The sequence below is a fragment of the Vidua macroura genome, chromosome Z, assembly GCF_024509145.1.
Source record: "Vidua macroura isolate BioBank_ID:100142 chromosome Z, ASM2450914v1, whole genome shotgun sequence".
Lineage (NCBI taxonomy): Eukaryota > Metazoa > Chordata > Aves > Passeriformes > Viduidae > Vidua > Vidua macroura.
The window spans coordinates 51,162,093-51,306,271 of record NC_071611.1 but is presented as its reverse complement, the minus strand read 5'-3'; the positions used below and the strand labels follow the sequence as shown (position 1 = coordinate 51,306,271).

General features: G+C 39.2%; 1 protein-coding gene across 12 annotated transcripts; it reads right to left on the bottom strand.

Moving 5' to 3' along the window:
* Window positions 1-36,611: 36,611 nt before the first annotated feature.
* Window positions 36,612-139,595, bottom strand: ELAVL2 (ELAV like RNA binding protein 2). Of its 12 annotated transcripts, none has more exons than XM_054003334.1 (7): window positions 139,524-139,595; window positions 94,597-94,837; window positions 77,316-77,419; window positions 65,633-65,786; window positions 62,908-63,133; window positions 58,347-58,385; window positions 55,160-57,869 (listed from the first exon to the last, which is right to left on the bottom strand). In XM_054003334.1, the coding sequence occupies exons 2-7, from the start codon at window positions 94,820-94,822 to the stop codon at window positions 57,539-57,541; spliced, it is 1,080 nt and encodes a 359-aa protein (XP_053859309.1). In that variant the 5' UTR covers window positions 94,823-94,837; window positions 139,524-139,595; the 3' UTR covers window positions 55,160-57,538. The 12 variants fall into 12 exon arrangements, with proteins under 12 accessions (XP_053859314.1, XP_053859309.1, XP_053859310.1 ...); XM_054003335.1 differs by lacking the exon at window positions 139,524-139,595 and adding an exon at window positions 136,968-136,984; XM_054003340.1 differs by lacking the exon at window positions 139,524-139,595 and adding an exon at window positions 98,530-98,613.
* Window positions 139,596-144,179: the final 4,584 nt, after the last annotated feature.

Genomic DNA, 144,179 nt, shown 5'->3' with positions numbered 1-144,179 from the left:
TTTTTAGCTTATATTGTGAAAAGAGCTGAAATTGACACAGCTGGTTTTTCCAGAAAGGAACAGCAATTTAACATAGCTGTGTGGTGCAGGAAATTGCCAGGTACAAGTGATGGAGCCCCAAGATCAGGTGTGAGCTGGGGGCCAGGTGTGCCTGGTGCTGCAGCAGTGTCTGGTATCAGCTGCTCCTCTAGCACAAAGCAATCCCTGGAGCACAATCCCTTTAATTTAAAAGAGATGCACTTACACGGAGAGCTGTATTTGTGATTTATTCTGTCACTTCACTGTTACCTACCTCTTCTACTGCAGTCCTGTTTTCTTTTCTCAAGATTCAGTGATGCAGATAAACTGCTCTCTTCTAAATTATTATATGAACATATCAATTTCATTGTTTTTCTTGGTGCACTGCAGAAAATTGTTGCAAATCTTGACTCAGTTTGTGTCATGGTTGGCCATATTATAGGGGTAAGCATGAATGGCTGGGCTGCACTGCTGAGCTTAGGAAACTGCAAGCTGTCCAGGGCTAGGCAGAAGAGGCTGCAGAGGCACTAGTAACTGACAGAAGACAAAAGTTCTAGTAGTAAAGCATATTTTCTCCTAAGCTCTTACCAACACACAACACAGACAATGCAACTGAACCTCCCTGAAAAACTGTTATGGACTAAGAGAAATAACCAGTATGTGTGAAACTCTGGTCATGTAATATGAAAAATCACAGACTAATTTGCTTGGAAAACATAGGGTAGAGGCCAAGAGGAACGAGAGACCTCAGGAAAGGTATTGCAGGTGGATATCCCAGTGTATGCATACAACTGCATGCAGAGGGGAACACTCAGGAAGGATTAAAGTTCAACTTGCAGCCACAAAACTCTGGCTTTGCTGCAATGCAATCCAGTGGGTTGGATTGAAGACCTTCCGAAGTTCCCATTAGCCTGACTTGTCCTCAGATCCTACAGTCCTAAATGTTATGATGTCTTAACAAAATAGATATTTCTCTCCATTTTCCTGCTGGAGCCACAAAAGCCAGGGAGATTTAACTTTCCTTGGGTATCACAGGAGAACGAAGATTAAAAAAATCTGAAATGCAAAACTGAAATCTTGGATTGTACTAAAAAAATTACTCAAACTATCATACATCTTAATTATGGGTTCAGATTTGTCCAAGGTCAGATACCGTGATTAAACTCAGCCCAAATGCATCTGAAATCACAAAACACAGTCCAGAAAAACTCACTGTACTTCCAGCTACAAAACAACTTCACAAATACGAACCTTGAATGTTGGCTGTGTTTGTTAGTAGGAAAGTGTTCCTATTAATTCAGTTTATCCTGAACTATACCAAGTTATGACCAAAATAATTTTTCTTAGCTATGAAAGAAAAAAAAAACAACAATCACAAATTTTGAAATTTTATTTCTCTTAAATTTGCAGCATTACTACTTTAAAAAGTCAAGAGTATCAAACTCCACCTTAGAATCATAAAATAGAATCATAGAATAGTTTAGGTTACAAGGGACCTTAAAGACCCTCTGGTTTTGACCCCTTTGCTGTGGGTAGGGACACCTTTCAGCAAACCAAGTTTCTCAACACCCCATCCTGCCTGGCTTGAAGACTTACAGGCATGAGGCACCGACAACTCTTCTGTGCCACCTGTTCTAGTGCTTCACCACCCTCACAGTAAAGAATTTCTTCTTAGTATCTAACTTAAGGTTCACCTCTTTTGGTTTGTACCCATTAATCCTTGTCCTATCACTAAAATTCCTGATGAAAAGCCCCTCTCCAGCTTTACTTGCAGGCTCCCTGCAGATACTTGGAGGCTGCTATGAGGTCCCCACACAACTTTCTCTTCTCCAGGCAGTCCCAACTCCCTCAGCCTGTCCTGATCAAGAACATGCTCCAGTCATCTTATCAACTTCACGGCCTCCTCTGGACTTGCTCCAACAGTTCCATGTCCTTCTTATACTGGGGGCATCTGAACTGTGCACAAATCTGAACTGTCCAGAAGGGGTCTCAAAAAGCAGAGTGCAGGGGTAGAATCCCCCTCCTGACCCTGCTGGCCACACTGCTTTGGATGCAGCATGGATTTCATTGGCTTTCTGGGCTGTAAGCACACACTACCAACTCGTGTTTTTCATCAAGCATAACCCAAGTTTTTTCTCCACAGGTCTGCTTCAATCATTTCTCCACACAACCTCTAGGTGTACTTGGGATTGCCCAGACTCAGGTGTAGGACCCTGCACTTCCTCTTGGTTGTACTTCATGAGGTTTGCATTGACCCAGGTCCCTCTGGATGACACCCCTTCCCCGCCTGAGGTCAACACAGAGCAAATTATCTTCATAATAAAACTTTATATCCCTGACTGTTCTTCAATTTCAAATATCAGGATACTACTTTTGTGGACAGGTAATTTTCTTCACAGTGAAGAAATCTCATGCTTGCATGACCTACCTGTATATTAGAAAAAGTGAGGGTTTCTCTTGCCTTCCAAGACCTTCCCGGAAGATTTCCAATCCATCCCCTCAGCCCCAGGGTCATGATTAAAAACTTCCGTAAAGAGGGGTTTTGCTTACAAGTTCTTCAGGAATTTTAGGAAACAGCTCTGTGTTCTTCCTCCTCTACAGGCAGCTAGTCAAGATTTTGTTTTCCTTTCCAAGCGATAGGGAAGGGACAGAGGCAAACAAATTATACCTCATAAAAAAAAAAAAAAAAAAAAAAAAAAAAAAAAAGACCAGAACTATTCACTGTCAGGATTAAGGGTGGCTCTTCAATTACCAGAACAATAACTGTAGTCAACTGATAAACACCTAATGCCTTGCAGGAAAGAGCTGAAACAAATTTTTTACAATGTTATTTGTGTCACCTATCATAACAAAGGAAATTATAATCAGCAAAATAGCAGGATAAGGAGACAAGTACTGACCAGGCCTAGGCAAGGAGATAAATTATAGTTTATATGCAGTAGACACAGCAATGGCAGGAAGATGGCTTGTGAGTGTCAAGAACAAACAAGATTTGATCCCTATAGGCTGAAGCTAGTAAAATCATCTCCCAAAAGGATATCTCTAGTGTTCACTGAACCAGTAGCTCAATGTCACCTCTTACATTAATAACTTTAATGAACAGTTTTGAGAGAGTGACTTGAGTTGGCAAGGGCAAGGAAGATGTTTGAAGCACAGGATATGGCAGACAGCAATGAGAGCAGTGAGAGCTCTAGCCAAACAAATCTTCCCATCACAGACAGAGGCTATTAATCCCAAACCTTCCTAATCCAAGTTGTTGCAAACCCTCCACAATTTTTAAAGGGGGATAAGGAAGGAATACTGGGTTGACCAAGGAAGCAATTGTGTTCTCTGGGCTATTTTTGTTAGATATAGTAAAAATTAATAGACACATGAGATGGTAAAAATAAATGAGAGAGTAAAAAAAAAAAAAAAAAAAAAAAAACTTCAGCCCCAGAGATGATCACTGGGTAAAGAGCACAGGCTGAAATTTCATATGGCAATCTCACATTTCAGCCATCCTCACAGATGCTGGAAGAAGGCACCATTTTTCACAAACCTTGCACTTGTGGGAGGTTTGTGTGGGAGAACTCAGTCTGTGGCCAGGAAGACTGATACCAATAACTTTGAAGCCTTCATAATTTTATCACACCACAAAATTCATCCCAGCAATTATGCAAAATTACCCAAGCATTCATAAATAAATGTTATGGAGGGCAGTTTATAGGGACAGGGGTATAACTGAAATAGAGGTGCTCTCAAACACCATGGTCTGCCCTAAGTTGAATTTTTGGGTTAGGCTACCATAAAGAATAGTACTAAAAAACACTCCTCTGGTAAAAATATATTACCTAGGGGATAAGCCTTCACTTTACTGTATTGTTGCTATGTGTGCACGTGGAAAAATACACCACAGTCATGTAATCATACAAAAATGAGTGATAATTATTAACAGCAAGCAGCATGTGGCACTGATGGTTGTGGGAGCAGTTAATAAGGCATAAAAGACAAAGCTTGCACACTACATCAGTGGTTTCATACCAAACCAGGTCAATCAGGCCTAAAAATCACTGCTGATCTTGAGTCATTGTGACCCAAGTCAGTAACTGCCAAATCAACAGCAGGCAGATGTTTTCAGCTTAAATGAAAAGAAAAATATCACCCCAATGGATGTGTTTCTCCTTGAGCTGAGGTTAAGCTGGCAAGGAAGCTGAAGCAGATCAAGAAACCTCTACATAACAGGAATGATGAGGGAGGGTTAATCTGTGCAGTGCTGCTTTTTGGTTGTAGAGTAGTGTGAACAACTTGGAGATGTCAGCTGAGAAGAGTCTAATCCTATCTCTGTAGATGGCATACCGAGATTTTAAAGCCTATCATCTAAATTTCTGTAGCAAGGCCTTAACTTAAAGCATGTCTTCTAGAGGAGTCTACAGTCTTTATGTAAAACATAGCATGATGGCGCGTCTGATGCAGAAATTTACAAATAATTCCTGTGATTGATTTCATAATTGCCCAAATAGTGTGTACTGTTTTAATGAGAGTTTATTTGGCTTCACCTTCCCTCAATTACTGCTATAGTTGTGATTACTACAGTGAGAAGCCCTGAGTTTCTATTCCTCATCTAAATACTAAATTAAAAGACTGACCAAAACATTCACTAATCTTCCCTTCCATAATCTAAATTATTGACAATATTTTTTCCCTATAAAGGACATTAAATCTAATTCTATAACCAATAATACCTCACTGCTGAGGCTTCAGCAAATCTCATTTAAAGCAAATCTGCTTTAAACTTTGGGCACCAGACCTCAATGTTATGATGCACTGGCTGTAACATCACAGCCAAATGCTGAGGAGCTGAAGCCTTTTTTACTGGACAACCTCCCGCTCATTCACAAGTGCACAATGCCAGAATCCCAGCATCCAAACCACAGTGAGATTGAAGATAATCAACAACTCCTCAGTACTCACATCCTTAGAATTACATAAAGAGGTAGGGGTGGTTATTTATTTGGAGACATTTTTATTTCAATGCAATTCAACTTAATTTCTGTAGAAGCTCGTTAAAAATTTGTACACACACACACACATATAGGTGGATACCTACCAAAAATACCATTGACATTTCCAAGAGGCAAGCTTGGAACTTACTGAACTCCCACAGTTCAGGGCAGACAAACATTTCAGTGTGAGCTCATCCAACTTCTAGCAGAGGGCAGCACTCACATAACATCTTGGGTATGTTTTTTTTTTTCTTTATCAGTTAGAGAGGAAGGAATCCATAAATAAGCAAGACATCTACATCTTTATCTATATGTTTCTTCAGCTGACACTGGAGCTTCCAAGAGTGTTGTAAGTTGGTTCTTCACTATATTTAAGGGCTCTCGAGTCCTAACACAGTTCTTGTGGGAAATAGGCATTTTCTCAAGATGCCTTGTAATTCAGAAAAGCAAAACAAAAAGTCAGAGAGAAGTTTCTCCTTTTATGAAGTATTGTTCCCTGACCTATATCCATCTTTGTCTTTGAGTCATTTTATGTCACTCCCTATTTAGTGGATTGGTCGCTACTATGGCAACCACCCATCCTGCTCTACAGACATAGGTATTATTCCTTGATACACTTATGTTCTCTCACCAAATATACTTTGTACATGTTCAAAATCAGAAAATACCTGGGAAACTAATTTGCTTTGACAATGCTTTTATCTGGGTTAAAGTATATTGCAAAGATAAAGTAAGATTGAAAGTGTAAAGTAAAGTTTCCATTAATCCCACTAATGGCATGCTCAAGGAGCAGTACAGGGAACCAGGTTCCCCACATTAATTTTTCTTATCTAAGTGTAGTAAAATATCAACTCCATGTCAAACCTGACATGTCTCAGAGACCTAAGGAAAGATATTCCTGTGGTTATAAGCAGATAATAGGCAGTCCATCTCAGATGGAAGAGGAGAAAATGGGATGAAAATAATCAGATTTAGTGGCGGCTGCTGCTGGCTCATACAGCTATCTATGTAGAAAATTGGAGACATAGCCCAGAAGGGGCTATATCAGTCTTGAAAACATTTAATGCTGTTAATAAAGGTCAAATGACAGGGGTTTGTGGTTTTCTGGCAACGAGCTATCAGTGTTCATATCATTACAGCTAAATGGAAGGCGTCTGGTAGGAACAGGCCATCCATGACATCTTTCAGATGTCATGTATCTTTCAGATACTCCCTCGACAGGACGTTTGCTTTCTTCCCACAAAATTCAATAGCAGTCTGCATGACTGATACAAATGGATATCACAGGAGACATAGAGCTCTCCCACATTGCTTTTATAAGAAATCCCTTTCTTTCCTCAGTTTTTCATGGTTTGGACTGGTACTCAGAATTTTATTAACAGAGAGGACAAAAAAAAAACAACCCTCTGTAGAATATCAATGATAATGAAACTAAAAGGAGTGTCTGGATATTTTATATTAGGCAATACAGATTTTAAATGGAGAAGAACCTAGTTTGCATTTTTAAGCCTCCATCCTCTATAGCTTTTAAGGAGGAAAGAGATACTTTTCTTTCTATTAAGCTATCAAAGCTCATATACAAATCCCCTGAAACTACCATTTTGTATTTATATTTACAGGGATTTTCTACAAAGGTAGAAATATACTATTTTCTTCCTATTCTCAACCAGTCCAAAGAGTCACAGCTTTCTTGGGCATAAAATTGACAAAAGCATACTTTTCTGAGCAAACTTTAAATATACGTGTCTTTTCCTGCTTGCAAAAAGCCACACACACAACAAAAATATCCCAGAACCTCTAAACAGAATAGACTGAAAGCCCACTAATACAATATAAATAACATCCCTAGGTGAGACATCTCAACCAAACTTGTAACAAAATATTTTGTAAAGCCTTCCTCAGTGAAAATATGAGGATGTACTCATACTTGTACAATGGTTTTGTCATGGAAGAAAACAAGAGGAGCTAAGAAAGTCAAAGCTGACAGACTCAAGGGCTGAGGGTCTCTAGTGAAAATCTAGTGCACCTTGATTGATAGATGTCCAAAAAAAAGGCTAAAATTCATGTTCTTCCTTTCTCCCTGCCACCCCAATAACACACAGCTTTAAAAAGAAAAAAAAAACCATATAGACAGGGAGCGGGGAGAAAAGGAAATAAGTCAATGTGTTCCTGATCTTCCCCTTTTTCAATAAAGAATCAGCATCCTCTAGACCAACTGCCAATGGATGTCCAATGTATCAGTGGAAGAACAGGAAACTGAGTGAATTTATTGTGGACACTTACCGTTTTCCTAAGTGGGAGGACAAGTAGTACATACAGCTCTGCAAAATCATTGCATGGGTTTCCTCAAATACAGAAAAGAATTGCTAACAGACCAAGTGCTGGCAAATATATGAACCTGGTGGCCTGGACTGACTTATTTAGTAATCAACAATTCAATCATCTTAGTAAGGTTAGACTTATTCGATCATCTGTTGCACTCACATGAAAGCAGCTGCCCCTTCTATCTGAAGTAGCAGCAGCTAAAAAGTGGTCCAGGTAGAACATCTGCCAGTGTTCCCTTTGCCAGTGTTCCCTGTTGACTTTGCACCACATGTGACCATATGATTTTCCTTTCACACCAAAATAGCTGCAAAAAAGGATTTTTTCTTCATTGAAGAAATCAATATACAATGCAGAACAAAGATGTCTGAGCAAGACATGGCTTTTCAGGCCAATAACATAAGGGTCATGCTGAATTGTCAAATGCAGAGAAACACGGTAAAACAAAGAAAGAGAAAGTATATGTATGAGAGGAGCAAGAGCTGTGAACAATCACCTGAACAGGATGAAGTGAGAGCAAAGAAGAAGTAATGAATCTCACATAGAAGGACCCAACACAAGTAGGCAATGGGTAAAGATCACAGCAGACACTTCAGTTTAAAGGGGTTTAAAGAGGTCTGAAGGGTGTTTGGGGTGAAGAAGGCAGGACAGGAAGGTATGTCAGTAACTGAAATAAGAAACACATAGAATGAAAATATTTACACTGTGATTAGAAAACACAAAGAAAATTGTGATGAGAAAAAAATTCTGTACGTAGGCTTTCCAATTATGGATCTCCATCACAGTATAGAGCAAAATGTAAACCATAATGCGCAAAGGAGTATGCAATGGCAGATCTGCAGCAATGGGCTCTGCTGTGGTGTCACCCAAAAGTTATCAAAATTGCTAACCTGACTATGGGGCTCCCTTAAAGATTTCACCACAGCTTCTTGCCATGCTAGGTGACACAATTCTAAGGCATTTATCTGCTTTTTGATGTAACTCAGAAAAAGACCTGACTGTGAGTTAAAATGTGCACTTTTGCATGTGTGTTATCAGGTTCAGGCAGATGTACTTCTTAGCCAATTAAGAATATAAAAGCAATGATAGGGAAGTATATTTTGAAAAGACACTTGGTAGATTTGCACAATCACAGTATTAGAATTTATGCCAAGGCAGGGATTGCCTTATGGACAATATAGCCATTTTTATTTGCCATTACTGTAATGCTCTGCATTCATATAATTTTTTTTACTTGTTTGTTTGTTTGTTTGTTTGTTTTTTGTTTGTTTTTGTTTTTGTTTGGTTTTTTGTTTTTGGTTTTTGGTTTTTTTTTACGAGGTTTTTTATTAGCCTGTCCTGAAATCTCATACAAACAAAGGTCACAGGCACTTTTCCTGAGACATTCATATATACATCACACATATTTATATGTCACATATATTATATATGAAGTTACACTCATCCAGGACAGGTTATGGACAAGCATTAAATATTTGGGTTATAATTATAAAGTCATTCAAACTGTCAAACTACAAACTACTTGCTGTCAAACAGCTTACCAACAACAAAAATAAACCAACAAAAGAACCCAATCAACCAACAAAAAAGTGTTATCAGGTTCATCCAGATGACGCACAGAACAGAAGGGAAAGAATTCATCACCAAACTACTTCCAGAAAACTCTTAGGTACCTTATTTAGGATGCCTGCACATAAAACATCTTCATGCTTGATGAAAAATAGATCTAGGCACTTCAGTATTTTGTCAAATCTAGTGATTCTGCCATTCTAACCAAGATTGCAATTAATTTTCAAGATTAATTTTCTCAGTCTTTATCTTGCATTTCTATCCAGTTTAGCCACTTGACCTTGAAGAAGCTTTGTCAGCACCTGTCATGTATATCAACCCATAGATAGGTCAACAATTCATCCTCGAAGAGCTGTGTGTCTGTGTATGTGCACATCTGTTTCTCATTCTTATAATCACTTGAGAAGTGTTGACTCTCAGTGTTTCTGTACTGCAGCATTTTTTGACATAACTACAAAAACCTTTTTTTGCATGATCTCTGTTGTGCCTACACAGCCATCTATCACAAAGGAATTCAAATGCACTAACTCTTTCTAGAACTGTCTTATTGCTGAACTAATGTGCCTGTAACTGCAATTGTACCTATAATGAATCATATATATATATATAATTTCTTTGCACACTCAAGCCCAGAATAAGTGTGGCAAGAGTGAATTAGTGAGTGGCAAAGAATACCTTGGCTACCACAGTGCAGGGGACTTGAATACCTGAGGCAGACAGACAGCACACTGCCCTGTGCTAGTTCATTAGTTTTACTCCTTCACTAGTTGTGCACAATTTTTTTGTCTGTATAAAAGGAAAAAATAGGCTAAAAGTACTTCACATATGCTTCAGACATAAAAGTCTAGATCAATCAGCCTTTCATATATATTGCAGCCTTCATTACAATGGAGACATTAACTTCAGCTTTTGAACACTTCAGAGATTATACAAATTCATAGAAAAATAGCCATGCAAAACTCACACTCATGTTGGGCAGTTTTTCTGTCATATTATATTCCATATCTGATACAGATAGGAATTCTGTACTTTGAAGATGCAACATTTATTTTTTTGTTGATTAAAAGATTTATTAGTCAATCTCCACTGCCAGCTCTGCACACACTGCAGGGAATTCTTCTGAGCTTAATTCTTCAATTTCAGATTTTATGAAAATCCTTCAGAGGCAGGTGGCAGCAGAAGGTCACTGAAGAAAAATGTTATAAAAGAAACATCACCCAGGGCAGTGTAGAGAAGGCATGCATAGCTTTTTGGTTTTGTGGATGGATGCTTACCTCTATCAATACTGCTTCAGAAGGAAGTTTGGATGGGCATTGCATGAACATTTAAAAGGACACAAGACATTGTAATTAATTTTTTCTAGGTCTAGAGTCATAAAACCAAGAAAAACAGCTTGCAGATTCAGTAAGAAAACTCAATAGCCAAGCTACATTACAAGAAAATTTACCACAATTCCACCCTGTGACTTTTTATTCCATTGCAAAAGCAAAGGGGAAGTAGGGGAAGTCCTACATTACTTTCAGAGTTGTCATAATAAACTCTGGAAAAGACGATATCATTATTATCGGCTGATACCTTGTCTATCTTTTTCCATCTCAGCAATATTCCTGAAGATGTCATCTATCTCTCTCCTAAAATGGGTGTCCACTCTCCAGAAAATGGATAGAGAATACATATGTCCAACCCACTTAGCATGAAGTATAATCACATACAAAGGACTGAACAATTTATTTGTAAATTTCTGTGCATTATTTTCTCTGTAATGTACTATTTGGAAATTATGTATACAAATATAACCCAAATTCAAAATAAAAAACCTTAAGCTTCACTTAGCATTTGCCTCCTTCTGAATTTCTGCTGAGATTCTTCTTCAACCAGAGATTGCTTCTAGAAGATCATCTTACTGGCTTTGTTTTATGACATACCATATTCTTGGTGGCCAGAGACCAAACTGTCTTTCAGTTATGATGCCATAGATCTAATGCAGCTTCAGTGAGCACTATGAGGTTAATCTGATATCTACAAAGTACTGAAATAGAATTCAGTCCCCAGATCATGACTAAAAAAGTGAAAAGTTTTTAAAGTTTCCATTAACAAGTGAACTTGAAGACTTTGTCCTATTGTCAAAGACATGTATGGAAAGAAACAGTTCTACAACACATGGATTTAGCAAGCTGAAAGGAAAAACATTGGCATTTTCAGAAGGCAGCTGGATATTATCTTAGTTATGGGTTTGTGATGGCTTCCTTCATGCATCAATTATGTTCTAGAAATGGACAAATACTAGTTTATGAGACGTGTTCTGCATTGTTGGAGTCACTCTTGAGTCCCCTGAAACACTGTTTTACAGTACCTGGGAGCCACTCTTTCCATATGGTGTGACACAATGTCCAGAAGGAGGAGGGCAGAATGTTTTAGTTGTGGGACAAGATAGGTAAGGTGGCTTTGCAAACAAACAGTAGCAAATTGGTTGAGAAGATGAAACTGGAACCTGTAAATTCCATACTTAATTCTTTAAGTTTAGCTAGGTAAGTTTAGCTCATAAACATAAGATAGCTCAGTGGAACCAATTTCACAGGCCAAGTCATCTGAAAGCAATTCAAAATCTATATTGTCAATTCCAGCAGAAAACTGATCAACTAATTATTAGGAACGTAAACTTCAAAATAACTTTTCAGATTAAACCACAGAGGATTTTCTGAATGCTTGTTTGGTTTTTTGGTGTTTTTTTTTTTTTTTTTTTTCCTGGAGAACAACCTCTTTGACTTACCTGTAGAACTTATACGACAAGAACACCATGAGACAACACAAAACTACTACTTTTATTGGCCCATTCCCATTCTCACATCTATTATTGCTGTAACTACTCAGAAGAACCCATTCTTTTCTTAATAATATAGCTTATCAAGCTTGAAAGAAGTATTAAAATATATACAGAATCCATTAGGTTTCCATATATTGCATACTACTTTGTTTTTAAGGGCTTCACCTGTGTCTTTTTTTGTGATAACATAATTATTTTGCAAAGGATTACTTCAGGAATACTACTTGCATCTCAGAGCACTTTTCATCCTCCCATATCCTATTATGATAATTGATGATAATTATTCCAAAGATACTGAGTATGCAAGTAGAAGCTTTTATTTGCTGAAATATATTATATAAAATATAGATAAGTAAGCTTGTAAACTCAGTCTAAAGAAAAACATTTTCAAATTATTTAATATTCCTTACATATGGGAAAACCTACCAGAAGTCATAACACTCTGCTTCCCCATTAAGTAAAGAAATATTTATTCAAAGTTTCAGATATAGTTATTCAGCTGTTTTTCATAAACTTAACACCTTTCTGTTGTGTGTTGATTTACCTCCAATATTTTACAGCAAGTATCTGACATCTTTCTGCTACAAGGTTAGGGCTTTTTAGTGCTGATGGAAAAAGAATTGTAAGACAAGCTATTATTTCACATTTCTTTTGGTTAAAAATAGGATTGTTTTGCACCTATGTAATTGGTTGAAGGCAGTAGGAGTCATCAAGTCAATCAAAGAAAAATCACAACAGAGTTTTCTAGCTAATCAGTCGGCCTTTGTTACACAGTTTTTATGCACAACGTCACATCTAACAAAATCAGCAGACTGCAAGCAGTGCAGGAAGAAGGTACAGGACTTTAAACCTGTACTTCAGCCACCAATGCAGTCCTTGCCTTGTAAGTGCCAAGTGCCAAGTGCCAAAGTGCCTAATCATAAACATCACACTGGTTCCAGACTCAAATATTACTTATTGCAACACAGCTAGTCCTTTTATGCATAAGGTATCACCAATTAAAAGAACACTAAAGAGTTAAATAAGGCAAACAATGTATGACATTACGTCCATGCAAAGACATAAGAGGACAAGAGCTATCCCAATTTGTATCTAATGTTTCACAAAACTACCATCTAACAGAAAAGTGGTGCATGATTAGCACAGCCAAACTACTATTTGTCTTGGATTTGTTAGCACCTCCTAAGAGAGATCAGAAGGGGTATGCAGTGGGATAAATCTTGGTGTGCTACAGCATCCAAGATATAATGTCCACAAGAATCAAACTTTTCTACCGTCTAAATCTCCATTCAGACAGGTATTACAGAGCACATATTTGCAAATGTGACAGTACTAATAATCAGAACTTACAGGTTGCTTACTGGAGCCCAACACAATCTTACTGTGTTCACCTTCAAACCCAAACAGCTCGGCAGTGAAGTTGCCCAAGATGACAGGTGGGCTCTACATGGTCTGAGTGAAGTGAAGACACCAATGTCCAGCACCACCTCGTCTCACACCATGGCCATTGTATTATGCAACCAGAGGAAAAAAATATTGGTATGTAGAACTTTCTCTGCTCAGAAGAAGAGGAGACGTCTTCTTTCCCACACAGTGTGTAATACATTCTTATTGAAAACACTCAATTCATTTGTGCATAGCAGTAAGAGAGAAGCCTCACAAACAGACACCACTGCAAGGGTATGGAATCTGCATCTGCAAACACAGGCCTGCCTTAGTCAAGCCTGGATAGCAAAGACATGTTTAAGTTTGCATATCTTTAGAATACCTACCTACCTACATGCATACAAAAATATTTATATTCTCTACTGTTAAACAAGCCAATATCAATTTGGTACAAAATTAAAAGCCAGGGAAGTTTCAATTAGTTTTAAACATTAAGAATATTCTTTACATCCCTACAATCTAGAAGAAGAAAAGTTTTTAATAGTCTTTTAGCTTGCAGGACACAGACTCCATTTGTCCATTTATTACCTATTATTTGCAAAACAGTGGCAAAAAGTTGGGAACAGAAGGAAAAAGCAAGGACTACAGAGAGAGTGGTAGCAAGTGAATATATAACCTTTTCATTGCAGTAAAATAAAATCAAAATAATTGGGAGGACAACAAGATTTAGAGACTTTAATACATAATGTTTATTTAGTTCCTGGAAATCAATGTAAGTGAATCTTAACTACTTTAAATGGTGCTGCAATGGAAAACAGTCGTTTTTTATCCATAAGGAATTCTAGGCAAGAAATTATATTTTAAGTGAGACTTTTCATTGTCTTTTCTTTTTGAAGTGAGAGGAAGCGATGAGTACTGTTTGGGTGAAATGAGGATGCAAGTTAAAATTACAGAATGTGATTGACTTATTATGTTTATCAAACACAGTTCAAAAATGTTTCAAACCAAATAATTCTGTAAATAAATATAATCTCCAGATAATTTCCCATGCTATGTGATTTATTTTTAAATCAAGCATAAAATATGCTTGCTCTTGCCAAGTTGCAGTAAAATAAATAAGTTATGAAGGTATTTGTTTTGTGCCAATGGATGGATGAATGTACTTCTTGAATCTCATTTTACTTGGAAAAATGAGGCAAAAAATACAACCATGATGTGCATTATGCTCAAATAAAGTCCTGAAATTCCAGAACATCTTAGCTAAGATACTTTAACAGTATAGAAATCTCAAGTTCTCTATGTAGCAGCATTAAGGCAATGCATGAGTAGGAGGAACAAAAGCAAGTACATACATAACAAAAGGACTGATGACACCGACCAGTCCAATAATTGGCACTCTAGTGTCTTTCCTGGAAAATTTGTTTGTACAGCATTCCTGTCTCTTTTTATTTGGTTACTGCAAATGTTCTCAGAGTTGCCTTTAATGGCATCTGTGTTTGTTCGAACAATTCATGCCTCATCAGCACCTTTCTGCAGCTTTAACAGCTCTAAATTACGGCATTTCTCCATTCTGTGGCACCAGGGCTTACAGGAAATGGCAACCATGCAGCTGAAAGTGCTATCCAAGACAGGGTCCTAGAACCTGTGCTCATTAAACTCTGGCATTTGGTCACTCACTCACCTTTTTGACCATAATATTTTGTTTAGTAAGGTCATCAGAGGGAAATGACAGTAATAGTCTATAATAGTTTCTAATTGTCTAACATGTATACAGCTTTCGCCTACTAGGAAAGAAGCGTCTGCCAATATCTGCATAGAGACTTTACGTTAATTTGGTTTGACTTTTTGGATACACAACAAGCACTTGTAGCATCCTCAGTGTCACTGTTCATTTCAGAACAACATAAAACCTGAGTGCCTTGAAGTCTTCTCGCATCTGATGACATGTTTTGTTCAACACTTTTTGCAATATTGTCCATGAATCAGGCTGGTGCCTTCCAAAGAAAACTTGGGACCAAGACAGGGACTCTCAATGATACATATCAAAATATATAAAGTAGAGACTGGAAATGGACAGAACAACTTATCAAGACAGTATTCACTGTTTTCTGCTCCATGTTCCTACGACAGCTGTTTCCCACAAGTGTAATTGCTCTCAAATGCACATTTTCTATGACACCTACCAGAATTTCAGGTGACAATCCAGGGTACCTCTCCATGTACAGAGGTCTATGCCCTATTAATGAATTCAACAACATGTATAAAAAAAGGTTTCATCATTCTTCTCTGTGCAGCCAAAGCCTTGTTGACATCTCTTTGCACTTCAGCTATGAGATTGAAAGCAATTAGGCTAACATACACCTCTTCCAGACTTTTTCTACATGTAGGATTGCTGTGGAAGTTTGGAAGAATTAAGAGCTCTGTACTATATTCGGTCCCCATAGTCTTGAAAGTAGGTTTTCCCTGTTGGTGCCATGTGCTGTATTTTCAGACATTCTGATCATCTACACTTTTTGCAAGAATAAGCTCACATCAGTGAACCAATGAATTACTGTACCTACTACAACTAAATCTAATTTTTTTTTTTTTGCTAAAATGCTTTTAGTACCAGCATTTTCAACAGCAAATTTATTTACTAGTTCAATTTAAACATAAATTTAGGTTCCAGATTGAAGCAAAGTCCTCATCTATTCTAAAGATGTCTATTGCTCTCATCTTGCATTAGTAAATAAGAGCTCAAGTTCAGTATTTCCTTGCCCTCTAAGATATGTGTTGCCTGGGATGTTTTTGGGACACTTTTTTGGCATATACTGATGTTTCCTGGAGCAGAGGAAACTGCTGTGGTAGGAGACAGATCATAAGTAATTTAAAACTTGAAGGTTTAAAGCTTACCCATTTCTCATGGCTAAAGCTCATGAAAGATGAAGAGTTGCTCCTTCTGTGTGGAAGGCAAGATTAATTCTTAAGACAATTTAGACTGACAGAGTAATAGGATCATTTAGATGGGAAAAGACCGTTTAGATCCTCAAGCCCAACCTCAGCCTAGAGCTGCAAGTAGTTTTATCTGTTTTACGTGAATAATTCTATCTATTCTAGAGACAAGATTCTGCTACATTTTTGTTATGACTAGGGCTAAGTTGATGAACTTTAGGTCTTAAGGCCTTTTCTTAAGGCACTTAAAATACATTTCTACTTCCTTAAAACCTAAAGCTTAAACTTAAACTTACTTAAAACTATAACTTACACTTCTGCTTACTTAAAACTTAAACCTACACTTCTACTTCATACCTATGTGGCTTAATATATCTTAATTTCTCTAAAGGCTTTAATTCAACCCCTGCATTCATCTCCCTCTCTGAGGAACTCAGAGAGGCTTGCATCCCAACATAAATCTAACCTTGAAATCTCAAAATTGTCCTTGAATAGTCTTGACAGAAGTATGTGACAACTTAGAATTGTATCACAGTGTTGATGAGCATTAAATTTTGAGGTTTTTTCCCATTCTTGTCTGCAGGTTTCAGTTGTTTGAAAGAATCACTACTAGTTGTAGTCTATGAGATCACACTCATTACTTCCTTCCCCTCCAGCAGATTTTTTTCTCCCAGTTAGGAACACTTAAAAATTGCCTTAGATCATGACAGTAGTTTTGTTGAAAAGCTAGGACACTGAGTACTTCCGTAGAGAATCTACAGATTTATTGATGGTATGTGTTGTCTGAATTCCTTACCACTAGTAGTAATACTGTCAATGTATCAAGCAGATGACTTGATAATCAGAGATATATTCAGCATATGATTTGATATCAAGCATATGACTTGATAATCAGAGAACAAAATAATCAGAGAGAATATTTTGCACAGAAAGCCCCATTTACCTTGCACTGCATTCTGACAGCAATAATTTTTAAATAATCTAAATACTACAAATTATAGCAATATCAAGACTGGAACATTCCATATTCTACTCCAAACTAGCTTTAAAGTCCTGAAAAGAAACTCACCCTTCTTTTTTCTTTTTTTTTTCTTTTTTTTTTTTTTTATTGTAATCATCTTTATATTTAAAGACTGAAACCTATGAAACAGTCTTGAAAGCACTGGAGTATAAAACCTGAACTTCTGATATGGTCTTCAAAGCCATCCTGTACAAATCAGACCACTGGAGGCAAAGAAACTCTAGTCCAGCCAGCCAAAGGCAATCAAATTCCTTACCTTCATACAAGCTCACTTTACAAAATGAACCACTTTAGGTAACTGACAGTTGCAAAGGAACTTTCATTAAATTACCTGAATTTTCAAGGAATGGCATACATAGGAATTCAATTTATTTTAGACTGCTAACGCCATTTGAAAGATACTATTTACTTGGAAGTCTTCTAAATAAAAGATTCCTATCAAATTGCCATCAGCAGCAAACACAGCATAGCAGATCAGGTGAAAAACTGCATATTTAAAAACCTTTAGCAGTAATCCCAAAAACTGTGTTTCCTGTCAGATGACACATGGAGCATTTTCTAACTCTAAATCACGGTGTGTGGATGGAGACATGCAACTAAGATCAATTGCTTGACAGAGTCTTGACAATTCACACATTTACTGCAACATCACTGTTAAGAGAGCATTTTTCCATGCATCTTTTCTCATGTTCAGTAGGTGGTCACAGCAGTATCTGTTTCCCTAATCTGAACAGCTCAATGGTATCTAAAAATTTCTGTTCTTACAGCTGTCAATTTACAGTAAGCCTTGGCCTGCAATAAAACAACAATTACTAAAGTGAAGGTGGTTACAGATGTCTGGAAGCACTAGGGAGGAGAGGAAATGAAACAGCAGATGCTGTAAGTTCTGCACTTCCAGAGTGCATCCCTGAGCCACTTTGTCTGGTCTCATCCCTGCACAGAAACACCACATTCAGCTCTGCCACCTGGTTTGATTGTGTGCATGAAGGATTTAACACCACAAAATTCACAAGCCCTTCTCACACAACACAGAATCCTTTTCTTTTTATTCATGTGTGGGTTTTTTTGCTTGCTGTTTTCTTTTTTCTTTTTTTCTTTTATTTTTAGGCTGTTCTTATTGGTGTAAGGAATAGAAAATCCCATACTACTCATGCACCAGTTTGAAGGCAAAAATAGCACCTTGAACATCCCTTTGATAAAACTCAGTTGGCTGCCTTCTACTGTACTACTAAAGAAGTTTTGTTGTTCAAAACAGACTTTTTTTAAGGTGACATGTAAAGCAGTACAAGCCAGGCACATAACACTCCCAGACAAGAAAAATCTACCTGAATAAGCATAACAGCTTAATTTTACTGTGGTGGATGTTTAATCTGGGTTTGGTTTTTGGCGTTTGTTTTTGGTTTTGCTTGTTTGGGTTTTTGTTATTATTATTTTTCATTAATACACTGAATGCAAGACTATAGCTCAGAACTATTGGCTTGAAACAGGAGGATAAACCCCATGTAATTACATAAATCTAAGTTTTTCTATTTTTAATTTGCCTGAGGAGTATTATGTGCTAAAGTGAGGGCTTCTTTTTAGTATGTTTGTGTTTTGGATAATAGCTGATAAAGATTGCATATTTGGACAATAAATCCTCATATTAAAATTTCAAAACCTTGCAGAAGAGTTTACTTAAAATCAGGAAACTATATTTATTCTACACTGTTTATGATCCTATGCATCTCCAAGTACTGTGGGACTGAGTATTCATTAGGGTAAAGTGTGACAAGACAGTGGAGCTAATGAGCAAGTGAAGGTTCTAGTAAGATTCCAAGGTTATGTTTCACTGCCATTATGACCTGGATTTTGCTACCTTTCTAAATTTGCTAAATTTCTTTTTCAAAGACATGCTGTACAGTTTAATTGAAAGGCAAAATATTTGATTGTAGCAAGCACTACATAATAAACCTGGCAATAAAACTGTTGCAGCTCCAGACAGGGACTGAATTACTTGGGTCCAGAAGCTACATGGACCTGGTAAAATCTGGAAACCCTGAGTCCTTGGGGGCTCATGATTGCAGCCATAGGATCCCAGCTGTTTCCAGCACAAGACCTCTGATCTCGCATCAGTGGCGGCATCAGCTCAGTCTCAGTATTCAAATGCTCTGATGCTTTGAGATGTTGCCAAAAATTGAAGGAAGAATGAAAGCACAAGTTGAGATTTCTTACCACTGAATTGTCCAAAACCGGTGAAACTGAACTCTGGGATAGAAACACCATAAAGAAACACTTCTCTGTTTCACAGCTCTTCTTTCTGAAAACCAGGGGATTTCATAGAAGCCATCATGAGGCATACATGTATATTATACATACATATATTTCTATTAAGATTGCTTTTGCTTTTATAATGCAGTGGGCTAGGAACTACAGAGATCACTACCAATTGTCCCCGTGGTAATTTCTTCCCCCTACAAACACCTCTCCCCTGTTTATTCACCACTAAAAGGCAGCAACCCATGTAACATTACTCAAGAAAAGTAAATTTCACTCTGAGAAAGTGTGAAGATTGGAAATTGAAATACCCAAACAACAACCTCCTATTTATTCTGTAATTATGCACAGTTGCCTCCAATACCCTATTTTGATGTTGTTGTTGTTAACAATATAGCTTAATCTGCCTTTCCCTTGCCAGACATTTAGGGGAACTGGCCTGATAGTAACCTCAGAAATCTTATTCTAGTTTCCAAATGGAAATTGGCTAAACTGATAAGACTTTTTTCAGTTTAAGGAGTTGTGAAAACCTTGTGAACCTATATTCAAGTTAAAAATACTAACTTGACTCATGAAATTGCATATCCTCCTGCCTTATCATTATCTTTTTTTCTGCTCTCTGCCTCATATGACTCTCAAGGGTGTAACAAGCAGATGTCTTAATCCATGACTACACTTTAATTTGAGAGCCAACCTAGTCATAGAAAGCATCTCCTGGTTGTGGATGGAAAATAAAATCTTCTTCTTAGTGCCAGCTACCGTGCTGTGCTTTTGATTTAGTGTGAGAATAATACTGATTACTCACTGCTGTCTTGGTTGTGAGTCAAGGATAGTTCCATGTCTCATTCTCTGCCCACAAGCACATGCACAAGAAGCTGTGAGGGAACACAGCCAGGACAGCTGACCTGAACTGGCCAAGGGGATATTCCACACCACAAAACATCATGTCCAGTATATAAACTGAAGGCATTTGCCCAGGCGCTACCAATTGCTACCTGGGGATGGGTTGGACATCAGGCAGCATGTGGTGAACAATTGCTTTGTGTAGCACTTGTCTTTCTTGGGTTTTATTCTTCTCACACTCTCCTTCTCATTGCTGTACTATTATTATTATTATTATTATTATTATTATTATTATTATTATTATTATTATTATTACCATCACTATAGTAATAATAATTAGTTAATTATTTGGTTAATTTTTGTTTCAATTATTAAATGCTTCTCATCTCAACCCATAAGGCTTTTCTTTCCAATTCTCTTTTCCCTGGGAGATTGGTGGGGAGGGCAGTGAGCAGCTGCATGGTACCTAGTTGCCAGCTGGAGTTAAACCACAACAGAAAGAAATAACTGGAAGCTGGGCAAAGGGTGTCCTGTCTCTGTTTCTTCAGAGAAAGAAGGGATGGAATTATTCCCTCACAGCTCCAGACAGGAAGGACTGGAGAACTGAGAAGCTCTTCCCAGCTCTCAGGGAAGAGATAAAGGAATTAACAGTCCTAGCAAAAATAACCTTCATTAAGCTACAGGATTGGTCAAGATAAAAAAATTCCACCTGATTGAAACACACAAATGTATTATGATTGAATAACAGTTGTCATGGGTGGATGCTGGTACAATGCCAGTGCACCCATGAAAATATATTTTCTTCAAATGAGTGCTGTGAGATGCAACCAGAAACAGAGCAGAGCAGGCTCAAGCTTAGAAATAAAGAAAAAAAACATTATTAACCTACAACTATAATAAAAGTCACACACAGAATTCAGAATGAAAACCTTCCAAAACATTCCTCCTCCTCCCACCTAATTTCCACCAAAGCACAGTGAGACAAAACCTTGGACCCTTGATCAAGTCACCACCACTCAGATAATCAATTCTCAGTCCATCAAATGAGAGAGGAGTCTCTCTTGTACCATAGTCTTCCACAGGAAACACAGTTGAAACCTCTTATATTTCCATGTCACACATGGCACCGCCCAGAGAAAATCTGCCAGTGTGACATCCTCCTTCCATGTACAGTGCTCTCACCACTGTGTATGGACTGAGACTGCTCATAGGGCTCCTTTAAGGATGCTTTGCCAAGGACCAAAGAACAACAGTTTCTCATTTTGGGACAACAGTCCCGTCCCCCCCTCCCCCCCATTTTCTTCCTCCCCTGGGGCCAAGGGTCTCGAGAACAGAGATCTTCTTCTTCCCTGAAAACAGAGGGCACCACCACACCCTCCTCAACTTTTCTCTGTTCACTCCATTCCTGCACATGGTGTCACTCACTGAAGAGCAGGCCACTCTCACTCCTGAACTCTCTTGGCTCAAGTCATTGTATCCCCCTAATGCAGTCTCTGTATTGGGGAGAATCGGTTCAGTCTATGGCTATACAAGAAAAAGTCCAGCCAAGGCCACTCCATCATCTCCTCCCACCTAGGATTTTTTTTCCATCTTCTTCTGACATCTCAGGTCCAAGACTGTCTCTCTTCTCTTTCAAATTGTGGAGGAGTAGTGTTTCGCAAAGCTTTCTTTGCCTAAGACAGGGTTAAAAGTCTCAGGATCCCAGGATGACTAAAATCTCGGCTGCCCAGGACTCTCATGGCTAGGCACCTTCCCCCCCCAGCTTTCTCCTTCTCCTCTGCCAGCTACTGACGGCACATGATATCAAATTTCCAGGTGGCTTTAGGCTGTCTCTCTCCCTCTGGGGAAGGGGGAACAGAGACATCTCAGATTTCTCCACCCTTCTGTCTGGCTCCGGCCTGGTTCCAGTCCCTTCACACCCTGGGCCTACCTCTCCTAGGCCACATGGCTTCCCCTCCCCCACCCAGCCAGTGGCTGGGCGGGGGAGCTCTGCACTGCACTCTGACCAGAACCAAAGAGAAAGTTCCCCTAGGCGTTCTCTGCTTTTAACCCCCTGTGTTCTCAGAGGCGTGTCCAGGTCTTCAGTGGTTTCACCAAGCATCAATATTCAAATCTGACCACTGATTGGTTTGACCACTTCCTGAGAAAACTCACCTCCCTGTCAACCCAGGACACAGTCCACAGAAGGACACAATTCTTCTAGAATTGTAGCAGCATGTGGCTACAGTGACGATTGTGATCTAGGGAGGCCACGACGGCAACATGAAAAATAGACAGACAAGCCTCTGTTGTTTAGCAGGGGAGTCCATTTTATTCCCCCCTGCCGTGCCCATGCCTCTGCAGGGGGGCAGAGGCTGGGGAGCCTGTGCAAAGCCCAGAGAGCCCAGAGCCGAGAGCAGAGAGAGCAGACCCAAGATTGTGGGGTTTTATCAGATGTCCCATGGGAGGAGTCTTAAAATCAGATTACAGCCTCCTCAGAAGGCTCCACATAAAATCTCTGATCATACCCCAAAAATCCTGCAGATGGATAAGGAAATCAGCCAGGGAAAGTCAGTTTTCTATAGCTTTCACTTCTACCTCTTTTGCTGAACTGAAATTAGAGGACATTTGTATGAAGTCCTTATTAATCTTATATGTTGCCTATTTCAACTTGCATATGTCCCTGAACACCAAAATATCCTCAGGGCTGATGTAGTTACAACTGTTGTGTTTAAGCTGGTGCAGTGTTTTCACAGTTCAGCATTGACTCAGAGTGCTTAATAGAGATAACCAAGAAATGGGAGGAGAGAGATATCTGTCAAAGAAGCTAAAATCTAATCACAGCTTACGTCTATCCTCAGCCCAAGGATGTTCAGCCTCTATACATGTAATCCAGATGTCAGCTGGAGAGTATGTCATAGGGTTGCTACCAGACTTACTCAGAATTAAAATGCTAGGCTTTTTTGCAGCCATGGCTTGTGCTTCGCATGTAAGGGTACAGCATAATTTTTCCAAAAAGTTTTAAGAAGAAATCTAATAAAATAATCTATGATAACTTACTGAGGACAGAATGATATTATGTGGATTTGGCATGGATGTGGGAATCAAAATCTTGCTCTTAAACACATATCTTTGCAATCATGAATGTAACAGGAAAACCTTAAAGAAACCCTGCAGAAATTCACTAGATACTCCTGACAGTGCATTCCCATGCAGTGCTCCTCTTCTTCATTGCTCACAAGTCTCCCCCCAAGGAAATCCTTACCAGCAGTTAGTTTCTGAATTCACTGCCTGAGACTACACAGCTGCTGAGCTTCCCTGATCTTCACATTCTTCCACTTTTTTATTCTTTTAGATCCTTCATGTTACACATCACAACAGGAAGACAGAAAGGTAATTTTTGCATTTAGAAGTTGCAATGGCTAATGCAACTTCCCTGAAAGCAGGGAAGTTTCACTCTAATCCCTATATTGCTGTTGAATACATTCTTTGATTAAATATAATGAATGGAAGATGTACACATTCTAATGTTAATAAAATACTGCTTCTCTCACAGTCATTGCCATCTTATAATGGTTGTTTGATCTGTTTACAAAACAAATTATATTATTTTACACCCTTGGGTAGCATTTTAGTCATAGGAGGCAATTTCATTCTAATTTAATAGAGAGGAGGTATGCCTAACTTAAATACCCATGAAAGCCACTCTTGAGCTTCAAGTAAATTGCATGTTGTGAAGGGATGTAAACATGTCTGTGCTTGTTAAACTGTTAAAATTAATGTACTTAAACTTTATTTACTGTATACAATTTTATCTGTTCTCCAAGGATCCTTTAACAGGTGCTCAATTTTAATGACTATTTTTAATATGTGTTTCAGAGGAAGTGGAATGTGCAGCATTCCTGATAAAATCCACAAATCCAGCCACCCCTATGAAAGTAATTACAACTCCCTTTTATCATTAAAGAATCCTGCACCAACTCATGGTGTTTCTACCTTTAAATCCAGCTACTGTGCTCCATTATTATATAATTATCTATTGAATTCTACATTTATTCATGAATTTCCTTAACTCTGTAACTGGTGTTTCCTTCTTAATTGCTTGTTTGAAAGCAGTAGTTAGAGAGGCACTTTGAGATAATGGCCTGCTTATACTAACTGCTACATGTACTACAAGAGATGTCTGAACCTAAAGAATTTATAGACCAGATCACAGATCTTTCTAAGGATATTCAAGGCATGTATAGAAGCTGCTATGATGGACAGTGTGATCAAAAAACAGCATAACCTTGTTTTTGTGAATAGACTTTGCTGTCTGTATGTTCCTATTAATGTCAGGTAAGTAGCTTCTTTCATAACTGTACCATTATATAGCCAGAGAACATCTAAAAGCACTCTGCAAACTTCCTAATTCCCCTGGAAAGTAGTCTGAGGCATAAAGGTACCAAGGGTTACCCAACACACTGAAAGCCAGTCAAACTGCAGCACTAAAGTTCTCTATTTCTTTAGCCAAAACCCACTATCTCAAGGTAAGAAAAACTCTCCTGAGGAATATACTGCCTTTGTCTACAAGGCAGGTGTTTCAAGCACAACAAAACAACAGTGGAGTAAGTTAGTCAGGCAAGTATTCAGGCTCCTTCATATTTGCCTTGAATATTCTAGCTCTATACAGAGAAGCTGGTATTTCCAATCAGATCTTAAAATTTACTTATCTGGTAAAGGTTTATCCTACTGGCAGGTAGGAATCAAAACATTTACCATCATCTACCTTTTTTATCTTCTTTTGGATACTAAAAAGAGCAGAGGTTAATACTAAGTAGATAAAATATTTTTAGAGAAGAAATTCTCTGCTTTGACTTCTTTTGTGTCACTATGTAGTCAAGAAAGGCTCTTAACAGAGGGCTTGGAGTCAGCCACTGTAGACCAGCTTACATGTGAAAAATATTATTTTCTTTGTCTTTTGTAGGTTCTTTTGTCTTTTGTCTTTTTGTAGGTTCTCTTTCATGCTTATAATGAAAGAATGAGAAACGCATCCTGGCCAGATGCAGGCAGCTTGATATCCAGTTACCAGAGATACACATTCAACTTTTCACCAGCACACAGTGCTGTCATTAGCAACACAGTGACTTCAATTTTCTTCCATGCTAACTGTGAAAATTCATACTTATAAAAATATCTTAAGCCAGGAACAAAACAGATGTAATTACAAGTAAGTGACTGCTTCTCTCTGCATGTGTGCACAGTGATTTAAATGAAAATATTTTTTACTGCTTCTACCAGGCCAAAGATTATGACTTTGGTCATGATGAATTTGAAATTTTTATCTTCCTTGAAAAAACACATTATAGGCCAAAGATAACAAACCTGAACATGATGACATTATTAAGGGCATGCCTATGCAGCACAAAATATTGTGTAGATGTAAGCAAGACATTAAGTGCAAGTACCATATTTTAACACAGGCTTCTATTGCAAGTTCATCATCAATGCTAGGAAGCTGTCAGTTAGTATGGGTGTATTGTAGAGCTAATGCAGACAATTGTTCCAATTAATAGCACTCAGGGTATGAGATGGAATGCATGCTATGTGAAATCGGTTTTAGAGATCTGATTTATCCATTAGCTTTTTTCCTCTCCTCTGTAGTCAAACATATTATACAAATTTATATATAAAGTCAATGCATTGTGGAACAACCTTACATTTTACTGAGCAGTTTTTGCAATTCTCTTCTCTCTACCCTTAAATGTATCTTGTATCAAGGTATAGGGTACCTTGAATATTTTTTATTCACAAAAAATATCATATACAGACTGATATCACAAAGAAGATTCACATTATGCTTTTTAACATGTTTGACCTTTCAAGGTCTCTCCCTAGTAACAAAACAACATCTCAACATTACTAAATAAAAATCACAAAGCTATTAAATAAATGTACTTTTTAAACATACAAAATTAACTCCTTGAAAGTGAGAGAACTCTCACTAATTATTCAAATGGGGGAAAAAAATCAAAAATATGCTGCTTCCCTTTCACTGAGGCTAATGGAATGAATTCTCATTTACAAGGAAAATTTTTATCTTCCTAGTTGAGGCATATACCTGTCTGCTGTCAGAGTTTTTCCCCCTTCCAACTCAGTGATTTAGATCACTAAGTGTTAGATACTCCACACACTATTCATGGAGCATCCCTTGAAAGTGACATTGATTCTGTACTAGTGAGTCCTCCAAAAACAAAGCCAGCAAGAGACAGATGCTCCCTCACTACTCAGGGAAAATAAAAGCTGTTTTCAGTTTTCCTGGTGCTGTAATGGCACATGGAGTCCAAAAAAAGCAGTGTTTGAACTGCTACTCTTGTCTGTTTTCAAAGCACTTCATCTGGGAGGAAAGGTGGTCTCAAGAGAGCAAGGGTCACAATCCTTCTTTAGGACTGCAGCCAGCTGAGGTTTGCTCGTGTTGATAAGCACATGGGAGTGTGCAATCCCACTGACTTTTATGCATGTTCATAAAAGAATAGAAAAATGTCATTATTCTCTCTCTTTAAACTATAATTTGTGCTAATTCATTTTTTCTGTGATGTAGTTTTTGGAAAACAAAAAAAATTGGAACAAGGTTAAGCATTATGTTCTATTTGAGGTTCTGTGCTGATGAAAAATACCTTTCTGAAGAAAATGTAGACTTCATCAGACTTATGACTTTTGCTATTCACAGCACACCTGAAATTTTCTGTGATTTTATGTATTCCATAAAATCTAAGAATGTTTTCTCAGGTTGCTTTTCTGAGACCCCATAAAGGGATATAATGACTAATGTATTAGCAAGTTGTTATCCTTTTATATTTAGGAAAAAGTAATGTGAGTAGGAGAACTACTTGGTCTTCTACTTTTATCTTGTGTACAGCAAGGGAATTCTACTAGGACAGAGAAAGATCAAGAGGGAACTTCTAGTTTTTAATTTTAAATTTAAATCGCACTATACAGATGAAATAGAATAACAATAATTAGCATTAAAAATAAGTTCATATGGACATTATAGTATAGGCTGCACAATACAGAACTACCAGAAAGTGTCCTACTTATGATGTATAGCTTGCATCTGTAGTCCTCTGAATAAAATGGGAATAATCAGGAAGCATTTAAAAAGTATTTGTTCATCATGGATTGGTTCATCATTTAAAGGAAAGTAGCATCAGACTTTCTTTGCTTGGTGCTGAAGGTCTAAAAATATAGAGATGGCTAAAGCTAACACATTTTATTATTAAACACAAAATAATTATTAAAAGTATAATTTTCTGCTAATTTTCTTCATTTAAATCACACAATAGAGTATTTCTGGTTTCATCATTTCATGCTCATTCTCTGAGAATGACAGATATTATTGTTTATTTAAAATTTTTCCTTCTCTTCTAACTGTAGAAAAATGTATCTCCATTACTATATTCTTCCTAAACAGATTTTCTTCTGTTAAAGAAAATATAGATTGAGTTAAATACAGAGGTTTTTTTTGCTCCTGCATGTTTTCTCTGTTCTCTTTCACTTGAGAACTGCTCATATTCTCACTTTGTGCAAGGCCACTAGTGCCACAACGTGCAGCAGAGAAAGAAGATAATCATCTCCAAAGGACAATGCCCTGACAACTGCAACATTTGACAAAACTCAGTGCTTTTCATAATTTAGTCAGGTGGCTATGCTGAATACCTGTTGACAAACAACTAAGATATCTATGTCCTCTACAATCAGTTAGTAATAACTGAAACTTTGGAAAAGGAAGAAAAATTATTAATGCGAACAATTGACTAACAATTGTGTAGTTTTAGTTTGTGATTTTCAGAATCCTGTAGTTTTCATAATACAATTTAAAGGCTGTCAAATGGTCATAATTTACAAAAATTAGTTTGTATATGCCATGTAGCAGCCCACAGGGATGTACTTTCTAAAGGGTTTGTGAGTTCCTTTGAAATTATAAAAAATGTAAAAAGCACTGTCTAGATAAACCCATTGCTTTCAGTAATTCATATTACAATATATTTACATAGTTATATTTCTGTCACAGAGCAATCATGGAAAACGTCCAACGAATTCCAATTGTTTAATAACAATTAAAATGTATCACTGACAGCAAGGATGAAGAATTAGCAGGTCATGGAGCCAGCAGGTTGTTACATTTTATTGTGGTTAATCAGATTATTGAAGACCATAAATATTCATTATAAAAGTGAGCCTGTTTTGATGTGCAGTCCCACGTACAAAGTTAATAAATATGTGGATTTGTATGATCATTGACACTTTTGGCTGGTCTCTCTGAAGCAGGATTTGACAAACTTGTCTTTACAAACTCAGTTGCAATAGTTACATAAGTTCCCTTTATTAAAAAAATTCCTGTTTTACCCATAACTTCAGTCCATGTGTGGCTGCACCAAAAAAAAAACAGGAAACATACAATCTGTGAAATTTATTTATCCCTTAGATGTGGGGGAAAGAGCATGAAATATCTTGATGTAGAAATAATTATAATTATGGCTAACAATAGAACTGCCTCTGCTATCATAAAGCATAGTAATGGAACCTGTTGGCTTCATGATTTATGACTAAAAACCACTAAGCATTTCAAATGCATTTGGAAACAGAACAGGAATGGAGCTTTCAGACTCCTTGCATCTAATCCTACACCATTGTTAATGAAAAGCATTACTCACTTCTTGATCTGTATTTCCAGTATAGTTTCTAATCAGTCCATGAATACACAAATAAACTTGTCCATCATCTATATGGAAATGTTTTCTGCAACAGCATCTTATAAAAAAGCCCAAAAATGACAGCCAACCAACCATACATATTTAAAGCTGCAGCTAAAACTTCATAAGCGTTTAAGAAAAGAAATTGCACAAAAAGCACAAACATTACCACTTTCCTGGAAATTAAAAGCAAAAATAGCATGTGCTATCAGTTTATCTCATATCTCACTGTTAGTTTACCTCATATACTTACAGGGAACATTTAGAGATTATATTGTAAGGATCAAAAATCTTAAACCAACACGGTAATTGAAATTTCTCTGTAAAAATTTTTTCATCTACAAACTTCTTCCCAATTTACAGTCTTGTAGTGGAGAAATAATGAATTGGTCTGTAAAACAGAGCAACAGAAGATGGAAATGGTTTTAAATTGCCACATTTAGTGTGATGTCTCTTCTTGCAGGGTGCTCAAGCCATTCCAATGACTGAAGTACCAGAAGAAGAATATTTACACATGTATTGTTTCCCCACAACACCTTAAAAAATGGTTTTCACATCAGAATGAAATCAACAAAAATTGATCAAGTATCTTGTTTTGATGTTGTGCTTAGGCTGATCAGATACTTTTTATTTCTAAATATCATTAAGGGTCCAGAAATTGTTTAAATTTATCTTTATGTATACACCACATATATATAATTTCAGTGAATTTTTACATAAATTTTAGTTTAAAAAGTTTTAAATTCTATAAACAATTTTACCTCATCTTTAATTACTTTCTATATTACTTTAATTACTAATATATAAAGGGACAAGAAATTTTTAACACCATAGTTTGCATATATATTACTTAAGGAACCTCACAACATTTCTTTATACACTTAGTCTCTGTTGATAACCGGAAAAAACCAACAATAACTATGACAATCTCTCTGTTTAATTTAATGAAAAGCCTTCATGCTTGCAACACAGGAGGACATATGCAATAAAATCAGTGAGTTCCACTTCAGATAAAAATAACACCTTTCTGTATTTCTGTGTCCTCATTCTACTTTAAAAACATGTGATCCAGAGGACCAAAAGTAATTTCACAAAACCTTGAATAAAGAGCTGATGCTATCTCCTGTTTTCTTCTCTTTTCCTATCTAAACATAAATATAATGTATCTTTGGTGTCACACATCCTTGTTGCTATACACAGGAAATTAGCCTCCCTTGGAATTCATATTTGAGTGTTATCAGAAACCCAAGAATTCAGACACATCAGTAGATTAAATCTCGAACCATACTGAGACTGACATGGGATGTAGAAATACAAAATGGATCAAGTTTCTTGATTAGGTTGCAAACTACTTATAACATTTCAAAAGGCATATTTTGCTAAGATGTGAAATAATGTAATGGTTTAATTTAGAGAAGTCAGCAAGTGTTGCTGGCCAAAAGCAATTTTTTTCTCATCTGTGGTAATTAAACTAAATGCTAAGAAGCCCCTGAACTGCCAGCAGTTCTCCATGGATGGAAGTGGTCCTCACAGAGCCCTCATGGTCCTAAATCACCCATCCTATCCCCTCAAAAAATGTCTTCAGATACCAATTATGGTACACAATAATTTTTTTTTCCCCTAGCTGACATCTGAGAAAAACACTGTGCTGTAATACTGACATGTTTTCTTGGTTCATATAAAACCTGTCCAGGGAAGAAGCAGAAAACATGCTAACTCACCATTTCTGAAGCAGAGTAATTCCTGAAAGAGAAGCCAAATATTCCCATCTTAGTTTTACGAGTTTTATTTGCAAAGGACTACCAGGGAAAGAGCAGAAAGCATATATTTAAAATCCACAGCCCATAAGCAGGGTTACAAGCTTCTAAATGGGTCATAGATTGTGCCTCAGGCGTTCCAGCACTTAAGGTGGAAAATACAATACCTAAACCAGTCAGACTCAGGGATTTTTAGTGTGGGTCTCTTTTTCTCTCGTTATCTGCTAAAGTCACTGTTTTTCAGAGCTATTGCAACATTATCACAAAATTTCAGCAGAAAAAGACAGTAAGAATACAATCTTGGCTAGGATATTTTCTTCCCTTTGCCACTCATTTTCTGTAGATGAACCTTTAACAAATGATAGAAAAAAATTGTGTTTGGCTGCACAAGGTGAATTGCAATGAAAAATCAAAACCTTACAATTGTAAGGCACGGTATGTTTATTACTACAGTGCCGGGCGCATGCTGGGATTTTCCTTCAATGGGCATGCATGCCTCTGAAAACTCCTGATCCTTTTTTATTATTCTAGCTAATTTACATATTCATAGAATTTCACAACAGGTTCATGCATATTCATTCTTCTGATTTTGTGTTACATTTACAGGTAGTTACACTTGTACTCAGTTTTTGTCAGAAGGTACAGAAAGAACTCCTGGGTCACTCTGCGCTGTCTGTTTCAAGGTCCGAGGAATCTTTCTTATCTCTTATCTCTTTAGCTTGGAAATTTGCATTCTTTCTCCTTAGCTGGGGCTGTTTTGCTAGTGCTGCAGTTACCAGACTAAACAGATATTTTACTTATATTGGCAAGCTCAAAGTGGCACATTTCACTTAAATCCAAATGGATTTCTTACCCTGTTAAATTTTTACTCTGTCTCAAAGGGAACACAAAGCCCATGGCAACAGAACTGGAAACACTCTAAACGCTGTGGTAAGAAAACTGGAACACAGCAGATATCTCACAAATTTTAAGAGCCTTGTATCTGGAGGGCACTGGTCTTCAAAACATAGTTCATTTAAATATATTCATGTATTTCCTACAGAAAAACCTTAATGTATATTCAATTTTAAGCCACTTAATGGCTGAAACAAACCACAACTTCAAAAAAGGTGGTATGTACCACCATATGATATTCACCTGCAATGTCTCTAGCTGAGCTGGAGTTCATTTCTTCCACAGCAGCCCTCACCTTTCTGCATTTTGCATTGATAATTGGAAAGGTTCTGATAACCCACCAGTGCTTTGGCTATTGCTGAGCAGCACTGGCACAGCATCAGCGCTGTCTCTCCAACATTCTACCCCCACCAGTAGGATAGGGTGGGCAAAACCTTTGGAAGCAAAATAATCAGGACAGATGACCCAAACTGAACAAATGGATATTCCATGTAAAAGCTGAGGATATGGAAGGCATTTCCTGTTTACAAGGCATATCTTCCAGAGCAACCACTACTCATGCTGAAGCCTTGTTTCCAAGGGGAAAGGGCCTAGTGGGAGTGGCCAGATGTCGCTTGCTGATGGTAAGTAGGGGATAAAATTTTGGGAGTTTTGTTTTTTTTTGTTTTTTTTTTTTCCTTTGCTTGCATGCAAGCAAATGTCACCATTGCTTCAATAAATTGCCTTTATCTTCACCCACAAGAATCTCACCCTTATTTTGTCACCTCTTTTCCTGCTGAGGAAGGCTGTGATAGAGAGGCTTTTGTGGGCAGCTGGTGTCCAACCAAAGTCAAACCACCATGGTTCCTTTGGCTGCCCAGCTTTGGGAATGAGGAACCTGAGATAATGATAATAACTGGGAGGTGTAACTGGCAAAACAAGGACTGAAAAATATTAGAGAGTGGTATGATCGTGGGAATTTCTGTTGTTTTAAGAGGCATGAAGTTGCCAATAGGTATTGTGTTGATATGTTGATTTTGGTGTGGAGATTTTTTTGTTGTTGTTGATTGGAGTGAAGATTGTGTAACGAATGTGAATTTTTAATGATAATTTTAAAATATGTGATTCACAGAGGCAAGGGATTGAATATTTTTGGTTTGTGTGGCAAGGGTTTGGTCGAAGAGGGTGGCTTCTGTGAGAAGCTGCTAGAAGGCTCCCCCATGCCTGATGAAGACAATGCCAGATAACTCCAGTACACACCTACCGCTGACCAAGTCTGAACATATCAGTGATGGTGCTGGCACCTCTGAGGTAACATAGTTAAGATGAAAACTGTTTATTGAATAGAAACAGCTACAGATGGAGAAGTGAGGTATGAGAATATGTGAGAGGAGCAACTCTGCAGACACCAAGGCCAGTGAAAATGGAGAAGATGCTCCAGGTGCTGGAGCAGAAATTTCATGCCAGCCCCTGGTGCAGACCATGGTGAGGCAGCTCTGCCTCTGCAGCCCATGGAGGTCCATGGTGGAAAAGAAATGCCTCTGCAACCTGTGGAGGATCGCTGGAGCAGGTGGATGTCCAAAGGAGTCTGTGGCTTTGCAAAATGCCTGTTCTAGACCAGGCTCCTGACAGGACCTGTGGCCCCATGGAGATAGGAGCCCATGCTGGAGCAGGTCTGCTGGCAGGACTTCTGACCTGTCACGTGCAAGAGCAGTACATCCCTTAAGGACTGCACCACATAAGAAGGATTCCCACTGGAACAGTTCATGAAGAACTGCAGCCCTTTGGAAGGACTCACAACCTTCTGCAGATGTAGAGTTCTGTCTCCTGTGGAAGGCACTCCACAATTGAGCAGGGAAAGAAGAGTCCTCCCCTTATGGAGGAAGGAACAGCAGAGAAAATGTGTGATGAACTGATTGCAGTCCCCATTCCCCATCCTCCTGTGCTGTTGGGGGCAGAATTTAAAGAGTAGGGAACAAAGTTAAGCCTGGAAAGAAGGTAGGAAGGGGTGGGGGCAAGCTGTTTCTAAGATTTATTTGTCATTATCTCACTCTGGTGTGACTGTAATAAATTCATTTTCCAAGGTGAGTCTGTTTTGCCTGTAATGGTAATGGGTCTCTTCCTGTGCTTATCTCCTACCATGAGCCTTTTGTTATATTTTCTCTCCCCTGCTCAGCTGAGGAGGGGAAGGATAGAGCAGCATTGGTAAGCACCCAGCATCCAGCCAAGGTCAACCCACTATATCACCACAAAGTCTTTTTTCTTTAAACACTAAGTGAAAAACTGATTTGCTTCTAGACAAATGTTGTGTTTTTAAGCTGAATTGCTTAAAATGTATCTAAATTGCTCTGTTACAGAATAATTATTTAAGATAAAGGTGCCAGACTTAGTCTTTTTCTAAAATGCCTAAAATAATTCCTTAAATCAAAATAAGCTTTTGCTTCTGCATTATTTTAACTGTATCAGCTTCAAATGTTGAAATAAAGCAACATTTAAGGTTTGAAAACATATTTCAGTAAATCTAATGTTTTGAACATTGGCCTAGATAATCTAATCTGCATAGAGAACAGTGGAAAATGCAGGCAGTTCATACACAGGTTGTAAGTTATTCCTATAGATAGTAATAAACATATTTGGAGAATCTACAACAGAATACATAGGTACATAGTATCTCCTTCGGCCTCACTTTTGTATGGAAAAACCTCCTAGTGAATTAATGGACTTCAGTTTAAGGGAGTGCTTCAGACATTATTTATTTGTCTTGCTTACATGTAACTTTTTTAAGGTGTAAATATTTCTTCTCTCACTTCTCCACCCTCAACCATACAGGTTAACTAATTATGTGAGAAGTAACCTGATGCTCTGAGTATAAGTGTGTTCTTAAGCATCAGCATGTAAAGGAAGCACCCCCATTTCAAGACAGCAGAAGAAAGCTATATTGGTATACAATACCCTATTCCTGCATTGCAGTGATCAGGTATGATCCCACAGCAAGAACATTTCTCACTATTTACTGCTAAAGTTTTGCACAATAAATTATTCGGTTGTTTCAAATTGTCAAGAAAATCCTTTCGTGTTACAGACTTAAAGATGGTTTCAATACAGTTACAAAAAATATCTTCAAATAATGATGCAAAGATAAACTTCCACAGGACGCACCAACAGCCTAGACACATTGATAGAGATACAGTTTGCCCTTAAAAGTAGTGTACGCTTGTGATCTGTGAAGTGCAAGAGCTCCTCCAAATTTTCAGGTATCAGTTGGTTAGTTATCTTTTATACAGCAAGACCCAAACATTCCATGGCATTAAACTTCACATGCACACCTGTGCAGACACCAGCGAAGATACTTTGGTTGGCATAGTTTCTCTCCAACAGCATGTGTGTGACATACTGGCTGTATTATGAAACAGGCTTTTTATTTCTCCCTGCTTTAGGAATGAGACTGAATCACTTTGCACAGCTGGACAAGTGTGTGGAAAACAGTACTGTGCACAGCTTACATGCATGCCAATCAGCCCACAAGTTGCTAGAGGAGTAAGTAGCTACAGCCTCTAGGGTACTTTTTAAAGAGATCATTACTTTATCAGTTATGTCCTTGCATGAGGACTTCTGCCACTATACAGTGCCAGCTGGAAAAAATGTAACAATTCTTACAAGAGTAACTCTGAATTATGTAAAAGACTGGAGATTCCTTTTGAGAAGCAAACCAGAAACCTCCTTCCTCAAACTAAGCCACTGATGAAGTGGGGCTGCTCTGCTCCAATTCACAGCCTGACCAGTGACACCCATATGGGTGATGTCATATGGGAGCTGCTTCCTCCCAGTTTCCCTGCCTGATTGATCACCTGTGTGGCAGCTATAAAAAACAGAGGAATTACCCCAATTTATGTCTAGTTGGCAAGTCTGTGACAATATCCATACAGGCATGGATGTTTTAAGTATCTAAGTGCCAAAATACCCATGTTGTTAGGCATCCTAACAATGCCTCTCACTAAAGGCTGCCCTGAGTAGCCCTTCTCTGCATCTGCTCCATCATAGCCAAATAAAGCAAACCCAGACCACAGATCTGTTCCTCAACATGGCCATGGCTTGTTTTCCTTGTTTTCATTGTGATTGCCTTCATGAGAGTAAAAGTTGTGGTGATTAATAATGCTGCACTTGCCTAAATCTCTATTAAACATAGGCCCTCATAGAGGCAGAGGCTATAATGTCAGTCTAACAAAAGCTGACTGATATATTAATGAGAGAGACTTAATAGCAAAACTAGATCTGCTGCTCAGCAAGGGTTGATGCCATCTCCCTATTTGTATTAGATGTGCACTGGTTGGAAACCAGGATGTCTGGCAGAAAACTGTCAAAGTTAAATGTAACTCTTCCCTCCACAACACAGCATCTTTGATTTAAAAGCACTACAAGAAATGAAATGACTCATCCTCTGGCTGACAATCAGCAAATATTTTCAGCTGGTTGTGGGCCCCCTGCAATGCATGCATTTAAGAAGAAAGCTTTATGCATGAATGATAGACTATGTGTCTGACTCAAAGTGCCACTGCTACATCTGTTAACAGTGCATTTGGCTGGTGTCCTCATGACATTTTTCTAAAACACCCATAAAGAAAATACAGACTCTTTGGGCGAATGAAGTAGAGGTGCAAATTGCAGTCACACCTTTCTGTCTCACTGCAGTATCAGTCACAGTTCACACTTGAAGTAGGGATCAGTCACAACACATCAAGTGTCAAGCTATACTGTAAGAGACATGCTTCTATATAGCAGAAAATTATTAAGAACCTTAACTTTCTTATGGATCTGAATAGGTGCAATTCTTTTGAAATGTTCCCTGCTGTCACCTCAGGGCCAGTGTGTGGGTAGGGAGAAGAGACTGCAATATTACACATGGTGGTTGAACATCTTGACATATGATTGTAAGTTTTCCTCTAATCCGAGGACAAAGATTACATAAGATGTAAATTCTGATAAATTCACCCTCCCAAGAGGAGAAAATTTTAAAAAGTCACAGAAAACCCCCAAGCACTTGGACATAAGTTATTAAGTCAAGGTGACTTTTAATTACTCCTTGAAGGGTTCACAAAGCACCCACAATCCCCCTCTATACAGCATTTTGCTTGAGCAAAATAAGGGAACAGGCATCCTAGGAGTCCAGAGCAGTTCCCAGAAAAGCCTAATGGAATATGAGATCAACACCTCTAAGTGATAGTTCACTTGCCAGCAGAAAAATAACTACGAAAACAAATCTTTAGTTCGGACCAGTGTCTTGTCCAAGTATGTTCATTGAATAAAAAGATGAAAAAATTTCTTGGATTTTGGTGCTCAAAAGAAGATTTTTCTGCAATATTAAAAAAGTCAGTTGTTAACCTGCTAGTTACTAGTGAGTTAGCACAGTTACCTGCTAGTAACTGCATGAAATAGGAAATGGAAGCCATACCCATGACTCGTCACGAAAAAATTTTTGGGTATTTAGTCTCCTGTGCTCACTAATTCCTTGCACGTTTTGGTTAAGTGATTTGGAATGCAAACTGCTGTGATCAGAAGAAGAATACAAGCTCTAGAACTAGGATCCTTTTCAGTGTTACTGATCATCAGTTTGTCGGATCAGTATGTATCTGGAAGGAAAAAGCAGAAAAATTTGAAATGCAATTAATTTTGTAGTACTAGCTGTAGTACCTTTTTCTTGTGCACTGTGAAATTCTTGTAGACTTCAAACAAGTGACAATGCTTTCCTCATCTTGGCGAGAAAAAGTAACTCCTTCCAAAAACTGGAACCTGTATAAAATGCTCTATTTTACAGTACAATAAAGTTTGCTTTGTGTTTTACAGATAACACAATGTACTCACAAATTATAATACACAAATTGTAAAGTTTCAAGAATAATCCATACTTTCATTTACATTGTACTCTCTGTAGATGTATTTGTTATGTATGGCAAGCAGATACACATAAGCAGTTGTAGACTGAGTGACCAGATAGCTTCTGCTTTTTATGCATCATATTCCAAATGTTTCTTTAATGAAGACAAACCACTTCTTGCTGAGACTGCGGCCTTTTTTAAAGTATGAAAATTTTCTGAGCTTATTAAAACTACATCTTCTAAATTTTTAAACATTTAACTATTACAATCATGAGAATTTCAAGGCAAAAAGGAAGGATGCATTAAAACACATTACTGTGTAACTATTGAACAAAGACACGGTTTTGTAAGCAAGATACCTTTAAAAGCCAAAAGAAAATCACACACTAACAACCCATTTTCACATAAATTATTATAAATTTGAATCTAGGTTATCAGAAATTATTAATTTTGTGAATTCCTTTGTATTTTTCTGTTTCAAACGACATATTTTCTATGGGATTAATCCACATACATTGTTTGTCTTTTATTTTGAAATAATTTCTAATTATTATGTCAATGGAAATGCAAAAGGAGAGCTTAATTGGGAAAAAATCTCATAATATTTAAAATATTATGCTTTAAAGAACTTACATACTGAGAAGATTTAACAGAAATTCTCCATCAAGAAAAATATTTTAGAATTTCAAGCACTTTGACCAGATTTCAGGATAGGAAAGCTGAATTATGTTACAGGATTTATAGAAGAACAAAAACCTGCAACACAGAGATCAGTGTCCGCCCCTCCACTTTCCCTCATGAGAAAATTGTAGTCTAGCCTCAGTCTCCTCTTCTCCAGGTTGAACAGACCAAGTCACCTCAGCCGCTTCTCACACAGCTTCACCTCCAGAATCTTCACTATCTTTGGTGCCCCCCCTTCAGATGCTCTCTAACAGCTCAATGTCTTTCTTATTTTGTAGCACCCAGAACTGCCCCCAGCACTCGAGGTGAGGCTGCCCTAGTGCAGAGCAGAGCAGGACAATCCCCTCCCTTGCCTGGCTGGTGATGCTGTGCCTGATGCACCCCAGGACAGGGTTGGCCCTCCTGGCTGCCAGGGCACTGCTGGCTTATGTTCAATTCGTCATTGACCAAGACCCCCAGGTCCCTTTCTGTAGTGCTTCTTTCCAGACTCTCATTCCCTGTTCTATCTGTACATCTAGGGTTGCCCTATCACAGAATCTGACACTTGCCCTTTTTAAACTTCATAGGCTTGGTGACTGCCCAGACTTCTGCTTTGTAGAAGTTTCCCTGCAGAACCTCAGGGCCTCCCTGTCTTCAAGGGAGTTGACAGCTCCTCCTAATTTAGTGTAAGTGGTAAACTACTTATTATCCCTTCAAGTCCTGTGTTCAAGTAATTTATTAAGAAGTTGAAGAGAACTGGGCTTAAAATGGAGCTCTGCAGAACCCCATTAGTGCCAGTGTGAAGTCTGAGATTCCTTTCCCAGACAGGTGTAAAAACAATAGTAATAAAAGAATCACAGATGCAACGCCACCAGTTCTTTTCAAATACTTGAAGAGCAGGAAAACTTACTGACTTTGGTATTCTGTCACTTTTGAAAGAAACTGCAGCTAAACTAAACCTGAATAGATAAAGAAGTCATCATAGATGCCCACAAAAGATATTTCCTCAGGGATAACTCAATATGAAGCAACCCATTGAACTTCAAGCTAGAACTTTTGTGTCATTTGAATGAATAACCTGCCAGGGAAACTCAGTTTCCTACATGGTATCTTGTTGCAGTTAGCTGCTGCAAAGCATAGATCCATGAACAGTAAGAAAATTAGGCTGTTTTCTGAATACAGACTAAAATCAGAGATGAGGACGCTAGAACTCAGCTATGGCTTTCTATTAGCTCTCTTTTCCAACTCTGCAGACAGAAAAACCTACCAACTGATGCTTATGTTTGACTCATTTCAGGTGAGAAATAAGCAATATCTATCAACCCAGAGAACAGTTTCATACGCAAATACCTTTGTGCACAAAAGGGGAAAAAGGAGATGTTGTGGAAAAGCTGTTCACCTGGCAGGGTGGGCATTTAGTTGTTTTTTGAGGTTTTTTTTTTTTGTGTTTTTTTTTTGTCAAAACTATGCATTCTCCAAATGTTCAGATGATAAAACCTAGGAAATTCATAAAGGACAATCTGGTTGTTGGGGTTTTTTTCACAGACACAAATTGGGTTGTGCATTAAGACCACAACCCAATTGCTCAACTAAAAATTACAAGCAGAAGTTTATCTCATTTCTTTTAGTAGAACCACCAATTGCCAAAAGTACTCTCCGAAGCAAACTACTCTAGAGACTCAGTGGTTTCCAAACAGAACCTTAACACACACAAAGCCTTGATGATCTCTGCTGGAACTCAGTGTGCTGAACAGCTGCAAGTGACTGTGCTCTAACCAATTATTACCACCAAAAAAAGGATAAACAATCACTACAGGAAGAAGGCTCTTTGCCAGAGAAATATTAACACATGTTTAGGCAGCTGGTCTATGCTCTGAATCTTGGTTCAAGTTTTCTCAAAGATAAAATTTCTTCTCCAAGTTGTTGTTCCTCTGCCCGTTTTTACAGATCAGCAAAAAGGTCTAGAAAAGATTTCAGAAAAGATCTTCTGCACTTACTTTTTCAGTCAAAGTTCATTATAGAAAAGAGCTTTATATTTTTCCTGTTTCAGAGACTTTGGCTTATCTAAGAGTATATACTCTTATATACTCTTCATGGAAATATTTTATGGCATACCACAAGTATGGTTAAAGTTTTTATTAACTTGTTCTCTACTGAAGTGCAATCATAAATATAACTTCTTACAATTCTTAGGAATTGCTGTTCAGTGTGCTTTTAAGCACATTTTCCATAACATTATGGTGTGCCTTATCCCAGATGAATGCAGCTGCTTTAGTGACTCTTCAGCACTCATCTGCTCTTTAGCAGTCATTGATTAGGCACTTCAAATCAGTGGCACCTTACAGATCACAAACTGATACAGCAATCTGAAGGCACTGTCAGAGATGCTCCCTGTTTCAGCAGCACAAGCCATGAAGAACAGCAATTATCAATAATTTAGTTATGCATCAGGACTCTGACATTGACAGCTATACTCTGGATGCAACCCAACAACTTCCTTATCCATCCAGCAGTCCACTTATCAAATCCATCTCTCCCCAGTTTAGAGGGAAGACTGTTGTGCTAGAGTACTGTTTGAGCTCAGATTGAACCAAATACTCATCACTTAATCACAGAATCATTGAATGGTTTGGGTTGGAAGATCATCCAGTTCCAACCCCCATGCTATGGGCAGGGAGCCTTCCCCTAGACCAGGATACTCAGAACCCCATTAACCCTGGCCTTGAACATCTCCAGTGATGGGAGCCCACAACCTCTCTGGGCAACCTGTTCCACCGTAGTGCTTTGAGATGAATGAATGATATATGATGGACCCAGCCCCTGTCATGGTATGGGAAGCATACTATAAAGAATGGTTATAATTATAACCTCACATGATTAATACACATGAAGGACAGGGGAAATTAGCTCTTCTGCTGGAGAGGAGTGATTACAAGTGTCAACATTTCAGGAGCTCATTCCTCTTCTGTACTATATGAGGGCTTCATGAACTGGAGCCTTTATTTGTGTTTGTGACCACATCCATGGGATGCCACTGGGTTCAGTGATGTGGCATTAGCTGACCTATCATGACCAATGAGTGACACACTTTGAAGCCAGGAGGTCTCCTTGGTCTTGATCAGGAAAAGGAGACACATTACTTTCTGAGAACAAAGATTCCCCAAAAAATTTGTTTCCATAAATAATTTCTAGTAACGTGTAGGCCTCTAGCTGCTTTTACAAATTTGCCTGATTTGTGCAATAGACTCATTTTCTTAGCGAGTCTTGAACAAATCTTTTGGGAATTGCATATACCTGGATAAAGATTTCATTTTCATAATCTCTTTGTCTATTTTCTTCTCTTTTCTGTTGGTTGTACACAGAATATTTGCTTCAGTGTTCCTAGACTACAGAATTAGTAGTCTAATTAAGCAACAAAGAATTAAGCAACAAACTAACTGATTGTGTCATAATTACCCAGTTCATCATGTAACACCTCTTGGTATGCAGAAAAATACTGCTTCCACATCATAGAAGAGGAAGACTTATTTTGCCTATGATCTTGTAATTCCAACAAAATTGCATATAGATTCACCTTCTAATGCTACAGTGTAAGTTAGTGTGAAGTCTGGTTTTTGTCTCCACAGTGACAATGTGTAATAAAGAAATTATTAGTAGTAGAATTTACATAACAGAGATTTTTAAAAAAGGTGCTTTGTTTTTGAACATTTTATTTATCTGCAGTAGACAGGGTCAAAATATGTTTTTCCTTTGACTATGACAGGAAATAGGAAATCTTCTTACCACTAGTAAACAGAACAATTGATAACCATTCTTACTAAAGGGAAATGAATTATTAGTATTACCAAATACCTAATGCTAAACTAATGCATATCTCCCTGATCCAGAGTCTTGGGGGAGAAAGCTTTTTCATAGATACAGGCCTTCAAAGATTAGTTCAATCTTAATGATCTTTCTATACATTTTTTTTTTTTTCACAAGAATCATCTTCTTGGTTTCACAATGTTTTCTGTGTTTCATTAACCTTTGAGAAAAATGTTAAACATGAAGAGATGAGATAACCACAGAGGTTAGTATCTTCATTAATCATAAATTTAACCTTAACATTTCAGATACAATTTCTAGCACCTTTTAAACATCTAAGTGTCCTACTTTCAGGAAAAGTAATAACCAAGTAGCTTTCAAAAATTTCAATATTTACAAACTGAGTTAGAAGTGAAGAATATATAAATAGCTACAGAAAGAAATATTAAGAAACAGTAAAAAATGACCATTTTTAGAATATTTTCCAGTTCCAGAAAAACAATGCAATTCTACCTCAGTGCCATTTTTCTCTTTTGTAATCAACAATATCACACAATTTTCTATTTTTTACAGTGAATTTCTGAAATTTCACAGGGCAAAGACTCCTAAAAGCCAACCAAACAAAAAAAATAGTATCCCAGTAAGTCATATCAACATTTACCATCTATTTAAACATCAGTTTCCCAAAAAAACTTAACAGATTTCTGACAGAGTAGTTGTCCATAAATGTTTAAGGTTATGCCTGCCTTATTGCCAAGGCCTGACCCAGACAGTGAGTTATCACAAGGGCAGCAGCCCTGTGGGTAGAGAGAAGCTATCCAATATCCTCCAGCAGTAGTTTGGACTACTCTGGACTTGCATTTTCTATTGCCTTCACTTTGTCTTTGATGAATGGTGGAGACAAAGGGTAAATGGTTCCTCTTCAGTTCTGGCACAGGAGATACCCAGCACAAATCCTAACTCATCTGCAAAGACCAAGAGCCCTGTTTCACCTTTCTCATGTTGCTACTCCTGTATCTTTAGCATTGTACAACAGTTTATGATTTCCTAATGTGTGCTTTTAGGGATCTGCTATAGCTGTGAAGAATTTTAAAGTTTGGAACCTATTCCTGTTAAAAATTCACTCTGTTATTTAAAAGAGCACACATGCCAGAAATACACTATGGGTGAAGAGTGGCATGAAAAATGCCATGCTTACATGACATAAGTGCTGTTCACACGTAACATGATGGATTTTCTTACCTTATGAGGGATCTTTGCCTCTCTAAGACTAACCTGCTTAAGTATCCATATCAAAGACTGAAGACGAAGTGGAGAGGCTGAGGACTATCAGGGATCGTGTGAAATAGACTGGTGGAGTCACACCCTTTAATCCCTGAGGGAAATGCAGCAGATGGAGACTATGCAAGAATGAAAGCAGCCCCAGCTCTCTTGCCATCAGGCAAAGGGAGGGGACCTTAAAGATGGCGGAAATTGAAACAGATCCCTGCTTGGGGTGGCAGAAGAATCCCCTCCCTGCCTCCCAGGTGCCCTCATGGAATAGATATGACGCTCTGCAACTCCAGAGTCAGGCAAATGATAGTGGAGATGAAGGTCTGTCTGGGGGTTACCCAGAGCAAGTCAGTCACTGGGCACATCCCAACTACAGGTATTAAGAAAGTGTAACTGCTGTCGGTGCCTCCCCTCCAAAGGGAACTGACGGCACTGAATGCTGGCTGGACCCATCCCACAGGGGAGGCTGCTGCCTTCCCAGGGGCTTGGTAAGAGATCTTATGAAAAGGAGGGTTGGTGGGACGGCTCTGAAACCCTCCCTCATTAGGGAGGGTTTTGACTGTACAGAACTCAAGGACAGTGATGATGAGGTTGGGTGCCTGTGAGTAGGGATCAGGGGAAAGAACTACAAAGCAGACATCCCAGGGGGAATCTGTTACAGACTACCCAGACAGGACAAAGGGGCAGATGAAGTATGCTATAAAAAGGTGGCTGGTGTTTCATGATCACCAGCCCTTGCTCTTGTGGGAGACTTTAACTTGTGGGATGTCTGCTGGAAACTCAACACAGTGGAGAGGAGGCAGTCTAGGAGGCTCCTGGAGTGTGTGAAACATAATCTCCTGACACAGCTGGAGGTGAGTCTACAAGGGACAATGACCCACTAGACCTGCTGTTTACAAACAGAGAAGGGCTGGTGGGAGATGTGGCAGTCAGGGGACATCTTGGGCAGACTGACCCTGAAATGATCCAGCTTTCTTTATGAAGTAAGGAAGGGGGGGTCAACAAAACCTCTGTCTTGGACTTCCAGAGGTGGACTTTGACCTGTTCAGGACACTGGTTCAGACAGTTTCTTGGGAAACAGTCCTTAAAAACAAAGGGGTCCAGGAAGAATGGACATACTCTAAGGAGGAAGCGCAGATGTGGCCCATCCCTATGTGCCAAAAGACAAGCCAGAGTTGAACAAGACCAGTCTGGCTGAACAAGGAGCCTTCACTGGAACTTCGGGGAAAAAAGAGAGTTTATGAACTCTGGAAGAAGGGACAGGCAGATAAGAAAGAGTACAAAGATATTATTAGGTCATGTAGAGAGAAAATTAGAAAGGCAAAAACTCAGCTAAAACTCAATCTGGCCACTGCTGTGAAAGATAATAAAATGTGTTTTTATAAATGCATTAGCAACTAAAGAAGGACCAAAAATCTCCATCCTTTTTTTGGACACATGGCAGAATATTTTCATCAAGGACGAGGATAATGATGTATTTAATGCCTTGTCTCAGTCTTTAACAGTACAAACGCTTATTCTCGGGGCAAACAGACCTAGAGTCGGCAGACAGAGATGGGGAGCAGAATAGATCCCCTTAAATCCAGGGGGAAGTAGTTAGTGACCTGACTTAGACACACACAGGTCTGTGGGACTGGATGGCATTCACCTGAGGGTACTGAGGGAGTTGGTGGAAGAACTCCCAAAGCCACTCCGCTTCATTTATCCTCAGTTTTGGCTGTTACCAGGACTGGAGGTTGACCACCCAGAAGAAGGGCTGAAAGGAGAATACAGGCCTGTCAGCCTAACCTCTCTGAATGGAAAGATTGTGGAAAAAAATCATCTTGACAGTCATCATTTGTCACATGCAGAAGAACCAAGGGAGCAGGCCCAGACAACATGGGTTCAGGAAACGCAGATCCAGCTTCACCAAGCTGACCCCCTATGGTGAGGTGAGGTGACTTGCTTAGTGGATAAGGGAAAGGCTGATAGTATCTACCTGGACTTCAGTAAAACTTCTGATATGGATTCTCCATGGCTTGGACATGGGTTAAGAACTGGCTGGACGCTGGGCCCAGAGAGTGGTGGTGAATGGTGCTGCATCCAGGAGGTGGCCAGTCACTAGAGATGTTCCCCAAGGATCAGTGCTAGAGCTCAGGTTTATGTGAAGTGGCTGAGGGAACTGTATTTTTTTAGCCTGGAGAAAAGGAGGGTCAGGGCTGGTAGCCAGATGGGGGTCAGTCTCTTCCCCCAGGCAGTCACTGACAGGGGAAGGAGAAACAGCTTCAAGATGCATCAGGTGGGATTCAGGTTGGATATCAGCAAGAACTTCCACACTGAAAGGGTTGTCAATCACTGGAATGGTTTGCACAGTGACATGCTGGAGTCACCATCTCTGGACTTGTTCAAGAAACAGCTAGACATGGCACTCTGTGCCACAAGTCTAGTTTAACATGGTGTTTGGTCAAAGGTTAGAGTTGATGATCCTGAAGGTCTTTTCCAGTCTTAATGATCCTATGACTTTATGTTTCATATTTAAAACCACTTGTGGCTTTGGAAGGTAATTTTACATTCCTTCCAAATCCTTCTTTTAACTCTGTGTCTTAGGTTGCAAAAGCAAGATGTGGTTGGGGGTGTGTATAATATTGCCATCTGCCAGAGGTGGGGCAGTTATCTTCTGTTAATTGGGCAGTTTTCTTTATCTCTTCCACAACCAATCCTCCCTCTGGGGAGATATCTTCTGTGAGTCTCACTGCATGACTGATAAAATTGCATCATCCCACTGTGAGATGCTCCACCCAGGGGGAGGAGCCAAACATGTCTACCTGGATATAATCTGAGATTGGAACACAAGAGGCAGTCTTTGGAAGACCAGGCCCATCTACACCACCACTGGATCTTCAGAGGAAGACTACACCCTTCTATAGGATCACTGCTTCAACAGAACCACACCTGCCACTCCAGGAGGACTGCAGCCACAATTTCAATTAGACTGCTACCAACACCCTGACCCACAGGGTCTCAGGTCATATTCTGACTCTGTCAGTGTTGTTTTATATTACTGATTTTTATTATTTTCTATTTTTTTTCCTAATAAAGAACTGTTACTCCTACTCCCATATCTTTGCCTGAGAGCCCCTTAATTTCAAAATTATAATAATTCAGAGGGAGAAGGTTTACATTTTCCATTTCAAGAGGGCCTCCTACCTTTCTTAGCAGACATCTGTCTTTTCAAACCAAGACACTCTGCAGTAATTAAAAGATTGTGCTTAATGCACAGAATTAAAGAGATTACATTGAAGTTTTGAACAGTGCAATCTCTTCTTAACTGTAAAGGCCTCTCTGGCAGGGAATCCAGATGAGCTTCCAATTGTTTAAGAGTCTTTCCACCCTCCTCAGTCAATGAGGTTGTTGGATCATCTTTCTTTGGGTCTTGTCCCTACTGGCACCTTGAACAGATGTATCTTGTCAACTACATCCACAGCAGCAATAGAAAAAGCATGTGCAGTCTAAAGTAAAGGGAAAAAAAACCCCATTATTTCCACATCAAGGTAAATCTCATTCCAGCCTAAATTTTACCCCCATTAATTTTTCCCTATTATTTGGGAAATTCTGTTTTTATTCTGCTTATCTATAGAAGCTGCAGTAATACCAGAGCATATGATTTCTTTTCTAAGTTGAACTTATGGTTTTCTGATTGCATCAGTAATAGATGCAAGAGGACACTACTGTAATTTTAGGCAGAAAGAAATTAACATGGACATGTTTGAGCTGAATGCTGCATTTCAAGCCACGCAGTAAAAAAGAGCACAGCCCTGGGGAAAGACACTTAGCTTGCAAGTTCATGCTAGTAGCCAAAAGGAGAGAAAAACATACCAGTGTTCAAAGTGAAATGACACTCTTACATCCTTCTGCTCCCCTCTTCTTCAGAGTCTAAAAACATTACACTGGCCAAACTGATATACAAATATTAATATACTTCAACATGAGGCATGCGCTTTTCATAAAGCATTATGCACAAAATATCAGGCCAGAGCTGAAAGTGACAATACATAGGGAGCTGAGAGATTAAACAACAACAACAAAAAAATCCTCCCCCAAATTCACTTTGCTTGATTTCCTAGGAAACACTGATTCTTAAGAGGGCTGATAGAGCCCTCAGCCCAGCTGGTGATCAACTGTGTAGATTTAGAAAGAACAGTTCAGCATCTGAAAGGTTTGTGAATATCCAGTGACCAGTACCAATACGAATAAAAGTGAACCTACGTTCCCAAAGCTCTGGTGTGCAAGTAGGTCCATTTAGGTCAAGAAGAGCATATCAACATGTCTGATGGAAGATTCACATTAAATACCTCCAACAGTCTCTGTCTCCCCTCCTCCACAGCCAGGCTGAGTTGTTTAGGAAGCTGAAGTGCATCTCTTCTGGTAAAATAGGCTCCAATATTCAAGTACACAGCTGCTCACTTAATCCCATTTTTTACTGTCACTTTGCTGACTTCCATTGCATTGTGTACAAATTCTTAAAGAAACACTAGAGAAGTTCAAAGCCATGTTCTGAACCCAAAGTATCAGCTCTTTCCCACATGTCTTAGTGACTAAGTGAAGTAAGAAAATGTCAGGAACATGTCTCTCCCAGAGCCTGACACTTCTTTCTCCAGTGTGTTAATACGTGGAGAAGACTGCCTTGCCCAAACCCACACAAATAAGTTTTCAATCCAAAAACCTGCTGGTACTTGTTACTGTGACTACTTCTGGATTCTGATAAATAACTGATTTTGCAAGTTTACCCTTTAACTCTTCAAAGTCCCTTCTGCTGAAGGAATACTTGACAGAGGGTAGACTCATCAGATAATAGGGTTGTTTTCTAAACAGAGTATTTGAAAAAAGCTAAAAATCAAAATTTGAGAAGGAATATTTGTGACATCTGTCACAATGCTGCCATACTACTGAAGAAACTTTCATGTTTAGGAACCATCTACAGAGAAAATTATGTCAAGTAGCAGCAAATATGGTCTCAAAATACCTTGACAAGACTACCTGAAATCATACACCACATATGCCCTGAGTTAGTCATTGTAAGGATTTTTTATAGTTCAAAGTTTGTAAAAGCAAAATATTAAGAATGAGACCATGCCATAAGATGATCGCAACATTAGCACACTGACGTTAAAGCACAAATATTCCCAGCTGGCATATTTAATGAAACTGATCTCCATAAATGTAAGAAAGTTTCTGCTAGTTTTAAGAGAAGAGGTGAAAGAAAGACTTTGCAGCAAAATGTTCAGAAATTTTCAAAGGCTTTTTTTCACTTTCCATGAAAACTGAGTTGCCCTTTGAGAGCTTGGCATGGACAACTTCCTTCACGATACTGTAGAAATCCTCATCTAGAGCCACTGCTAAGGCAAAATATCTGTGTGGAACTGAGTATAAAGTAAGGCATTTTGATACATTTAATAATTACTTCAAATTCCATCATAAGGGAAGACATTTGAGCATGAAGTTCTTGTAAATTTTCATTTTCCTTTCTAAATAATAGCTACAGAATTTTATTTTGAATAAAGCTTAGAGCAGAGGCTCTCAAAATATTCTTAAAAATTTACCAAAAAGCTCTCCAGAACTTTATACACATCACCGCATTTACTGTAGCAATTCAGCGAGACTTCACTTTTAATTTATTTTATTAAAATTTTATTTGAAGTTCATTTCTAAATTTTTACCTTTTCTTTTATTCCTTTCCATGTTTGTGCAAGTTTCAAACAAGCACATTATCAGCTAACAGATCTGCTGAAATTTGGTATCACAATTTGAAAGATCTTTTTCATGCTTCTGCTGCCTTTGTTTACAGTGGTTTCATATATTTTTTAGATTTGTTTCTGCTTTTCTGGATAAGCTATCTTGGTAGCAGGACATTAAATACCTGTTTTCCTTAAGTAAGTCATAATAAGCCTGAGGACCAAAGAGGGTAGTCTTTGAAACGAGAAGTCTTCATAAACTTCAGACAAAACCTGAATTTTCCAGAACTTTGACAGCTCTTTTGGTCCAGACTTGACACTTTTGGGATTTCCTCCTCTCTTTGCCCTGGTTGCTCTGAGGGATGGCCACATAAGATCCTAAGGTATCAACTTCATGTTTGTGGCAAGTCTTATTAAGCTATTTTGAATGTAGAAGAATGTTTTCAATATGGAAAGTAACCAGTGTTATTCTGGAATGAACACACTTGAAAGTAACTTGCTAATCAGCTGTGGATCAGTTTTGTTAACCCATGGGTGAGCAATCTAACAGAACTAATTGAAAACTAATTTTACTTTTCTGGTCTCCCCTGAAGTCTTTAAAACACAGAGATGCCTACGCTGCATGCACAAATCTATTTTCATGGCTTAGATGAGCGATGCACCAGGGTTGGTTAATAACAGACCAGAGGAGTGGGATGGGGGACAGTCAAGTGTGACTGTTGAGTGTAAGCACAACAAATAGGAATCTGAGGAAGCCTAAATTCACATTACTAAATAGCTTTCCTATTAAAAAAAAAAAAAAAAAGCACCCATCATCAACAGCCATCATTTACTGCGAGCATTGCATTTACATTCAAATTTCAGAATTATAACTTACCTGAGTTAGTGGTAATAAAACTGGATAATATATCTATGCACAATGAATATGCAACACAACACTTCAAGAAAAGAGTAATTCAACCAGAAAGTCTCTGGAGTCTTAACTCCTCAGAAAACATGAACTGTTGAACAGGTAAGGCAAACAGCTTGAAGTGAACATTACAACTGAACCATTTTGGATCCATCAGATATAGTGACAATACTAATGAAGGACATAAAAAATAAATTTGCCACTCTTTTGCTTGTAATTTGAATGATGGCAGAAAGTACTGACAAGCAGTAGAAAAGAAGTGTTCCACTTTGACCTAGCTTCACCTTCCTCTTGATATTACAGGTTGTTACAGAGTACCTTGTATTTCTAAAAGAAATACAAAATTTTGAGACGGGTAGATATCAAGAAGTGGTGGATCATCTTTCAAGGATATTTAATTTTTATTAGAGAATATTGTCTTCATAAGTGCTGGAAAATAGTGCTCTTTTATTGGGGCTTTTAATAGAAGAAGTTTTTAACAGTTGTAGAAGCTGTTAACATTCAAGTAAACACTTGAAACTAAGAACATCCTTGCACTCAAAGCAACAGAAATACCAGTGCTGTACTAATGAAGTGCCCTACTGCATATAAGAGAATAATTTACTAAGAATTGCTTCAAAAGGAAGTTCAGCTGTTAAGTTTTTGTACAGTATGCATTGTTTATAATCAATACTCTTACAGCACTTGTAATGACTTCACTTACAGTATTACGAAATTCCTAAAAATGTCATATTGATCTAAACTCACTTATGTACAAGAATCACATGCTACAACACATAAAATAAGAAATCAAGTTTTACTAACTCTGTTTGGTTTTTAGAGTGACCTTATAAATAATACAAAGGATATTGTTTACCTTGTTCCCAGTTATGTCTCAGAGCAGAAAGTTGGTTGAAAAAAGAGAGTTATTACAAGATGAGACAGTAATCCATCTAACTTCATTACATGAAGTTAGAAAAAAGCTCTTAATCCAATGAAGTTGCCCATATTGCTTTGAAAATACCTGAAAGTTTGCATTGCTTCCGCAATTTCTACCATAGTTACTAAAACCGTGGGCAACAATTCCAGCTTTTCAGATTAGAACTGCTCTTCACCCCAACAGCAGCCTTTCCAAGACTATGACAGTGTGCTACCTCATTCCACCAAAAGACTCAATCTCTCCCCCAGCTTTTAAGCCATTTGGCCCAAATGACCAGTGATGTGCTAGTACATCTGCTAAACCACCAGGCCCAAATCACCTGCCATCACAGCAGTAGTTTAGCAGAAGGTGCCTCTACACTGAAGTTTCATTAGGAAAGTGTCAGTGTGAAAAAAGCTGCACTTCATTATGAAATGTACACACTGAAATGCTGAGGTCCAAATGCCAAAACTGGGCAAACAAAGCCCAGTGTTAAAACACATGTGCAGGCACAGCTGGATCAACAGTGTTGATGTGTTTGAAATTCTGCAGTCCCAGGCTATTATTTTATCCATGATGGAGCATCTCTCAAATTGTATTCATTTCTCAAACTGTTATAGATAAAAAAACAGAGATATTATTTCTAGTCATAAAATACATCTATAATTCAATAGTAAGCCCTAATTAGTTGCTGCTTTTTAATGCATAACTAAGTCACCACTTCTATACATTTAGTCACTTTCATGAAGTAAAAATACAAAGGGTATGACTCAGGGTATTTCTCAGCAGTACTGCTAAGAGTACCCCAGACTTCTTAGCACTCAATGACCTCTGGGTGTTGGAGAAAACAAAGAATGCACACTATATACAAGCCTAAAGTACAGCCAGCCACTCTAAAAATGCATCATTTTCTTTCATGCTGGGAAAACACTCTCTTGCCAAAGGAAGGCTTTCCTGGACGTAGGTGGGAAGGTCACCTGTCATGACTGATCTTGTTGCATGTATCTTTTACAGAACAGGCCACACAAACCTTGAGCATGTTCTGCAGTAACAAAGCCCTTCCACAAGTGCCCCAGCTAACACTCCAGTTCCCTCACAGCTATTTACAGATGTTCCTGGAACTCTTACTATTTACATACAAAAGGAACTAGTCCTCCACAAATGGCATGAGGCAGCTTCACCATTTTTCCTTTAGCTTTATAAAACTTTACTATAGTAAGAAAAGCATATATCTATGTATAAGATGGTCAGCTACATATAATAGAATTTGTATTTTTCAGTACTGACAGCTCCTCTGTGCAACTGTGCTTGTAACTGCTAATTTTTAGTGCTCAACTGCTGCCTTCTCTGCAGCTAGAGAAGTTTTGATTTTAAACTGAAGATATTTACATAAACATATTTTGTCCTCATTTTCATATAGCAAAATACTTCAACTATGGATAGTTAACACTGTACTAAAACTGGTCTAAAAGCTAAACACTGTACTAAAACTGGAACTAAAAGCTATCCTTCTGTGAAAGCTGAACATATGTATATCCCTGCTGGAGTACGAACTCCATGTATAGCTTCTCATCTGCTGCCAAGTAGAGTGTCTTGCATTCTCTTAATACTCCAGCCATCCAAGCACATAACTATTTAAAAAGCTACCAGCACTACCAACTATTTCTCTAATTAGTCAGTTTATCAACTCTGACTGACATCTTGAGGTGCTATTATCTATGTGTGTTGTTCACAGACCCTACCACTTGTGTAATCTCAATTCCACAACACTGTACTGTGATGCTCAACAACACAAGCTACAGTTTTGTATCAAAAATCTCACAGTAGAGATGAAAAACAAAATGTGAAAGAAGACACTTAAAAATAAAAGCTATACTCCACAAACCACTTTTGGAATTGTGTTCTCACTGATGGCAGTTCACTCTCATTCAACTGAGTGAAGCTAATGAATTAAGATGTGTATGTATGTGAAAAGGGTAGAAGTAAATTGAGTTGACTAGCTTTTAAAGATTTACTTGAAGTACTGGGAAGAGAAAAAAACTCCAGCAAACTACATCCAATTAATGGAACTTAGAAATTAATGCAGTAATTAAACAAATGGACATAATGATAAAGAGTAAATCCTGCTCTCTCCCCGTCCTTCAAAAAATTATAGATTAAGGTTGGAACCTGAGGATAGTGAACTGTCACTTGCCAGGAAAAACAGCCCTAGTGCAGGGACATCCTGAGGCAGAGCAGGGGATCAAGCTGAGCAAGGCCAATTTCTAGAGCCGAGGAAACTGCATTTGGCTGAGCCAACAGTGATGGAAAAGCAGTAGCAGCTGATATAAACAGAATTCTGTATTCCTCCCTTTAAGGAAAAGCTACCTTTCCTTGCTTTCACCCTCTATAAGCTGTGTTTTAAATCTGGCCAGGAGTGCCTTGTTCATATGTGCAGGCCACCTGCATCCTTGTCTGATTTCCCTTGCAAGGAGACAAGCCTTGAATATCATCCAGCTCTCCTGGGGCTCCCTTCCCTCCAGAGGAAGGGAGCCCCAGGTACTCTACCAAGTATCCCCTGGTACTCTATCAAGAAGAGGCTGAAGTCTGCTCTCTTGAACTCCAGAGTAGTGAGCTTGCTGTACAACCTCTTTGCTGCCCTAAGGATCTCAAACTCCACTATTTTACAGACACTGTAGGTCAGAATGTCCCTGAGCTTCACATTCCCCACTAGCCCCTCCTTGTCAGAACAAAATCCACCATAGCACCCCTCCTCCTTGGCGCATCTATCCAACCCGTAGAGGAATTTATCACCAAAAAAGTCCAAGAAGCTCCTAACGCAAGAGGTTTATGCCTCTCTGTGTTGTCCTTTCAACAGACACCTGTGTGTTTGAAGCCCCACATGAGAATCAGAGTTTGTGAAGGCAAGGCCACTCCTGTCTTTCTGTAAAGGGCCTCATCTGCTTGGTCTTCCTGCTCAGACAATCTGTAGCAGATCCCCACTATAGAGACACCTGTCCTTTGCTTGCCTTTAATCCTGACCCATTAACTCTCAGTCAGCTCCTCATCCATCCCCAGGTTAGGCTCCATTATCTCCAGCTGGTCATTGACATAGAGAGCAACACCACCTTCTCATCTCCCTTGCCTGACCTTCCTAAAGAGCCCATACCTTTCCATTTGAGTCAAAGGAGTCAACCTACATCTCCATGATGCCAGTGACTGTAGTTCTGCAGGCCTGCACCTATCTCCAATTCCTCCTCTTTATTTCCCCTGCTGTGTGTGTGTTAGCATAGAGGCATTTGAGTTTGGCCCCATGAAGCTTTCTGGCTAGAGTATCTGGAATTCCTTAATGTTGTAATTCAGGTGTTCTCCTGCTTACCCTCTCCAGGCTCTAGGCACCTCTTGCTGACTGGAAGAGCATGTCACCCCACACCTTCTCACCATTAATCTGATTATAACCCCTTTCCCCAGGTTTAATGCCCTATCAATTAGCTCCATGAGCCCTTGACAAAGGTCCTCTTTCCCCTTTTAGAGAGGTGAATCCCATCTGAATTCATCATGTCCAGGACTATGGAGGCCAACCCATTATATAAAAGAAACCATAATTGTGGCAGTGTGCCACCACCAGCCCCAGAGTCAGGTATTAAGACTGGGTCCATATGTTTTTTTTCAATATCACTACCTGCACCTACAAAAGTAGAGGAAAAAATAACCTGTGCCCCTGATTACCTCTCTAACCATCCCAGGGCCTTGAAGTCTCTTTTGACAGCCTTTGGACTATGCATTTTGGCTTTGTCACCATGCACATGGAGGACCAACAAGTAGTATAAGTCTGATGGCTGAACCAGGCTAGGAAGTTTTCCTGGTGACATAACTCACGCCCCAGAGAGGCAGACTTTTCTGCTGGAGGAGGACTCCAGGAGGATCCTAATCATCCACTGATTTTCCTACCCACATCCAGAACCTCACATCTACTGCACAGAGGCACCTGGGAGGGTGAGGTGAACAAGAAGGGCTTTTGCCTGTTGTGCCAAGCAGGACTTGCCTCCATTCACTCCTTCCTTCTGATTTACTACCTTCAGCCTGACAGGGGGAGGTTACACAAGGCTCTGGATATAGATTTCTTTCTAGTCTCTGCTCCTGTCTTGGGAAGGCCAGAGCACAGGTCAATTGGTGCATCTCCACCTTTGAGTCCCTGATACTTCTTAATCTATGTTATCTCTTGGAAAACACACTGGGCATTCACTCAGTTACACCGCATAGCAGCCTGCTAGACAGACAGCAAATTAATTTTTACTGAATGCATTTAATGGCACTCATTTATTATTTCAGCCTAAGTACTGAGTGGTTAATATAAAACTAAAGTGGAAAGATTCTACACTTAATTCTAAGGTAACAGAACTGGTACACAGCTCCACAGTCTTATCTCCTTGTTGGTAACTAGGATCCTCACCTAAATTGCAAGTAGCTCGAGAGCTTTACAGAAACCTTTCACTGGGATTGCTTACTCATTAAAGCAATGGAAAATATGGTAAAACATCAGTTTATGAGATTGTTTTCCCTTCAACTTTGTTTATTGATGTACTGAACATGAAAAAGTACAAAGAATCCAAACACAAAAGAAAACATGTACAACCTCTTAAATACCCAACAGAATATATTCTCTATTCCAACAAATGTGAATTAAGTCATACTATACAACTTCAAATAAATACCAGCCTTATATTTTACTAAGTGCTCTGATAAACACTGTAAAGTGAAGCCCAATTTACATGCCTTCTCATCAATGCTGTTAGTTGCTACAGTAGCATGAAGCATGTAGTTACTATTTCTCCCACATTGGCAAGTTTGTGATTTCTATACTATATACAACTTTTAATGCAGAGGATTAGCTTTAACAATCTAAATGCATCTAAGAATGAAGAAGTACTCAGGAAGCCAATTGATTTTTGAATAGCATTGAGTGGGTCAGCATGAAAACTTGCTTTTTCACTTTAGCACGCGCTTCACAGTATATGTACTGTACTATACTGAAAATTTTATAACTATAATTTAAAAGAATAAGAACCAAAACCAACTGCAAAGATAGTGTACAACTATGTTATGCATAGAACATTGCTTTTTCTAAGGGGAAGCATATGAGCATCTCAGTTTATACAAAAAGCAGGACGTAACTACATAGTTGTCAGTGCATCCTGGTGAAGGCATCAAACCCTCAGCTTTTTTTTTTTTTAATTATAAGCTAGATGCTAATCAGAAAATATTCTGTATTTGTTTTCCTTAAATTTCTTCAATACATGGCAAAGACTTTTTCTATTTCCCCAAAGAGTAATTTAAGCATCATACAAAGTTAAACTTTAATAGCATACAGGTATTTATGGTTTTCATATGAAAAATGTAAGGAAATTTGCTCAAAACATGTGTTTATACTTGTTTTTTTTTTACAACATATTTATAAACAAAAATGCTGCATCACCATAAACAGCTGAAGCTAGACTATCTACAGACAAAAATAGCAACAGATCTGATGCACTGTAAATTCAAGTCCTCAGGACAAAAAAAAAAAAAAGAAGCAGACCTCAAGTAACAATGTTAATGCCATACAAAGAAAAAACTTATACAAAAACATTCAAAATTGAACATCACTTGGCATGTAACTTAAAAATAACTATAATCAAAATTAGCTGAAAGTTTCATAACTTAAGGTCTTATTTACATTACACAAAGCTCAGGTGTTAGCCTTGAACATAACTTTCAAAATACCTCCTAATGCATCCAACTCAGGTCACTTCTGCTGATTTGCTACTGTGCAAATCATGCTTGATGTCTTTTCTTAAGACAAAACAATTCTTCAAACAATAGCAAGTACATCACTAAACACCATGAGCTCTATCTGAAGGGAATTCTTTAGGAAGAACAGATTTATTTCCCCCGTATCTCAGTGTTTTAGTTTTTCTGATTGCTCTTATATTATTTTCTTAAATTTTCATTTGCTTCAAAATCACAAATTAAAGTGAGCCACCTACCACTTAATAACCAGGATGATCAATGACTCCACTGATGATTACAAAAAATGAAACCAACAGTGCATCCCATTGACTTTACTTCTTAATACAAAGGTCTCAAAAGTAGTTCTACATCAAAAATCTTTCGAAATATTTTTCCCAACAATTGCAAATTTCCTGGTAAGTTTTAAAAGCTCACTAGGTGTCATACGAAGTGATTTCTCAAAGTATTCAAGTCAAAATATTTGTTCCAGGACCAATAAAAAGTTTCTCCAAATTTTTTTTTTTTTTTTTATAAAAATAGATGCTTTTTTAAACCCACATCAAAGAGGCTCTTATCTCTTTGGCAAGGTACTGCTTTATGAAAAGTTCTCCAGTATTCTTACAATAAGTTTTTATAATGTGTTCCCAGTCCCCAACCCAAATGAAGATGATGAAATAAATACTGCTTAAACTTTAATAAATAAAATGTAAACTTCAGATACTTTTCTTGAACAAGAAAAAAATAATGCATCACAAGGTAAATTAAACACAAAGCAAATTAAGAAATGACAAAAAAAAAAAATTATAGTATTACACAAAGCCTCGATATTTACTCACAGATTAAAGGAAGTCATGTATAAAGAAAAAGAAACTTCTTCCATTAGCTGAAACATTTTAAAAGTTCCACCTTCTTCAAAGAAGGCAATAGAATACACATTGTAACAGGTAAAAACCCTGTACCTCTTGTCAATACTCAAACACAAAAGATATTTAAGAAGTTCTAATTCAAATATTAGCAATAAAAAAATCTCACATATTCTTAGGATGCTAAGTAGTCATTTTATCCCCATTTCCACACTGGAATACAACAAAGGCATTTACTAATGCATAAAGCTTCTTGTAAATTGCCTTTGTTGTATAGTTTTCATGTATTAATGCACTGAGAATAACTTGTTAGGCTTTGTGCGTTTTGTTTGTTTTGAAGGAGACCTGCAATACTCTGTCACCAAGGCGGTATCCATTCAGGCTGGTTATTGCCATAGCTGCCTCATCGTAGTTTGTCATAGTCACAAATCCAAAACCTTTGCACTTGTTGGTGTTAAAGTCACGGATGACCTTCACATTGGTCACTGCTCCAAAGGGTCCAAACATTTGCCAGAGGATACTCTCATCAGCATCAGGGGCTAAGTTGTACACAAAAATGCACCACCCAGTTCCTGCATGTCCAGAGATATTAATTCCAGCCAAACCAGTCATTCCATCAATGGTCATTGGAGGAAACCTACTAAAGAATGAGGGAAAGAAAACAGAATCATAATATAGCTGTTCACACAAAACCCCAGAAAAGAAATGTCAAAATAAAAGAGAATAATACAGAGCTTTTCACAGAATGAACACGTTGCTCAGACTAGAAAGATAAGATGAAAAATATTTTTTGCACCCTAACTGCGTAAGTACTATGTAAAAAAAAAAATATACAAGTAGAGAGAACAGTGCTAGGTATGTCTGAAATGATATAACAGAAAATCAAAAGGAAAGCATGCTATAAAACCAGTGAGAATTAGTAAGTAATTTGAAACAGGATTTCCATGGAACTGCTACAAAAGGCTTGTATATTTCATGCAAAATGCATCAAAATGAACAATCTCAGCTGAAGTCTCAACATGCAAAAATCCAACAACATAAGTCTTACTGAAAAGTAAGAGTTTGCAAAATACTTCAAAATAATTTGGTTGTTATGAACCAACTAATCCTTTATTACCTCTTTACTCCATAAGCTATGTTGAGCAGATTGTCCAACCTGCAAAACATTTAGCAACATGTTCAGTCTTCAGACTTCTCCACCCTTTAAGATTAAGGAAACCTAGCATATTACTGTCACATCCGTTACATTGTACCAAACCTCATGCAATGTTAAAGTATCACCACTGAAAGAGCCATGACACCTTATTACACCTGATAGTGAAAACAGAACAGATATTCTTTGTGGAGATGCTTATTGGGAAATAGGTAGCAGCATCCACCATCGAAACCCCACGCTGCTACAATTCTTGTGTAGTAACCACAATCGTAAAAAGTTCATTTTATAAAGTGCACCATGGCCACAAATTTAGCCTAAATCACATACTGTTACCATAAAGTTACAGTCAGTGACCACATCAGTCAAGATTTCCATATTACAAAACTGGTTGAGAAGACTTTTATTAAGGCTTCTGACATGTTTGCTGACATAACTCTCAAGACAGATGCAGCATTTTGGATCACTAGCAACTGCTGTAACATAAACTCCAAAAAAACATTTTTCATGTTCCTACTCCTTCTGGTAAGTCCAGAAGGAGGCAGAAGGCTGGTTTGGCTGAGCAGGGCTGAGGTAAAAAAAGTAAATGTAAGGACAGTGGAGGCAAAGTCAAGTGGATATGGAAAGAATAGAGAGACATTGCTTGCAACTGGAGGGAGAAAATTTGTGCAGCCAAAGCTCAAAAGGAGTTGAAGCTTGCCAACAATGTGAGGGACAAGAAGAGGTTTTTAAATATGTGAATCTCAAAGATCAGTCCAAAAACAACATCAGCCTGTTACAGAATGAAAATGGTCACCCCATGAACAGGGACACAAAGAAGACAGAGAAGTTTTCTTTCTCTGCCTTCATCTTTAATGTCGATGATGGGCTAAGAGGGTTCCAGTGTCCTCGGCTGTGAGAATGGTGAAGGACCCTGAACTTGTGTGGAATCTCCAACTGAGTCCCTACAAATTTATGGGACTGGATGGGATTTATCCAAGAATACTCAAAGAACTGGCTGATGTCTTTATGAGCTCTCTTTCAATGATTTTTTAAATGACCTTGGGAATATGGAGTTGACTGAAAGCTGGCTAACACTACCTCCATTTTCAGTAAGGGCAAGATGATCCTGGAAACTACAGGCCTGTCAGTCTCACTTCAGTGCCTGGTAAAATTATGGAGATTATTCTGGGAGGTATTGAAAAACACAATCACAGCCAGCATGGCTTCATGAGGGCAAAGTCCTGCTTGTCAAACTTAAATTTCCTTTTATGACAAGATAACCCACCCAGCTGACCAAGGAAGTCAGCTGATGTAATCTTTTTGGATTTCAGTAAAGCCTTTGATATTGCCTCTCCCAGGATCCTTCTGGATAGAATGTGTAGCACACAGCTGGATAAATGTATCATGGGATGGGTGAGCTCAGGGCTAAGGCAAAAAGGGTTACAGTGAATGGGGTTACAGTGACTGACTGGTCACTACTCGGATTCCACAGGGCTTCATTTTAGGCTCAGTGCTCTTTAGCATTTTCATAAATGACTTGGATGGAAGACTTAAAGAACATATACTAAGTAAGTTTGCCAATGACACTAAATTGGGAGGACCTGTTGACTACCCTTAAGGCAGAGGAACTCTGCAGAGACCTTGACAAATTAGAGGGCTGGGCAATCACCAACTATATGACATTTAAAAAGGACAAGTGTCAGATTCTGCACCTGAGATGAGGGAAACCAGGATGTACAGAGAGACTGGGGAGTGAGACACTGAAAAGCACGGCAAAGGACTTGGGAGTCCTGGTCAACAGAAAGCTGAACAAGAGTCAGCAGTGCCCTGGTAGCCAGGACCCCCATGTCCTGGGAGGCATCAGGCACAACATCACCAGCCGGGCAAGGGAGGGGATTGTCCTGCTCTGCTCTGCACTGGGGCAGCCTCAACTTGAGTGCTGGGGGCAGTTTTAGGCACCATAATATAAGAAAGATATAAAGCCATTAGAGTGTTCAAAGGAGGGACAAGAAAATGGTGAAGGGTCTGGAGTGGAAGTTGTACAAGCAGCAGCTGAGGTCATCTGGCTTGTTCAGCCTGGGGAGCCTGAGAGGTGGCTGGTGGCCTCTTCACATTCTACATGTTCTTGTGAGGGGAAGAGTAGGGGCAGGCACTGATCACTTCCCTGTGGTGACCAGTGACAGGACCTGAGGGAATGCCCTGAAGTTGTGTTGAGTGAGGTTTAGGTTCGATATTAGGAAAAGATTCTTCACCTAGAGGGTGGCTGGACGCTGGAATAGTACTCCTGGGGAAGTGGTCATGTCACCAAGCCTGCCAGGATTCAGGAATTGTTTGGACAATGCCCTCAGGCACATGGTGTGACCCTTGGCCCTGTGCAGGGCCAGGAGCTGGACTTGATGATCCTTGTGGGTGCCTTCCAACCCAGGATATTCTATGATGCTCTGATTTTCCAGGATGAAGTGTTTCTATAATATATATAATATATAGTGTTTCTATAATATATATACATATATTATTTTCAAGATTTCTCTATGTGGTTCTTGCCTCACCTTCCCCCTATTACAGAATGCCACCACAACTCTAAACCCCTTGAAATAATCTAGTCAGTATCTGAAATATGCAGTGCATACCACTCCTATTGCTCTTATTCCTGGAGTCCCTTAAACTGCTTCTTTCAAAAAATGTTCACCCTGAAGAAGCTCTTGTTTCTATCTGGCAAATCCCAGATACACAAAGAAGAAGTCTTGTTATAGATTAAGACTCAATAAAACACGAGCTTAGGTAAAAAAAGTATACTTGATTTAGTTTTCCAGAGAGCACTAATTCTGCAGTGAGCTGGGTTTGCAAAATACACTGACAATAAACTACTGAACCCCTAAAAGAGCAGAAAAAGGAAATTAAAAAATACTTGACTACTATCAGTAGACAGTGTGGATGACTGAGGTCTACTGTCACTGACATGAGTGGTGGAGAGCAAGGTGAAGAGTTCTAGAAACACCACCACTTACAGGTCCTTGTTACAAGGGCTGTCAGATGAGAACTGAATACAGTAATGGTATCACTTGTATGATTTTTCAGCAGCTACCTGAAAGACTTGAAAATACTCTGGAAATATTCCCAGGAACTTTCACTGGAAAATTTTTAAAGATGCTTTAACTTATACATCTTATGGAAACTGAGAAACAATTATACAGATCTGCTTTTGAAAGTCCAGCTCAAGTTTACTCATAATAAGAAAAAAAGAAAGCATTGTATTGATCCTGTTGCTTTTATTATTAAAGTCTAAGCTGTTTTCAGGCCTCTGTCAACTATTAACAGAGATGGGACAACTGCATCAGGTCATTGCCAGGGTATGTTGAATAAGCTTGTGACACAAACCCCATGATCTTTTTTCATACAATGCACTTGAGTCCATTCTGCAATTTCTGCCCCCAGACTCTGCCTATAGAATAATGGCAAGTCTACTTTTATGCAATATTCAGAACACTGTTGTAAGATAGCCCTTTTATTACCTAAGAAACAGTAAGAAGAGCTACAAAAGAAGTAAATAAAATTTGTTATCCCCTATCTTACAGCAGAACACCTACTCCTCACACCTGTGAGATGCAGCAGGTAAAGCCAAAAATCTGAATAAAAGAAAAAATAAAAAAATTCTGACAGAAGTGCAGGCCATGAACTCTGAATATTTGGTATAAGCAAGCCTAGCCAATGCAGAGCATTTGAAATTTGGTATATTCTCTTTGAAGCAAGCTGTAAACTGGTTTTGTTTCTTGAAAAACAAAATACAGATACTCTTTGAGTGTATTACTATTTAACACAACCCAGTCACACTGTTCAGGGGTAGAGGGAGGGAACAAATAATCAAGATCACAAAAAAAATCCAGGGTACTCATGGATGTAGATAGTACAGTGTTTGTTTCACTTTGTTCTCACCATCTGTTCAATACATTAAATAGCACAGGGAACTATATAGCAATAGTTTCAACATGATGGGAACGTACGTCCCCAAAAAGCACATACAAAAAATATGTGAGCAATCTTCATTATGAAAGGTTGTAACAAGAAAAGACAAACTACGGCATGGAGAACATAGACAGCTAAACAGGAAAAAAGCCTGAAAGCCAAAATGCAGAGGAAAAATGTAGGGGTAGATAAAGAGGAAGCTGGTTGTGGCATGCCATATGGCTAAGAAAAAAACACTGTATCTCCTAGGTCAATATTAACTGAATCAACTTGCACATTAATCAAGAATAACCTAGGAAATGAAAAGTAATCTTTGAAAAAAAAAAATAAGTGACTGAGTACAAGAGAGATGCCACCTTGTTTTAACTAAGTATGCTTATTAGACACTGAAATGCTATCAATAGGATGGCATGCATTTTGGTTTTAGCTGTATCGTGGTAGCATAGCTGAAGTTCAACATTCATAAGTTTCCTTCCCACACAGAAGTCAGACAAGCAGGAATGCACAAGAGTGGAGGCAATCAAACAGGCCTGTGGGAACATGCAAGTTTCAGCACACTTGTGCACATTATTTGACTTACCTAAAACGTTGAGCCTGCTGAGCTAGAGGGGTGGGATACCTTCTGTTTGGAGAATGGTACAACTGGGAAAGAATGGCCTGATTTGTTTTTTGGCTTGGATTGTTAGCAAACTTTACAGTGATGGGCTCTGTGGCACCTGGAGGTTTCTGGCCATTCAAGCCCTTGATAGCTTCTTCTGCTTCAATTCGCTTGTCAAACCGGATAAACCCCACGCCCCGTGACACCCCTGCACAAGGTGAAAAAAGCATACAGTAATGAATTCACAGACTCCAGAATATTAGAGGTTAACTTTTATTTGTGTGGCCAGTTGCTATGTTGATGGTCAAATGCTGTGAACACATGATAACTTTGAGCTTAACAGAACTGAGCTTTTGAATAAAGTAGTAATTTTCTACTGTAATTTTGATTTTAATTTTTAATTTAACTGATGTAAGACACATTTGTGTAAAAAGCTTGGAAGTTTGAGGGAAAACAGTGGAAACAAATATAATGAGCCAAAGTGGAATTTGGAAACTAAAATTTTGTTGGATGGAGATGAACCCAAACCAGCTGCACTGTTACCTCTGGTAAGCTCATGCTACTCTGCAGTACCTAAACTGACAAAAATTCTGCAAATAACTTAGTTCTCTGCTCTCTAGCAGCAAAAAAAAAAAATGTCTTTTGCTCTCCTGCAGTATCCCCTGAAGCTCTCTTTGGAGCAAATATACTCAGAGGATGATGACATGCACATACTGTATTGCAATAATGGGAATTACGGCCGTGTTTTAAGAGTCAGTGGTTACCTCTGAGTAAAAGACTTGGTTCTGGTGAATCACCATACATCACTAGGTGTTACTTTTGAAGAAAACTTTTCTTGATATAGAAAAGTCAAAGGCAGCACGCAAAGGAATCCCAATGTGTTTATGGAAGGTCTTAGGAACATCACGCATCAAAAATTTCAAGTGTCTTAGACATAAACATATTGAGCTACATTGGATACTTGAACTTTAACATTAAAGCTACTAACAGCCAGCATTAGTTAGATCAATGTTTTGTTGTAGTATTTCTAGTGCCATTTAGAACCCCTTTACATTTTGGATCATGAATAACCAAATGAGATAGACACTTGTCCTCAACCAAGAAAGACATTAATGACAAGAAACGTATTCTGTTCATAAACAATGATTTAAGCCATCAAAAGTAACAATGAACAGGCATAAGAAAGCTTTAAAGAGGCAAATGTCACAGCTTCAACTTTGCATTTTTTATCTGTCAGTTTGTGTCACAACCTTATTATTCATACCACTCTGAGCCTATTTCTTCCAAATTACTAAATAGAAGGAGGCAAGAAAGCTTAAGCCTTAACAACAATCTATATGCCCTAAAGTATGCTGCAAATAGCAGGATTTATGAATATGAATAGAATTATAACACTTATTAGAAGTTCAATTATATTTACTTACCTGTCCATTTGTTAAATGCCATCTATTTCTGTGTATGAATATACAGGAACCTACAGTGAAAAGCTATTTACTGCACAAAGACTAGGAATCTGTCCCGCAAATCTGCTACATCTGCAATTCAGTATTTGGCCTTTAGCTTTCTTTTCCAGGCCTCTCTACACTCTCAACAATTCAACCTATTAAAACACTCTCTAAGTACTATGTCTCAACATTGAGACTTCTTTTGACTTAGTGCAAGTCCAAGGAGTACACAAAAGTTCCTCTAAAGGTCAGCCAAGACTCAAATGCTGGCATGTGCAAACTTTTCTAAGTAAGACAATTAAAAAAACTTATGACCTTCTACAGCTGAAAGCTGTTTGCCACCCAAGAGAATATGCAGCTTTGAAAAGGTACAGCTATTAAAAAAAAAAAAAAAATCAAACCCAGCTTATTCAGGGAATAATTATGTGAGTAAATGACTTAATCTGTCCCACCCCTTAGTGTTCTGGAAGTGGGAGAACTTGGAGAGTTCGCCAAAACTGCTTCTTTGCATGTTGCTTTGTACATTCAATGCTCCTGACATGTACTTGGCTTTTCATTCAATTGCTTATTTTTGGCAGAGACCTCACAGCAGGTGATTCAGAAAACTATAAAGATCCTCAAGATAAGCCATCTGAGACAGCAAAAAAACAGGCATTACTGTCCCGAGCCTGAAGAGTAACCACAAAGTGTCACTGACAAGCATTACCTGATTGATACACATACTGTAACAATGCAAATAACCTGCTACATCTTAGTACTTTATAGCATGGGTAATCACAGAACTTACCTGCTCCTCAAAATTCATGTGTGTGCCCAAATTTAATGAGTTAGCCTTGAAAACAGTCTTAATAGCAACTGTCAGTCTAGGGCTTCTGTAATTCTAGCCCCAGAGAATCAGCTGTGAATTTCTGCATAAAATTTTCTTTTTAGGAAAAAAAAAAAATTAATAGCATTTTGTAAGGCACTGGGAAACTATTTTCATACAGTAGCTTGGAAAGGAAGATTATGGGAGCTGTAAATTTATTACAGGTCATCAAACAAGCTTCAGACCTGCACCTTCAGGGTGGAAATGACTCAAGCTGGCTCAGTACACCACAAAGTCTATTTTTGTCCATGCATATTTATGAACAGTTCCAGGAGAAAAAAGTATTTTCTGGCCTACAGACACCTTTTATAAATTACAGAGACAACACGATTGTACTGCAAGATGAAACATCTCAAACTGTGAGTCTGTGAAAGGCCATGCAAAACTGACTACTTACCAGTGACTTGGTCAATCAGAATACGAGAAGTAATAATACGTCCATACTGGGAAAAGAGCTGTTCCAGTTCTTTCTGGGTCATTGTTTTTGGAAGTCCACTAACATACAAATTTGCATCTCTGATAGAAGCTGAACTTGGTCGTGCATAAGAAACCTTAGGAAAAAAAACATTAAAAAATCCTAGAAAACAAGCACTTTAAAACCAGCTGAAATAGGAGAGTGTCATCTGTTCTGAGACATAAAAACATCTCCAACAGCAGATAGAACAGCTACTTTGCAAAGCCAGTTCAGTGGCATTTTTTTTTGTTTGGTTTGGTTTGGTTTGGGGGGATTTTTGGGAGCCGGCTTCCAAAACACAGGAGCAGCTGACTACATTAATTCATATATACTTTTAAATAAATGAGAAAAAACTAGGCAAGCCTTGGTGGAGAAAGTGTACCATTAAAGCAGCAAATTTAAGAAGTTCAATGAATGTCCCATGTTCCATGAATTCTTATTAAAAAGCACTAAAACATACAAAAAATTAAGATTTCAGTGTGATATGTAGGCCAAAGGCACAGAAAGACAGTCTGAAGCACTTTGAGGTTTGCAAGTGTTTTTCAAGTGCCGTGTCTTTTGTGTTGAGCTTACTACCAAATGACTCATAATCACAATCATTCATGAGATCAAGATAAACTCTGCTACATCACTTTCACAGGCCTAAGAATGAATGGCAGAAGTAGGACTCCAACCTGTATTTTGCCTGTTTAGCAGCTTGTCAATTTCTGCAACAGAGGCCTTAAAAACAAATGCCATTTAACAGTGAACTTCTTGGATCCTTTTGGACAGAAGTTTTTTTACCTGCTGCCTTAATGTGTCAGTCAAAATATTTTAAGATTATTAAGCAGATTTTTTGACCTTTAGACACATGCTAAAAACTAGCACGTTTACTACTTCCTACTGAAGTTTGTACCAGTGTAACATTGTAGTAACAGTGGTGTTACTACAAGAATGATTAGAACATCTGTGCCTCTCAACAGGACAAAATACTTCATCTAGGCTTTTCACCTATGTAAAACATAAAAGTAAAAAGGATCCTCAAGAAGTAGTCTGATTTATCTCCTCTCCTTCTCTCCCCTTCTATGTACTGTTAGCCAATACTGGGCAACTGAAACTTTTGTTCTGTCATTCTGTCTTTTTGCCTAACTCTTTGGTAGTCCTTTTCAAATCCTTCCTGTCTTATTTCCATGCAGAACAGCAGACTCTTAAGACTGCTGTGGAAGCAAAACAGAAGACAGTATGCTGGAGATTAAACAAGCAGTACCCTGAACACTGCTGTGATCCTTCAAGTTCCACACAGAGGCTTTGTGCAAGGTGGTTGAGGAGGACTGACCTCAAAACCTTGTAGCTATCCAGCATGGAACCTTGTAAGTCACACTGCCTTGTTCTTTCCATATGAGAACCACGTAAGAGCTAAAGCCCTACAATCAAAGTTACAGGAAAAGAGAGTAAAGTTTGCTTGCATTCAGCCAAAGAAGCAACAAAGACAAGTGACAGTTACCTTTTTTTACCATGCAAAAAACCCCAACATTTAAGGAATTTCATTTAAGGAATGAAAAAACTTGTTCAACTTGCCCATTTGGCCCTAAGCTTCTTCAAGAAATAAACTTCCATGCCTCACTTGACAGGACTTTAAGGAGACCCGAGGCCAAGGAATGGAGACAGACTGCCTGGGGAATAGGACTAGTCCCCGTAAAATCACGAATTACCAAACCCATGCAGACTCTGTCTTTCAAGGGGGAATTCACACTGCTGGACACATGCTGTCACATATAAAAATATAAATTCACACAAAGTCTATCAGAAGAGAAGAAACCTGCACAAAATATTTGCTAACTTACTGAAAGTTTACCTTATCCTACAGAACTGGTACCTGTCAAGATACAAAGCAGCTTTTGCAAAACTCTCATTTTCCTCTGGTAAGTGAGTGAGTATGAGTTCTTGCATTATGACAGGTGGTGCAGTATTGCCCATGCCCTCTCTGGTTAAAAACATTTCAAATAGTTTGACATAGCAGTCAAGGCCTACACTGAATTTCAAGAGTGCAAGTAAATGGAAGCGATACTCTAACCAGTACACACTACTCTCACATATCCAGTTTCACTGTTATTACCTTCAAGTGACTACTCCAACTGAATTTGGGCATATTAGTCACAATAACAACACATATTAAACCATAATCAATGATTAATCACCAATATCTGTATACTCTATTTAACCATTTGCTAAGCACCATAACTACTGGTCAGGCAAAAAATCTGAAAGGAACATGTAACTTTAGAAATGCAACATAATTTAAGTCAGCACCACTAGTGAAAAACAAGGACACCACAAAATATTACTGGTATGAAATTCCTATTAAAAGAACATTGCCTAGAGTATGTGATATACATGTCCCTCTTCATTTTTGATGTCAAAGTCCAGTAATTTCACTTGTGATACACATTTAAAGCAGAGACTCTCCAGACTAATCTCCCTACTTGTATCCTGTCAGTTTTCTCGTTCAGTAATTACCTGGCTGATAGTTTAAATATAGTTGCTATACTTAGTCTCTTTAAACAACTTTTATATGGACTGAATTAACAACTGTGCCAAGATTCTCATTCCACAGCTAATTCAACAGGTGAACATTTCAGTTATATGTCGTCAAAACCACTGAACAAGGCAAGTCAAGAAGCAGACTGAAAGCCTGAAGTTTTAAATATTTAATGATGACACACACTGTACAACACTGAACAGCACTACTCTGGAGATACTAATTTAAAAACAGTTTTACTGAAATTTTCCACTGCAGTTAGTAGAAAAGACTTATTTCTAGAAATGCAAACATTACACCACCAAGTCAAAATATTTTCATTGCTTTAATACTTAATTTCCTAACATCAGGATGAACTGATTCAAAATTTTCAAGTGAAAACTGTGAAAGCAGGTTAAACAAAGAAGTTACCAAAAATTATAAAGAGGCACAGCCCCTACAAGTGAATGTTTCAGTTTTTTATTATCTGCTACTACCCATAGACACCTCAGTACCATGCTTCAACCTCTTTTATCTTATTATTAGTAGAGGAGTAGTATTATTAGTACAAATACAAACTATTTGTATTCTCTCAAAAAAACTTGAGAATTTAATACAATTTCTTCCTAAACACGTCTACTTAATGTAGTCTTCCAAGTCTTTAAATCTGAAATCCTTAAATGCTAAAATCAGTATTTCAGTAAATATTTGTTTTCACTAGCTCAAGTGCAATCTTTCTGCTTAAAACACAACTTGCCCTTAAGAGTAGTGTCCAGTTCTTTTAAAATACATGTTTCTGTGGGGAAAAAAAAACTCCAACAAAAATCTACCATCTAGTATGTCCAGGTGAAAATGGGTTAAACCTACCTCCAAAGCAGACAGATTTATATTGAAAAAAGGAATACATTAGGAACAAGTATGCCTCCTTGGCAAGCACAGTAAAAACAAGGACATACTGCTTTTTCTTACAGCAGTGTTCTCAGAGGCCATTGTGCCAGGCAAGTGTTCTCAACTTTCACTTAAATTTGTATGAGATACCATGATTCAAGAACTCTTCTTAATTTGATTTCTAGTAAGAAGATGCTGCAGCACACCATAGAGATGAGGTCTCAGCTCTCACTAGCCAGTGACAGGTTGTTGCCCGAAACAGGTGAGTACACTGCTGTATATTCATCAATTTCACTTCCTGTCTCCCCTCAAAAAAGGATTGTTCCACCCCAAACAAAGCTTTAAGACCACTTTTCCCAATACACAAGACTTCCTTACTGAATATGTACATGTTGTGCTGAGTTCATGGTGGAAGCCTACAGTAGCACTCTTCTGTGGACAGAACAAACTGGAAATCCAGACTTCCCTTTGTAAAGGCAACTTACATCCAGCTCTTGTGGAACTAAAAAACCTCAACACAGCCCACTTACAAGTTTAGATTAAGCTGATAAACAAAACCATATCCCATAAAGGTCCTGCTTTTACAGCCTGCAGTACAATAGGGACTGCATTGAAAAAACTGAAGCAACAGCCTTTCAGCATTATCATATGCAAAATAGTGAAACAAGAGTTTCACTATTTTAAGTTTAGTTCACCCCTCAAAGTGTTCCAGCTCTGACAGCTACAGCCCATGCCAGAGTCACAGGCCTGAGGTGGGTCATGGGATCCACATCTGTTGCCACTCAGCTGAAGGCATGAATGGACAGATCTGACAAATTTAGACTTAAGACCAGTCTTTATATATCTGAGGGGATAAGGACCAGAAGTCTTTCTCAGGATATAACCAATTAAGGACAGCACACTACTCAAAGAGGAAGACCTCATAAAATGCTGCTGTATGTAGCACAGAGGAAGACCAGAAACAGGCTTTCAGAAGACTTGGTCTAAAGCAACTGACATCCAAAAATCTACTTGGTGAACTGAAGCAAATGTACATATGTACTAAGAACAGAGCTGGAAATCCTGCCACTGATGGAAACAGAAGAGGAGGTTTTCCCAGAAGTCTCAAGATACTGTAACAGTTTTAAATCAGGGTCATAAATGTCTGATAAAAGAAAAACAATAATCAAGTTCACTGACATAAAATATGAGATGGGAATTATGCACTACAATCACAGAATAGCAAATCTGTTTTGCCCTTAGAAGGACCAGTACAGAAGAGCACTTTAGAACTTGCAGTCTGTAACTATCACTGTCTTGCTAAAAATAAGAAATACTCAACTTAGAATTCTAAGTACAAATAAAATATATGAAATGAAAGGAGATCAAGTCTCCAAACATTTTCCATTTCATACTTTTCACATTCCTAAGAGTCTCAAAAGACCTTTCCTCATACTTCATATTCATGTTTCTGATCCCCACTCATGCCCAAACAACGACAGCACAGGAATTTCAGATGCACTAGGAATAAAAAAAGCAGTTACCTTTCAAGGACAACAGGAGTACATAGTATAATATTAAGCCCTCCACATGAATAATACTAACAGGAATAGAATCTTAAACACAAGACCTCAATTATTTTCCTGAAGGGAATGAGTAAACCTCAGGTCATACCTAAGGAGCTTCTACTGTTGACAGAGACTCTAGCAAGCACAACCCTTGGGTGACTCTTGCACAGTTCCACAGACACATCTAGAAATGCACAAAACACATCTACTGCAACTTACAGCTAACTGGAGTATCTTACAACCTTTCTGGAAAAACTATTACTGCATGGATGAAAGACAATAGAGTCAACATTCAGTATGACAAAGAACCTTGAAAGCTGCTAGAATTAACAGAGACCTATTTGTCTCAAGACTACCATAATTTCAAAAGTAATCATAACCATGTTTTACATTTATAAAAATCCACTTACAAAGAAAACAGATATTGGACTTAAAATAAAATAACAATACTTAAAAAGCCTCAATCGAACAAACAAAAAAATCCCCCTCGAAACAACAGACAGTAACAGATCTCCATGCCTGGCATTTACAGCATTTTGAATCCATGCAGAAAGCCACCACCTTCTTAGAGGACTTTGATGCTGCAATTTTGTACCCTGCCCTCCCCATGCTACACAATCTTAGAGTAGTAACAAGCAGATTTTTTTTTTTTGTTTTGTAGTCTTTTTTTTTTTGTTGTTTTGTTTTTACTTGTGTAAGATTTGGCTTTTGAGCAATGCTTGCAGACTTCCCTCAATTCTACAGAGTACAGTTGGCCCCTTCTAACATCTCCATTTCTTTGTCAGGAATCCCCTATGCAAATCAGGAAGGACCTTACTGAACTGCTGCAGTGTTCTGGCTGGAAAGCTGCTCAGCAGCCTTAGGGTGAGCTGCACTGGTCCAAGGATTCTCTCACTCAGAGAACAGGGACAGACTCTTTTAACACACTCATTGGCAGCAACATGGCACTTGGGGCTCAAAAAGAAAACAAACTGTGATTGCTAAACATGAGGACAGCACATCTTATATCTTTGGCCTGGCACTGTGTGTGAGCGGACAACCAACCACCTGCCTATAACGTGGTTTACAGGAAGTGACAGCAATGTGCATTAAGAACTGAATCCTCCTCTCAATATTATTCAGCTATGTGAAAAACAAGCAGACAGCTTAAGTTGGAAGTAACATTCAAAGTCTGAGGAGATTTGAATTTCAGTGAAGAACAAATTTTACCTGGGGGTGAAAAGATGTGTGTGTGCGTATGTGTAGTACTAAAATCAAAATGCTGTCAAAGCTTTAACTGTTAACATAGCTAAAAGACTGCATAATTATAAATTATGTAACTCCTGCAGAAATTTTAGGGAAAAAAAAAAAACCTTTACATTTCTTCCAAGAAAAATTGTTCTGTTTCAGGTCTGCTAGAACAGTGCAAATTGATCTTAAGAATGCAGTACTGTACTACCTTGTCAAGACTGCTAAACGTTCTGGCATCATAGCTCCTCTCTCAGCCGTTGCTGACTGAAAACAGCAGTAAAAGTCACTAGCTTTAAATTAAACTTCCACATAGGATTCCCTTTTGCTCCTTAGATCAATTCCTTAGAAGATTCCTTAGAATCCTTAGAACATTAGATCAATGTTCTTTAATAATAGTGGAGGTGCAGGTGGGAATAAAAAAAAAAAAAAAATCAAAAAAGTAAGGAGGGTTTCTCTCACCTCCACAGCTCACTCACCTCTGGTATTGTAATGAGAGTTTTTACCCAACTTGTGTGTACATTGTTGCTACCCAAGAATATTGGTTAATCAAAGAATTGCTACAAAATAGGGACACTACCAGATTTTTTCTCTACAAGTACCAGTGGTGACGACAGGAACAATCTCAATTGTTTTTATCTGTTGCACTGAACTCAGAAATCAAACCAGCATCTCTCTTTTTTTTCAGTATTTTGCTATTTTCCACTAAGTGTTTTGAAAGTTTTCAAGAGTACTATCATTGCTAAAATTTCTTAAGGGTGCAGCTACTGAACAGTTAAGTTAGAAGATATTTCCTTTAATGAATCTTCTTGTAAATCTAAGTAGTACTTCAAGACACCAAGTGAAATCACATTGCATAATGCCAAGTTTTAACGACAATGACTCAAACACTAATGAACTTGCAGCACACCCCACATTTCAAGTCCCCTCTTGCTATAAAGCACTTCTTCGAGAATTTGTAAAGCTGAATGCACTCTTCTACCGAAGTCTTAACTAGCTCTTCTCATTACGCAACTTTCTACAGTAGGGCAGTCATAGGTGACGATGGCAAAATAGGACATCTTGTGTTTGTAGCTGAAGAATTTGTCAAATTCATTCTAACAGGAAGTTGGAAGAATGTTACACAATAAGCCTATTTTTATTTTTATTACATGCAAAGTTATAAAGGAGTGGGAAAAAAACCTACAGATTTAATACTTTAGATAAAATATTCCTTGAATTTCTATTCCCCTGACAGGTAATAATTACCCATGTAAACATCTCAATAATCCAAAGAACTTCAGAGAAGGAAAACCTTATTAAATTTGACTTTTAAGCAGCACTACGCTAAGGAGAATACATACATCTTATATATGCTATCTTATAGAAAAAGACAACTCCAAGGTCTCTAGCCTGGACAAACTATTTTTCCGCTCTTCCCAACACATACTTGCATACATGTCTACACATGTCTTGCATACATATCTACACATTTATTAAGATAAATGCCAGGTCCTGCACACAGAGGCTCTGCCACTTCAAGCCCTCAAAAGGGAGGAACGAGCAGAGCTCTATTACTGTCATCTTCAGTGTCCCCTTGGCAGCTACAATCCACAAAGTACTGTGTCCACTATTAAGGCAATGGCAGCCTAACATCCGTGAAGAAAAGTCAAAAATATTGTCCTGTGTCTTCCTGTCTAGGTAAAAAGCTGCATCCTACTCACCATTCCGCATGGCTCTCAGCCAGTCCAGAGAGGCCATTTGTTTGCCTGCTCCTTTTTAGACAGTGAATCTTAAAACACTCTCTTGCTAATGCATAACTCTTTTACTTCACATTGAAAGATATTCCTGTTCAGATAATCTCACAATAAATTCACTTGGATCTTTTTTCTTTTTAGAAGTTTTCTCATAAAACCCCCCTAATGAAGGGGAAGGGAAGCCATGGAGCACTTCTCCTCATCCAAGCAAAAGCCAAGCCAATAAGAACATGCACTCAATTTTCTTAACCCTATGTGTAAATCAGTGATTCTTATAACCAGTTTGTTTCTCTGAGTTTTCCACATTTGGGAAGAACTGATCTTTCCAGAACAACCTAAATGAAAAAAAAGTCACAGACAAGCAAGCAGGTGGGAAGAAAATCACTGCAGGTACAAAAATCCAATAGAATTCTTAAACAGAACAGAGAGAAAAAGCTCGTCAGCAGCATCATCTTCCGAAAGAGAAGCCACAGAAAATATTTTACCTCTTATAAGATGCAATGTGTTTCCACATTAAAGTTGCATAACTTAGTGGAGCCCAAACTTCACAGTTTACATTGCAAATAAACAATAAATTATGCCACAAAGGGCACTATATAATAACGGAGGCATACTGTCCAGCTGAACAGGGTTCACATATCTAACACACTCACAAGTGGCTTTACCAGCAGAGTATACACCCACCCTTACTATTCAGTTAAATCAGAAAGCAATACAACTGCCACCAGGTTAGACAAGACTAAGAGTGCTAATCCCTTGCTTTGGAGATATACACCTGAAAACTGATTGAGATATTTTGCAAAAAAATCAGTAAAGTATTCCATAAAGTATTCCACAGGATCTTCTTTTAAAAAAGGGAAGAGGTAATAGGATTTTGTGTTGCTATCAATATTAAAAAACCCAACCCTTAATCCATCATTTTGCAAATCTACATTTTTCAATGTATTTTATTTCAAGAAAACACTAAATGGCATGCCCTTAGGGATGAGAAAAAATATATCCAATGACATGCAGGCTAGTATAGAAGCTGTGGATCAGAGGTATCTGTCACAGTCCCAATCCAGAGCATCATACATCAGGGTCAGGACAGTCAGTTTCCTCTGAGTAGGATTACATTGATTTCAATCACAGTGTGAGGATACATCACACTGTGACTGAACCAGCAAAGTTCCTTCCAGTTTTATATACTAATGGAAAACAAACTTGAACCCTCAATCTAGTAAAGTACTAAGCATTCCTGCAGAAGTCCCAAAAATGCACAGAGAGAACAAACCCCTATTTTTTTTCTTTTGAAGCCTAAATATAGACTAGCACTCATATTCAATAATTTTTATATGAAGTTTTATATGAAATTTTTATATATCTCAGTTACTTGCATTTTTTGAAGCTGGAAGTTATGGGTTAGAGTCTGAGTTTATCAAACAGGTTGGGTTGTTTTTTTGGTTTTTTTTTTTGGGGGGGAGGGTTGTTTTTTGTTTGTTTGTTTGTTTTTTTGTCATTGACTTACCAACTCTGAACAAATAGGAACACTGTTGTCTATAAAAAGGAAGTAACCTCTGCAAAGGCCCTGGGATTGAGACCTCTTAAGAGACTTCTTCCACCTAAGATGCTGCCACCAGAGGCAGAAAAGACCTCAGACATCAACTTGACCTCTGCTCACCACTGCTCCCTGGCTAATCTGAGGAACATGTAAGCTACAAAATGCTTACATGTAGGCTGGGCATTTCTACTGCTTCACAGATAAATGTGGTGAGGTTGGGACTAGATGATCTTTAAGGTCCATTCCAACTCCTTAACATCCTATGATTCTGTGATCTTGGAAAATCCAGTCACAAAAAACTTGGCCTGAAACCCCATGTCCAAAAATGAAGAGGAGTAAATAAAGGAGAACATAGTAAAGCAGTTTTTGCACTCAAGTCATGCCCACTAACACTGAAAGGTGCTGCTGAAGTTCAACAGGCCTGACTGGGGATAGCTACAGTCAGAATTTACTTGCAACATTAACAATCAGCATTTAAAGATATTTTTCTCAAATGAAACAGGGATTTTCTTTATTTTGGCAAAGAGGCTATCATTTTGGCTTGTGACAACTCTGGAGTTTCAGCTTTGCTTTAGCTGAAGATATCTAATGTATGAACACCTGAGTTTAGTCTCACTGTGAAGGTCTTTGTCTGGTATCCAACCTACAATTCCACTTTTTGGTCCTGGGAAGGCAGGAAACAAAAAGCATCACTGTCATCACTCATATCTGTCTACTCAATTGTCACCTTGTCACCTTTTTTAAAAAGGTGAAAATTGATTAAATTTATCTCTTAGCAAGGTAAAGGAGGATTAAAAATTCAAATATGGCCAGAATCAAACAAGTTACCACAACTCCCCTGAAGGGAACATTTTGATTTGGGAGACCTGGCTTGATTTTCTCTAACCACCTCCTTTTTTTTTGCCTATATAATCAACAGAACTTCCAGTTTACCACCCTGGACATACAAGTCATGTTGGCTCAATCCAAGGCATAACACACCAAACAATACTAATGGAAAACAAACAGATTCCCTTTCTCACCACCACACAAAACATAGCTTCAGAAGTCCTGGAGCACAAAATTACTTTGCTCAATTTCCCCCAAAATAGAAAATGAGAGAGGACTGTGGGCAAGAAGTCTGCCAGAAACACACAGGGAGCTTTCAGCATCTAAGCATCGGTCCATCCATCGTACCTGAGTGCCAAGAGTCACCATTTGTTACAAAGTAGTATTTTAAGTTTCCAATAATGCAATCCACTTCATTAAATCTTAAAAATACAGAACAGGCAAGACACTTGTGCCAAAACTACTGGTATCTTATTTTTGTTTCAGTTGTCTTTCAGTGGCTTCACACTGCTTTTTAAGTACAAATATTTTTAGAAGGGGACTTTATTTCATGTCTCAAACATGCTCCTAGTTAGAAGGCAGCCACTATACAAGTGCTCAGCTAGCAAGCCCTGCTGTTTAATGAGGAAGAATGAGCTAGTTGGAATATATACTGCCTTCAGGCACCAACACCTATGAAACATGTTCAAAAGTCTGCATTTCCTGACAATTTTATTTAATCTCCTCTTTCTCAAAATTTCAGAGCTCAATTGCTCAAATGAGTATCCTCAGTCTTCTGTTGCTGGTTTAAAAGAGGGGGTGAAAAAAGTAACTCTCAAGATTTGTTTCTAGAATTTTGAGAAACTGAATTTAGTAAACAAGTGTGTGAGGAGTTGCAACATAACAGAAAAGATGGGAATACCAAACATTAGAGATGTAAAGACCAGAGCCCTAGAAATAGAGTGATTCATAGATAACCAATAGTTATTTCAGCATTTCATTCTAAGGATTTGTAAAAGGAACAAGACAAGCAGCAACTTAAAACCTGAAGTATTATTAAGGAAGTTATACCATCTTTGAGAAAATGAGGAAGCACATGGTGTTCAAACAACATGCAATATTGCATTTCTTCAACTACGGTATATAACAATTCCTCAGTTAAAGCAATTCAACTGTACATCTAAAGTGTTAAGCTGGTCAAGAAAATGTAATTTTCTATGCCTTCTTTACTTACGCTAACTTTAAACACTACAAAGGATCATTTACTACATTAAATCCCAGTTTGTTCTACTGACATTACCTGAATGCTTGCTAGTTACACTTGTGAAACAAATCAGGAAGTCAAAACAGTTCAGTTTCTTTGAATTATTTTAACCCTCCATACCTTTATAGTCTTAGTTTGAAGTCTCAATCCATTCAGGGTATTAATAGCTTTTTCGGCATCCTTGGGGTCAACGTAGTTCACAAAACCATAACCCAAACTCTGTCCTAAATAAAAAGACATAAGTCATCATTAGTACCCCAGTGCCACACAATGAATAGCTAATTATTTAAAACCTACAGACACACACTGAGCAAATATTGCTTATACTGAAAAACAGTACTCACTACAAAGGATCACAACATCTGATTTTTCCACTAACACTGGCAGATTTCATGTAGCCTCTGTTCTTGTGTTCAACACAGAAATTACTACATTCAATTTAGTGCAAGACTTAAAAACTGATACGTAGAATAGGTTCAGAAGTGTATTATGATCTGTTGGACACTAGAGGATGTGCAGAAGCATCAAGTTTAAAGTGATACCAGGAATCCACTCTCACTCTTAAACTTTTTTACTGAACATAAGAAGTACAGTGGCAAAATTCTGGACTACTGCTTGAAAATGAAATACATTTGAAAGTCACTCAATGTCAGAGCCAAATTAGAAGACAGATGTTATTCATACACTACACAGAGCCTTTCAGTAACAAGGAGTTTAAAGGCTCATTTTGTTCCAATATTCAAAACAACAGGTTCTGATCAAGAACTAAGTATCAGCCAGAGATGCAGTATTATTTTCTGAGTTTTTTAGTGTTGGAAATTCAGGTAACAGATGGACATAAAGCATTTTTCATTAGTTCTTATCTCTGAACAACAGCCACCTTTCTAACCATTCATTTTGCCTAGCACTTATCAAACACTTGAGTTTAGCAGTAGCCATCTTTTGACAACTTCAAAACCTACAGTATACTATCCCTAACTAGCACCCAACTTTAGAAGTACTTTTAGTGCATAAGAATGCAAATAGGTGGGAAATTTTAACATAGTGAAAAGAAATACTTAGCAAGAATACTACCCTTTATTAGCACAAATATTTCCAGAAACACTCCCATACTCTGAGGTGGTTTTGTTTGTTGGTTTGAGGTTTTTTGGGTTTTTTTAAGACACTAGAACAAGGTAAAATAAAATTGTCAACAAGCCATAGGGAAGCATCCGACATATCTAACTCACAAAATGCTAGTTAGAATGATTAGCTTGGGTACACAACAATATAAAATGACAAACAACATTTCATAAAGCACAAATGGCATGTTCATTTGTTGTCCAAGAAAGATATAATGGAACTCATGCTGTACCAAATTCTTGTGAAGTATCTATACAGTATGCATTTAACAGTATGTAATGCAAAAAAACAACAGGAAATTTTTCACTTAATTAAATACCATAAGAAGGTTTACTAACTAGCCCATCATCACTGGCATTTACAATTTTGCACCTATTATGCCCACCATGGCACCAAAGGCCAGAGGACACCACCACCCCACTCCCCAAAGCTATTTCCATTCTCTCGTATCTCCTCCTCAAAACACCTCAGGCAAACATAAATTGTCTAGATGGATCCACGAACAGGTTAATACACACATTACCGGACAATCCAAACCCCAACAAGACAGAAGACTGAGCATCTACTCTAGAGAACCCTGCTCTGAACAGGAGGCTAGACCCCATGATCTTCAATGCCTTTAGCATCAGCAGTAACAAACCAAATGGAAATACCCAAAAGCATTTCTGTATTGATTTACAGCTCTGCTTAGATATTGCCATGTTTCTAATCCTAGAAGCCTTTTTACTTAGTAGTTTGATTACAGCAGAGCAGTTTCTATACCTGTCACCTCCATCACTCCCACTGTCTGCAGAGACTCTTCCCAATAGCATCTCCAAAAAAGAGGAATCTCTCTTTTTGTGCATTAATTTTATGTGATTTCAGTGTTATCTACTAATACAGAAATGCTGATTTCAGGTGTTTTGCTATTAATCTCCTGAAGAGCCCTTTTAAATGTGAACCTTAAAAGATGTTAGAGTACCAGAGTGAAAGCTATTTCATACAGGATGTTTCCAATACAACACTCATTCCAGATCTAACAGAAGGAGATGAGAAAAAAATTATTTTTCCTATCCCTCTTTGTTGATGTGTTCTGCTTTTCATATAAAAAACACCCAAAACTACTACAGACAAAGAGCTTACCCAGCTCTTTGGGAGGATTCAATTAATAACCATTTTCTGGAGACACTGTATGAGTTGAACTTGATAAATATTAGGACACTAGCCTAGGAAGGTGCACCAAAACCACAGTAATTTATTCAGAACAAGTCTGAAATACTTTATGCAACTTTATTTTGTGATTTTAAATTTAAAGTTTTCACCACGAGAGTGGTAGAACACTGAAAGAGGCAACCAGAGGGGTTGTAAAGTCTCCGTTCCTGGAGATACCCAAGAGTCTGAATGGCACTACAGTCAATATATGGAATGGATTTTGAGAGGGGAAAGGCAAGAAGTTATTTCAAACAATTTAATTCTAGTCAGTCTAATCAGACTGTTCAAGAGACTGACTGGACATCCAAGTGTACACTAGAAAAGCATAAATTAAGTAATTTACCATTAAAAAACAAGTAATTAACACACTGATTCAGTATTTAGGAAAGAAAAGCAGACAGACTTCACAGCCACCTATCACCAAAAGACCAAAGAAGTTTCAAGTTGAAATAAGTAAGCAGGAAATCATAGCTATGGTCACAGTGCCCCTGCATTTACCATTTTGTCTTAAAAGAAGACTTCTTTTTAGTTTCAAAAATACACAGGCTAATTCACAATACTTATCAGAGAAGAACCACAAATAAACTAGTTGTATCTTACCCAAGTTGTTTCATAAGTGTTTTCTATAAATTATAAATAATGCATGCATAAGCCTGAAGAAATCCTCTGCTGCCCAATATTCAGAACAAACAGACGCTATCCAGAGAGAAAAGAGGTCATGTAAAGTAGACGGGACAGAGATGACACTTACCCATTTTTAATGGTTTGCTTCTAAAGGTAGTAGCAACATTCCTTAAAGCAGGATAGAACCCTCCCTGAAAGTTAAAGAAATAAATCTGGCCAGGGATGTCAAGGCAAACAAGAAAAGCATCTACACAGAAAGCTGGTGAAAGAAAAGGTTAGAGAAAATGTGAACCCTCTCTGGAACAGGAAGATGACCTGGTTATCAAGGATATAGAAAAGTCTGAGGGATACTGAACAACTTTTCTTTCCTCAGTCTTCACCAGCAAGTGCTCCAGCCACACTGCCCAAGTCGTAGAAGGCAAAGAAGGGACTGGGACAATGAAGAACCATCTACTGTACAAATGCATCAGGTTCAAAAACATCTAAGGAACCTGAAGGTGCACAAGTCTGTTAAGACCTGGTCAGATACATCCATGGGTTCCTAAGGGAACTGGCAGAGGAAATGGCTAAATCACTAACCATCATATTTGAGAAGCTGTGGCAGTCTGATGAAGTTCCCCCTAACTGGAAAAGTGGAAACGTAACCTCCATTTTCAAAAAGATAAATAAATACAGTAGGGGAACTATAGGCTCGTTAGTCTTATCTCTGAGCATGAGATCATGAAGCAGATCCTCCAATTACGCTAAGAATCAAGGAAAATAGAGAGGTGACAACAGCCAGCATGGTTTCACTAAGGGCAAATTGTGCCAGACAAATTTGGTGACCTTCTACAATAGGGTTGAAGTGTTGGTGGATGAGGGAAGAATTACTGATGTCATCTACCCACAGTTGCACAAAGCATTTGATACTGTCCTGCACAACATTCTTGTCTGTAAGTTGGAGAAACAAGGATTCAGTGGTGGCTGAGGAACTGGCTGGATGTTCACACTCAAAGAGTTGCAGTCACTGTCTCACTGCCCAAGTGGACACCAAGGACAAGTGGCAAGTAGTGTTCACATGGGGTCACTACTGGGACTGGCCCTGTTTCACTCTGTCACCAACATGGACAATGGGATAAAGGGCACCCTTGGCAAGTTTGCTGACAACATTGAGCTGCATGGCACCATTGATACATTTGGGGGAAGGGATGCCATCCAGAGGGATCTGGAGAGCTTGAAAGGTGCATGCATCTGTGACAACCTCATGAAGTTCAATAAGGCCAAGTCCAAGGTCCTGCACCTGGATTGGAGCAATCCCAAGGACAAACACAGGGTGGGCAGAGAATGGAGTAAGTACAGCCCTGCTGAAGAGGACATAGGGGCTCTGGTGGATGAAAGGCTGGACATGACCCAGTCATGGCCACTCACAGCCCAGAAAGCCAAACATCATGGGCTGCATCCAAAGCAGCGTGGCCAGCAGGGGAGGGAGGGGATTCCGCAGCACCTCTCCTGTGAAGATGAGCTAAAAAAACTGCTTTTGTTCTGCCTCCAGAAGGCTCTGGAGAGATCTTACAGCAGCTTCCAGGACCTAAAAGGAGCCTAAAAGAGAGCTGGAAAGTGACATTTTATAAAGGCATATAGTGATAGGACATGGGGGAATGGCTTTAAACTGGAAGAAGGAAGATTTAGGTCATGTGTAAGAAAGAAATGCTTTACTGTGAGTATGGTGAGACACCGGAACAGGTCTCCCAGAGAAACTGTGGATGCCCCATCCCTAGAGAAGATCAAGGACAATCTGGATGTGGCTTTGAATAACCTGTTCTAGGGGAACGTGTCCCTGTCTAAGATCATCCCTCTTAGATGACCTTTCAAGTTCCCTTCCAAAACAAACTATTTTATGTTTCTAAGAGTTCAGTTATCTGAACAGTTCATTTTGCATGGAAGTGTTCAATAACTATGTGCTATACATTAAAAGTAAGACTTGAAAGGAAGACAAATACAACTTTTAACCTAACAGTAGTTAAATAAGCCCTTTCAAGAGAGGTGGAGTCCCTCACAAATGCATAGTGAATTTAAATGCTACCTTTTCAGTAGTCCTGCAATTTTGTAATGCCTAAGAAGAATCGATATTGCCTTCTGCCTAACACCATGATTAGACAGCAGCAGACTAATACAGTAGTTTTATTTCATGACTGATTAAAGCATCTTGGTATTCTACTAGGCCTTCTCTGAAGGTTTTTTGGCCAGAAATTTCAACAGGTTTGACCCTAGACATTTCTGGCTTATATAAAGCCTGGTCCTGATGTTTCCCTGCTGCCCAGCTATCTACTAAACCTGTGTTCTCATGATTTCCCTCTTTAAATAGCTGCTGCTAATTTTCCTACATGCATATCTGAGAAACTTATCTTCCCCAACAGAATCTAGAGCCAGTGCTGTAAAATTTCTTTGCTTGAGCACACAGCTGGTACCTTTTTTCCCCCCCCAACACTGCTCCAGTAATATACAATGGTATTATTACCAGATAACTAACAGGTGCTGAAAGGACAGCAATTTCAGCACTAGAAGAGCTTCCATTCCTGTGTTTCTTCCCACATTCAACCACTTGCATAATTTCAACACACTTTCTACCTGCATGAACCAGAACAGCCTTTTGACAATTCAATACAAATCTTCTGGAAGTCTGGGACACCCACCACAGGAGGGAGTCCTTGACTACTGTTTCCCATCAGAGCTATGGAATACCCAGTGAAAGGGTTGAGCAAGCTAACTTTTGGAAGCAATTGTTGATTACATTACCAGAGTACCCAGATAATCCTGCATCTTGACTGGAATTCTTAAACGTTCCTGTAATGTCTGAAGGTCAATCAAAACAATAATGAACAGTATCTGGTAATATTTTTTTTCCACAAAAAACAGAGTCATGACAAATTCTACAATCAGTCGAGTTCTCAAAACCTCTTCAGAAGGTACTGATCAAAGAAGAATGAGTTCTATGAAACATACTCATTCATTTTAAGGAGCAAGGAGAGCTGTTGTTTCTAAGTTCTCATTGTCAGGTAAAAGTAATATAAGAAAAGCAGCCCCACTAACAGAATCCTATTAATGCTAAATTTTGGAAGAGAAAACCCAAAACTGTCATAAATGACCGTCCCAATAGGCATATAAAACAACAACAAAAAAAGAACAACAAGAAACCCCAAAACATTTACAACTTCATTAATAATACATCTTAAAATTAATACACACCACTAAGGTATAAAACAATTTTCAAGGTCTAATACAAAAACTAAGCACAGACTAATCATAATCTGGAAAATTAGAAGTCTGAATAGCAAATAACACATTCGTACATTTCCAAAGGACAACCAAAAATTATTGATAAGCATACATTTAAAATATTGGCTTTTTCTGCAATAGTCACCATACCATCACTTCAAACATATCAGGCTATTTCAACTTCTGCAAAAAAGATCTTACTGCAAAAGACTAAGTTATAGGACTATAAGCAGTTGGAACTTCAATATCACAGCAGAAATCACAGGTAAAAAAAACCTGTCTTGAAAGAAAACCCAAATGGGACATACTGTTTGCATCAATATTACAGTGAAGAACACAACTCAGCTGTAACTTCAGCAACATACACTGCCTTCAGTGCTTAACTCCTCTGAAAACTGTCATCCAGACCTTGACTGAAAGAGACTAGTCCATTTTCTAGTGAACAGTAGCGTATTTTCTGCTTCCAGCCTGTAAGCGGTCATTTTACAAGCACTGTTTTCAATAAATTACATTGTATTTAAAGCCATAAACTTCTGTCTCAGTGTATGAAGTTAATTGGCAAAGATCCCCTAAACTAGTGGAAGAAAAAGCCAGCTTTGTATTTGTGAAATCAGGATCAAGTCAAGGTTGCAGAAACTTGGCATTAGGTTTTATTCTGCCTTTCATCACTCCAAAGGTCATGCACTGGTGGAAGAACGCTGTTAAAAGAAATATCCATGACAACATATGAAGACCATATATGAAGCTGGCATTAGAATTAATCTCATGGACTTGGATAATTTTTGAAAGTCTCCTAAAATTTCAGAGTGAAGATGTGTTCCATAACCAGTACATAAAAGCAGAATTGGAACTACAGAAAACCCACAGAATTATGTAAAGATCAACCTAAAAGCTGCAAGTAGTAGTCTATGTTGTCCTGAAAGCAAGCTACCGTGGCCACAGAAAAGATAATACTACTAGACTCCAGCCCAACTTCAGAAGCATGAAAAGTTTAACAGGGTTTCAGATATAGAAGTACAAAACAATCAATCCTTTTGTCTGTGTAGATTTGCAATTTAAGACATTAGAATGCTCTACAATATGCTAGAGGGATCCTGCAGAGTGACAACCCCACAGAGGACTTGTGAGCCAAGACATTCAGCTAGTACCAGCTCTTTTGCAGAAAAGTTGCCTCATCTCCGATTAATGCCATGGAGACAGCCAGTTTCTTGACACTGAATAAGGCTAGAAGCACACACTCAGACATACAACGCAATGTATGCGTTGTATCTGTAGCACTGTATCTGAAACTCCTTACATGACTGTGGTCTAACAAGAAGGGCTAAATGCATAAGTAGAGGATACCATCAACCTTTCTATTTACTCTCAATGTAAGTTACTGTTCAAGTTTCAAACTATATTTTAGTTTGCATTAAGGCTTGAACTGAGTTTTAAAAGCAGCTTAGCAAAACAAGGGAACCTGTATAAGTCATTGAGCAATCCCTAATTTAATTGCAGTTCACTTATAGTTCCAGCAGATGGATTCTATTTACTGAACACACAATTCATACATCACTGAGCAGGTGAGGCTGGGCAGCTTGTAAGAAAACACCTGTACTATGATCATAACTAGATTTCAGTATTTGATACTTCAATGCCTTTCTCCCAAACCATTTCTCAGCTATCACTCTAAATCTGGAATAATGATAGTTGAAGAATGAATGAAAAGGATCAAATGCTGATCAAAGTATTTGACACACAGTAAGTAGACTGTGATCTCAGCCAAGTTCAACTCTTTATTAATTTGGTGCCATCCTCCTGCATTATAGCTTATAGTTCTTCACATGTGAGGACATCATCATCTGGTGTTTCATCAACACAAGCCTGTTGTTGCTGGATACAGAAGTGATGGTGTAGCTCTGGTTCTTCCCTGCAGCATGAAGAGAAAGTTTGTGGTGGGGGTGTACCATGGATGCTAAGCATTACATGAACCTGATAAAAGATGTTCAGCAAGCCAGAAGAGACATCAGCTGAAGGTTATTAAAGAGATCCACCATGTCCAAACAGAAAATCTCAACACCAGAAAGTGTGGTTGAAAGCAGGAACTGCATGGAAAGGTGCATGCTGTGGCACAAGCAAAAGTAATAGCAAATGCTTATGGAAGTAAAGGAGGAGGAACACTGAGAATCATGCCCATTACTGCCTTGGGATCAAACGTAAATGACAACCACAAACTACTTGAAATAATGAAGACTGAATTAGACACCCAGACTTTTTAAAAACTAGCTAGTCATATTACAAGGAGAAGATCCTTACCACTCCAAGGTGAAAGAATACCATGGAATTTGCCAAACCAAATACTTTTCTGAAAGCTAGCTATACCCTTTAATTTTTATCACTATTAGTAGTAATATGTTCCAAGCATTGGAGTTTTGTCCTTTGCAGTCACTTTACTCCTTGTCAGGAATACAGCCAGCAGCGCTAAATATTCTGCCTTATTATATCCACCTAGTCACCTTAAGTAAGTGGATGTAAAGCAATTTGTTCTATTCCTGGGGTGTTTCAAAACCTGTGGTAATGCGCTCACCCAAGCAAAAAACTGGCATGACACTTTGTTGTGGTTTAAACCCAGCTGGCAACTAAGAATACACAGCCACAAGTAAAAACACTCCCCCTCACATCCTGGTCAAAAAGGTGAGAAGAATTTTAAAAAAATGCTCACCAGCAAAGACCAGTTTAGTAATTGAAACAAAGTAACATGTAATACTAATAAAAGGAAGTAAAAAAGGAGAGAAACCCCAAGGAAAACAAGTGATACACAAAAAAACATCGTCATCCACTGGCTTATACCAAATGCTCTCCTGAACTGTGAGCACCCCCCTTTCAGGTAACTCTCCCAGTTTATTATCTGGGCATGAGGTTCTATGGTGTGGAATAGATTGTTGGCCAGTTCAGGTCCCTGACCTGGCTATGCTCCCACACCTGCTCGCTGGCAGAGCACGAAACACTGAACAGTCCTTAGTTCAGGGTACACACTGCTCAGCAACAGCCAAACTGTCAGTGTGTTATCAGTGTTATTTTCATACTGATTCCAAAGCACAGCACTCAACCTACTGCTGAGAATAAAGAAACTCTCTCCCAGCCAAAACCAGGACATACTCGAACATAAATTCTTTTCCCAAACTTCACAAAAACACATACTACTTTGGAACGGTTGTTTTGTTTTGGCTTTTTGTCCAATCTCAGAGTTTTGGAATCTCTGTTAATCTCAGAGTTTCGGAAGATATCCTGAAATGTGCCATGATCCTCAGTTTGAAAAATATTTCCCTGCTCTAGAGAACTTTTTTCATAGGTTAACTTCCAATGTTACTTTCAATCACATGCTTATTTTTCTGGTTTTTTTCTAGTGTTTACTGATGAATAAAAAAGTGTAGGAAAATAATAAATTGATAAATTGTCCTCAAAACATAATTTCTTTCCCTAGTGTACGTCTTAACTGTCAACTCAAAATATATGTGCTTGAAATTATGTCCAAGGGGAACATTTTTTTTCAGTTTTAACAGCTGTAATTAACAAACAAGAACAACTACTAATCTGCAATAGTAAGTAGCTGGAAAAAGCATTTTCTTTTTGCAGTTGTTAAATGAACATAGGAAAAAAATTACACTGAGAAAAGCTGAAGTTTTTGTTATTTGAAACTGAACTACATCTCCACAGCAATTACTTCTTACAGGAACACAGAGAATTTCTTCCATAAGGAAACCTGGCTTTTTTAGTTTAGAAGGAGATGGGGAAGAGTGGCGAACTGAAATAATCAATGCATCTTACTACAGATGCAAGACTTACCAACCATTGTGCAGCTCCAAGGACATTTCAAAGAGCTTTGGTTTAACATGCACAAAGCCACAGCTACCACAAAGACTAAAAAAAAGCTTATCTACAAAAGATCCAGAAACTCAGAAGACAGGAAATAATTCAGATTACAAATCCCCTTCCGTTTTATAAATTCTGCTAAATGCCTGAAATAAGCAAAGGTAAAAACAAAGTAATTTCAACAACTGGTGAATAGTGAAGAAATTTTTAAGATAATATGGTTGTGTCCTTGATAACTGCAGGAATTAGTAGATTTACAAAAAAAAAAAAATTGAAGGAATCCTAAAATGAAATACAATATCTCAGTTATTTTGTCTTTACTGTGAATGAAAGTATTAGGTCACTAAAAGCACAAGCTTGCATAGTTTTCTTCTGTGGCATTATACAGCTTTCTATTTCCACTCTGACTTGACATACTTCAGGAGGAAAAATTCCATAGAGAATAGTATAATAAGCCCTCTTCTGCAGTTGTACACAGAAAACCACAATGGCAGCCTGGCAAATTTTCACAGTAAGAGCTGCCAGATGAATACCTTGATAAAAGAATATCAAATGTAGATATACATATATGTTATAGAAAATAAACACATGCAGCTAGAAAGTTCCTTGCATGTATTTTAAGGTCTTGCTTCTGTAACACAATATACTAGCTGCTTCAATACATAATGGACCAATCATGAACCTGTTGGAACCATCTGCAGCTTGAAGTCTTATTACTTACCACTCAGCTTATGGAGGCTGAGAGGAAATATCTACTCTCTGTAGGGATATCCAGGTCCCTATAATCCACATGACATCCTTGGAGTGAAAGAGCTTCAGGGTGTGCAGATCACTTACATCACTACCCAAACGGAGGCAGACATCACTGAAATGTACCTTCGTTATTATAAATACTCTGCTCTAATCTCACAGTACAGTTATCCTGAAAAGCAGTTATGCTGTAAGAACATCAGGTACAAGAGGTCTCTCTCACACACTAGCTTCCACTAGAATCAAACAGCTAGCTCAGGATCACTAAGATGTAACAGCAACATATACCTACATAGATGTATGAAAGAGTAAATGGTGTAAGATACACCAAACTGGCAGCCTGGGACTCCCAGTGTGGAAACAAAGAGTACTACCTTAGCTAAAAGCACACAAGGTAGTCCACATCACTATAGGACCAATGCCAGTTTGCAAACTTCAATGCTTTCACAGGCTTCTTGTAAATTATGGCAACAACTGACAAAAGTGAATGGTAACCTCTTTGCAGAAAACTTCAAGAAAATGTATACTGCAATTACCTCCATCAAAAAGCCCAGTGTTTGCTGAAAAGCAGAGTGATTTAGTGATCAAAAAGGTCCCTAATTATATTTAGTAATATAAAAGAGTTAATTTTTTAAAACATCAAATTCCTGCTTATGCTATATATAGAGATCAACTCATTAATTCAGGTTAACATATGACGAGTAATCATTTTAAAAACAGCTTGTTTCCACAAAGTTGGTGCTATGAGTGAATCCCTGGCAGGTTTAGTCAAACAGGTCTTTTCTACCTCTTTTACTTGTAAAATCAAAGCCTGTGAACTTCTGGAAGGTCAAAACAGTGTTGTGCCTGAGTAACAGTAAAAGTCATATGAAAGTACAAAGACAATTAAGTGCTATCTTGAGTAATACAAGGTGAAACAATTTCCTTCATCCTCACCTGTTTACATGACTCATTTCCAGGAGACGTGAAATGTAATCAATTATGTAGTTTACTATGAAAAGGTACAGTAAATGCTGCTAAATACTTTTTAATAGTATTAAATAGCAATCAGAAATATAAAAAACCACAGAATTGCTTGGGTTGGAAGGAACCTTAAAGACCATTTAATTATAACTGCTCAGCAGATTTAAGACATTAGTTGTGCTCTGAATCCACATGGAAGGCTTGTTTGAAACTTAACTCTTCCAGGATTATCCCTCTAGCACTCAAGCTAGCTAAGTAAGCCAATACTCTGCTGCTGCACTTTTCTCCAACAAGTACACAAAGTTCAAATTCACTTTATTAACTTCATGCTATAATTCACCAAGCTCTAGGCCACACCAGAAACTTCATTTTAATACCTGCAGAGTTCAAAACAAACTTGAACATTAAAAACGTAATTTTAAGATCAATCCTCCCTGTCCCCAGAAGATCTGTGCTTCAAGGTCTTGAGCAAGATGCTCCATAGAGCAGTCAGTCACCACAAATAAATATGTATTAATTCATATAAATACAAATTTGCCTCCACTCCCACTTGGTATCTATTCTTAATTTCACATTTTAGTGAAGTTTAGCACAACACATTTTACTGGCAAGACATAGTTTTCCAGGCAGCACCTTTTGTCCACAACCCTGCCTTAATCAGGAATTGTCAGGCTGACAAAAACTCACTCATCTCAGCACACCACCTAGCAATAGTTAAGCAAGTATTCCTGTGTGTCATAGACTCAGCACACCACAAAAGAGCAGACAACTTCAACTAGTTTTTTCTTTAGCTGCCCAATTACTCTACTCTCCAGCCAAGTGCACAAAACCCTGCAAAAACATTTGATGCATTAGAGTGATATAGGACTGCAAACAAACGCATTGGGAGCAAAGGCTAATAAGGAAAAAGAGCTGAAGAGTTTAACAAAAATAGCAAGCCTCTCTTGAAGCATGATGAAATTGCTGCGCTCTGTACATTCATGTGGTCCACTCCACACTTGTACACTTGTACTATATGAGGAAGTACCTGAAATTCCAGCTACCCATTGCCCTACCTCAATATTTTCTTCTTTTTTGGTCATGGGAATGCTTAAAACTTTCTACACTGTAAATAAAGTAACTTTGAACACTAAGCCCCTTCACAGATATGCCACACTGTCTCCTCCTGCTTCCTCAGGGACACAAAAAGGAAAACCTACTTTGTAGGTAAGACCCACCTACTTTGCCCCCTGCCTTATCTTCAAGGCAATAATAAGCCTCAAATTAGGAGCCTCAGATTAAGGCATGATCATATTTTTTTTCCCCATCTTCCTGTAAGGTTAGTTTAGATGCCCTAAAATTACACTTCCATTAAAGGAAGTGAATGATTCAGAGCTGGACAGAAAGCTAAGACTGCTCAGAGCAACAGTGACAAGAGACTTGAAAGAAACTGGCAGCCCAGGCTCAACTGAGATCACTTTCAAAGTCAGGAGTTTTAGATATGCAGTAACACCGACAAGGAATAAGGTTTCAAACAGCTCTGCCCTTGCCAGACATTAACATTTACAATGTTATGATTGAAGGAGCAAACACTACAAAGCTTCACAAGTTTCACATGTTCTAGATTCAAGCAGCCAAGCAGCACTTTGCATTGCTTCCACTGAGGACACAAACAGGTTTTCCGAGATTATGCAAAGACTGCTGTACAAGCCACAGCAAGCATAAGAGTAATCTCTAAGAGACAGATAGATGTTTCAGCACTGCTGAAACACGACCAAAAACACGCATGAGAACTAAAACTCTGTACAAATGTTAGTTGCAAACATATTGACACAGCCGCTTCAACAATTTTATGGAAGTGTTCAACTTTCAGACAGTTTTTCTAGAACTACAGTTCTAGACATCTCAATTGTGTGCTGCAGTTTACATCTTTGCTTAGTGCAACACAGGAATGAGAAAATACTTCAAAGTATCTAAGAAACTATTATCTTAGAGAGGACAAGATGAAATCTACAAAATTAAGCAAGATATCCTGTTAGCTTTAGTCTTATGGAAACAGATGTAAGAGACAGAAATGTGATCCTTCCTCTACATGATTTCCATCACAGTACTGTAGACTACAGTACCCTGGATTGTATTCTAGACTGCAAAAGCCTAGACTGCCTATGAAATTTTTAAAGGGGTCACATAGACACAACTTGAAGAATTTTACTCCATGAGCCTATAATGTTGACCATAAAGAAAACACCACCACAATGTGACAGATAGTTGATAGTTGCCAGCCACAAGACAAACAGGAACCCAGATTTTTTTGGAAAAGGTATGTAAAGAGGATCAGACATTCAACCAACATGTAAGCTCCACAGTGGCAGCTGGATTAAGTGTGGGAAAAATGCCATGTAAAAGTGATCAACAGGATGTCCTAAAGTGGACTTACTCTTTATCCTCAAGCAGAGATGATAGCAGGCAGTAGGAATTTATGAAGTCTTCAAGTGCAGAGCACCTGTCTCCTTGTACTAAAGGTTAAAGTATTACCAGAGTTTCACAGCTCATACACAAGTCTATGTGTATGAATGTGAAATACAATCCCAGGCTAGGTCTCTAAGCATATCCTGCCTCACCTTCTAGACAGAACAAGCATTTGCTAAACTGCAAATGAAATCCATATAGAAGCATTATTGGTAGTTCAAACACAGTTAAGGAGACAAGAAATCTAGCCCTATTCATGAGCAGGTTCTCTTTTAAAGAAAAAAAACTTGTGAATTTTATGACCATATGATTATTTTAATAGGAGAACAGTATGGGAGTTTTGAAGCCAAGAAAACAAACACTTTCCCAAATTTAAGATGTCCGAGTTAGCTGCTTTCTGAAATTAAGGAGTCTATATTCCATGAGTTTCAGTTTAGGTAAAAATGCCACAAGCACAATGAAAACTGGGAGATTATTCCACAATGTGAAAATTAAGCATTAATTTTCCACATGTACAATTGAAATTGTACTAAAGATTAAAATAATGCAGTCTTTTTTTTTTTTTGAGACATTTTTAAAGTCACATTTTTACCTATATTCAAGTTTCAGAAAAATAAGTCTAGAAAATGTTTACCATATCATGCATCTCTTACTTTTTAAGTACTAGCTATTACTGTTATTACTGTTTCTTGTATTTTTTCAAAAGCTGATAAATCCATCTATCTTGTGCAAGCAAAAAGCATGTGCTTTTTAAAGCACTTGACCAGGGGCAGCTCCAGCAATTAAATTTCACCCCATTTTATCCTTCCCTAACATTTTGAATATTTTTAGCTTATTTTTTGTAACCATAACCATACATGCTTAACATTAGGTTACATAAAAGGTTATCATTATATGATAAATGTTACCTCTGCTGCCTTTAAATATGTAGAAGCACTTAAACTAAACTAAACAGCTATCTTAAGTGGCACACTGGAATTCAGTTATGTTGCTTTGTTGAGACCAGGGTCTCCTACCTATTGTACAAGCACAATTAACTTACACAGTAGTTTTGCAATTTATATTGACATACATCTGCATTAGTCAAAAGCATGTAAGAGTTAACACAGACTCCAAAATATCTAGGCACAATGACTCATTCCTGACAGATTCACTGGTTAGCAAGTGAAGATAAAGTGACGTTCATGACCCACTTATCAGATGCTGTTGTCAGTGGGATTCTCACATGAAGAGAGACTCTTGTTCAGCACCCTTTAGAAACTTCAATACTACCAACATTTTTTACCTTCAGTAAAAGAACAGAAGTGCAATCAGCTATTTTAATTCTTACTGATAACACTTGAAATGGTTTTCTGCTACTACAGAAAGCAGGTATCACTTCAGCTGCTAATGCTGCCCCAACAGAAAGTTCTGCCCATGAAGCGCATGCTTGGGGATGACCATCAGGAACCTTCACACATCAGATTTCTCCCTTATTCACAAGTAAATCCCTAGCTAAAAATCAATAAAATAATCAGGACTTGGACTTCAAACTGCTCACATGAAATTAGTAAATGAACTTCAGGGTGCCTCCTTCCCCTCAAAGAGGTTTTCCAGAGGAAAAAAAACAAGGAAGGCCTTCAAGTTCAACTCCTCTCAAACCTGAAGTGTGCAGGCAGCTTCAAGGAAACGGGGCACTTTCACCTCTAGAGGGAGGTCTGCCTGCCCATGGCAGGGAGGTTGGAATGAGATGCTTATTAAGGTACCATTGAAATGAAACCATTCTGTGATTCTATGATAATGCAAGTGCACTTTAGTGTTGCAGATGTGATCACAGAGAGAGTACTGAATAACAGGGTGGGAGATAACTTGGTTTAAATTCATTGGATGCTAATGAGTATTTGAGTCAAGATGACAGTGGCTGGCCATGATCTCTCCATATTGTAACACATGGCACTGGCAACCCAGTGATCCTGGTAGGAATAACTCTGAGGACAGGACTGTGGTTTCTAACTGGGCACAGCTGCAGAGATCATACTTCACACACGGCCCCAGTGGATGCCCTTCAGAGCAAACAAGTTGATCTCTGTCCCAGTGGTCCATGAGCTGTGGTTACTTCCTCGCTGTTGTTGGTCTTGCCCACCATGACAAGTGGCCATGAAGTGAAACGCAGTCTTTGACATCGAGCTTGCAGGATGGTACCACTCCAAGCCAAGGATAGGACCTGGATTGGCCCACGTGCATCGCCACCAAACTCCACTGTGTTTGCAAACGAACAGGCACAGAGTGGTGCCATTACAGACCTTGGTGATACTGCAACTGTAGAAGTGTATTTCAACTTCTATGCTACCCTAACCTTATCATTTAAAGATACTCACCAAGTAACTAGCACTGATGACAGTTCATTTAACAAGGACAAAAAAAATATTACATTTTAACAGAGGAATTAAACCAATAAAAATCTGAAATTCATGCCACATGTCTTCCTTCACAGAACCTGGTAACAATCCCCATTCTGAATTTAGAAGGAAAAGAAAAATTTGCTTTTCAAAACTCTCTGAAGTAAACCTGAAAATGAGTAATAGCAGGACTAAAAGTCAAGAGCTTTCCCCTAAGCAACTACAAACACAAAGTTATCTTGCTCCAGGCTACTTAAATCAGAAGTATTGCTCCCAATGCAGTTACAAGGTCAGACACCATACTTCTCAATCTCACTTATAATACTAAAACATTTTGGAACAAGACTGATGCAGCATTTTTGCTAGCAGTTGAAAGTGTATCTCAAAGCTGAGAAGCTGCTCTCTGATAAAGTAGAAAAACGATCTCCAATAATTTCTGGAGATCTCTGCTACTGAGAATGTAATTTAAATTCAGGATCCTTCTCAGGCAACACTTCATGCTATATAGAAAATATCACACCCTGAAACAAGAGGTCTACAATTAAGTTCAGCTCAATTCCCAGGTATGGAGTCTTCTGAAACTGTGTAGCAGCAACACCATTAGCATTTATAGCACTCAAAGTAACTGAAATTAAATGCAAATAAATATGCTTAATTTTGGGGTATATAATTTAAAAAAATTATTAATGTAAGTTCATTCTGACCAGCATTGGTTCCTTCTGCCTTTATTCCATTACTGAAGAGAATTGCAGAATACCATCTGAGAGTTTGCTGCTTGGAAAAACGAAAATATAAAGAAAACTCCAAAACCAACATACTTGTTATTTTGTCCCTAACAAGCTTGCAGGATTCTATCTCCCCAATGCTGCCAAAAAGACTCTTCAGTTCCTCTTGTGTCATGCTTTGTGGAAGGTAGTTGACTATTAGATTGGTCTTGCTGTCTTCTGTGTTCCCAGTATCAACTGGTGATGAGCAATTGTTTATGGTGGCTGAACCACGGGCTGTGTTATTACAAGTTGGTCCATTAGACAGTTGTGTTTCCATGGCAGCAATTACCTGCTGAAAAGAACAGAAAACAAAAACCATCAAAATTCATATTTCAATATCTAGTAGGAAAGTCCAAACAACAACCTCAAAGACCTATCAACTATGCAGAAATGGTACTGCCAAGGCCACATACTGCCTCTACATGCAAGAAAAAACCTAAACAAGTAGAGAAGGGTATTAAACTGTTAGTCAAGACAATACTTCAACAAATAAACTGTATCTTCTACAAGCCCACTAAATGAAATCAGCACTCAAAGCTTAGTTTCCATTCTCTGCCATTCCTCCAATTTAGGGGAATTACAGCCTTTCTCTTACAGAAGCTACCAAACAAAACTGGCTTTTTGCAAGAGTAATCATTTCTGTCAACTTACAACTGGTTGCTGATATAACATGAAATGCAGTTTTTAATGAAGTAGCATTTGAATATTTTCAGAAAGAGGTGGGCATTAACTGTATCCAAAGAATACTTCTCATAAGAAATAGCAGAGATCAAGATTAGTATTTTAAATAGATATTTAGAGGATATATGAATGTGCAGGGATGGAAAATATACTCTTCTTTGACAACATTTATGTCAAACTTTTTTCACCACAGGTTGGAATCAGGTTTCTAGACACTTTTATTTGACGAAACTGACAATTTCTTGTTATTATTTCTTCCCTTGCCTGAACTCTGAGAATAGTTAAATCTGAATCTTTAGCTTAATGTACTTCTGGACCACTCCAGAACTACTCTGTGTCTGGGAGATCGCAGAACAGATCCTCCTAGAACCTGTGCTAATGCAGATGGAGAACAGGAAGTGATCTGAGACAGTCAACATGGCTTCACCAAGGCCAAGTCCTGTCTGACCAACTAAGTGGCCTTTCTGTGATGAAGTAACTCCATCAGTGGACAAGGGAAGGGCTACAGATGTTATCTATCTAGACTTATGTAAAGCCTTTGACACAATACCCTATGACATCATTATCTCTAAAATGGAGAGTATTTATGGGTGGATTAATAGATGAGTAAGAAAGGGATTGGATGGTTGCATCCAGAGGTGGTGGTCAAGAGCTCAGTCTTGACAGACATCAGTGGCAAGTCTTGTCCCTTGGGGTCCATACTGGGACCAGGGCTATTTAATGTCTTCACTAATAACACAGACAAGTGGATCAAGAGCACCCTCTGCAAGTTTGCCGATGACCCCAAGATAAAGGGTGCTGCTGACATTACTGAAATGTAGGATGTCATCCAGGGGGACCTGGACAGGCTTGAGAAGTGGGACCATGGAAATCTCATGATGTTTAAAAAGACCATGTTCAAGGTGCTGCACCTGGGTCAGGACAACCCCCATTATCAGCACAGGCTGGGGGATGAACAACTGAGAGCAGCCCTGTGAGAAAGCCTTGGGGGTGCTGATGGGTGGGAGGCTGGACATGACCCAGCCATGAGCACTCCCAGCCCAGAAAGCCAAACGTGTCCTGGGCTGCATCCAAAGCAGTCTGGGCAGCAGGGGAGGGAGGGGATTCTGCCCCTCTGCTCTGCTCTGGTGAGAGCCCACCTGGAACCCTGCATCCAGCTCTGGGGTCCCAGCACAAGAAGTTGGAGTGAGTCCAGAGGAGGGCCTGGATTAGAGGGATGGAGCACGTCTGCTGTGACAAAATGCTGGGAGAATCAGGTTTGTTCAGCCTAGAAAAGAAATTACTTTGGGGTAGCCTAATTGTGGCCTTTTAGTAACTGAAGGGATTTTACAAGAAAGACAGAAAGAGACAGTTTTGAAGAGCATGTAGTGACAGGACAAAGAGGAATGTCTTCAAATTGAAACACAGTAGATTTAGATTACCTATTAGGAAGATATTCCTTCCTGTGCAGGTGGTAAGGCCCTTGCCCAGAGATGCTGTGGATGCCCCATCCCTCGAAATGTTCAAGGTGAGGTGGGATGGATCTTAGAGCAACCTAATCTAGTGGAAGATGTCCCTGCTCATGGCAAGTGGATTAGAGACAATCTCCAAACTACTTTCAGCTCAAACCAGTCTGATTCTACTGTGTCTCACCCCAAAGTCACTGACTGTATGACTGCAAGATGCAACAGAAATAATTGGAAGAGTCTGCTTGTACAGAAGCACTTGTCCACAGGCTGCCACATCTACAAAAGGCACACTGCCCCCTCAGTCAGTGACTGAATGGTAACAGCTGGTAAATACAATGGGTTTTTAATGGCATCTTAATATCTAAGATTTGGACAGCCTATCCCTATTTGAGACCAACTGTTTAGGACAACATGCAAGAGAAAATTATGTATGTTAATTCTCCAGTAATACATATTTCAATACAAGAAGTTCACTAAAGAAATCCATCAATCACTGAAATTTAACCTCATAATTAAACTGCTAAGAGGAGCTCTACCAAAAAAGTCTCTTGTAAAATCATAGAGAAGCATCAGGACCTCTGAAGGGTCTGTCCTAACAGTCCTGTTTAAAGCACCATATGCAATCAGTGCATATACCAACAGCTGATGAGGTCAGCTGTGTTCAGGGACTGCTAAATAACTGAATTTCCTAATGATACAAGAGGGGATAAGTTGAGTTTCTTACTAGAAGTCCAACTTTGACATTCCTGGGAACAGATTTCTATGTTTTGTGTTCTGCATACAGAAGTATTTTCAAAGAGGTTACTTCAGCACAATGCAAAAAAATGGATACATCTATTAGGAGCACTCATTAGAAAAGTGTGATCTAGTTTTCCTGAAGCGCTGCAACTAGAACAACATTTTCTTCCCTTGTGACAAACTCCAAGGAGTAACCTGCTTCTGACACTGATGGAACAAGTCCACTGAAAAGATGATAAAGTAGATTATCCCAATTAAGATAAATTACTTTTCAAAACACTAGCATACCTGTTAAAGATAGCAGTTACAAATGCTGTGGTCTGAGGCTCTGCATGATGGCCTTTTTCCTTTTTTTGTGTTTTATTCTCAAATTTGAAGTGTTCGTTGATCAAAATTAGCAGGATTTAGCAAGGACAGCATACAATTCTCTCTTAATTGCACATTTATTTCCATGTTCAGGTGGCAAGTATGGGATCCTAAGCCAACATTCAAGTGAACAGCTGCAGTAGCCTGTGTGTGCTGAAAATTACAGCATCTCTCAACTACAGAACCATCTGCTCTGAATGAAGTGATACTAATGTTTTACGAATAATGCATACCCCACTAATAGGCTAAAAAGAACTGTTCATAAAAGACAAAGCACTGAATATTTTTCACTCAGAAAAATAGTCTGAGATAAATTTACAGTTTAAAAAAATCTTAGAATAGACTAGCAAATATAATTTTAAAATACTAATCATAAAAACACAACTATATAGGTTTTCAAAGTTACTGCAATTTAGTATTCAGACCATACCAAAACCATTTTAGTACAATACTCCTCTTCAATTATCCACTGTGTATTTTCAATTAGTACTAAAATCTATTTGACATTAGAGGAAAGGCAAGTCACTGCAGTGTAATTTCTACAGGAGATCACTATTTTACAGAAAAAGTTATATGTCTTGTTATGCCAGTGTGCTCTGGGCTCTCACAGAATAGGAACACAACCTACAGCCTATAATGAAACATATTTGAGTTAGCATTCCAAATGGAAGGTTAAAAGACTTTGGTATGGCCTCAGCACTATTAACATGTAAAAAAGTAGCCTACAGAATTTAAGAAAAGTCCCACAGACCCCAGTCCAAGGCTCTGCTGCCCACGAACCACTTCTAAGCAGAGAAGCCACATCACACAGTCTGACTGCCATGTTAGTTTGGAGTTGCCGTCTGCAATATGGACACAAAAAGTACTGTATGTTAGATTAACAAGATAATGCAACAAATCAGTTTGTACAAATTTACAGTAATTGCATTTATATTCCCAGATCGTCCATGCAGTGAGGCTTAATTGGATTTGAGGCAATTCCAATCTAATCTTAACAAATTCAGGTGTAAAATTATTCTTCTTATGTGAAGTAAGATGCTTATTTTTAAGGAGACTTAAAAGATAATGCAGTCTAGTTACCCCTGCATCTACCCTGGACACTACCTTCAATACCACACTAAGCCTAAAAGAAACTATATCACAAAACAAATTTTTTAAATCTTCAAGACTGAAGAGGAAAGAAAGAAATTACAGTGAGTTTATTTTCCATCAGCACATAAGATGATCATGCACTACAGCTCCCTTTACATGTCTTTCCCAGTCCACAGGAAATAGACACAAAGATGACAAAGTACTATGTTAGAATTAACTCCTTTCTTAAAATCCTAGGTTTTAAAAATTAGTTAAATGAAAATCTTGTGCAGATGGCATTCACTAAGCTTCCTTGCAACAGCTGTTTAAAAGTACCACTGCACATACAAGTGGCAGTAGAGTCAAGGATTTATCAAGTGGAGTAACTGGAACAAAACATGCAAGTGATTTTCATGGGCGTATTTTGGTAATCAAGAAGACTGTTCTTTGTTTAACTAAAACATCACTGAAAATCCAATTAGAATTATATTAAATAATGCTAGGAGAATACCACAAAAGCTAATAGACCATTTGCAGATGATGACAGGTAGTCCAGATGTGAAATACAACCACAACAGGAACAAACAGAAAGGCTCCTGACCACTGCCACAGCTTGAGATTGCTCTTAGTAAAGGCATCCTTCTTGACCACAATTAGCAGATGAGGTAAATCTAAACTTGAAAAAAGAAGACTTAGGTTCCAGAAGGCTGCTACATTCAGGGTTTATAAAGATGCACTTCAAAACTTTTTCTGTTTTAAAATGGTGCAAGTTACTCTTCATGTCAGTTTGCTACCAAAATCCATATGCTTAGCTGACTTCATGTCTGGTCCTTATTTCTAACTTAGGTTAATTACGACCTTCAATCACCTTTTTATGCAAAACACTGAGGCTTTGGTATCAAGTGCAAGTTTGCATGCCATTCTTTGTGGTCTCAACCCAAAACTAACACTAATAACTTCTCAAACTCTCCATTGTTCATAGGCAAATATTTTTGATGAACTGCTTATTACATGAATAAAATCTGGAGCTCTCAGCTGACTTCTTTCAAGTCCAGACAAGCCTTATTAAGAAGACTGCTTTCAAATAGCAGTCTCCAACATTCTTGTCCTACAGAGACTATAGTGATGTGCACAAGACGATGTATTTGGATCTCTATGGCTCTCAGCAAAGCAGTGTGACCCCACGGATTATTTGCTTCCTGTGAACCACAGGCTGTAGATAGAAAACTTCAATAGAACAGCTTACTTGCTTGTACAGGACTTCAGTGTACTAACTGGAGAGTTCACTGTTCTCTTAAGCACTGCAGCATTTCTCAAAAAAAAGCCGAGAGCACCTGTCAGTTGAAGTATTTCCAGCTTGCATAACACACTTCTCTTCACTGAAGCATTCTATACAGTACTTGCAATCAGTGTGCAAGTTAGTTCTCTGACTAAAAAAACCATTATGTCTCAAAAACCTATTTTGCTCTACCAGTTCTTCTACCATTTTTATTACTTTCAAGGCTGTACAGACTGCTCTCTTACATCTAGTTTGGAAAACTGGCATTTCTTAGCATTTTATTTACACTTCTAGCTGACCTAAAAGAAGTATTAAATATGGCTAATTACATTCTAGAAAAAAAAAAGAGTAAGCCTTCTGAAATGAGTTTTCAGCTTTAACACTGTACTAAACCAGCAGATTAACACAGAATTTGAGCTGTGAGTTTTCTTCTGCCTTCCCCCAAAACATTTTTAAAATACTGAACTACTGGAGAATCCCCAGTACCATTAAAAAAAGCTAATTCAGTTTTTGACTATTAGCCTCAGAGACAGTATTACACTTTAGGTCATTAAAATAGCTTAGAAGTTACTGCAATCAAAACCTATAAAACCATTATGTTCAGGAAATAGTGTTCTATACCTTCTAAGGAAAAGTTTGTCTTAAAATACATTCAGATTAAGAGTAGAACAATAAAGTCAAGTAGACTGAGTAAATCTGCTCTCTTTATAATGGTGAAAGGAAGAAGAATTAAAGACACAGTTGTTCAGTTCAGCAAATGGAGTGGCTCTCTCTAACTTGTTAGAGTGGCTCTCTAACAGCCATCCATCTTTCAATAAACTTACTTTTACTTCACCAAGCACAGGTAAGATTTTAAACCCAAACACTCTTAAACACTTTTTATGGCATTAACTGAATGCCAGTTTCTAATTAGCTGCAGTTCAAGCAAGTCATGACTAAGGTTCACCTAGCAGAGAAGCAAGTAGGCTTATTTGTTTTTCAAGAGAAAAGACATCAGAAGTTCAAAAGCCATATGGTTTATGCAATTAGTTCTGGTTGCCATAGAACAGTTCCAATTATAACAGCAGATTTTTATAAGAGAGCTTTACAAAATACAGTGGAGCTAGCAAGATGAAAACTGGCTACACAATAGTCACAGTGGCCTACTAACTTTCCTTTCAATGTAGGTATCTTGGTGTGCAATATACTCAACTACTCATGCTCAGCTGAAAATGCAAGCTGAGTCTGGATCCCAGCAGTGCTGAGTTAGAACCAAGGACGTAACAAAACAGATAAGCCTTCAACCACCTCACATGCATATAGATGCTAAAGAGAAACGTTTAGTACATTAGACTTCTGACTCAAGTCTTTCTACCACCTGTTGTAGTTCATACTTGTGCATCCTGGTCATCGCTGGGTGGGAAATCATTTCACATAGGTTTTATATATGTAATTTAATTACATTTATAGACACTGCACAAAAAAAAAAAAAATCACTGCACAGATGCCTGCCACAATTACATTATATACTTCTAAACAGTATTATCACATAAAAGTGATTGCACTCTGAATTTAAGACAGCAGATGTTAAACACATCTGCTTACTTCAACATGTTATCACTGTTTAGAGGCAACCTAAGCTGGACCACGAGATGCCGCCAGCCTCAAAGGTCACAGCTGATACAATGCCCTTGGTAAATTCATAAGAGATGTAAATGTGCTCCTGAAGATTCTCCTCAAGGCTTACATACCAGAAAACCTTCAGAGCATGCTTTTTTGTGCAATGGAAGCATGCAATAGATAGAACACATCACCACTTTGACAAGCAAATACTACAGATTTTGTTTTCATAATACCAAACTGCAGAACAAGAATCACCTCTGGCTACACACATTGTCCTTCATCTCTTCCAGACAGAAAGGTCTAAACCAGAACTTTGTTCTCTGCTTGTAATGAAGTTGCTCTCTTTCCAGAGGATTTATTCCATCCACTTTGACTTAAAACAGTAATTAATGCATTTTAACAAGGGTATGCTATTTCTTTTCTGTGGAGACTATTGCTAAACACGTTAAATAAAAAAAAAATCATAATTATTTGAGAGCTCACTGAAAGATAACACCTGGCACAAAACAGATGCTGAATTTTGCTCTAAAAAGCACAACTCAACAGAACAAATTTTTTTTAGTTATTAAAATTTTAAGTGCAGAGTTATTGATACTTGGAATAGATGCAATTCTTCATGCTTTCTCTTTAGTGATTTTTATCTTTACTGGAGTGTTAATTTGAAGGACTCCTTTTTTTCAAATGGTCTAGTATCTTAGAAGCATAAACAAAAGCACAATACTAATTTTTGCACACTCAAAATAGCTGTACAATAAGAGATGACAGAGACTGTTCAATCTAGCATATGCAAAAACTGTTACATAGCTTGCTTGAACATCCCAAAGTCCTTTATGGGTAAGCGCACACAAAGGGCAAAGGCATGTCTTTAATTAACAACTTTGCCTGTCAGAACAAAACACTACTCACTCTTAGTTTCCCTATAAGAAGGATAGCTGTCAATGAGAGCTTAATGATTGTTGTGAAATCTACATATTAACAGCATGTCTTGTGCTTGGTGAGTCTACACAAACAGGCTAAACTACGCTTGTTTCTTTGTCTCTGTTTTCACTTTTTGTTCAGTAGTATAAACCACCACTTGTCCATTAGCAGCCCTTCCCACCTACACATACATTCATTTGCTGTTCCCTCCATTACACTATTAAAGAATCTGCAGCACAAACTAGATCAGAGTATTGCTTGGTGAGAACTCATGCAGCTCAGGAGAAGAAACTAGAAGAGCACCTGTTGATTTATGCTAAGTTATATGGAGGAACTTTGATGCAATAGATCAAAGACAGAAAACTTCACAGAAAACTTAGAATTTTTCTGATAATGATAATGATAATGAGGTGGTCTCAAATCTTCAAGTAACTTAAAAAGTTAAAAAGTTACTAATGTAAATACAGGCAATTAAGACCAGAAAGCATGAGCCCTTTAAAACAATAAAAAACAATTTCTAGCCTCTCAAAAGTGGCAGTTTAGAAGGAGAACCTTTTCACAGACTCTTCAATGAATCACTGAAGAAGTACCACTTAACATTTCTACATCTTGGCCTCAAAGTCATGATGAGTTAAAATAAGTGAATAAAATGAAGATGGTTATTAAAAAAAAAAAGTCATATGAATTTTAGGGAAAAGGGTTGTAATTCACCCCTGTGACTGCTGTTACAGAAGCTTTCTGCAGAAGAGGCACCTGAAGCACACTTGCCTATTCCAGATAAACAGTGAGAAGACAACTGAAAAACTGCAGACGCTTGAACAAGAAACAGCTATTAGTAGAGGCACGGAAGCATTCAATAGTGCTGGTGACCACACTAAAAAGGACAGAAGCAAGAAAGTGCAACTAATGGAAATATTTGTAGGAACACTAAAAATGTATACATAGATGAAAAGAAAATTTCTTCAGTCATATGAAAAATAATGCATGTACAACAAGGCAAGAACGTTGCCTGGCTATGGACTAATCTGCAGAAAATAAATTATTTCCTGACTGAAATTACTGATTATCCTATCAGGTGGGGTAAGGGAAGGGAAATATACGGGGTAACTTAAGTTATCCTAGAATCCATATTAGAAAGACCAACTCTAACAGTCTTCTCCATTCCATTAAGGGATCAGTTCAAGTGAGACCCCAATAAACAATAACCATTTTTATGTTCCTAATTATTCAGGTCAATTTAGACACACAACCACTTCTACCAATATAACTAATTTCCTGAGCAAGACAGCATCAACATGCAGTACTAATTAGCTCATATACAAGGAAAAAAACCCCAAAAGTCAGCACAAAATTATACGCTGTCCTTGTATTGATCTCCTTCATATAAAAAAGTTCAAAGCCAGCTAAGGGAAAATTATTACTTTGGTTATAATTGAAATATTAACTAAATGTCAAGTTGGGACTGTTTGAACACAGCATCGATGTTCAGAAAGAGTTTCACCAAACGATGAACACAAATGATGAACACAAAATCATAAACAGCTATTCAGATCTCAAATAAATAAGCTGTGAACAATTGCAATACTTAAATAATACTTTAAATAAGACTGACTTCTAACAGGAATTATTTTCCAACTGTACTCTACCAGCCACAAAATCTTGCCAACTATGTTTATTGCTCTTATTTGCTGTCCCAGTCTCCTGTGTTAGCTCTCTTAGCCTTCTAGCGAAATGCTCTTCAAGGTAATATGGCTCTGTCAAAACACATATGTATTCTTTCAGAGGTAATTGCACCTTATTGCAGACATTTCCCTTCAGCCTTGGACATCTGCAGTCCTCTCAAGCCTACTAACACGAGAAAACAGAAGATTCAGTGAGGTGAAAGGAGACAACTTGATGACTCTTCAAATATAGCAACTTGATAGGTTGAAGGGTTTCAAAGTCAACATCCACTTGAACTAGCTAGGATGCCTACTTCAATTTTTCAGCATTTACCTCAGCATTCCAGTTGGGCCATGCAAAACTTTCCCTCCTTCCATACTGCAGTTATATCCTTCTTCCCCACTGCCAAGTTCAAAAGCTGATGTTTACCAACAGAGAGGAACAGGTAGCAAATCAAGTTAGTCTGAATAGATACACCAATCAAAAAAACACAAGAAAAAGACGCTCTTCTAATCAAGAAAGCATGTGTCACCTTCAAGGCCACACACTATTCCATTTACTCTTTGGTGCATCTTCCTGAAGGACAACACGGTTTTGTCCCTCATGCACTCTACTTTCTTCACTGCAACAGAGAGCCCGATGATGGATGACAGGATTCATCTTCCAGGATAAGGGTGACAAGGTTAGAGGAACAGGTCTCTTGTGCTGGCTTTTCATGGCAGTACTCTTTGCTCAAAGCTCAGTGGTAAACTGGAGAGATGGTTAGGGCCAAAACGCGCCCCCCATCACAGACATTCCATCAGAAGGTACACCTCAGCAGATTCCCAGGGCATGAACCCGGTATCTCCACCACAGTCCTCCAAAGTCCTTCAAACTGCAGGATCTCCCTTCAGTAGAGTTTTTGCTCTCTCACAGGGAACTTTTAGCTCAAACACTGATCTACACAAGAGAAAAGTTGCATGACTAAATATCCCTACCCCTTAAACCTTCATGTATACTGCTAGTTAGCACAAAAAAATGACATCCTCAACACCATACAAAGAGGGGGGAAATGCAAGCAGCTCAAAGTCAGAAGTTAGTAATCGCCATGCCTCTCTCTTCCTCTATACCCATCTTTACAAGTACTATCAAAGTGGTATCAGGCTGGACAAGAACACAATGCCTACATGCTCAGATGTCTCCATAAACCCAGATCATCAGTGGCCTGACAGACTGACATGTCACAGCATCCCTCTTTCAGCTCCGAAAGTCATGACAAGCAAAGCTTATGTGCAACCCAAAAAGTATTCAAACCAAACTGAAACATGCACCATTATGTACACATAGAATCAAGTCATTTTTACACAGGAAACTGTAATTCTTCCATTGGGGAAACCTTCTGGGGAAGAAGAGATCTTCATAAAGACAACAGCAACAACTGGCAACACAGGGTTAAGATGCTCTGGGATTTGCCAGAATCTGCCTTCCAGGAGATATGACAGCAAACAAGCTACTGGAACAGCCTTGGACATGATGCCCAAAATTGCTTAAATGGTCTAGGATCACATCTTAGAGGTTAAGTATTATTCAAATAATAAATACTTGCTTTCACTGTTTGGTGAAGGGCCTCAAAGTATCATGGAAAGCAAAGAACAGGGACTTGTGGCAACAACTGACTTGACCTGCCTTTTAAAATTTTTTTTCCCACAGCTGGGCCTGAGGGGTTGGAAGAACAGAAGAACTGTTCAAACTGAAACATTTCCAGTCACCATACTCTGCTCTCTTCAGTCAAGATGAGATAAGATTTGTAAATTACAGTTACAAGGCTTCTATTTTATGACTCCTTTAAAAAAGATTCCAAATCAGCAAGAGTGAAGACATCAACAAGCCATTCTTGTTAACAACCTATAGTGAACTAACATGAAAACACATGGCCAAGGCCAGTTTGCTCTCAAAATCTACTATGGATAAAGGCTGACTATTCAGTCTCCAAGAAGTGTTAGTGGTCTCAAGTCAATAATCACATCTTTCAGTTACAGAGCTAAGCTTAACTGGAGCTACGATTTATCCCATTCTGCCCCACCTGTACTAGGTAGTCACTGGAGTAGGTTCTTTGAAAGCAGTACAAAAGCTTCCTATACCAGATGAACAGAACTTTTATTTCTTAATCCTGATATACCATGAGTAATGAATAATGCAATACAGATATAACATGACAGACCCATATGCTGTGCTGTCTTGTGTGCAGAAATCTTTATTTCTATAATCCAACTAAAAATGCAGAGCAATGAATATTTAAAAGATTTGCTAGTTTAAAATACTCTTGCTTTCAGTCACCACTGAAACCTTGCCCAGGTCTTACAGTTTCTGACCTCTGGGGATGGGAATTCTTGCACAAACATGAATTCAAGAACAGAGAAGCAAAAATGTCAGAACCCCTTGCTAAAACTCTCAATAATTTAATACATCATCATTAATACTGGTAATCAGATTTTCCTATTATTCTGTCCATAAATATGAAGTTTCTGGGACTACTTGGCTTCCACATGCTCCAGTTCTTTCTTCTAACCTTTTCCTCATGGCAAATTGTATCTAGTTTGTCCCCCACTCCCAGTTTTCTCCAGTAGTCCAAATACCATTAAACTATGTATCACTAAATTGCCTTAATACACCTTTGCTCCTTACATGGGCTAACCCAAATATTTTGACTCTCATGCTTTATACTTTAATGTATTATTCTATGCTGTGTCTTAGACCCAAACCTATTAAAACTACAATTTGATATATTTGTAGTTGACATTTCTATCATCTGTGTCTTAACATTATATATACATATTTCTGAAATATAAATTTTGCAACAACAAAATCTAGATTAAGCCATTTTCTTTCCAAATAGTTTCAAAAAGATTATTTCACTTAGATATTTATCGCTGCATAAAAAATCCTGAGGTAATACCCCCTTCAACATAAAACTAATTATATGCCTAATTCAATAGCAAGAGAAACATAGCCACAGAAGTATGCCACTATAACAGAGCTTCCAAATACTTGAAATCGTATCTTTGACAATTTATTTTATTGCCCTGTGCACATGTTCAAGTTTCAATATCAAAGGAAAATGAAAAGAGTTATTTGTGAAAGAGATGGTAAGAAGTCTTATAAGATAGCATAAATGAAGTCAGACCAACAGCACACAGTTCTGAATAAACTTGCCCTCTACCAATGCATATCAAGTTCAACAAAGTTGTCTATGGCCCAAAAATCTTGCTGTAGTACACACTGGAGTACAAAGAAAAAGCATGGAAAGGGACACATACACAACAGTAAACCAAAAAATTATTTTGAGAACATCAACAGCTGAAAAATAGGATACTGATGCCATCTGACTTAGAATATGCTTGCCTTCTATATGGGCTAACCTGCATATTTTTACTATCTCACTATCTACTATTTCATTACAGAAATGCACTAAATCTGAGGCACTGCAGAAAGCCTTCTGCTTTCACACAGAACTCAAGTTTGAAATAAGAAAGTTAAGTCTTAGTTTATCTCTAGCATGCTTTATAAGAGACCTGTCAAATCACATTATTTGTCATGGCACCCAAAGGCTGACTTCTCAAGTCTTTAAGAATATCTCAAAATAAACTAGATGTATTTTATACTGCAACATAGCTCTAATATGGAGAGAAGAACCCAAGTTTGGACATTTTAGCCTTTGTTTCATAATGAAGCTGACTTCCAAAACAGGGAAGTTTCACTTCCATGAGCTGAACATTATGCATGGGCAGAGAACTGGCTGTCTTGTGCACAGGAATCAGTAAGTTAATGAAGATTGTTTCAGAAACAGTATGTATCTTCCCTCCTTGCACTTTATCTTGCAAAAAAGATGACAGTGGTTTATACTGCATCACCTAAACTACAGAGTAATTACATCTATACTTCACCAGGAAAATCAAGAATGTGTTTTACTACAGCAGGAAAAAAAAACCCCAAACATCAAAAGTAAGCACTGATGACATGCTGACAAAAACTCAACAAGCATCAGTGCTTTGGAGGAATCTGAACAAAGGGTTATAGTCAGTATTAAAAATCTTGTTGGTATCAGGCATGGGGAATCACTGTATTACCTCATATACTCCCATTAAATATACACTGAAGTCCAAAACAATTAAAAAGAAAAAAGTTACACTACTTACGTAGTTTAGTTATGTTTGTCAGAGTTGAACTCCCTTAGATGCCACTGTCAAAAAAGTGCCATCCAATTACCCTAGAACAGATTCTTCACATTATAAAAGAAGCAGATGAGTTTGAAGAAATCTGTCAGCACATTCTAGCTCTAAAACAATGTGAATCAGGAAGAAAAGTATTTAATTCACAATATTCAACTGGACAGACTTAATTTAAGCTTTTCTGCCGACAATTCAGGTGTAGGTATTTAAAAGAACAGCGTAACTAAGAACATAAAAACATAGGCATAAGAATCACCCACTTCTGGAAATGAAGTTGTAGTCAGGATAAGCAAAATTTGAAAGGATTTAGTTAATATAGTGCTGTATTGTCTAACAGCAATAAGGCTAGGACTTTTCCTTCTTCAAACTGCAGGTAACTACTTTCCACAAATTTCCTAAACAAAAACCAGCACCTCTAAGTCCAGCAGCCCTGGTATTAAAAACTCACACATCTCTGACTCAAAGATCAAAACTGTGTTTGATTGTCCCATTATACAGACACAATATTAAAGAAGACATGATTGTTAGGCTGTTTTAAACCAACAAGTCAAATAGGATTTTTATCTACTTAATTCAGTCTGCAGACATTTTATACTATTCTATATTAAATGTAGCTTTCAGTCAATGTTCAACTTTTAGCCTTCAAAAGTTTATTCTTTGTTTTGATTTTGGGTAAAATACTAGAAGAGTAAGTTCCTAGAAGCATCAATACAGAAAAAAGGAATTTAAGCTTTCCTTACTGCATAAATACTGTACACAATGCACAGTCACACGTAACCTGCAAGTCAGTTCTGCAAAACTGTTTCTCAGATAAAAGATGTCCAAGTGCCCAGATTTTGCTGAATTACAGTGCTTTTACTCAATGAAGACAGAGCACATCAGGAGTAGCTGCCTAAGGCTAACTGCAGCTGCACCTGCAGTGAATTATTTCAATTTCTCCTGAAGAAGCCACAGCCCATAACTTGAACAGGTGCTCTTCACTGGGTTAAGAACTCTCCGGATGGCCTGGCCCAGAGAGGGCAAAGGAGTTGGTAAAGGGTCTGGAGAGTTAAGTTTTATGAGGAGTGGATGAAGGAGTTCTGGTTTATTCTGGAGAAAAGGAGGCTGAGGGGAGACCTTACCACTCTCCTTAACTACCTGTAAAGTGACTGTACCCAGGTGGGGGTCAGCCTCTTCTTCCAGGCAACCAGCAAAAGGACAAGAGAAAATGGCCTTAATTTGGGTCAGAAGAAGGTTCAGGTGGGACATCAGGAAGAAATGCTTCACTGAAAGGATTGTTATACATTGGAATGGGCTGCCCAGGGAGGTGGTGGAGTTCATGACGGCTGCAAGTGCTCAAAAAATGACTGGATATGGCACTCAGTGCTACAGTTTAGCTGACATGGCCATGTCTGGTCAAAGGTTGGACTCAATAACCTTGGAGGTCTTTTCCAACCTTAACAATTTTAAGAATTTGTAGAAAAGAAATATTCAAATAACACTGGTTTTAATCTTGTGACTGCCAAAGTTCATTTAACCATACCAAAGCTCTGGAGCCTGATGTTGAAAAAACTTCTAAGACATCAGTGTGTGTAAAGGTTGAAAAAGTTAAAGTCACGAAGTCTAATGGCACTTTATCTAAGATCTATGACACTGGAAGAGTCAAGGACAAAGGGAGGCTAAGAGTGGGATACCACAAAAGTAAAGAAGAGCAGCATTCTGACACTGAGGACCTGCCATCAAGCATGACTTGACTGACAATGAAAACAGCTTTTAATATAGTAATTCTTCCCCATTTGCAAAAAAATAGACTATTGGTAACTTATCTCTCAAACTTACTGTAAATTCAAAGAAGAAAAACACCAGAGACTACATATACTAATTATAACCTCTGCCACAGAAGCGTGTACAACATCAGAGTTTGCTTTCTTAACTACACATTTTGAAAGGACATGCAACTGCTCTGTAAGAATTATTTTATTTGTTTACAACAGCTTACTGAAAAATGGACTCAACATAAGCAATTATCAAATATTCTGTTACTTGTCTCAGCTACGTCTAAACTCCCTGCAGAACAAGGCAGGAAGAACTGCTGAAACAGGGTTTGGCATGCATGTCTCTGAATAACCTTCACTGAACCTACAAAATCTCAGGAGGTTGCTAGAAGGTTAAACAGCTGTAACAGAAAGGCTTGAAACAAATACAGCCAAGTGTTAGTCTTAATTTGCTGCATTTTTCACTAGTGTAACTTCAATTTATTTATTCAGTTTGTTTTTAACAGAGATCTAAAATGCACTCCCACAGAGAGAACACGGAATACTGTGTGTAACCATCCCTACTAAATTCAGAGAAAATAACTCCCTTTTCTTCAACATCTTTGGACAACAACAGCAGCTCTCATTTAAAGCCATATGACAATTTCACTTAGATAACAGTTAAATATGTTTAGGCACAGAAAGTGCTTAAACACAGAAAGGTTCTCATCTAGCAGAGGCTGTCCTCACAATAAAGACATCCCATATGGCAACTATTTTTAGATTGTTAAGTATCAGAGGTTAGACAAATCACATGATTGTCTCCAAACTACCAGTTCCTCAGCTGATTTTTATCTCTCACATAAAGAAAAAGCAATTTGGGATAATTTTTAGAACTAACTACTTCAAATTTGAAAACTGTGACACCTTCTGGGTTTGTTTAGCTTCCATAACTACTTATTCTTTCCAGTAAGGGCCCAAAAAGAAAGCAAGCCTGTAACTTTTGACAAAATTACCTAGAACATTCAAAGCAGATCAGCTGAGTTTACTTAACCTGGCTCTAATTCACTGCAGCTGCATCTAATGAACCACAAAGAAAAGCTTATTACTGCAGTAAGGGACAGAGCTCAGTGGCTGAACACCCTCCAAGTTTCCAGCATCCTTCAGTTGGCTGTGCTCAGCATCAGCTACTGAACAAACTGTGTAGTGTAGATAAGCATACAAAGCCAACAGACAACACCACCTCCCCCTGCCTTTGTAATTTCTAGGATGTATTATCAAGAGGCTATCAGGTAGGGTATGCGACCAGATATGTTTAAACAGTTGGCTGCTAACAGAGATTGAATGCATTCATTGATCCTTGAAGTACTCACCTGCTTTAAACACTGAACAAGAGTTATAGAGTTCTTGTAATGATAACTCATACACAGACTTTGACATAGGAGTATGCAATCTCCCACATGGGAGACAGGAGAACACCCTGAGCTGCCTGAAAGATCTTCAATCTCAATCTTTACAACTAGTGACTATGGGTGATCTAAAAACCTCAGGTCTTACTGCAACTTGGTTAAACAACAGTTAAAAACAGACCCATACATTACCTCTACATACTCACACAAAAATAATTTAGGGATTCCCACAAAGAATTATATCAAAGTTTTGTTTAAAATGAGCAAACATGTACAGTGCACAGGACGTCTCAGTGACAGATGACTAAAACCAAGCTTAGTTCTCTAAAATATTGTCAGTTCTTCCCACTGGGAATTTGGCCTTTGATATACTAGTATGTTTAAGCTCATATTTTAAGACTGTGGTTCCATAAGGAACGTCATCCATATCCTTCTCCAAAATTTCATGTGTACTTTTCCATGAGCAAGTTTTCTAGTCTCAAACAGAACAGTATGTAAAATAAATAAATCAAAAAGCATAATGAGTAAACTGAAGTACTAAATATTAAGTTAAATGCATTTGCTTCACCTTCTTCCTCTCATGTCAGAAAGGAGAGAGGGAAGTGAGGGATGTAGTGCAAGAGAAGCCTCAAAAGCTACTCAATGTTTTCAGCTTTGACTAAGATTCATACCAGGTGCTTCAAAAAGCATGTCTAAGAAAAAAAAAAACCAATTAGTAAAATTAAAGGTCTCCCTTCCAATTCTGGTAACAGAAAAGTGACACACTGAAAACAAGAAACTTTACCAATTTACTCAAAAGCTGCATTCCTGTTTCACAGAAGTATGCAGAACACATATAAAGATTCCCAAACACACAGGGGCAACAATGACAGAGAAAAAGCATTTTGTTCCAGGAAGTTAATAAATGACTTTTTTTTGTTTGTTTGTGCAACAGTACAGAGAGTGTTGAGCTTTCTACTTCGTTTATCAAAGAAAATGTACAATTAAGTCAACATTCTTAAGTAAACCCTTCAGAAGGCAGGTAAACCTCAAGGAAAAGAGGTAAATTAACCACACATCAAGTTCTAACACAAAGCAGCAGTACTTTAAACAGCCTTCCCGACGAAGAAACACTAACAGAGATCTTGGAAATATCTTAGTATGCCCAAGCACTACAGGCTAAATTAGAAAGAATGCTTCCCCCAGAATTTCTCTTGTATTTCTCTCCCCCTTTAATTTTTTCACACACTACTAAAAACAATTCATCAAGAATTTCAGAAAAGACATAAATGCTCAGTGACCTCCTTCCCCACAGGTGGTTTACAACACAGGTACCAACTATGTGTCCCCCTACCACTCCCACAGGGTCCTAAAATCAACAGAAGTGTCAAGTGAGAAAGAGTGTCTGAATAGTAACTCAAAAACCAATATAAAATGGTAGAGGAAGAAAAAAACCGCACAAAAATAATTCTTATTCCCAGTACTTTAAAAAACAGTAAGTGGTACAGTCTCCCAAGTGTCACATCAGTCTGTTACATTCTATTTTGCTTATGCAAAATACAGACTGTTATATTTCTCTACAGCATCCACTACAGTAAGTGGATTAGCTATACAGAGGAATATTACTAGCAAGGCTCTTCTCTGAGGCACTAAAAAGAGGTATAACTCTTAAGGTGAATTTCTGCATTTATTAAGACAAGACACAGAAAAGAAGCAGCAGGAATCTTTCAAAAGAATTAAGAAAGCAGTAAGTGGTAGATGTAATTTAGCTGGCAGAGAGAGTGCACTTGAAAAGCAAGTGGAGAAAAGTGGCATCAATTGTTTTGCAAGCCCATCACAACTGGATTACCTGATCCAGAATAAACTGTGCCAGTCTAAACTGACCTAGCAGATTCTGTTCACCTCAGGGAGCAATCTGCTTCTGGGACTGCTTGTTCCTACTGGTTTTTAGCCAAGTGTTTGTGATTCAATGATTGAACAGCATGTAACCATGGGATCTTGGGAGTTCATTAGGGAGGTAAACACTCTTACTACCACCTCCATGAAACAAACTTCTTCACCCGATGAAGCTGTGTCCCCCAAACACTCATGCTGCACAAGACTACAAACCAGAAAGAATATGAGTGAAGTTTTTCTAGCAAAACACAGGTGCTCCTGAAAGCTTAAAAATAAAGGAACTGAAGCCTTGACAACTTAGCATTTTTATTATAAATATTTATGGGATGCATGGAGGAGAAGAGGAGGACATCTCAAATAAAAATTGACATAAAATGTTAAAGCACATCAATACAAACCAAGTAATAACAAGAAGAAATCAATAAAAGCTTCATCAGGTGAGCTCAAGGTTGCTGGAAGCCCTCTACTACACAAAATCTTGACTTCCAAACCTTTCATATTTGAAAACTTCATTTATGTTTTTCAAAAAAGCTATCAGCTATCAAGCCTTACAACCTGCCCTAACTGGGTGTGTCTCAACAGCTTGGAGGAAATGGCTTCTATGCATACACTACACATCCCAACATTGTCAGTGCTACTGAGTGGCCAGTAAAATCACCTAGATTTGATTAATTATCTTGTTTGGAAACCTCTACTACATGCCATACTTTTCTTCCTTCCTTTTTGAGAACTTTCTAAACTTATCACATCGACTTTGTATTCTTACTAAATGAGAAAAAGACTAATGTCCTAGTAAAGAACAACACTAATGCTTAACCCTTTTGTATATCAAGTTCACCTGCAAAAAAGTGAAATTCAGCAAGTTTGTGGGGTGGGATTTTTTTTCATTGTTTTGGGGGGTTGGGTACTTTTGTTGCTGTTGTTCTTGTTGATAGCTGAATTTGAGTTATTAGAGAAGATTAAAGAATCTACACACAGAACACAGACAAAAGACTTTTCACTTGCAAGCCTGATTTTGCAGACCCTGTCATGTTTCAAATTCCATATCTGCTCCAGCAATTACATGTGCTGTTTCCTACAAGTTTTTCGAAGCTGACATTCAGCTCAGTAAGGCATCACATATACTATTCTTAGAACACCTCACCACCTAAACCACAGACTCACACAATGATCACTCAAGGTTGGAAGTCACCTCTGGAGACCTCTGGGTCCAACTGCCCTTCTCAAACAGGACTAACTAGAGCCTGGACCACGTCCAGAGAGCTTCTGAGCGTCTCTGACATAGGATACTCCACCACCTCTTTGCTTCATTCTGAAAAAGTCAGCACAGAAATCTACCTTAAGAACTTGAAAAAGAGCAAGAAGATCTGGAAGTGTGTCAATGGATGTGAAATCCTATCCACATAAGGTGGGAGGTGATCCTTCCCATGTACTCAGCCCTAGTTGAAGCCACATCTGGAGGGCTGGGTCGAGTTCTGGTTTCCTCAGTAAAAGACAGACAAGGAGCTACCAGAAAGGGTCCAGCAGAGGCCACAAAGGTGATTTGGGGCCTGGAGCATCTCCCTCATGAAGAGAGACTGCAGGAACTGGGCCTGATCAGTCTGGAGCAGAGATGACTGAGAGGGGATCTCATTAATGCATACAAATATTTCAAAGGTGGGTGCCAAGAGGGTGGTGCCAGACTCTTTGCAGTGGTGCTCAGAGTCAGAATGAGGAGCAATGGACATAAACTAAACCACAAGAAGTTAACCTCAACATGAGGAAGAACTTCTTTACACTGACAGTGGCAGAGCACTGGAACAGGCTGTTCAGGGAAGCATGAAGACATTCCAAACCCACCTGGACACATTCCCATGTCACCTGCTCTAGGTGACCCTGCCTTGGCAAGGGGTTGGGACTGGATGGTATCCAGAGGTCTCTTCCAACACTAACTGTTCTGAGATTCCGTAAGATATCATTAGCTGCTACCTTAGCACCTTACTAAAATTTACATCATTTTAAGGATGCAATGCAACATACTCAACCCTCCACTATCACTCCCCAACTACTTCACCAGCAGACCATTTTGTTCAGCTTTTGAAGAGCTACTAACTCAAGGAGACTGTTGCTAGATTTAAGTGAGAAGTAATTTTCTAACTTTCCATTATTGGTGAAAATCATTTAAACCACCTCCCTGTCATGAAAGCTAGACTATTACCCACTTTTAAGGTTTAACAAAGTCCAGAATAACTGAACAGCAGTCCCTATGACCTACCTGCAAGGGACCTCTCCCTGAAAGATGGGCAGAATACAGACATATCTGATTTCAGGCATTAGCAATGCAAAATGAGAGATAACTAAGATGTTATGTTTGACTTTATTAACACATTCGTCCAACAATCTCATTTCTCCTCAGTCTGAGTGCTGTAAAAGCCCTTCTTCCACTGCTGCCACACAAGACCTCAATGATGCCTAGGGCACACTGTGCTAAGTGTCACAGCTTGATAATGACCCCCCTTGTTGCTGTTATGAGGCACTCTCAGGTGAAACATCCAGCAGGTTGAAGTTCTCTTTTGTCTTTTCATACCAAGAATCCCTGATATCCCACCTGCAACTGTAAACAAAACAAAAAGGCAACTCATTCTATACCTAAAGTTTTGGAAGTCCAACTCCATATTGTGTTTGCTCAAGTATGAAAAACCTCAAATTTGACACAGGTAACCAGCAGCCAATCTACAGGCATCAAAAGTTACTCATAATTACCACCATCATCGGTTTTATGTCTCAAATCTATGGCAAATCATTTGCTTCCTGACATCGCTCCAATAAACCTCTGGCACAAAAAGTGCTGCAACAGACAAGCTGTTTCTTCAAGCAGGTTTCCTTTAATCTTTCATATACAAGTACCAATAACCACATCCAATTCTAAGCAGATAAACTGTCACATAAGAGACTTCTAAAAGCTTCTCTTTATTCTCTGTGGAAAAAAAAAATCTCACTTTAAGAGCAGTTGTTTTCATACAGAAACAACTGGAGTTCAAAAAAAAAATCAAGTCCATCAGATACTCAGCCTTCTGTGCAACATACTACCTGGTGTTTGAAAAGGAACTGAACCTCAAAAAAGTAAAAAAAAAAAAAAAAGTAAAAAAAAAAAAATTTAAAAAAAAAAAAAAACCACCAAACCAAACATGCCAGGGTATGGCAAACATGCCACACCAACTTCACTTTTCCCAAATCACCACCCTATCCAATCCCTTTATTAAGTCAGTTTTTAGAGTCTGTTTCATGCATTGAATAGTCCACTGGCATTCAAGAGTGTTTATACTGAATTTCTTTCAATCCATTGCCTCACTGAGTTAAATACTCACCTTCCCCCTCAGCACAATCTGTCATACAGGGGTAACACTGTCTCACAACCAGGAAATCTCACATCATACCGAATGATTCAAACTTATTGGAAGTGTTAATGGGCATAAGGCACAAAATAGTAACTTTTCTTTAGCTCATAACACTTCATTTCTGTACAGAATGGCAAAGTGCTTTTGATTCTGTTTGCTATTTTTTGCGTCTGCTCAGCTCAACTGGTACACAGGACTCAAAATTTTGGAACACAATGAAGTTATTTAAACACTGACAGTTATAAACAATCTAGAACAGATGGCCAGTTCTCCTCTGAGCTTAAGACTTAAGAGAAAGAGTCATGAAAGCTTGGATGTGCTCACTGGACCTGTTTTCCTGAAGCTGTAAGTCTAGCAGACTTACTCTGAAAGACTACCTTAACCCAGGTTCAACCCATCTTTTACTTTTCATCACCATCTTTTACTATGGAAATAGATACCAGACATTTGCTGTTTCTTGTACTCAAATAAAAAACCTATTTCAAACAAAACCTGTGAAAGCACAGGAGTTCCTATCTGCATCACAAAAGCTAAGCTGGCTATCTCCAGGCGACCACAGGACCATCATGTGTAATGGTTACTTGGGAAGACAAAAGCTGTAACTGCAAACATCCTCCCCTTCACACAGCTTTATATACTAAGCAGGTTATCATATGGTCTGGAATATCCCTTTGGTCAGTTTGGGTTAACTGTCCTGGTGGTACCTCCACCCCCCAAGCTCACATGCACCCCCAACCTGCTCATCAGCATGGCAGTACTTGTGATCAGTGCAAGTACAAAGGTACTTCATACAAAAGTATGGCTCCACACTAGTCACTATGAAGAAAATTAACTCTACCCCAGATAAAATCAGCACACTCTCACACCGTAATAGCCCAGAATTTATCGTATTTTCTACAAAGCCTACCCAGAGATATAAAGATACTTCTAATCTGGTGTCCTGTACCATTTTCTTCCACTCCCCTCTCAATAGCTAAACTTGTCAAAATAGAGTGGGATGCCATCCAGAGGAACTTGGGCAAGGTTGTAAAGTGGGAATCTCATGAAACTCAACAATACCAAGGTACAAGACCAAGTACAAGGTGCTGCATCTGGGTCACAGCAAGTCCAGGCTGGGGAATGAACAAATCAAGAGCAGCCCTGTGAGGATTTGGGGGTGCTGGTGGATGAGAGGCCAGACATCACCCAGCCATGAGCTCTCACAGGTCAAATGTGCCAAACACGTCCTGGGCTGCACCCAAAGCAGTGTGGCCAGCAGGAAAAAGAGGGGATTCTGCCCTTCTCCTCTGCTCTGGTGAGACCCCACCTGGAACTCTGCATCCAGGGGTCCCAGCACAGGAAGGACATGGACCTGTCTGAATGAGTTCAGACAAGGGCCACACAATTTGTCAGAGGAATGGAGGAAGGACCTCTCCTACAAAGACTAGGAGAACTGGGACTGCTCAGCCTGGAGAAGAGAAGGCTTTGGTGTGATCTAACTGCAGCTTTCCAGTACTTAGAAGAAGCCTACAAGAAAGACGGGGAGGGACTTTTTGCAAGGGCAAGTAGTGACAAGACAAGAGTAAATGGCTTCAAACTGAAAGAGTAGGTTTAGATTAGATATTAGGAGGAAAACCATTACAGTGAGGGTGGTGAAGCACTGGAACAGGTTGCCTGGAGTTGTGAATGCCCCATCCCTGGAAGCGCTCAAGGCCAGGCTAGATGAAGCTCTGAGCAACTTGGTATAGTGCTAAGTGTCCCTGCACATGGCAGGGGGGTTATATCAATGTGATCTTTAAGGTACATTCCAACTAAAACCATTTTATGATTTTTACAGGGGTGACTTTGACAAGTACTACAAAACCTTCTTGCTGAGCTCAAATACTTGTGGAAGTTTATTTCTAGTCTCATCAGTAGTATTTTTGTCCTTTATTTAGAATTCATTTAATTTAGGATGATAAAATGCTTGGAGTTTGTCAAAAATAGAGGAGTGATACTAGAGCACTGGCTCAGAAAAGATACCTAGCTATTTCAGTAACAAGAAAATTACTTGTGCCTTTAGTATTATCTGTAATTTTTATCAGTACATCCGTTCACAGACAGAAAGCCATAATGTAACATCCTCAATGTCAAACACAACTAGAAAAGGTAAATGCAGACAAAATTTTCAAGCAATATTCAAAATCAGGATTTCTTCCATCAAGCTCTTAACTAAAACACAAACTTATGAAAACAAACAGCTATCTCTCTATAAAAGATAATTTCAGGCTCCACTACAATTCGAGCAGTCTTGCATGCAGATTGGGACTCCAAGGATTATGTCAGCAGTAAAGCCGGAACACAGTGGAAATGAACTTCTCTAACAAGCTTATGCAGATAGAAGATCTCTTACCCCCAAAAATTTTCAGTCAAAGGCTACAAAAATGATGAGGAGACAGCTTGGCAAAAATGTTCCCTGAGATTTAGCAATAGCTTATATTGTATCAGACAACCAGCCTAGTACAAATTTACTCAGCTACCAATTGTCTCCAGTCTTCACCATTTTAGTAGAGGATGTTGCTGATGACAACACACTTTATTCCTCCTCTGAACCACAGAAGCTGTTTTTTTTCCCCTCTATCTAAACAACTGTTTAGGTAGTGCAAGTTTTTTCCACTGAAGATTTGAGATCAAAATCAAACTCTAGACATATTTGATAGTTATTTGCTTCCTGAGAAGGTAAAAAATAACTTCATTAGACCAACCAGGTACATTTTTTAGGCAAGTTCTCACAACAAGAACTTAGCTGGTACTGCACATCCAAAGCTTTTTTAAAACCAGATCTCTAATAAGTATTGCATCCTTGTCACACAACTCACCATATGGAAAGTAGATTACAAATAAAACACTCATTTAAAAAAGAGTACACAACCATGCACTCTATACCACATTAAGTCTCCAACTATAGCCTAACATCCTACAGAAGAAACGGAGTAAATACGTATGGCATAACACTATTTGCATACCCAAGTTGCATCTTTAAACACAGGGATATAACTACTCTCAGATAAGATGGAAAGCATGTTAACTTTTTAGTATATCACAGAAATTTATTTTGTATCTCTTTTTTTTAAGAGTGTGAAAAGCAGAACTAAAACCAGCCAGTCACACAAACTCTTAAAAATCAAGCAACTAGATCTTAAAACAGAGGGATGAAAAATAATTCTGTGAGTTTTTTTTTTTTTTTTAACTGCTAGCAAGTTGATTGATTACACAATGTGTACTTTAAAACTGCTGAAGTTAATACAACTTACCAGCATTGCTAGAGACATGTCAACTTTAGAAAGCTGTCTGGAAAAAGCAAGGCAGAAGAAAGACTACACAAATGTGGGCCTTTTGCTGAATGGGGCAGAGAATCTGGTGACAACAGATATGGAAGAAGCTGAGTTTGTCTACCTTTAGCCTTGATCTTTACTGATAAGACCAATATAAATACCAGATGAAGGGGAGTAAAGAAGATTAAGACACTCTTTTTAGAGGTATCCAGTGTCAGGACAACATATGTTTAAACATACGAGAACTTATTGCCACAGGTACTAACACCGGCAAGTGCAGAAGACTGCCCACAGACAACACAGACCCTCTGGGCAGAGCAGGAGACATCCAAAACCCAAATGGACATTGACCCTGCTTTAAACTAAGGACTGAACTAGAGTATCTCCTGAAGTGCCTGCCAATCTAAATAATTTCAGTCATTAATATAAATTAAGTACCTTTGACAGTTTTTAATATATTAAAAAAGCTAAAGTATGCAGTAGAGTGCTATTAAACCACTAGCATCAGCTCCAGTCAATGAATACAGTGCTGAACACATGAAGAGTACCTCACATCTGTGTCTGTTTTCCTGCAACTAAAGAAAGATCTTATCAGAAGTTTCCATGTCATCCTATTATTTCACCTGTAATGACAAACAGTGTTCATTTATACTATATTTCATTAACATTCAAAAGCATCTGCAGGTACTGGAATACATTATGGTACACCTACACATCAGCTTTCACCTTCCACAATTATGTCAACAGCAACACGGCTCAGCAGGCAAGATAAGGCAATGAGAAAAAGCAGAAGAGAGCCTTAAGGAATACTCAAGACCTTATTTCTCAGACCAAAGGTGCTTTTAGTAATTCTTTGGTTTAGTGTTTTTTATTTTTAGCCAAGTTTCCAACTAGCATTGTGATATAATCCACATGAATGTTGGGATAAAAAGATAATATATCATCCATTCATCCTGTGGATGGACTGATACCTTTAAAATTACCCTTAGAGAAAGCACCAACAGCAAAATGAAGGATATACTTGTGTTACATCATTAACCAGCATAAATGGAGAAAGAATTAACAAACACAAGGCTCCAGAAAAACTACCTGGCAAACCAGCATTCAACTTCTAAAATTAGCTCAATACTGGTGTTTATGAACTCATCGTATTGCAGCTATCTGCACAGTTTTCCACTTAACATGCAATTCCATTCTTCAGTTTATCAGATTAAATACATTCTAGAACATGGACCAGAACAACAGTGTTCTCAAGAGTACATAAAGCATTCCACTTGTGCTCAGGAGAATACCCTATTTTTTCCTAAGAAGTCCCACTTTCCCCTCAAGCTTATAGATCTGCCACTCTTACAAGCATAAATAGGAAAGCAAGTGCAAGACCTGTGTCAAGACAACATTTCTTTCAAAAGAGTCCTGCCAACACCACCTTCTTTTTCTAAGGAAATTAATGCAAATAATGAATTACCAGACTTAGCAAGGAAGTTTGGAAAATAAAGCTTTATGCTTCAAAATTTTTGATAAAGATTCAACTCCTTGAATATCGATTTGGTACACGTCCTCAGTTCTTTTCTGACATTTCTACTGCAGTCTACCTCCTCAAGGCTGTTTATGACAGCTTCTTTATCAACCACAGACAAGATGCGACATGCCTTTACAGGGGCTTCAGAACTGAATTCTTCAATGCTAAGGAACAGCTGTATGCAAGCTATAAAAAGAAGGGCAAACACAAACACGGGAATGAATTGAAGCAGAAGGAAACTGCCTCAAACAGCAACTGTTGCATGATCCATTGTGTAAGTTCATCATCACTGGCTTTCTAGAATTTTTCCCCTGCATGCATCAGATCTTGCCTATGTAAGTCTTCATCACAGTCTCCACAGACATCTCCTGAAAGCACTGTTTTACAGCTATGTTATACTGAAGTAATTCCATGTCACCATGCCCATCTGCTTAATCCTCCTCTATTGCTTGGAGGACCTGCTAGACTGAGTACACTCGTGTTTTTCCATTACGGCCACCTCTTCGGTGCTGAAGCTACCAAGCACTTCTGACTTTATTTGCCTGTTGACTGTAGTTTTGCTTCGATACAACACCCTCCATCCTGATGGATGCCACAATGAGAAATTTTAAAACACTGCTGCAAAATTATAAAGATGGAAAAGACTGGAAAACAGTCCAGTAATACCACTCAAATCAGACGTCTTCTAATTACTTCTAGCTTAAGATCTAGAACCTGACTTTCACCAATTACCTATGCCAAAACACAGATATGTCTATTTATAGACCCATACCAAGAAGCAAATAATTCAAATTTAACAAATCAAACACTGCGCTTAATTCTGCTGGTAATTCAATGCACTCTTATTTTTCACATAGAATATGGTTTTGCAATGTCACACATATTGTGCACAAGGAAGCATGAAGAACAAAGTAGAAATAGTCACGCAACATAACCAGCGGCTCTGGCTTTTGCAGCCTTACCAGCGTGTTATTGGCTTAGTAAATGTTGGAGGGGGAGAAACAACACACACCAGAATGAGCCGCAACTATTTGCAAGAGGCCACCTCTGCTTCTGGGAGCACCACAAGCAGGTCAGGCACATGAGAGAACATCATCACCGCTGCATATTCCACTTCTTCATTCATCTTGCATTAATTCAGCAGAAGATATATATATATATATATATAAATGAAGACAACTGATATCTTAACATGAACAACAATAGCTTATTGCTACTGAAGTGAGGCGTATACAACTGCAGGGTCAATAATCTCATTGGTAGAAGGCCCCATAGCAAACACAGCTACCTAAAGTCCTCACAGATCCCATTTTCATCTCCAAATTAGACAGTATGACATATAAGTTTGACAACTTCAAAAAACACCTGCTATCTGCTTCTCACAAATAAGAGTGGGAAACATGCAAAATCCCAGGATCACCTACAACCCATATTAACACAATCCACTTTGAGCCCACATATATGTGATGTGGAAAAAGGAGGTCTGTGTTTTTAACATCATTTCCAATGATGTTACTGTTACACAGCAGTACTAGTACTGCAGGTTTCAAGGGTGAATATACTTAGCTTAAGCAAGTTTCATAATAAAATTTTTTTAAAAGGCAGGAAAATACTGAATAGACAGCAAAAGGCTGTGCTCTGGCTATACCTATACAGTACAGTAGGTCAATAAGCACTTCCTAATCATAAAACAGCAAAGCAGTTTCGGGAAAATGTACTGCAGGTAACTGTCATGAAGCGTGCTTTTAGAGAAAGAGCTACAGAGACTGCCAGCTGCTGGCCATCAAGAGCATGCCCATGCTCTCCTTAATACATTGATGCCATTATCCTGGTTTGCTACAGGAATGGACCTTGAGGAGAGGCTATTTTTAATTAAGCTGTAAAGTTATTACAGCTCACTGGACTGAAAGGATGTTTAAAAATTAATGCCAGCTTGTCTAGAAGAGAGTGATCAAGTACTTGTTTTATACAATTCCTTCTTGATGTTAGTTGGAAAGGATGAGATTGGAGATCTCTCCTAGATATTAGTGAGGAGCCTCTGTGGCCGAACAATCTCAACATTTAGTCACAGAAAAAGCATTAACTAAGGACATGCAAGAGTTTCATCTGACTACCACACAACTGGAGGTTTTATACTTCCCTACAATATCAGTCTCTATCCAGACTTCTGAAGTTTCTTTTGTACTTGGTCACAACTGCATTCAGCAGCTTGCACAGACAGAGCAATCTTCTTCATATCACTCACACATTTTATTAGCGTAGGTGGATGTTTGCTAGCCCCACCACTCTCTGGTCACTCGAATGCATCAAAATGACTCACAGGATTAAATCATGAGCAATAAGCTTCTCCTGAGAAAAGCAGGAATCAGAAAGGGAGAGAAAACAAGACTTTGCCACTAATTCTATTAGGCCAAAACATTAACTGAAGTTAGTCATCAAACAGGTGAGGTTGGACCAGAGTGGGTCACTTTGTCCAACCTCCTTGCTCTGGTAGCTTCATCCTAAAGCACTGCTGCACAGGATTGCATCCAGATGGTTCTTGAGAATATCTGTGAGGGACACTCCGTAACTTCTCTGGACAGCCTGTTCCACTGCACAGTCACACGCTCAGTAAAAAAGTTCTTACTCAGGTTGGACTCATTGTGCATTGATTTCTGCCCATTGCATCTCATCCTACTGCTTTGCACAACCTGGCTCTGATCTCTTGACACCCACCCTCCAGGTACTCATAGACATTGATGAGGTCCTGCCTCAGTTGTCTCTTCCTGAGGCTGAAGAGGCCCAGCTCCCTCAGCCTTTCCCCATAAGAGATGCTCCAGTCCCTAAATCATCTTTGTCACCCTCCGCTGGACCCGCTCCAGGAGCCCCATGTCTCTCTTGCACTGAGATGCCCAGAATTCAACACAGCGTTCCAGGTGAAGCCGCACCAGAGCTGAGTAGAGGGGAGGATCACCTCCACCTGCTGGCACTGCTCTTCATAACGCAGCCAAGAATGTCACTGGCCTTCATGGCCACCAGGGCACTGCTGGCTCATGGAGAGCTTGTTGTCCACCAGGACCCCCAGCTTTTCTCTGCAGAGCTGCTTCCCAGCAGGTCACCCCCCAGCCTGTGCAGGTGCCTGGGGTTGTTCCTCCCCATGTGCAGGACTCTGAATTTGTCTTTGCTGAATTTCAAAAGGCTCCTCTGTGCCCATCTCTCCAGGCTGTTGAGGTCCTTCTGAAGAGCTGCACAGCCCTCTGAGGTATCAGCCACTCCTCCCAGCTTTGTGTTGTCAGTGAAATTGCTGAGGAGGCCTCTGCCTCTTCATCCACGTCACTGACGGATAAATTAAACAAGACTGGGCCCACTATTGTACCTTGGAGACACCACTAGGGACAGGCCTCCAACTAGGGCCTGTGCCACTGGTTACAATCCTCTGGGATAACACTACAAAGGCTAGTTACTAGCAGTCCCACATGAGCAGTTTTAGATTGACTTAACTACTCCAATTTAAGGAGAAAAATTCTTGTTCATCTTAACATACATTTTAAGAATGTACCGTGACTATGCAAGACATTATGGGTTTGATCTGCACATACAGTCCAAACTGCTACATGGCAAAAATGGTCATGAGGCAGAACACCCTGGAAGTGCAAGTCAAGATTGTCAACACCAAGTGTATAGTGTGGCTGACACATAGGGATGGACAGAACACTGTAACAGGCTGCCTGCAGAGGTGGCAGATGCCCCATTCATGGAAATATTCAAGGTCAGATTAGATGGGACTCAGCGCAAACTGAAGATGTCCCTCCTCTTTGCAGGAGAGTTAGACCACGTGACCTTTAAATCCAAACTGTTCTATGATCCTTATTTTTCAGTCCCTTTAGAGGCCACTCATATTACTTCACTCAAAGGCAGAGAAGAACACATAAGTATGAAGGTCAAGTTGAAGAACAACTTCATGTTCAGTCATGTTTTCCAATCCTCCATAACCCTTCAGGTAGTTACATGGTTTTCATGACCACTACTATTTACCCCACAGAAAGCATAAGCTGCTTCCACAGCTTCCATTCCTCCCTACCTCCAAGGTGTAAGAGAATTGTCCATATCATATTTCAAGTAAAATAATTTTGAAGCAAAGTGGAGTACACACAGAAAAAAGGGCAGTTATCTACTACTACTAAAATATGTGAGCCAGAAGCAATACTTCAGCTATTTATAATTCTCACCCTCTCTACTATCACTTCCTTTCATGGTCAGGAGTCCCTCCCTAATCCTCCTGAGATCATCCAGTATAAATAAGGTACTGTTGATAAAAACAAGTTGTGATCAATTGCTTACATATTGTTAATTGGAAAAGATGCATGCCTTTCACACATTACCAGTTCATAATAGTGCACAGAAGTATATGACAGAAGCATTATTGCCAAAAGTAGTTTCAGACAACGGTATTACAGTTTTTAGTTGCCATACAGAACTCCCTCTTGCGTAAAAGCTCACATATGTACCTAGTCCTTTGCCTTGCCTCTTTAAGTTACCATTTAACTATATAATGCCACAGTCACTTCCAGAAATCAGGAAGTTAGAAATGCTGAAGTTACATGTGGATAAACAGGAATATTAAAGTCTAACACACCATAAAATATATCAGACTGATACTGCTCCATGAACAGGCTTACTTCAATCTCTACAGCCGTTTTCCATCTCCTGACTCATTAGTCATATCTTCCCATTTTTCATCTCCTTTTAAGCTACATGTCCTCTCCTACTCTACCAAAAGGTGTCCTAACAAGCAAAGAAAGATATTACTCACACCAAGGCACCTTGAAACAGCCTGTCTCCGAAAAGTCTGATCAAGGCCAAAACTCAGAAATGCTCTCCCAGAGCTGTGCCCAAAACGCCCTTTGCCATCTGAACCAATATTTGCATTAAAAAAAATACGAACACAAAAAACAAAACAACAAAAACAAACCCCCCCAACAACAAAAAACCTTCTGAACAAAACAAAAACAAAAAAAAAAAAAAAAAAAAAAAAAAAAAAACCCAAACCAAACAAACAGCAGAAAACCTCACATCTAAACTGTTATATAAGCAACAACTTTGATTATCTTCTATTTGACACAGATTGGGCCACTGTTGGCCAGTAGCTTACTTGTTATAGCTCACCTCTTATACAGGAAGATCACCACTAACATCATCATACTAACCATTCCAGTTGTCAAAGGATTGTCATTTGGCCCAGAAGTGCCCTTAAGGATTTTCAGAAAAGCCTTCTGACACCCACTGCTCTCAAGTGGATGCAAAGGTACATACTTTTAGCTCCCAGAGGACTCTTGAAACTACTTTAAAATCTAAATATGTGTGCTACTAGGCTGATCCCCACCAGGAAAACAAATTTGGACAGATCACTGTTTATTCTTTTAATAAGCCAACTTGCACAGAGAAAAAGACAACTAAATTATTTTCTCTCAAAAGAACAGCATCATACAACCCCCTAAGAATTAGTAAACATTTATTTAGGTCTACAATGATTGATGAAAAGTTTGTTGAAAAAGTCTGATGATATGGTCTAAGTGTAAAGAGGACTCATAAGGGCAGCATATAGTAGCTAGTAATATTATTTGTCCAATTACTATCCCAAATACTTAAAGACTGAAGAACTGGAAGACTGTCAAAGCAGTGTTACAACTGTTAAAACTGTGCAAATGACTGAATTTCACCTAGAAATGCACTCGTAAGAACAGCCAGTAGTTTCATAATGTGCTGGTGTTTCTGGCTCAACCATAGATGAGCTTCTTTCTTTCTTTTCTTTTTTTTGTAAGACCCAAATTCTGCCATGCCTCAGTTCTCTGTCCACTAAATGCATTTTGTTTTGTCAGCAAAAGTGGTATACAGATGAGTCATTTGGGTCAGTAGGAACTTCAGATCATCTTCAGTCTCATCCCCCACCCACAGCAAGATCAGCCATGTGGTGAGATTGCTCAGGCCTTTATACTGTATCAGCTGAAAACTCTCCAAGGAGGCAAACAGCACCATCCATCTCTGTGGTCACCAGGCCCACTGCCCAGCAGTTCTTGTGGGAAGAAAAGCGTTCCCTCATTCCTTGTCTCTATAGCCCATCTCAGCCCACTGCCTGCCAGGGCTCAGGGCTTTCTGCCCCCAGGCTAGCCCTGCTGGCATCACTGCCAGGTCTGCTGAGTTTTCAAACAGTATGAAAAGTTACATGGAGTCAAGCATACCTTAAATAGATAGATAAGGAGGCTTTACAAATTCATAAATTCGGGTAACAAGCAAAATTTCAGCACCACTCAAACTATTCATATTGCATTCAGATGTGACATGTACCTTCATCTCTTTGCTACATCCACAACACTTTTCATGTTTCATGAAACTGAGGTTCTTACTCCCATTTATTAATCCTGCTGCACAATTTCCATGTTTTCCTCAGGAGAATTAACTAACTCTTCAGTCCATACACATCAAAGATGGCAAACATGTACCACTCACATTCAAGTATTCAAAGCTGCCCAGGCAGTATCATGCTGTTACTGAGTGTACCATTTCACATCCTTTTGTGTAGGTCAATGTGAAATGCTGCCTGCACGTACTGCATTTGAAAGCAGTTTACTCAGTTATCCTAATTTGGACTGAACATATGAATAACCACATGTCTACAGCTCTTCCTAATAACCTGACAAGCAGAGTTTTTGAGATGTACACCGACAAAACCAACACAGCCATCTTAGGTCAAGCAAGTCATGAAAAGATATATAAATCAAATTTTAAAAGGGCAAGTCAACCCCATTTGTAAAACAGGAGGACAGCTACAATTAGATGGTAATTCACTTTCAGTATTTTAATAATTGAGCAAGTAGTACCAGCAGCCACAAAAATTAGGTCCCTGAGCTTGGACACTTGAACACACAAAGATTACTCAAGACTGACATGCAGAAGTGTAAGCTAAATCTGACACTGCACACTTAAGTTAAAAAAAACCCAAACTTCTCCTGCAAAAACTATCAACTTATTTTCTGTTCTCGTGCATTGCTTCAAGCAGGAAACCTGATGCATGCAATCATTCTATGCAATTAACTCCAAAGACAGGTAATTTGACTTAGCACTTCTTCAGGAACATTGACATTCCTCATTTGAAAACATCTAAAAATGTTAAAAACAAGTAATCCTTACTCCACCTGGTTTTGCATACACAGTATTTGTAAAGATCAAGAAAACTGTATCCACAAAAGAAAAACACGCCTTATTTTTGCCATAGAAAAAGTCTGCAGTATTTACGCCTCTTCTAATAGCTAGTTCTACACTTCTAACACTACCAAACTTGCACAGAAAATCATTGTAGATTCACAGAATGGTCTGGGTTGGAAGCAATCTTCAAATCATCTAGTTCCAACACCTGTGCCATCAGCAGTGGTATCTTCCACTAGATCAGGTTGCTCAAAGTTTTGAATGTGTCATCTGTGTTATACCATTTAACGCAGAAACAGTCACTATCTCAAACATTTGAGTTGCACATGAAACCTTCTACACAAAAAAAGAAAACCTACAGCCCAGTTATAGTTTCAGCAGAGAAGGGATTCTTGATCACCAGAGGTATGTCCAAAAAAAAAAAAAAAAACACACCACTGATCTTCACCATGATGGCTAGTTTTATATTGTTCAGCTGCACTGGTTCAGAGGCATTTCACTACAAGAACCACTTTTCTTATAAAAATAGACTTTAGCAAAAGACAAGCATGGCTCCATTTAATCTTCTTTCAGTTTGCTCAACTGTTACAGAAAAAAATCAGCTACTCAATTAATGAGGCTGTAATTCTCATCTTGCCTACCAACAGCTCAACCATGGATGCAGTCCAAGGCAAGTGCTATTGCTATGCCAAGTTTTACAGTTTAGCTATCTGAATGCAAAAGCAGCTTCTACAGTATTCTTCACTTTATGCAGTTCACTTTGTCAGCAGTTTTCCAGTTCCCTTCAGAATGGCTGCTCTGGCCAGATCAGCAATAGCAGTTTTAGGTCAGGACCTCAATTTGGGCTTGTAGCTCAAGGTACAAGCACATAAAAATTAAAAAGTCAAACTCATTAATACACCAATTTCTTCTCTACTGCATGCATGCAGTACACACATAGTCTGTTACAAGCAGCATATGGTGTTTTAGATTTATGACTTTAGTTGTCCCTCTTTTAGAAACAGAAAGCAACTTCTAATGCTTATTTGGGTGGAAATGAACCACACTAGGATGTCTCATGAAACTTCTACACGTGTTACTAGAGGTAAAAATAATACCCTTAATTACAATTATAGCAGGTACTAGGATTTTAAGATTTAAAAGCCTTTCTTAAGTCAACTGTGATATGCAACCAGTCCACCTCTAGTTATGCTTGCTGGATCAAAACTGAGATGAACAGTAGATACAGAAAATTTAAATAAATCCCAAAATCTTGCTCTGCCTTTACACTGGGCTGGGTTGATGCATAAGAAATTTAATGCTAATGGATAAAACAGAGGTCACAGCATTAATTTTCCAGCATTTCAAGAGGACAAACAAAATGGATGGCACCAAAAAAAAGACGTCATTATAAAATAAAATGAAAACAAAGTACGTAACCTACCATTCCTGCAATACATTGCCCATTTCAGTGCAATGGCTACGCATACATCTGCTTAAAGCAACTTCAGAAATCAAAACACCCCATTAACAATCTTCTCCTCTGCCAAGACAGACGGCCACAATATCAACTCTCTCCTGCATCCATCTTCCTTTCTCTGTGAAAGAGAAACACTCTTTACCAGACCAGAGATAGAAGGGACCACCTTCTCCTCCTCCTCCTCACCACTTTGCATAGACTTCTCACAAGGTCACCTAGAGTAGTGGTGTAAGGAGCCTTAACTACTTCTGTAGGCAAACAAGTACATTTTTGCCCCACTGGTTCCATGAGCTATCAAAAACTATCTCACCAGCACACCTTTCTTCAAAATAATGCTGCTGAAGTCCAGGCATAGCTGTTCCTGCAGCATGTAAGGGTTAAGACCATAACTTCAAGAATGCATTCAGAAAATAAGTTAATCACAAGTAAGATATGGAGAAGTCCTCCACTTTGGTACTGAAACTAAAAATCACATGCCACAAACACAAAACTAGAAGCAGCAAGCTTATAAGATCAAGTTTGAAGAGTGGGCAGACAAACCCTTGCCCTTTTTCTGGTGTTTAGATATTTAATTCATAAATTTTGATATCCACGACACCAAGTCTAACCCAGGGAACCATTTCTTGAAGGCACTTTATAGTTACATTACTAACATCAGACACTACCATGACATATATCCTTAGCCAATTTAATTTACATTAAGGTATTTTAACAGCAATCTTTCCAATCTTTCCATAACATTACACAGAAACAGCCTCTTGGATACCAAGGCTGACTGTCCAAATCCCAGTATATGGAGAGACGAGTCTAAGCTCAGGACTTCAGAAACAGGTTTTTTCCCTAAAAAAACTCAGGTACCATGAATGCGAATGTTTGGAACGTATCTACTACTCATTTAGGAATTTGAGACAAAGCCAGATTAAGAAGCCCATTTCAAATGTTTGCAGGTATGACATGCAGGTAGAGTCTGAATAACTGCAAAACCCACTGAAATCTCTACCTCATCATGCCAATGCAGCTAGGTGGAAATGGTACAGAGTATCCGAACTATCTTCTGAACTGACAACTCCTCTACCTCCTTCCAGTTAATATTACATAATTTTTCATCAATATAAATAATAAACAACAGGCAATTAAAAAAAAAAAAGAAACAACACAGAAAAGACAACTCAAACCAACCCTTCTAGTATATAATTCTACTTCTGAAAAAATATGTAATAGCAGTATTTCAAAATACAATCAGCAGGGACACTATTGGTAGAGAAGTTCAATTGACATTACCTTTCCCTTTCCATGGCTGCATCTCCTTCTCTCAACCATTGTAAGAGGAAGCCACTAAGGCATTTGCCTCTAAATACTTATTTGAATTTCCAGGAAAAATTCTGTTCATCCATTCTGTAAAACAAATCCTACTAACTTCCCTTCTGACATCAAGATTTAAGGCACAGAAGAACATCACTACTCCAGTGATCATTCAATGGCAGTTTCATTCCACAAAAATACATAAAGCTTATACAGCTAAATCAGAGTAAGGACTTAGCTAAATAAACTCATCCAGAGCAATCTGAAAGCAAATGCAGCCAGCACAGACCTACAGAAAGGCTGCTCATCACATCACAGTGAATATTCCAGGACACCCTGAGTACTCCTTCCTACCTCTGTGTGGACTGTTTCACAATGTATTTGAGTGTTAAAGTGTTCCCTCTTTTGCCAGTGCTTAGGTAGTAAGTATTCACGAGACTGCATATGCACGCTTTACCGTATGTTATGGCAAATCAGTTACCTTCCACTGTATAATGCTTTCTTTCTACCTCTACTCCACACTCACTTGAAGAAGTAAGTAAAGTGTCATACATCCTTAACATGATCTGTTTCACCACCTCAGTATTTTCTAGCTTCTGCAACATCTGGGCAGCCACAGTGGCTTTACATGGATATACCTGTTTTTTTGCTAACTGCAGTAAATCAAGCTACTCATTCTTGCAACATCTTACAGCTTCATCTAGAGACTAAGAATCTCTGCAGTTTCTGATCAGCAGCTGGACTATTTGAGCCATCAGCAATATCACAACTGTGTGAGGGAATGAAGAATCAGTATCACCAATGTTCTATGTGAAGTTCAAGACTGCCTAAAATTATTCTCACTCTGATCCCTGGCTGGCACACTCACTGCTAGGACATTTAAACACCTCTCACCCCCACTTTCATCAAGAAACCACAGCTTTTTTCAAACCCTCGTTACATTGGGGCTTACTATGACTACCAAAACAAATTAAAACTCCTGTTGCTTAAGTACAGGAGTACCATGAGGCTCAGACAGAATAAAAAACAGTGTGACACTAGTTTAATCTCCATCTGGATAACTTCAGCTTGTTCCCAATTCACAAATTTCAAAAATATGAAAGTAAGTTCTTCCCATTACAATTTTCCACATTGTGTAATTACTGCTCTTAAAACTCCACATATTTTGCCAGCCAATTCGAATTTAGACTGTGAGCTACTTCAAAAACTTAACATGGCATTAGAATTTTTAAATAAGTTTCTGAGAAAGCATACTTCAGATTTCTGCTGTGAGCTGTTTCTCTTTTCCTTGATTTTAAAGCTGAAAAACTGCAGTCCATATAAAAACACTGACTACTAAAGCCAAGTGTTTCACTGAGGTCATCTTTTGAAGATGTACTTACTGCAGAGCTGTAGGTCAGAAAGCCTATGTGAAACACATGCTCTTCTTCCAAATACACTGAAGACCAACAACTAACAATTAGGTCTATTATCACAGATTCTGTTAGATTTAGCATTGCATTATGTTGTTCTGTAAGCATTAGATGCAAGGAGACCCTACAAATAAAAAACAATTCATACTGAGCAAAAGCAGCTTGCTCAGTATTGGCAGTTTGTCTGAGCTTCAGTGGCAATCATTCAAGAAGCCTACTCATGTTATTTAGCCACCAGAGACTCAGTACGACTTTCAGAATTTTGGTATGGATTAGGTAACAAAACATCTTGATCTGGCTCACCAGCTGTAGTAGCTAAAACTTACAAATTGTCTTACAACAGCTTCTCCAGTACTAATCCTTCTGAGAGTGTCAAATTAGGTAGATTTTACACAGGCAAGATCAAAAAAAACATGTAGCAGCTTCCTTCAGAAATGGAACTAGAGATGTCAACACCCAAAACACCATTAGCTAATCCTGCTGGACAGTGTAATGATTTTTCAACTGATTTGGGGGCTGCCAGAAAAAAATCTGTGCACTAAAGCAACATTCTCACACTTTTCAAATGTTAGCAACAGCTGGTAACACTCAGTGTTCTGCACACACTAGCATCTATTAGAAAAGCCTTTCAGCAAAAGTGAAGATGGCATTAAAGCAATATTGAAATGTATATTCATCACAAACTGAGTTTATCCATTAGCTCACGATTTGCTTTACTGCTATGAAGAACATCATTGGCCACATATATAATCAAAAGCCACTATGTTGTAAGACAAAGAGTTTTACCTATAAAAGCAGCATTTCTGAATTGCTGTTACAAGACAGGAGCTTGTGCTTACATCCTTGAACTATTTTTAACTGTAAAGTCTAGCTGCAGGGGTATTGGCTTATTTTACAAAGCACAAGAAAGCTGAACCTACTACTATTTCCTACCTAGTCCCCAACTAAAGCATGCTGAGCTTTGTCTCTCAAAAATTCTATCTTAGTATTACAAGAACTTTCATAGAATTCAGCTTGGGTCTTCACTGTTTGAATACTGTCATCTTGAAACCTGGGACATATTCTGCAAGGTCTTCTGTTGTTTTTTTTTTTAAACCGAGATCACCTATCTCAGTCTTAAGTACGCTAGTTCACAATTTTTGGAAATGCAGCAGGTAAATCTTTCCCTCCTATTTAAAAAACAGCGATTAAAAGGAATCCAGGAAAAAGAATAAAAATCAATGTCACATTAATATGGTAAAGTCACACTAATTTTACTTGCTGAAATATTACACTAACATGATTACCCTAATAATAGGGAGATATTTATGTAAATGTGAGCGTATTTAATACATATCCACTGCAAAGACTAAATAAATTAAAAATCTCTACTGCATATGGAAAAGATCAACTACTCCACCAGAATAAAACCACATAAAATAAAGACATCTATTGCTGAAGCAGAAGTATCAGTGTGGGTACAACCAGAAGACATTTGAAAGGGACATTAAAGATGTGCTTGGTCAGATTTGAATATATCTAATAAAATTCCTCAGTAGTTTCAAGGTCATTATAATGTGTCCATAGTTACAAATGCTCAATAATGTATCATGGAAAAAAATTCAACTATCTATATTTCTCTCCAGTTAAGTAATATTCCGTTGTACACCGTGTATATAGAATTGCCAATTTTATATTTGCAAACAAAATTATTTATGCATTATTGCTAGAAATGAGGTTCAAAGTCCACTGCTAGAGCTATCACCCCTATTACAACACTTTTGAAAGGTCAGAGGAAAGAGATGAAAGAACCTGAATGTAACTTCAGGATTCAGAATTCATGGAACTGAAAAAGGAAAATTGAAGCTAAAGCTAATACCATTGTCCTTCCTCAATCAAATGTCCCCACAGAGTGGAACACCTAGGCCCCCCAATTTAATATAAAATCTGCCATCAAAGCAAAGACAAAGTCAAATGGCAAGGAGTTCTTCAGCTCAAAAAATCGAGAACTTTTCAAGAAAATACACACATCCTGAAATACTCAATTCATTAGGTGCTACAACTTTATCCAGTATCACTTGTAAGAACACGGTCCTAAGTAGCTACTAAACTTTATTAACCAAGGCTGTCTTCAAAACTTCATTAACCAAGACTGTCTTCAAAACTTCAGAACTACAGCCGACACCTTTTAGTCTCAAAGGCTTCAATTGAACAAACTACCATCAAAGACTATTTTATAAACACAAATCTTCTTGCACATTTTGCATGGTTTCTGGATTTTTTTTTCAATAACTATCAATTTTCTAGTTCTTACATGTAACACCTGAATTTAAACGGATGCTACCGAGGGGGTAACGAGCTTAAAGGGGTACCGAGCTGCCTGGCTGCTCTACGAGTTCTCATCATCAGCGTTACGCAATTGAAGCAAAATCAACTCACTCTCCACGCACTCAAAGCAAGATTTTTTTTTCCGGGGCAGGGCAACCTGAAAAAGGCAGGCAATACACCGAACCTCAGTAATGCTCCGCGCAAAAAGCAGAGATGACGGGATGACGACCCTTCAAGCCTGACCAAGCACGGACGCGCCACGCCGGTGCAACAACTGGCTCCTCAGCGCGACGTAACCCCGAAATAAAACAAAGCATTTGAGCCGTGCACCCTCCCATCCCCCCACCACCGGCGCCTCTCTCCAGCGCGGGAACTCCCCAGCCCAGCAGGGCCCACTGGCAAGGCGGGACCCTCCGCACCGCCTCACCATGGGCGCGGGGGGGCGGAGGGCCGGCACGAGGCAGGACCGGGTGTTCCGCCGGGGCCGCCGCGCCTTTTCCATGGGAGGGAGCGCTGCCGCCAGCCAAGCAGCCCCGTCGGCCCCACCCACGGGCGCGGCTCGGCTCCCTCCGCGCCCCGCAGGTACGGCGAGCAGCCCTACAGCCCCTCCGCAGCCAGCCACAAGCCTGCGCCCTTCACCCGCGGCCCTCTGCTGCCCCACGGCTCCGCCGCGCCGGAGGACGCGCTCAGAAGGCGGCAGATGCACTACGGTGGAAATAAACGCTCCGGTTTGAGCAAAGTCAGACGCGAACAAGGCGGAGAGTGAAGTTTGCGGGGAGAATGGGAACGACGCTCGAGAGGTAGGGCCACGCTAGGGAAATAGGTGGGGTGAAAGTCATTCAGACAGATGCTGCTGATTAAACAAACGGTTTATTGAACAATGTTTTGTCCTGGGGATAAGTGTTTAAGCACCCAATTATTACCACACTAAAAGGGGGGAGGGGGCGGGACAAAGTCAGAAAAGCCTGAAGGTTAAAGCAAAAAGCAATTAAACTCATCTAGTATGGGACAGGGGGAAGGGGATGAAGTAACCGTTCGCAGAAAAAAATCCACTCTCCGCAACTGTCAAGAAGCCCCTCTTAATCTAACACCACCACTATCTTGGAGTTTGGAACCCAGACCGCAACAAGCCAGTACTGGCGGAAAGCCACCACTCACTTACAGTAGTAGGGGATGATGAAGGTCTTCGCACACGCTGATTTACCTTTACCCTTTGCTGGTGGGTACCCTGGCCATGCGCCGGCGGCCACTAGCCCAGGCCACCCTGCCTTCCCGCCGTGCTCCCCGCGCGGGCTACAGTCCCGCTCCGGCTCCAGCTCTCCTCCACTCCTCCTCCGGGGCGAATCTGGCGTCCCGGCGCGCCTCTGCATGGTTCCCCGTAAGCTCCGTCTCCGTTCCCAGCCCCTCGACCCGCCCCTCTTTCAGCAGCCCGGGACCAGCAGTCCGTCTGCTCGCTGTCTTGTAGGAGCGGCAAGTTTCGCGGAGCCTGGTTACCGCTGCTGCCGTCCGAGGCTGGGAACAGAGTGGGGGAAAGGTGTCTGCTACCCGAGGGAGCGGCGCAGCGCCCCGCATCCGCCTCACCTGATGTCTCTGGTGCTTCCGCCACCCCACCGCCCTGCTGCCAACAGAGAGGACTAGCTCGATGACGGGCAGATAAAGGCTCCCCACAGCCCGCCTCCGCGGCCACTGCCTGAGTGACACTGCCGGCGGCCACTCAAGAAGCCCGCGCCCACAGGGCCGCGCCCTCGGGCAATGCGAGCACTTCGCGGAGCCAAGGCCGGGCGGGCACTACTCCGCGACTACTGCCGAGCACCTTGGGCGGCGCGAAGAGCCTGGCAGCGGAGTCTGCTCATCAGGATAGGGCGGGAGCTTGCCTTCCCCGTCCCCAGTAGGGTCAGAGGCAGGATACCTACAGTGCTTGCCCATCTCCCGAAGGTTTCCCGACTGGCCGTCTTTCCCTGTAAAGTGTCGAGCCCCGGAGGCTCCACGCTGCCTCCTCTTCGTAAACGCCTCGGCGGGTCGAACGAGTCCCCAGGCCGCCCGCCCGAAGGGGCGCAGCGGCAGCGAGCGCTTCGTGAGCTGCGACGCGCATTAGCCACTCTGACAGCGCCGTCCCGTTTCCTGGAGGCGCCCGACAGCGAGGGGACCCCTCTCCGCCCCCCGCAAGGTTCGGCTGCCGAGCACCGCGGCTGCGCTCCTGCGGGCGGCTGGTTCCGCGCCGGTAGCGCTCCAGCGAGTGCCCAAAGGGCTGTCATTGCTGGCGGGGGGAAGGTCCCGTCCCCGCGGGAGTGCATGTCCCCCGCCCTCCCAGCCCTCCAACGACTAGTCAAAATACACCGCCTCACCGCCGGTCCTTGAAAATTACTTGAGGTTTAACTATCCATTTGCCTCGCTCATACAGATATCACATTAGTTATTTTCGTATGTGAAATAGATGGGTGTACGGTGTACCGTGCTGGCAGCAGCAGAAATTAAACAACAATGGCAGCGCTCGGGGCCGGTCATTGCCGGTAGCACAATCTGCAGCGCCAGCGTTTACCATCGCCGCCTTTTCCTCCTGCCCAGACCCTCCCACCACCGCGGGGACGGAGGGCGAGAGGACGGGGGATGCGCCCGAAGACGGGACTCTCCGTCCAACCCTTTGCCCGGAGCTCCCCTGAAATCCCTGCCATGGCTGCCGGACGAAACTTTCTCCGCACACATCGGCGACCGCTGTCCGTGTCCCCCGCCGCCCTGGTAGGACCACGGACAGAGATCGGGGCCGCCCCGCCCACGCTGCCCATGCACCGCCGCGCAGTGTCCCGACGCCCGGAACAAAGGGACGCATCCCCTCCCGCGGCGGGTTATTCATCCCCACGAAAAGACACGGGTCCACCCGCCTGACGGTAATAGACTTCTCTCCGGGAAAGCTCAGCGGCTTTCCTCAGCTCACCGCCCGCCCTCCGCACCCGCTGACAATACTGCCGAACGCGCCTTTGTGCGCCGTGCCACGCTGTCGCCTCCCAGCCCCGAAGCAAAAAAAAAGCCGTGCGGCTAATGCAGTTAGGCGCGGAGCGCCTTATTCCGGCTAATCTGAAAACGCGAGTTTATCTCCTCAAAGTGATACCGTCTCCCTTCACCAGCGCGGTGCGGGTCCGTCCCCTCGGATACTTCCCGCAAGGAGATGTATCCGCAGCTGGACGGGCGCGGTCACGCTAACTTTGCGGCTGGGCTGGGCCAGCCCAGGTAGGGATGCGCATGCCATCCTGCGTGGGCGCGGTGCGGTCCCAACCGCGTCAATACGGAGCAAACACAGCAGGTGATCAGCATAATTTTACAAGGCATGCACCTCTGGAATGGGTCGCGTAGACCCTATCGCACACGTACAGTAATAGAAAAAAATCAAGCCATAACTTACCTTCCACTTCTCAGCTAAAAAAAAAAAAAAAAAAAAAAAAAAAAGTAACGATGCAGCTCTCCCGATCAGGAATAAGAGGCTGACGGATAGTTCTCTGAACAAAACAGACAAGAGCTAAATTGCTGACAGTTATAAAAGGAAGCAAAGAAAAACCAAACCAAACCAAAACCAAAAAAATCCTTTCCCCTCCCCCACCCCCAACAGTCCGACACTAGGGGAGAAAAATCAAAAATTTAAAAAAATGGAAAATTAAAAAACTAAAACGAGAGAACTCAAAAGGGGGAGAGCGACAGGACGACCCTCCTTTCGCAACCCAATGGAACAAAACGAGGGGAGGGAGAAATGAAGGAACAAAGAAAAGAAGGATGGAAGGGCGATTTTAAAGACGCTCGCTCTCTCTCTCTCTCTCTTCCTCCCTGCTGGTCACTTCCTAACGGCTCGCCACGCGAGCCAACTGCAGCATCGCGGAGTGTGCGGGGGGGGTGAGGGGAAACGACGCCGTGCGGTGCTGCGCCGCGCCGTGCCGCGCAGGGAGGCGGACCACTCCGCAGATTTATAGCAGCCCCGCCGCCCGGCTCCTGCCCGCCACTGCGCCGGGGTGCGTGCGTCTGCGTGCCGCGCCCGCCGGCGCGGCCGCGAGGCCGCGGCGGGGGGCTTGTGTCCGCCCAGAGGCGGCCGTGTCCCGTCCCGCGTCCGTCCGTCCGCGCCCGCCCCCCGCAAGGCAGCCGCCCCACGCCTACCCCGGCGCCACGCGCGGCAGCGTCACCGCACCCCGGCGCAACGCAGGCTGCTAGCGCTGCTGCGCGCCCACATTGGCCCGACCGCCGCCCACTCGCCCCGCCCCCAGTGAGGCGGCGGTCGCCCATTGGCCGCGCGGGCCGCCACTCCAGTAGGGCGCATGGCGCCGCGCGGGGCCGGCTCCGCGCGTGCGGGCGGGCCCGGCGCGGAGCCGCGGCCGCCCCGTGCCGCTCCCAGTGGGGCCCGCGAGGCGCCGGGCGCTGCTTCGGTGGCGCGGCCGCTGCCGCCTGCTCCGTCAGCCACGTGGACGCGGGGCGGTGCCTCACGGCATGCCCGGGGCGGCTGGCGCGCGGTGCCACCATTCCTTCGCAAGAAGTGCTGCCGAGAAGGCGGCCTCTTTTTTGTTGTTGTTGTTTGTTTTTGTATTATTTGTCCGTTTGTTTTTGTTTGGCTTTTTTTTTTTTTTTTTTTTTTTTTTTTAATGCCCCCACTCCTCCCAGTGCTGCCCGCACGTGTGCCAAGTTTGTTATTACGGGCTATGGACTGCTCTAGCCCATCTGGGAGTGCATATATTAATGAGTGTTAAATAATAATAATATATTAATAATACTTCTAGCAAACATTCTGGAAGGAAGGAAAAAAGGAAGGAAAGGAAGGAAGGAGTGAGATTTTATTCATGATGTAGTCAATTCCTGTCTTGCAGAGCAAACATGTTTGCAAAGAAAAGAGGTGTTGTACAGAAGAAACAATCCTGCATGGTATTCTGAAGCATGCCTTTTACTCTGCCTACTGTTTGCCCTTCACTACACTTGATCATTTCTTTTCAGAATCAAAAGTGTTTCCTATATGTGGCTTTTGTTCTGTCTTCTGTAACACAAGTGTGTGTCATGTATTTCCAATAGCAAAGCCCTTACACCCTGCAGAAAGCAAATGTTTATTTAGACTATTCTGATATTTGCGTGTAGCGAGCACACAAATAGAGGCATGTGATTTCAAACAGAGACATAGCATTTCAACGAAAGTGTCCCTGTGTGTTTTTAAGTGATTAATACAATGAATTGTGTATCATCTCTTTCTTATGATCTCCCTACCCAACTACTGTGACAAAAACTGAGAGTTATACAGAGATTGATTTTGCATTTTACATAATTAGTTCTATGCTTTATGCATCCAATGTTTTTCTAGAACACACAATCTGATCATTAACAATGTATCACCAACGTTTTAAATCAGCAGCATTCTGAAAACGTGAATAACTCCCTGGCGGAACTAGTACCAAACTACTAGCTCCAAGAACTGAATAAGGAATGGGGTGGGGATGCCTACTTTCTCAAAGCTGTGTATACAAAGATCCTACATGAAGTGATGTCTATTCACACACAGTTTTTGGATGTATGTATAAATTGTGCTCTTAGCAGTGTAAGTATTCAGAAAGGTCTCCGCTTTCTCAGCTTATGTCTGAGGCTCAGATTTGTTTAATTATGGCAAATTTTACCCTTTGATACAGCAAAACTGTTTCTGTTTCTCTTAATGATACCAAAATTAAGCTGCTCAAGTTCTTTATTTTATAGGAACATTTATCAACAAGTCTTATATATATATATATATATATATATATATATATATATATATATATATATCTGAAATAAAGTACTGAAAGTATTGTTTGTTCTACCAAGTAGAAAATATCTATAAAAACTGTGCACAATGTTTCTGTTTTCAGAATTACTAGCTTTAGTTGTTTATTACTTTCTTGCTTCATGTGTTTGAGCAAAAAAAGTGTTCCTTAGGAGAACATCGCTAATGTATAAAAAGAGAGAAAGGAAGAAAATTTTAAAAAATATATATTTAGATGATTTCTTAAGCAGTCTGATGCATTCACTCAATACACCCAAACATGTCAGGCCCTTCCCTCCCCTGCCCCCGCCCCACCCAATTTTAAAACGGCGTATATACACACCTGGTTTTAGAACTAAAGAAACTCTGTTTAAAGTGGATGCCAAAATGCAAAATGTATGCCGTTAGAAACCAGAAGAGTGTCTTCTGAACTTTTAGGAAATTAAATGCTCTCAGCAGCTTCCCTGTCAGGTCTGATATTCAGGACTCCTGATTCCATCTTCTTCCCAACACTCTCCACCCAAAAGGAACAATCTTCCAGCTATAATTAGTGACCAGCTTTTAGAGACAAAATCCAAACTTTATGCATTTTCTTTCAAGGCTTAGTATCTCTACCAATAATGTACTCACATCTGTCATGTTTGTCAATACACAGTGCTAAAGTGAAATTAGGCAGAAAATAGCTGTTTTAGCAAATTGCCTTGTCATTGGCCTTTCTCATTTCTGATGTGTATTCAGAGACCCTTGATTCCAGCAATGTCAGAAGGAAAGCTAAATTTTTCCGTTCTCCCTGGAGAAACACTTTCCTGTGAAGTTCCCCTTTGTTTAAGTAATACGTCTGAAAATAAGTCTTTATGATTAGCAGTAGCTGGCTATCTGGACATAGCCTTTAGCAAAAACGTGTATGGGTTATTAAATAGGCGTTGGACATGGAAGGAGAGAAGTAGGAGAAGAGAAGAGCACTGGTTGTTCAGGCGTGCTGAACCCTGTTGAATCCTCTGGCTGGAACTGAGTGGTCAAGGAATGGCAGTAAAAGCAGCAAATTGCGCTGGAAGAAAAATGTTTACCGGCTAGCACAGAGGGGGATTTAAAAAAATATTATTATTTTAAAATATTTTTTTAATGAAAGTGAAAAAATAAGAAATAAAGCAAGCGAAGAAGCGCCTGCTGCCTACGGGAGGGGCTGGTACGGCAGAGAACCGCGCGGCCAGCGCCTCAGCACCACGGACAGCGGCGCGGCCCCGCCGCGTCTGCGTAAGGGCCGCTCCCAGGGAAGGGGAATCTTCCCTACCCTCAGGAAAACACCTCGATACTGTACGTGGTATCAGTGTGGGCTTGGCACTCCCTCTCGAGCACTCCGGACAAATGGTTCTTAACTCGTGGTGTTCGGGTGCCGTCATATGGATGGTATGTGTGTTGTGCCTGTGTGTTACTGAACCCCCGGGATTCTGAGGGTTCTTTTCCCAGGTGTAACTTATGTCTGTTCGCATTTACTTTCACAAACACTGACATGCATGAGGGTTTCACACCAAGTCTTGAGACACACACTTCCTGGGATAAAACATACCTTCATGGCCTTCAGTATGGGTGTGGGATTGTTCTACCTACTTCTCTGACCCTCTCTTCGGTCATAAGATATAGACATTGTACAAAACTGCAGTAGTATGAACACTGCAACTGAGGCTACTATATCATTTTCTATTCTATTACACAGCAATGTCTGAATTTTCATAAAAAATATTGTCAAAAACTGGTTAGCATTTAGATGGGGAAAGGAAAGGGGGGTGCTTCACTTTTTTTTTTCCAAAAAGGTATCTCCACAAAAGGTAACCACAACTCCTCAGATTTTCTACAGACAACTGTGGAACCTTTGTCTGGAAAAAAAATTAGTACCTGAAAGAAGTTGTCTATTTATCTAAGCTATTATATATTTACTTGTTTCTAACTGCGACCAGGAAAAGGCAGATTGCTGCTGCACCATAGCTGAGGTATTTTCTTTTATTGAGGATTTGTATTTCCAGCAGTGTGAAATGCACATCTAATTGTAAAATAAGACTGTGTCACCTGCCAGTCAGTTGCTGCCATCAACCTCTCTTGTGCTTGGATCGAATTACTGCACAACAGAGAAAGTGACAGCATCAGGGCACAGTGACAAAGCTGTAGTTTGCACAGAAAGAAGACTGAGGCCCATAGAGACACTGCAGCTATAGAAACAACTGTCTTATCACCACACTGCAGAGATAGAGATAGTTCAAGAGGTCCTCAACAGATAACGACTTGAATAGCTTTGCAATGCGCCAGACTTCATGCTTAATAAGACAAGCCCAGTGTAAAGAGCAGCAGAGATCGAGCTTTATTCTATTTTATCTGTGCTGTAAATTAAGAAATTGAAATTCAGGTGGCACAGCAGCCGGCATGTTGTTGATATTCCAGTGAAGTAAACTGTCATTGGGATCTTTTTAGCAAAGAGAAATAGGTTTCTCTTACCTGATGCTGTTTTAATAAAAACACCTTAAAAAAATCCTAATCCCAAATCACTGTCCCAGCAGTACCTGAACTGGAGTGGAGGTACCTTGTCTGTTCCACTGCTATGACATATCTTTGAGTCCCAGAACAAACCATCCATTTGGCTGTCAAGTTCTTTACAAAGGACAAAACATTTTCACTTTGAAACTGCAGCAGCTTATTTTCAATTCCCCATTTCCTCTGCAGGAGAAGGATCTGCACTGTGATTTTTAATACACACAGTCAAGCTCACATGAAAGCACAATTCTCTTGCAGACAATACAAGCATGTGTTTGTGAGCACAGCTAAACAAAAATTAATTGCTGGTGTGAAAAGAATCTGTAATGACCTTTGGAATTATTCACTTGAAAAAATATGTACACACACTTATATAGTCTATATAGTCTATATAACTTATATAGACACTTATATAGTCTATAGGAGAAAAAAAAAATCCTGTTTCAAACTGTGTTTTTAGTTTGATTAATGGCATCAGAATAAAATATTATAGCTCCGCCTTTTTCCAGCAGAAATAC

Bases quoted from the DNA above. Each gene is read 5' to 3' on its own strand.
- ELAVL2 (XM_054003340.1), bottom strand. From the start codon at position 98,601: ATGGCAGTCAGACTGTGTGATGTGGCTTCTCTGCTTAGAAGTGGTTCG. The intron at 77,420-94,596 runs GTATGTTGGTTT...CTTTTTATTTAG, and splicing joins TGTTAGGGACAAAATAACAA to GACAGAGTTTGGGTTATGGT. The intron at 58,386-62,907 runs GTAAGTCAAATA...AATGTTTTGCAG, and splicing joins CAGCAGGCTCAACGTTTTAG to GTTGGACAATCTGCTCAACA.